Consider the following 144,179-nt stretch of genomic DNA (forward strand, 5'->3'; position numbering starts at 1 on the left):
CATACCAAACGCTCTAGTAATAGGTGACTCTATAGTCAGGCACACTGACGTCCCACTCACTAGGCTGAACAAGGAGAAGGTTACTGTTAGCTGCCTGTTGGGTGCCAGGATCCACCACATAACACAAGCACTCAGGTCACTCCAGAACAAGTACAAATATGACTCTGTCATTGTCCATGTTGGTGTGAATGACCTGAGCCGTACCTCCCTGGACTACATGAAAAGAGACATGGAGGAGCTCTCTGATCACATAGCCCAGGCCGGTATGACCCTGACCCTGAGTAGCATCCTGCCCTCACCAAGAATGATACCATGGTATAGAGAAAAAATTATCAATTCCAACAATTGGCTACGCTTCTGGTGTCATTCAAAGCAGATCCAGTGTCTGTCAGCCTGGGATGACATGCTCGACAAGCCATGCTGCTTTGCTAGAGATGGCTTGCACCTGTCACCCTTAGGCTTTTGAATACTGGCCAAGGCTCTTGCCACCCCCATAATGCCTTTTTTAGGCAAGGCTCAAAAGACAAACCCACCGCCGTAAATAGCACAAGTAACAAAAAACTGAGGGTAATGCTACTCAATGCCAGAAGTCTAAACTTCAAAATGCATGCACTCGAGGCACTCCTCAGTATGGAGAAAATCGATATATGTGCAGTAACAGAAACCTGGTTTAAGGCTCCATAGAGCACCCCAGCACTACCAGGCTACAACTCATACCATACATTTCAGCCACAAATCCCAGACCGAAATACAAAAAGCAGGGGAGTATCCATATTTATCAAGGATACCCACATCTCCAGGTTAGTGGCACAGCACGATGCTTCAGAGATCATCCACATGCAACTAACAATGGGCAAAACTGCTATTCAAATGATAGCTTCCTACAGATCACCCACCATGTCCCAGGACCCCCACTCCACATTCCTGTAAACACTGGGAAACATAAAGGTCCTACCAAACACCCTGATATTGGGTGATTTCAATTACCCAAACATTAACTGGGAGAACTACTCAAGTACAAACTCCCTTGCCCAACATTTCCTAGAATTTATAAACTCAAGTGCCTTGGATCAATTGGGCAACACCCCCACCAGAGGTGACAACATATTGGACCTGGTCATTACCAACATGGGCGACCGGTGTTCCACACTGGAGGTCAAACCCTCACTGGTTAGATCTGACCATAAACTAATCACTCTGGATATCCACATTTGGCCACCACCCCCGGTCAAAGAAACCACCGTGAAAAACTTTTCAAAAGAAAACTTCACATTACTTAAGACCGAGGTGGGAGGTTTCAAAGCCCCCATGCTAAATGATAACGCTGTCCAAGCTGCAAAATCCTTTACTAATGCACTCTACAGGCACTTACAAGAATGCATGGATCATGCTATCCCAAACAAAACCAAGACTCACTCCTCCAAGAAAAGGAAGCCAGTCTGGTGGACCCCTGCCATAAACAAGCTAGTACAGAAAAGAGTAAAATCCCAAGAAGGGAAGACGTCTCTGATCAGTATCAGCAAGACACTACATTCCCTCATAAAATCGTCCAAGGCTATCTTCGAAAGAAAAATTGCCATGGACTCCAAAGATAACCACAAGGCATTCTTTAGCTATGTCAAGAATCTAAGTGGCAGTTCTCAGCTCTGCTCAGAGTTAGTGCAGAATGGCACAAAATACACTGAACCGACAGATATAGTCAACATCCTGGCAGACAGGTTTAGTGCAAACTTCACCCCCCTCTCACCCCCAAAAGGGCCCATACTTATACCAGAAGAATGTAGTGACCCTGAAATCACAGATACTCAGATTAAAACAGCCCTCTCCAAAGCCAAAAACACAGCATCAATGGGACCAGACGGTGTCCCAGGCTGCATCCTACACAAGCTCAAAGATGAACTAACCCCTCACCTAAATACACTGTTTAAACTTAGCCTCTCCACAAGCTATGTGCCCACAGAGTGACACACAGCAATGGTTATTCTGCTCCACAAAGGTGGAGCCACAATGGATCCTGGGAATTATCACCCTATAAGCCTGACTAGCTTGGCCTGAAAAGCTATGGAGCGCATCATCATGGATCTCATTAACAGAGACATTGGAAACTTCCAAACACTGGATCCTACCCAGTTCAGCTTTGTTAAGGGCAGATTATGCCTCCTAATCCTGGTGGACATCTTTGAGACAGTTACCAAGGCTATAGACAAAGGGAAAGGTGGTCCACACAGCCTACCTAGACATTGTAAAGGCCTTCGACACCATTCCCCACTCAGGTATTATAGACAAGCTCACCAGCCTGAACATAAACCCCTACGTCATGAGATGGGTTGCAAACTGGCTCATGGACAGAACCCACATGGTAAGATTTGCGGGAGCTAGGTCTGACTCTAAACCGGTTACAAGTGGCATTCCCCAGGGCTCAGTCCTAGGACCCCTCCTGTTCAGCATATACTTCTCAGTGGTACAGGCAAGCACAGGAGGACTTTGGCTGACCAAGTTCACAGACAACTGTAAAATGGGGGCTATAATTGACTCTCCGGCTGACATAGACATCCTCCAAAAGGGTTTCACTGAGACAGATACCTGGTGTCAAAACCATGGCCTCAAGCAAAATGCCAAAAAGTGCATAGTCATCCCCTTTGGAAAAAACAAAGTACCCACAAACTACCACATAGGTGGTAGCCCCCTAAATAAGGAAAACGTAATAAGGGATCTGGGGACTCAAGTAGATAGTAACCTCTCTTTTGATAATCACATTGCCGAAGTGGTTAGAAGATTCTTCTATGTGGCCCACCTAATCACAAAAGGGTTCGCATCCAGATCGAAAGAGGTCATTGGGCCCCTCTATTCATCACTCATCAGACCCATCATAGAGTACAATGCCTCATTTGGGATGTACCTTACAAGACACTTGCAACAACTGGAAAGACCACAGAAGTACCTCACCAAGAGGATCACTGGCTTCAAGCAGATGCCCTATGCAACTCGACTGAAGAAATTCCAGCTGTACTCGGTTGCATACCGCCTTCTCAGAGGTGATCTCTGCCTGACCTACAAGGCGATGTCCAACCTAGAATTGATGGACATGCTCCATCTAAAGAAAACCATATCCCCTCAAGCCACACGCTCCAGGGATCTAAACCTTACCACAACAATAAATAGGACATGCTGGAGGGATAGATTCCTGTCCCAGAGACTTCTCATGCTCTGGAACAAGATTCCAAACTACATTAGGCAGAGCTCCCCGCTAACCCTCTTCAAGAGAAACCTTGACGAGTGGATGGAAAACAGAAAGTTTACCCCAGGGATCACTTCAATGGCTCTACTGGACAGAAGCACAGGGACCTAATCTAAGGGGGTGGCAAAAGCCAACACATTCCAGCTAGACTTATAAATGTTTTCAGGCCGATAGACTAGTACCTACCTATGAACCTATGAACCAGATCTGCAGGCTGATAATATTTTTATGAGATATGCAGGTTTGATAATGTATTTACATCCATGACTGAAAGACAGCATTTTATAGAGATTTACTATTGTCATGCTGAAAGCACATCGGTCGACTGTTTAAAATGTCAACTCTAAATTTGGAATTTGGCATGTCAAAAGGTGAACCATTCCAAAAATGAATACATCAACAACCATTGTTCGAAGTATTCGACATAGCAGGAGGTGATGTTATGCACCTCCTGCTATGAACATTAATGTACCATTAGACTTTATAGTCAATGGTACATTAATTCAACCCCACCATGTGGGGGGGCTGCTCCACCCACACCTCCTGCACATTAAATATACCAACTCCAAAAAATGGATGTGTCAGCAGTGTACAAATCCAAACCAATAGCTAATAAAAAAAGTAAAAAAATCATAATACAGGATGATACATTAATCCAAAAATAAGAACTTCTTTAGAATGACTTATCTCACACAATCACCACAATTAAATGATTTGTAGAAAACCACTGCAATTCTAAGGACAGTAGTCACAAGAAATCAAATGCTGACACATATTGTTACATATGATTAGTTTAAATCTTTCAGGAAACACAATACAACTTCCTAACATCCTATCATGGGTTGGGAGACAGATTTGTGATTATTTTTATAAAGGCAGTGGCACTTATAAATCAGATAAAATCCTACAGCAACACAAACTGTATAGTTTTCTGATATGAACATGTTGCATACATGAATTCAGAAATGAGACCTACCACCATGCTTTTTCTTGGAAGTAAGATGATATCATTATGGGTCTTATTAAAGAGAGTCATTGATATGTTAACAACAAGCAGTTTATTTTAAATTTTTTTTCACCCTGAACACAACACTGACCATAAAGTTCATTCATCCTGGCCAACGTGTGAGCTGGTTTGCTCCTTAGTGTGAAATTTGACTACATTTGCAGATATGTGACTCAAATCCAGAAACACAGCTTGCAGCTAGCAAACATGAATACTGCTCGGAGCTGACAGTTTTATTAAAACTTGTAAGGACATCTATGGATTGTAGTTCTGTCTAGTTAGCAACATTAATTAGTTAAGACTTAGCTAAGAGCGAGTACACAGTGAAAACAGTTTCTTCCTGGCAAAATTCAGCAATGAGGAGAGGGATATTGAGGGTAGAATGCTCTTTTTGTTATTGACCGGCAGTAAAATCAATATTTTCACATATACTGTCAATAGATAATTGTCTGTAACCAGTCACTCTAACTGTACCCTTACCATATTAGACAGTACAATGACTCAGGGATCTCACAAGTACGTGGCAGCTTTGTGGCACACTTTTAGTTTTGGGGTGCACCTTGTGTGAGAAGAGAATAATGATAGTTCACATTGCAACATGTAACTGAGTTTCTGTCATATCATTACCGTGACTGGAGGTTTATTATGTCAAAAAGCAGTTATTCTACATAACAGTGTGTGTGTGTGTGCGTGTGTGTGTGTGTGTGTGTGTGTGTGTGCGTGCGTGCTGGAACTTTTGACAGATTTTTTTTCAGATGTAAACCAAATCCAAAAATGAGTGGTCAAGTATAGCAGATCAAAATGAACTGAGTTAGTCCAGAGATAATTAAACGATTTATTCCACAGTATTGTAAGGCACAAATACAATACACTGTAAACTGCAGTAGATAAGCGCTTTCACCCAAGAATGAGCTTCATCAGATCAAATCACTGCTACCCATGATTCCCCTTATATATTGTATCACACCCTATCAAACAATCAAATAATCAAGTAATTAAAACATATAACAATTCTTAAAAATCATGTACTTTAAAACACTAAAATCAATATATAGGTCAGATTTATGCATCATGTCCCATATTTAACTTTATGTGTCATGACAACAAACCCATATTGACTAAAAAATATTTATATATATATTTAAAAACAGTCAAAAAATATTTATATATATGTATATATGTATAAATGTATATGAGATGTATAAAACTCCTAAGAATATATATATACATATGTATATTCAATATAACAAGATGACATCATTATATGGAACTTATAACAACCACTTCCTTATATTGGAAAGTGAATAAACTCAGATGAACTGTGAACATATACTACCTGAGCTTAACATTAACATTTCTCCTTTTCCTCAGGGCTGGCTTGATAGAGGCTCTTTCATTCAGGCCTGAGCCTCTATCAGCTCTTAACCTCATAATCCACTTACTTTCTCTGTCCTCAGTGTGGTTTCTGATGTCTCCACCCCTGATATTAGGTTCTATTAATTCTAAAGCCCTGAATAGAAAATGATGTTCATTACCTAACTCAACCACATGTTTAGCCAATGCATTATGTGTGTTACCTTTTTTCATGTGGTATATATGTTCACGTATTCTATCTTTAAAGTGGCGGTTAGTCTTTCCAACATAAAATGCATTGCATACCTGGCAAACTGCCAGGTATACAATATTCATAGTCATGCATGTGGCTGCTACCTGAGTCATGAACTGTATATGTGAGTCTGGATGTATAAACACTATATCATTGTCCATGTATATACATTGATTGCAGTGTCCACATGCCTAAGTATAACTGGGCTCTAACTGTCGCCCATCCTTCTTAGAATAACATAATAACCTTCTAAGGTTCATTTTGTTCCTGAATAGAAAACGTGGTTCCTCCCCTACCACCTTCCTAATCCCTTCATCTGTACATAGTATTGACCAGTGCTTACTAACTATATCTTTAAGAGCCATACAATCATTTGTATATGGTAATGAAAATTTGACTTCCTTCTTCATGACTTGTACTTCATCATCTCTCTCTGGTCTTGGTCCATAATATGGAGCCACTCTACCTTGCCTAAGTTCACTTATGTCATCTAATTGGTTATCAATCTCTTTAATACTATAACCTCTCTCTACTAACCTATCTTTTAAATCAATAATTCCTGTCTCAAAACCTGTGTTGGTGGCATTGAGTCTGGATATACGCATACCTTGTCCCCTAATGATGTTCTTAAATATGTGGTATGGGTGCATACTATATCTTGACAATATTGTATTGTGATGACAGGGTTTACGATATACTCCTGTATTCACTAAACCATTATCCAATTTCTCAATAAACAAGTCGAGAAAGTCTATCCTTTCAGTAGAATGGTTCATTGTAAATACCAAATAATTAGTAAGACTATTGATTATTGCAAGAAATTCCATCAATGTACATATATCTCCTCTCCACAGAATAAAAACATCATCTACAAAGCGTCTGTAGAATAATACAGATTGTTTATATTCTTCAGTTTGAAATAAGACTTCGTTCTCCCAATGAGCTAAAAACATGTTCGCATAGCTGTTTGCACATGGCGTACCCATGGCAACCCCAGCTTGTTGTTGATACAATAATTCATTGAACATGAAAACGTTGTTGCCCAACACTATACTCATAAATTGGGATATTAAGTCTATCAAACCAGGTGAATATGTACTATGTTTGGACAAATACTCTCTAATATATATGATGCCTACATTTTTTTCAGAGTCAAACAACTTGATATGTAGTCTGGCAAAACTGAGTCATTTTTGAAAACAGATTGGGAAAAGAGGTGACATATTTAGAAAAAAAATAACCCCCAACATCTGATGCAGTTTCTATGACTATCTCAGTAAAATGATAAGATGTGAGGTCTGAAAGAAAGCAGGACACATTATTTTTGTCTTGAAAATGTATATCTTTATAGTCCTTACTTTGTGGTATTTTATGAAAGATATTTTGCCTTTTACTATCAGCATGTTTAATACTATTCTTTCTAAGCCCAGTCATTACAGCTTGTTTGTCTCTTTTTACAACACAATGCTCCATCTCTTTATCTGTGCTGTACTGATCCTTTCATTTTCTTGGTCCTACCTGGTAACAAAAGATAAGAGATGGGCTCTTAAGGTGGCACAGCATATATGAGTGTTTTTTTTTCTCCATACATTAATACTGTATTAATCCCTGCTCACGCTATGATGCAATGTGAAATGAATATCTGTAAGGTCTTTCTGTGCAAAAGGACAGAGCTTCCACAAAAATCAATGGATACTGAATCTTGCATTCCTGCATATATCCTGCATATATCCTTGATGGTGTGGTGTTTTACCTCCTGATCTCTACCAGGATTTGCAGTACTATAGGAATCTTCTGTCATCCTTTCTCTAAGGCAGGTGACCAGATGTGCACTGCATATCCCCATCTGCCTTGAACATCATCTTCCAGCCCTAGATTCACTGCTGCAACATTAATCACTGGCATATCAGTCAGGCTGCATCTCCATACACTAAAGAGCTGGCCATGTGCTGCAGTTTTAATTTCATTGCAATGAGAAAACTTACAGACATCTATCAAGGTTAATTCACAATAAATGTCTATTGCTTTAACAGAAAAAAAAAAACCTAAAAACACAGAAAGCTGTGATTTCTCATACTGAGAGGTGAGTCCAATAGCTTCCTTACTTTTAAGTAATGGCTTACATTAATCATAGTTTATAGATATTTATCCAAGTATATTACCCAGAAGATATTACAACAGCATGCTAACCATTTTAGAGCTATAGCTCCATAGAGGTAAGAGCCAGATTGAAATACAGTTCTATAAAGATAGGGACCAGAAAGGTTTAAGATGATCCTTTGAACCTGGCAGCCTGCAAACATCCATCAGATATGCTTCACATCAAGTACATATCCATTATTTTTTTACACATGTGAAATAGTATATATGTCACAATAATAACAATGCTCTATTTAATGACTAACTTTGCAACCAAAAGTATACTTACCACTAAAACCCTTATTCCTGTTCACCATTTTACATTTTTAGACTATAATAATGTCAAGAATTGTGAACTATTATACAACTCATAGGATCATAGGAGGTTACTAGGCTAACAGCCCCAGGGCCATTACAAGTCTAGCCAAGTTCAACCCCTGTTCCAAGGATGTCTGGTTCAGGCAGACACTAAAATCAGCACCTATATTGCCTCTGTCCAAGAGGGACACAGGTGGAACCTCTGGAGTGAATTTCCGGTTACCCATCCAGTCATCTGAATTCCATTTAAATAGGGCCAATGGGGGGCTTTGTTTAACATGAATAAGAAGCTTGTTCCAAAGGTGGGGAAACCTCTGTGAGACAAATCTGTCTCTCCAACAAGTTCTGTTGATGCCACATATGAGGTTAAGGTCCTATAAGAGTGGCCTGTGTGTCATTTGACTTGTGAATGTGCAGCGTTTCCATTAAAACTGGTCAGAGATTGCTCTAGATGCAAGGCACATGTCACAGAGTAAAGTGACAATGATTTCAGTCTGTCCGCATAAGATAGATCTTGAAGACCCTGAATTTTCTTTGTAAGGAACCTTTGTGGTCTGTCCAATTGCTGCAGGTGTTTGGAAAGGAACATACCAAAGGGAATATTGTACTCTATTGCTGGCCTGATGAGGGAAGAGTACAGGAGGGTTATAACCTCTTTTTTTTTCTGGAGGCAATGCCCTTACTTATAAGATGAGCAATATAAAATGCCCTTCTTACCACTGTTGAGACATGGTGATTGAATTTAAGGTTGCTGTCAACTTGTGTGCCCAGATCTCTCACCACTGACCATGTGCTTAGGATATTGCTATTGATGTGGTAGTTTGCAGGAATATCACCCTTGCAAAAGGGGATGATAATGCATTTTTTTGCATTAAGTTTAAGACCATGACCTTGGCACCAGTCATTAGTCTGCATAAGACCTTCTTGCATGATGTTGAGATCACTAGGAGTTTCAATGATTGCTCCCAGTTTGCAGTCATCAGCAAACTTTGTCAGCTACAGACCTTTAGTTTTAGCCTGTACTTTATAGATTAGATTACAAACAGTAGGGGTCTCAGAACCAATCCCTGTGGAGCACCACTGGTTACGGGTCTGCTGGAGGAGGTGGAGTTCCTTATTTTGACCATATGAGTTCTATTAGTGAGCCAGTTTTCAACCCACCTGACAATATATGAGTTGATACCCAGCTGGGTGAGTTTACCAATGATGGCTGAGTGGGTGATTGTGTCAAAGGCCTTGATTAAGTCTAGGTAGGCCGTAAGCATAGAGATTTGCCTCATCCAGGTCTTTGGTGACTGTCTCTAAAAAGTTCACCAAGTTTAACAGGCAAAGCCAAATTGGGGGGGGGGGTGGAGTTGAGTGTTTGGAAATTTCCTATATCTTTGTTAATAAGGTCCACGATGATTATTCAATGGCCTTTCAGATAAGGCTGGTCAGGCTAATGGGTCTATAGTTCCATGGATGCACCCCCTTTGTGCGACAGGAAGATGGTAGTTGTTTTCTATTCCACTGGGGTGAAGCAGTGCTTAGGCTGTGATTGAAAAGTGTGCCCAATGGTGATACTAATTCCTGTTTTAATCCATGTAGAACCCAACCCAGGATGTTGTCTGGTCCCATAGAGGCTGTGTTTTTGTCCTTGGAGAGTGTGTTTAAGACCTGTTCCTTGGAGATACTAGGTGGGGGACAGGTATTGGGGATGGTTTGGGGTATATGTGGCAGGGACAGGGAAGTGAAGTTTTCACTGAACCTGTCAGCCAGCAGGTTTGCTATATCCACAGGTTCTGTATATGTAGTATCAATAACTATGAGTTCAGTGCAAATCTGGCCATTTTGTTTGAGGTTAAGGATTGTTAAGGTATAAATAAATACTTCAGACTCTTGCCAGATCAAAGTACAATCCTTTTATTATAGAAAAAAACGTACATGTGTGGGAGTCAGTAATCAGGAAGACTTGTCTCCCTGAACAAAGGATTCTTACATATTTTATAGAGAATCCTTATCAGAGTAATAAACTTTATCTATAAAACCATTGCTAACATCCAATGGGGACTATCTGGTTAGTACATTTCATCCATCAGACCACTATTATACTTATTTATGTTTTATCCTAATAAGGAGTAAGTTTCCTTATTACTATGTGGCTAATTAGAAGCAGTACCTCAGGCTCAGAAAGCATTACACCAAAATTACCTTTCATAGACCAAAATGTTGTCATACATTTTTTCAAATCCTTCAAAGATTGTTTTTTCACTTTCAGTCTCCATTAAACTTTCTTTGACATACTTCATAAATGGTACAATTTCAAAATTGTATTTATTTATTCAGTTGTCTGTCATTTGTTAACTGGGTTAGTCCAACTGAGCCAGTGGCCCATTTTCAGTGGAGACCAAAGGAGAAAATCTCCAACTTACAATACAAGTAAATACAGTTAATGAAATATTTCAAAAGATTGATATATCTTTCAGAAGAATGATGTACATTACAGGAAATACAAATGATAGAAAATACAAATATTTACTCAGACTAGAAATAAAAATGCATTATAGGCTTAGAAAAATGTTATATAGTAATTACAGGCAGAACTAGAAATTAGTATACATAAATTGAGGACATATGTTAGAAATAACAAGGTATTAAGTAAGAACATATATGTAGGTGAGATAGATATAGATCACAAGAAAAGAATTGTAAGAAGTATGTAATGAGTCAAAGAAGACAGCTGTGGTAGCAATTTGAGAGATAGTAAAGAGGTGTAAGGGTGGGGAGCATGGAAGATTTAGTGAGATCTTGGCAGTGACAGGTGCTGGTGTTTAGGAAAATATTTGTGAGTTCAATCTTAAAGAGATTTGTACTAGAAATGGTTCGGATGTTAGGGGGGTGGGATAGTTCCAAGCCTGGGGCACACAGTTTTTGTAAATAATTTTGCCAATATTTTTGTTAGGTTTTTAGGTGTCTAGTCTATGTTAGTCTGAGTTGTGGAGAGGGTGAGAGGGGGTGTAGAGGGATATTAGGGAGGAGAGAGCAGGACAAGCTAAGGGTTTTGAAAGTAAAGAGTGTGTGAGTTGCAGCTGGGAGAAAAGGAGGTGGTGGGTGAAGTCCAGCCAGGGAAATTATTTCAAAGCAAGGCAGTGATGTGATTTGTAAGGCTGGCTACTGGCAATTCTTGCAACACTGTAATAGGTTTGGCACAGTTTAGCTAAAAGGGTGGTTTGCAGATGGGTAAAGATTAGGAGAGGTTTACAGAAGACAAGGAAGGAGGAATGCCTGAGCTAGAGTTTTTTTAGAGTAGGGTTAGGTATTTTTTATTTTTGTAAAGTAAACCAAGTTTTTGGTTTGTCTTTTTGAAACAGTGCTGTATATGGGTATCAAACTTCAGTTGGTCATTGATAATAATGCTGAGGAGTTTTGTATGTGGTTCAGCGTGGATGAGGGTGTTATTCAAGGAAGAAATGCTGAAGGTTGTTTTGATGTGAGAGTAGAGTTTTAGAAAAAAGAGTAAAAGTTTAGTTTTGTTGGGGTTACATATTAGTTCGTTGCTGGTTAGCCATTTTTCTATGGGTAGAAAGCTATTTTGAGTGACATGCACATTCTGCAATGCAATGTTAGATCGAGATGCAATAAACTTGGATATTATAGTTTTACATAGAAATAAAAGCAAAAATAAAATCACAATATTAATAGCAATGAGCATAATATTTTTAAAACACTGCCACTCCATCCAGAAAACAAATTAGTGAGCCATGCCCACTTTAAAAACTATCCAACTCTTTAGTATTGGATAGCTCACCTATGTTTTGGATAATTTCCAAGTGGCTACATATGGCATGCTCTTTCTCAGGAATAAAAGTACAGCATTCCTCGTGCATGAGCACGCACATACCCCTTTTTGACGTAAGCATGAAATCAAGTGCCATTCAGCTCTGCAGCATTACATACCCCTTTTTGATGCAAGTACAAAATCAACTGCCATTCAGTTCTGCAGGATTACAGCACGCATAGCAATGAGCTCTTTAGTAATCAAATGAATTGATTCAAATGTAGCATTACTCAACACTTTTAAAAGTTTAGAAAGCTTTCTCAGTTCCCAAATTGATTTTGGAGCCCCATAAGCAGGAAATATACAAGCCCCAGAAATAACATCATCACCAAGGTCCATATGAGAAAGTCCTTTGAAGGCTGCCTGTCCAAATCATGATGATAGATCCATGAAGCCTCAGTCCTATCAATCAGATTATGTACAGTCTGAATCTCTTGGACTTTACAAATTTTTCCACTGGGTAGACTGGTGATATATTGAATATCAGGGGCTATATAACCAATAACGCAACTTCTGCTCCAGTTCTCCGGCAGCCATTTATAAGCTCTTTTTCCACATATGTAATAATAATATTCCTATGGGGGCAAAGTATGCTTTGAGTTTATTACCCATTCTGCTACTGACCGTAATTTGTCTGGGAAAATTTTTTAATTAAGACGCCTTGCATAATTCGAAAAGTCACACCAAGAATCATTTAGATCTTCTCCAAGCCAAGAAATGTTTGTGTAATTGTTACATTTTACCATTCATTCAATATCAGTCTTATCCTAACATGTACTAGTAAAAAAGGCAACTACTTTTCCTTACTTTTACATTGCTAAGAAAACTGTCATATACAGAATGATTATCTGTTTTATAAAAACAAATACATCCTACTTGCCTCTGGGTCAACAATAGAAAAATAGTCCTGTTATATTCTGGCTTGAAAGGTATATTGTGAACAACAAAAGTGGCTACCTTAGTCTTGTTATAAGATGCAACCTTGTTATACATTGAATAATAATTTTCTGCTGTTGCTGAAAAAGTCTGTAATGGCAGTCCCCCATATACCGAAGATATGGCTGCACAAATCCAACAATTGCTCACATTAAGTGTCACTGTGTAAGTCTGTAGAATGGCATCAACGGTATTAAAAAAGGGATGCCAGTTTGCCACTTTTTGTTTTGGTTTAGGTGTTATCAGTCTCTGCAGTCTCTTATTAAAAGGCTGAACAGTACTTACAGTTTCTGCAGGAACCAAGAAGTGCAGCAGTAGAACAAAAATAACAATTGCAGTCATCAAAGTAACAATCAAGCACAAAGCGTGTACTGGGCGAGGTCAGAGTCATCCTCACAGATATCCAGACACAAATGGTTGCGGTGAATAGCTCACTGCTGAACTCAAACACATTCCCCAATGGCTGCAGTTATTTGCTTCCCATGAGCGGTGCTTGGTCACCTAACTCAGGGAAAATATCCTTTGCCATTGGTCCAATAGCGTCAATCGTTGTTTCTTTCTTCAGACTCTCTGTTTTTTCTTCTGGTATGAGAGAAAACTGGTCCATCATCAGATGATGCTGCAGCAGGGGAATTGAAAGAAATGGACTGAGTGCCTTTATTTGGAACTGCTTTGTGAATGTGGGAGACATGAATACAGGTTGGAGACCCTTCAAGTCTAATGGCTGTAGCTGTTGTCAGAAGCACCAAGAATGGACCTTTCCACCTGGGCTGGAGGGAGTGGAATCTGGTGAAGGATTGAATGTACACCCAATTGCCTGGTTGCATGTCTTATGTCATATCTGGATCAGGCTAGGGCTGGGCAGAAAGTATCTGCAAATGATAGTTCTGCAGAACAGAAGTAAGTTGCTTACAGTAACTAAATATTACTTCATCAGTTAATTTGAACTCAAGACTGGTAGGGAGGGGTGTGGCTGGCATTCTCATGGGTCATCCCATGAGGATTTCATGTGGAAAGAACTTTCTGGGTTAACTAACTGCACTTAAGAGTGTAAACAGTACTAAAGGCAATGCTTCTGGCAATTTCAACCCTGTTTCTGCAGTAAGCTTTGCTAATTTAGTCTTTAATATCTGACTTACCTGTTCAACTATGCCTGAAGCCTGAGGCCTATGAGGGCAGTGAAAATGAAGATTAATGTTAAGTACTTTACAAAGGTGCTGCACTAACTGCCCAGTAAAATTATTTCCTTTATCAGACTGTATACAACAGGGAACCCCAAGCCGAAGTATCAATTCATAAATCAGCTTTTTTGCCACGGTGGTGGCATCATTCTTAGCACATGAGTATGCTTCTACTCATTCAGAGAAAACATCCATAGTAACTAATATATACTTAAACTTTGCTCTTTGTGGCAATTCAGTAAAGTCCAACTGAATACAACAAAAATGTCTCCATGTTTTTTTTAATATGCTGTGTGGGGACAGTAACAGATTTAGAAATGTTAAAAGAAAGACATATATTACAAGTATTTACAAGATGCTTAACAACCTCTGAAGCATAAGGGGCATACCAGTCATCAAAAGTTGCTTTAACAATGCATTTTTTTTCCCAAATGGGATGGCAAATGATAAGCCCATGCCAATTTATTTAAAAAAGCTCATGAATCTACTAACCTTCCATCAGGATGGCACCAGAGTGAGTTTGGGGAACAACAGCACCGTTATGGATCCACCTTATTCTTTCAGAGTCTTCAGCTTGATTTTGAAAATGCAATAGATTTTCTATTGAAACAGACACATTTTCAACTTGAAAAGGCTGCAAAAAAAGAAGCCTGAACAGGATTTGATAAGGCACCCTGTCATGCTGCTTTATCAGCAAAAGCATTGCCCAGAGACTTGAAAGGAGAGTCCAATTTATGGGCGGTACCCTTTATCACAGCGATCTCCCTAGGCAATAACAAAGCTTCTAACAAATTCTGAACAAAAATAGCATTCTTGATAGTTGATCCTGCAGATGTCAAGTACCCCTGCTCCCCCCAAAGGGTACCAAAATCATGCACAATGCCATGGAAATACCTTGAATTTGTATAAATTGTAACACTTTTATCCTTAGCTAGTTTACAAGCTTCAGTAATGGCAACCAACTCCACTACTTGAGCTGAAACATTTCCCTGTAATTGTCTAGTTAATAACACACAGCATCTAGTGCAAACAGCAAAAACCGCTGTCAATTGCCCATTTTCTCTTTGTATGCAGGATCCATCAATGAAAAGGATTAGATCAGGGCTATGAAGTGGTGTGTCCAGAAGATCAGGTCTAGGAGGATGCAGATTGTTAACAACAAAAACACGATCATGAGATTTGCCCTCATCAGTGGTGTGGATAATAGAAGCAGGAGTTAGAAAAGGGCATCTAGTAATTCTTAAGGAAGGATTATTGTGTAGAGCTAGCTCATATTTGGATAGTCTGAAAGCAGAAAGATACTGTGTCTTAGTCTTTAGCATCAAAGAATCAGTGGAATGTGGAACTGTATCAAAACTATCATGATCTAGCGTAAGTGCTGCTGCCATATCAACATGTTGGGCTGCTGTGGCCACAGCTCTGAGGCAAGGAGAAAGGGCTGCAGCCACTGAGTCAAGGTTTGTATATTGTAAGCAACTGGCCTGAAACCATCATTTCTTTTTTAAGCTAATAATCCTAAGGCTACTTTGTTATGTTCACAACAAAAAAGGTAAAGCACTTTATAATATTCTGGTAACCTTAAGGCTGGTGGATTTGAAAGAAGAGATTTTAGCTGAACAAAGGCTTGTTCATGGCATGGTTGCCATGGGAGGGGGCTCATGAGTGTCCTTCTTTAGCAATTCTAATAGAGGCTTAACTACTTAATAGAAATCCATTGCCTACAATAGCCTTCTACCAAGAAATCCTCTGAGTTGTTTTAGAGTTGTCAGCCTGGGTACCATCAGTATAGCAGTATGAGGGATGATAAGATATGTCACACATTTTCAGAGATTAGATGTCCCAAATACTGAACCTGTGGTCACCAAAGCTAGAGTTTAGATTGGTTTACTTTGAAACCTAGTGCAGCTAGCTTGGTTAAAAGGAAAACAGTATCAGTCTGACAGTCACTTAGAGAATTGGATGCTACAAAAATGCCATCAACATACTGCACTAAAATAGACCCGCAAGGTAACTGTATTTTATCCACCTGCTTTTTCATCTCCCTTGAAAATAATTTGGGTGATTTAACATACCCTTGAGGCAAGTGAGTCCAAATATATTGTTGTCCTTTGCATGTAAATGCAAACAAATACTGGCTATCTGGATTAATTGGGGTAGAGATAAATGCTGAGGGAATACTGATCACCAGAAAGGTAGTAGTGGAGGGAGGAATTGAAGTAAGTACAGTTGCTGGGTTGGGAACAAGAGGAAAAGCAGGCACTACTACCACATTTACAGTTCTTAGGTCTTGCACAAATTTATATGAGTCCTTGACAGGTTTCTTTACTGGCAAAATGGGTGTATTACAGGAACTTCTAGTGAGAACATTAATACCCTGCTGTAACAATGCTGAAATAACTGGTGCAATTCCTGACTCTGCAGAAAGCAGATATTGTGCAACCATGGGTAAAGGTTCATGTGGTTTTAAAGAAATTTGCAGTGGTGTGGCAGCTTGAATGAGTCCTATCTCATTTTCTTGTATCGTCCAAAACTGTGAGGTAACTTCATCTAATAATACTGTATCTAGCAGTTGTACGGGTTCTGTTTCAGTAAGAATAGAAAACAGCACATCCTCATCAAATTGCTCTGAGACAATGCACATTTGCATTGCCGGAGATTCATTTGGCACATTTAAATACACTCCATCTGTAGTGCAGAATACTGTGCAGTATAATTTGCAAATAATATGTCTACCCAAGAGATTAAGAAGAGCAGAAGCTTCTATGAGAAAAGCATGGTGGTCTGTCAACAGTCCCAACTGGATGGGAATTAAGACTGTTTCAGGATAATCTAAAGGTACTCCTGATACTCCAACTCCATGCACAGAAGTGTGAGACAAAAGGAGATTTTGGGTGGCTGATGCACTTAACATAGACCTGGTAGCACCTGTATCTATTAAAAAAGGAACATTAGTATCTTGGCCCCTAACACTAAAGAATGGACCCTTCTGTCATACAGGTATCAAGGGAGATAGCTGTGATTCCTGTTCATGGCTGTCCTATGAATTTTGCTGCTAGGCTGGTGGTTGCCATGGGGTAGTCCATGTGGGAGGTTACCATTGTGGTCTATTAGTTTACAGACCACAAAAAGGCACTTAAAATGGATTAATGTGTTGTGGTGCTGCATCCACCGTCTGTAGGAAGGGACAGTTGTCCCTCCAGTGGCCATTTTGTCCACAATGAAAATACAGACTATATTTGGGTCCTGGGGAAGCCTGGTTTTGGGCATTATTAAATTGCTGAGAAAAGCATGACTGAGGTTGAAAAACCCTAGATCTATTGCATCCTGATGTCCCTCCCCTAAAATGGAATAAATCATTGAACTGCTGAAGCTGTATGTTTAATGATTTTTCCTGTCAATCCTTTACTCATTAGTAAGGGTGTCATTTAAATACTGGACTTGATTAACTAACTCGTGGACCCCTAGGCTTGGCCAATTTAAACATACTTTTTTTAATTGGCCACAAATAGAGGGAAGTAGCTCATCTACAAAAGCAGCTGAGAGACCACTCACCACTGGCCCTTCAATGGGCTCAGGGTAGCCAGAAAATGCTTCAAAGGCCTCAGTCATATGTCGTAAATAAGTGTCAATGGGCTCATCTTCCTGCTGTGTAACAGCCTTTATATGTGACAAGTTAGATACAGGGAGATACACAGCAGTAATAGCTTGCAGTAGTTAATTTCTGTCACTCTAAAAAGCCTCTGCAGTGATATATTGGAGAATGGGGTCTGGTATCTGTGCATGATCCCAAATGTGATTAAATAGACCAGGTGGAATAGAGGTTTCCAACACAGTTCTAAGATTTTCTAATGTGGGATTCTGTAATTGAATATGGCACCTTAAACTTCTATCATATTTAGCTGGATTGGTGCAAGTGGTTGGAAGAGAATCCAAAATAGTTTGAAAATCCATGGCAGACCAAGGGCAGACCACAGTTATAGTGGAAGGTGCTGTATCATCTCTACCATCTGCAGGGTTGGGGACGTGATATAGGAGATGCAGCTGTACAGCTGAAGAATCAACTCCAGTGTTTTCTTCCTCTGCAGAGGAAGAACTATAGCAATCTTTGTCTGGATTTAATTTATCAGGGCCAAAATCACCATACCCATCTATAGTTATGGGAAATTGATTAACAAAATGTCATGAATGCAATTTATTTCGCCTGGAAGGAGAGAATAAAATTCCCTTTATACATAACTTGGGAAAACCCATGTACATTAAAGAAGAATGTGCTTCATCCATTTGCTTACTACTAGAGAGTAGAGGTGTACTCTTGTGGGATTCTTTAGAGTGAGTATGATTAGAGACAGGGGGTGGGAAGTATTCTGCTAGTGTTTTAGAGGGTGTGGTAGAAGAGAGACCTATCTGGACAGCTAAGGAAGTGGCTGTGGAAGAAGTAGCCCCTCTGAGGGTAGTGGAGTGGTATGGGGTGGAGGAAGAAACAGTAGAATCCTTAAAATCCTGTTGAGCAGAAAGGGGCTCATTATAAGATGGAGGGGGTGCATTGGGCACCACTAGCCCAAGCACACAGTCAGCTTCTGATGACTCATCACGGTTGAGTTGCAGTTTTTTGAGTTCTGTAAGGGGATAAAGCCCAGAATCAACTTGTTGCTGACACTCTGAATGCTGAAAGTGAGTAACTGCCTTATTGGCCACTTGTAACTGAGTTTTTAACTTAGCTGTGCTGTGTTTTAAGCTACAGACAATAGATTCTTTTTCTCTGTCTTTAGATTCTACCTGCTATGCACTAAATGCTAACCAGTAGCTGGCAGTGACTTTATTACCCTTTTCTTTAAGTTGCTTTTGTAAATTTAATAAAATATCTTTATCAAGGTTCCTGCAGGTGGAAAGGTTAATTTGTCATCAATTTTAGTCAGTTCATGCCATTTATCTAAATACAGACAGCTGTCTTTAGTACACTTATAAAACATATGTCTAGCAGGAGTTCCATACTCTGGCTCTTTTAAAGATCCCAAATTTGCTCCCATCATAAAAGGTTTACAGTGATAACAAAAAGAGACACAATATCCCACTCTCATACTAAATCCACACTCACACAGAAAGGGCACAGGCTCAGGAAAATGAAACTTAGCAAACTGAACACTCAGTACTTTTCCATGACTCCCGGGTACCTTTGCAGTCACGTACATCAGACTTCTAAAACACATGCACTTTAGTTTAACCCTTTACAGGATGGAACTAAAGAAAACCTTGTGGTTATCCTAGCCTATTAATGGTAGTTGTCCACTTTGCAGGTTTGTTTTTCCTTCAATTGTTGAAGTCAATCATTTTATGTTTGTATTGAGGTATCATCCTATGCGAAGGTAAAATGCTGATTAAGGCTAGGGACATACCCGCCTGAGACACATAATCAGACAGCTCAGTCATGTCTCTCTTCATATAGTCCAGTGAGGTACGTCTCAAGTCATTCACACCAACGTGGACTATGACAGAGTCATAACAATGCCTGTTGTTGAGACACTTGAGTGCGTGTGTGATGTGGTGGATCCTGGCACCTGACAGACAGCTGACTGTGACTTTTTTCTTATCCATTCGGGTGAAAGGGACATCTGTGTGTCTCACAACTGAGTCACCTATGACTAAGATGTTTGTTTTTGTGTTATGCCTTAGGGGCTTGACTGATGAGACACTGGTGTGTAATATATTATATGTACTATGTTCTGCAGAGCATGTGTTACATGAATTGTGCTTGTGTTTGCATTTGTAAGGTCTCTCATGTTTAGGTAAGCCTCTGGTAAGAGGTTCTGCATATGTTGGTTTATCTGTTGTTAGTTTGGTAGGTGCAGGAGGTGAGGTGTGCATGCTGAAAACCTGCTTAGTATCAGATGAGCTGACTGGTGAGCAAGAGATCCTGGATTCTAGGTTCTTGAGATAGATGCATATCTCACATAATGAATTTGTGTGGTCTACAAGAAGTGGGTTGTCAGTGTACATGAGGAAATTGCTACATTGCCTCAGGATGCCTATGTCAACCAGCCTGGCTGGAGAAACTGAGGGAAACTGTCTGTTCATAATGCTAGTTAAGTTGATGTGGTTAGAAAACAGGCAGAGGACAGGAAGAACCAGGTAAAGTAGAGGACAGGAGAAGTGGGCAAAAAATATGAAGGGTTAGTGGGTAGTATCTGTGTTGGTACCTCAGGAGATTCACTCAATGTATCACCTGCCAGTGAAAAACAATCATGAGAACTCACCAATTGAGCAGCAACAGAGTACTAAGGGAAAATTTGCAGGTAGAAGTGTTTGCATCTATAACTGCCAATGGTGTCCACCGCTGCTCGGCAGTGTACAATGGGCAAACAAGTGCAAACCCACGCAAACACAGTGCTTATGTAGCAAATGAGAGCAAACTGATTTAAACAAATTAACCAATGAAAAAGCTCAAAACTTAGACCTGTTCCAGCAACCTTCAATCAGATGAGAGCTAACTGCACACTCCTGCCACTAGGGTGCAGGGGAATCCTCTCCAAGGAAAGATGACTTGGTTTAGTGCTCAAGTTATACAAACAGAGCTAAATGCAGCAGGTCTGAATCAAGTCTATATTACAGCAAACAAAGTGTAACAATTTCAGAAAAAAAAAAATAGTTCAAATAAGCAGTGACATGGTAAAAATGCAAATGTTACAATGATATTGTAAATAAAATCATACACATAAAAGTACAGTCTGCTGATGGCTACCCTGATATATCATGTAGAAAGTTATGTTAAATATGATCAAAGTGTCTTGGAGAGATGTTCTACAGCTGCTTGCGCCACAGCTGCTTGAATTCCACTACCTCACAGCCAGACTTGAACAGCTGTAACCTTATTCGACCAGCTACTTATGCTCAAACTTAAGTGTGAGCTCAGCGCTGCACTTGCCACACCATCTGTTCATGCCCTAGGAGATGGATGGAAGCAAGTGCTCACCAAGGACCAGGTAAGTGGGGAGGGTGCTTTTAGGTTTAGGAAGAGGGAGAGGAGTGTAGAATGGACTTCATGGTTAGGGAGGGGGTAGTGGATTGCGGGATTAAACAGCTATTTTGTCTTTAGGATTAGGTAGGGGAGAGGGATTTTAGGTTTAGGAAGCAATCATGGCTGGGAGGGGATAGGGGATTTTAGGTTTGGGGAATGATTCGGACGTTAGGTTTAGGAAGGATGAAAATGGATATTAGGTTCAGGGAACAATAGTGACTTTAGGGTTGGAGGATGGGGATTTCAGGTTTAGAAAGCTATCATGGGTGAGAGGGAAAAATGATGTTAGGTTTTGGGAACAATCCACAATGGGAGGGTAAAGAGGACTTTAGCTTTAGGGATTCGGAATTTAGGGTTAGGGTGGAGAAAGGAATTTTAGGTTTAGGGAAGAAGAGGGGACTTTAGGGTTAGGCACTGGGTGGCAGGTTTTAAGGTTAAGATCTGGGTATTATAGGGGTAGTTAATGTTATGGGAGATAAGTTATTGGGAGTCAGAGAACTTGCTGAAATGAGTGAGTGACAGTGAGGATGTATGTCTCAAGCAAAAGTGTCTTGATACATGTAGTAGACCCATCACCGAGACACTGTTCGTATATCTAGTGGCAAAAAACAGTCCATGATAGCTAATGCTTTGGGAGTAGCTTGCAAAAAAACCACAAAGGACATCATTATTGCTTGATGATAAAGAAATTAGGATAGTCCAAATGAAGATAAGTAGTGTCAGTTTTCTGTAATAATTGTACATACAATAAGCAGAATAATTAGACATATAATAAGAAGACTAACTCCTGATTCAGGCCTTGACCCTCTCTTGGCAGCAACACTGCAGGTCACTGCCAGGGAAAGCTTCTAAAATTATATTTATAAGACAAATGTGTACCATGATGTTGCGACTGTGTGTGCATGTGTGTTTGTGGTGGGGGGAGTATATTGGTGGGGAATGTCATTTTAAAGAGATTAAAATAATTATATATGCCCTGGGACTTTTAAATATATGCTATAATCAAGTTGCTAGCTGAAAAATGCTTGACAAACTTAAAAATGCAACTGCTGCTTAATGTAACAACTAACAAAAAGCTGGATAGAAATACTACCTCTACAAATCAGATGTTGGCAAACAGCTACAGCTATAGGATCTTAATTCTGAGTATGCTAACCATTGCAAGTACATATCTTTAATATGATTGTAGCAAGTGAAGGGCAGACACCAGCATTCCCAGAGGCAGCAGAACAAATATTATAGGGCAGTCATACCTGCCAAATTAAATGTCACCAATGTTACAGGCAGACAGCAAACAGCTCCTTAAAAACTGAAAAAGAGCCAACATGAAAAGTTATCTGTCAAAGTAATGATTAATGCAGATGAACACTGTATCTAGTATCAACTTGTGAAATATAAAGTTGCCTCCCTGATAAGTAAGCTGAGCTTTTTAGAGAAAATCAACACCACCAGTGACCCACTATGCTGTCAATGTTGTCTTCCGGTAAAGCAGAACAGATTCAATGGCTCTCCTTCCATGAGTGCTGCTCAGAGTAAATATTATAGGCAGTCAAAAAGTAATAATCTGGGTCAATTGCCACCACATAGATGATATCTGTGTCTTCAAAAGACAAATAGAGTTTGCAGTACAGTGCGTGTGTGTGTGTGTGTGTGTGTGTGTGTGTGTGTGTGTGTGTGTGTGTGCGTGCGTGCGTGCGTGTGTGTGCATGTGTGCTTGTCTGTGTGTGTGTGTGTGTGTGTGTGTGTGTGTGTGTGTGTGTGTGTGTGTGTGTGTGTGTGTGTGTGTGTGTGTGTGTGTGTGTGTGTGTGTGTGTGTGTGTGTGTGTGTGTGTGTGTGTGTGTGTCTTTTGGGGGGGCATAAGGTCCCATAAACAAGACAAATATGACTGTGATGTGGTGGTTGCCCATGTGGGAGTACATAACATAAGGCCATCCACTCAGTGTGACATACAAACAGATATCATGAAACTTACTAAGTATGTGTGAGAAGTTAGAAAGACAATGGGATAGAGGAGCGTCTTGCCTTCATCAAGAATGATGCCTTGAAACCAAAACAAGATAATCAGCTTTAACAACTGGTTAAGCAATTGGTGTCATTCAAAGGAGACCAATATATGTAGGTCTGGAATAAGATTCTAAATAAGATTTCTTGTTTCACCTTTGCTGCCATCATAATTTCTTTTTTAGGCAAAGTTTCCCTGTTGGACATTGTAACATAAGAAACCCGAAACTCAGATTTGGACATCATGACAGTACTTCTCATTGCTAGGAGTCTAAACAGAATGATGGCTGAATTTCAGGTTGTTCTGCAACTTGGATGCATTCATATTTGTATGGATACACTTTCAATGTAATATCTGCATGCCTGCTATATCAAGGTTTAATACCTATCATGCCTTCAGACCCATGGATAGCTGCATGAGAGCACCTGCATTTTGCCAGAAACTCCATCATCTCACATCAAATTTCCATGGACCCTAACTTGGAACTCCAATATCCAACTTACCCATAACAAATCCATCTATAACTTCATTGCTAACTACAGATACCTATCAGTGCACCTAAAGATCAAGTAAATTACCTTAACATCACTAAGGTGTTAAATATCAAACCAAATACCTTCTTACTTAGGGACTTCAATTACCCAAGCATTGGCTGACACTCTCACACCTTTAAAAATGGATATGCATAGTGCTTCCTACATTTTGTTAATACCAATGCACTGGAGCAAATTGTAAAACTACTCACTAGAGGATTCAGTATCCTTGTCCTTACCAGCCTCTTCCCTGCCTGCATCCCACCTGCATCTCCTCACCACTGGTTAAATCTGACCACAACATAAGTCATTTTCTTTGTCAGGCCAAGTAGTACCACCCTACCACAAAAATACCATCTTCAGGGACTTCTTCAGGAGAAACCTACTTTAGCTTGTAGGAGTCCATTGCAAAGTTCCCAAAAATCTCTTATAAATGTACCCAAATGAGAGTGCTGTCACATTCACCTTCAAGCTTTACCACCACCTAAACACCTGCATAGAAAAGTCAGTACCTGTCTGACCTAAATATAATGATAAATTCTGGAATAAATCTCTCTGGTGGAGACATACCTCTCAACCTCTTAGAGCAAGAAATCTGGACAAAACCATAGATAGTGGGGTGACAAAGGCCCCAGATAGGGACAATTTTAAAATATCACTCTTACGAACTTAGAAAGTTGATGGAATAACAGATTTTACATTAACATGGATTTTTTGAAGGGTATGAAGTCTGAAACTCAAATGTCTATGATCATTTTCTATCTTTAATCCCCAATGATTTACCAAAAAAACAAAATTTTATAAGGAGCATACATACCAAAAATATGAGGCAAAAATCTGGACATTATGCGAAGATCTGGACAGTTGAGAGATACTGGTGGAGATTGTATGTTGTACTGTGCTTGTTCCTTAGAATGTATATATGCACAGTTTTTGTATATGTAATTAATCTGAACTACTCGGTTATTGCTTACATTTCTGTATTTTTTTATTTGTGAAATCTTTTGTATTTCATCTGGGCTGAGCCTGAAATTGGTCAGTATGGATCAGTGCAGTACTCCAGTAAGCAAATATAAATAAATAAATCTGCAAAAATGAGTGTAGAGGAGGCAGACCACTTCTTAAAACCACCAAGCACGTTTTTTATTTAATAAACAATAAAATATATAAGCGCTTCTGTCTCAATATTCCAAAATTACAGAGACTTCATCAGATACCATAGGTATCTACACTCATTTTTGTGGATTTATTCGTTGAATTGGTTTTGAATTCTATAAATAAATAAAGACATACATAAACAAATAAGCCACAGTGTTAGTAAAGTATACAAGAAAAGGAAAATAGTTAAATGCAGCAAGAAACGTCCATCTCTGACCTCAAGACCATGTAGAAACATACAAGCAGGGAACTTAAGAGCACTATTCAAAAATGCAAAGCAGAGTATGAGCTTACGGTCACTACAGATACTAAAAAAAGAAAAAAACACAATTTTTTTTTTGTGATATCATTAAATTAAGAAATAATGCCCAGCAACACTCTGAGCTCATCCATAATAATATCACAGATTCTGATATCACTATATTATCAGACAATGCTAGTGTTACGTTTACCTCACCTACCCACATTGTTGTCCCCATTATCACAAAAATGTAGGTTCCTCTGAAATCTTCTTGAAAAAAGTCATAGAACCCTTGTCAAAGACAAAAAATCATACTTCCATGGGATCAGACAACATACCAGGAAACATTCTCATCAGTGCCAAGTGTGCATTATCTGAGCCTCTGTTTAAACTGTTCATATACATAATTTCAGAGATAAATCATGGTCAGACTTGGCCCTAGGCAGGGTAATGGCCCAGCCTCACAGACATAACAATGTCCCATTATTTGGTTGTCTCTTGTCAGTTACCATAAAACACTTTCCAACCCTGTCAATGTGCATCCCATTTTCTTCTTTACTTTTGCAATGATCACAGAAATTTGGATTTAATTTAAAACTTTTATTTCAAACTTTGCCGCAAAAACATTGACAGACATTCTGCTAAATAAAATAAAACACTGTCACATTGAAAGACAGTATGAGAAACAACAAGCTTCTCTTCCCTTGAAACTCACATTTATTCAAAATACATTTGGTAACCAATTAAACTATAAGAGACATAATGGGATTCCTAGTCAAACAGCATATTGTGAAATACAAGTTAGTGGTTATGTGAAGGGGCAGAAATTCAAAACACAAATGCATAATGCGTTTGCTAACAGAATGAGATTGCTCAGTGGACGGAAGTGTCCCTTTTCAAAAGCAGCACAAAAGCACTTTCTTATGACATGACTTGGTCAGTCACACAGGAGCAAATGATGTATGAAGAAATCAAACCCTGCACAGTAGGATATGGCAGGTTACTAGATCATATCCTTATATGTCTGTACTAAGTGCCAGACATGTTATTATAGCCCAAACTCAGTGCATTTCACATTCACGTATCTCCAAAAAACAAAACAGACAAAAAAAAAACAAGCTAAATTAAAAGTGTATTCATAGTTAAAATATTAACATTAAACAGCCAGATTTCATGCCGTCTAATTTATTCACAGACAAGTGATCATTAATAACACTGTCATCTGTCAGCAGTCAGCAAAACAAGGAAACCAAGGATCGTAACAAAGAGCATGGCTCACATGATGTTAATTCTGTTTTTCTACAAATTATTCCTTCCATTACATAACTATTCTGAGATGCAGGAACCAAGTATTTATATGCATAGATATTCACGCAGGTGTCACAAGTGTGACCATTAAATGTAGTACTTTCTTTGTATACACATCAGATGCTTGCTTGCAGTCAAATAGGTTCATAAGTTCATAGGTAAGTACTAATCAATTGCTCTGCAGACCATTTCAACCCTAGCCAAAAAACCCTATTCAGTATTTCCCACTAGCCTCAAGGAGGACAAGACAAGACAGACCAGGGGACAGTTTGAGGCTGACCATCCAATTATCTAGTTTTACCTTGAAGGGTGCAAAGGTAGTACTCTGCTTGACATGTAGGGAAAATTCATTCCAGATGTGAGGGATATGTTGGGATATGAATGTATCACGCCAACATGTCTTATTTATCTGCTGCTGAAGGTTTAGTTCCTTTAACCAAGTATTTGATGTACCATTAGTTCTGCAAAGGAACTAGAAATCAAGTAGATGAAATAGGGTTGGATGATTCATGGCACATGTGTGGGTGTTTGTGTGTGTGAATAAAGAAATGCATATATTATGACCTAGAAATGTATTTCAGCTCACTGCTGTGAGAACCATAGAGTGCAACCTGTTCTATTCCACATACACTCCCAAACTCTTACTTCAAGAGTCAGAGAAAAACACTCAAAATATGGAAAAGGTTTTGAATATTGGTTGCTAGCATAGCAGGCTTTGTATTAGCAAGCATTTCTGAAGGTTATGAATTAAAAAACTTACCACAAAAGCACACATTTTATGAGAAGCAGACCAAAATATGAGGGATAAAATCAGGGACAGCTGAGAACTACATTCTCTGCATGTGTGAGCGCATGTGCACACACACGCACACACATGCTTTTTCTCTAAGGAAATTGTTCAGCAAAAATGTTAAAGCCAATGAAAGAGAAGAAACCAGAGAAACAGAGCAGTGGACCCAGATATTCAGGGTTGGAAGATGTGGGCGAGACTTGGGACTGACAAAGTTTCTTTCTTTACTTTTCTTTTTTTAATATTTATGGAACTCTATTGCTAGGAGCAGGTCCTAGACAATTGCCTAAATTAGCTTGTGCTGGATCCAGCCCTGACCCTATCCACAGCAGTTGGGTATATACATGTTAATTTCATTTACAGAGTAAAAATTGGTTTGTTTTGGCAAAGATAGGGTATTAGAGGATATTCTGGAACTTTTTAAGGGGGAAAGAGAGTGAGTAGTGTAAGATAGGTTGCAGCATTTTAACAGGAGTATTTGGGAGGTATGTTAATTTAGGAGGTAAGTGGCGATAAGCAGGGTATGAGGCAGTGTAGGAAGTGTGTTGAGGTGATAGAAGTTGGGCTGGGAGTAACACATTACTTTGGTGGCATGATGTACTTACCATGGTGGTGGGAATGTCATGCACTTACTGCAATATGCAACAGGGAAGAAGTTTTGGTACATCTAGTGTATATACCCTAGTGCTCTGTGAGCTTAGCTTCAAGAAGATAGCAGGTGGATAAGGGGGGAGGGAGTTGGGAGTGAATTTAGAACCTGGAATACAGAAAGCTTATAATTGTATAAAGAGGCAAGAATTTTAAATAAGATAGCTGGGAAATGAGAACACATTGGTTTTGTCATGATCTGAGCTTAAAGAAAAGGAAGATATGTAAGGTGTAGTGCAGATTGTTCAAATGGATCGGGTGAATTCTGCAAAACGGGAGGAAAGAGGTGCAGGGAGTTTGGTCAGAAAAAGTGCGGGAAGGAAGCCGGAGGGCTCAGTATTGGCAGGACAGGGTCAGTGGATGATATGAAGGGGGGGAAGTGAAGGGCAATGGTCAATTATACTGTCTTATTATGGGCTGAATGAGGATAAGGCAGAGTTTTTGAGTGAGAGTATTATGGAAGTCAAGAAATGTAGAAAGGAGGAGGATAAACTTGTTTGGGGGACTGATTTATTGTTGAGTACATGCCAGAATAGAATGTTTGGAATTCTCAGATTTTATTGCAGGAGCCAGAGGAGGCTAAAGGGGATGAAGACGTGGGGGGTGATGGATATATGGAGGTTGCATTGAGGAGACAAGTAGTTCTATACATGAAGCAGGGATGATTGTTGTCAGGTGAGAAGGCTGAATTGATTTTCCTTGCTGAAGATACAGCAAGAAATGTCATGGCTGTTAATATTTTGGTTTGTGCTATATCTAAATATATTATTGTTGCAATATGATCGCAGGGTTGAGGGGGAAATAGTAAGGTTTAGAGGTGGAATCTTGGTAAATGGAAGAGCAGTGGGCAGATGGCAGATAAGACAGTTGAAGGATATTGTAGTCAAGATGGTAGAATAGAAAAAATGTGAAGATGGAAGATTAGGGAGCAAAGAATGAGATTTGGGAGGTGAACTCTATTAAGTGATTGAAAAGGGAGGCCCAGAATTTTAACTGTGTCTGCTTAAAGCTATATATGACTAGTCATCTTATGGTCCTCAATATAGCTTGGCTAATATTGTTTCTATGTTCTGATGGAATTAATTCAGCCTGGATAGCTTAAATAATGGGGAATAATGGAGGTGAGAATAAGAAGCATAAGAAGGAGATCAGTAGATGCAAAACAAAGCTTGGGGAGTTGAAAATGGGGATGGGGGAGAGGAAATAAAGAGAAGAAGAGGGAGGAAATCGATGAGTAGGAGAGACTAAGGTGCTTGCAGGTGATACAGCTGGAGGCTGAGATGAGTAGGTGTGAAGTTATATAGTGAGGAAGGGTTGGTTGGGAAGCTAAATTGTTGGTATGGAAGCTAAAAGACCAGGAAGAAAGCAGACATGGGTATTTGGGTTGTGGGATGCAACGAGGAAGAGAGTAAACCCACATCAAATGATGATGGAAGTCTTTAAGAATATTATGTAGAAATGTATAAAGAAATTATGAGTGAAAGGAATATTTCAGAATGGTGGAAAGGTCCAGTGGTGGAGGACAGGGATAGAAGGAAATTACATGGAAGGGAATTTATGGGAAGAGACAACAGTTGTTTTGCATATGAAGAGTGATAAGGCAAGAGGACTAGATGAGCTTCTGTTTGATTTGTACATGTTAGCTGACACAGAGTTAAGTCCATATTTAGTTGAGGTATTTACAGTATTCTGAAAGGAGTATAATGCCAAAGACTATGATGGAGGCTACATCTGTGCTACTGCTCAAGGGTTCAGGAGATCCGTAGCTTCTTAAAAAATAACTGCCAATTTAACTGCTAATAATAATGCAAAATTGTTTGCAGGGGTATTAAATGCAAACCTGCAAGTGATCTACCTAAAGTATATGCAGAACAAACCAGCTTTGCTAAGTATAAGTCATAATTAAACCATGGAAAGTTACTTGTAAATTTCACGTGTAGAGCAGAAGAAGGGAGTGGGGGAAACTGGTGTAGTACTTAAGGATATTCAGAAAACATTAGAAAGTATAATTTGCTTTTCTTGAAGTTTTGAGAAATGGTAGGTTACTAAGGATCATGTAAGCAGATTAGGGTGAACTAGGAATTGTTAGTGAGAATGTGTTTGGGTCAGGGTACCAAGCAGGCATGCACACTGTAGTCCATATTGTTCTTGTTGGTTAAGGAAAAAACTGACACAATGGTTGGGCTGCTTTTTGGAGGGCCACCAAGTAACTGGTGAATGCAGCAGTGTTAATCATGTTGTGGATTACTGCATTCTTTTAGGTGGGAGGCATGGAGAGAATGCTTATTAGAGTTTGGAAAAGAATCTGGATTGTACTTTCACTCTTTGAAGTCTCAAGAGAGGGGAAGAAGGGAGAAATACCAGATTTAGGTTTGCCAGTTTCTAAGAGGATAGAAATAACTGAGTGTGGAAGCCTTCCCTACAATGAAGGAAATATGAGAAAAAACTGGAGTGTACTGAAGAAAACTGTAGCAAATGGTGGATAAATGGATGAGAGAGGTGGGCTTGCTTTTGGGTAGAACTGAGGTGGTGTGGATCATGGATTTTAGCTTTAGTTAATGAGGCATATTAATGTTAGTCCATGTAATAAAAGGTGTTACAAAACTGCAGAATGTTTAATGTTCAGTATTAACAACCCAAACTTAAGGACTGAAAAGCCTTCAAAGATTTTGCCACCAAAAGACCATCAAAGGCTCCCCTTTCTACCCAACTATCCAACTAAACCTGGGATTTGATAAACTCCATGTAAGCTTCACATAAAGCTGACACAGAGTTTACATGTATGCACAGTGATGCACTCATTGCATATTCTTGATGCTCACCATGTTTAAATGTAAATAAGTGAGGTTTCATGGCTGGCAACAGTGTTGCTGTCCAGAAAACTATGTAAGTGAACATGGATAGCACTCCTGTTTAAATCAGAGCACTGATGGTCCATGGTCTTGCATGGAATGCCACAATAATCACCAGGGCTTCACAGATAACTCTCAATATTTTAGTAAAAGTCTGTCAGGTGCAACAGACATGATGTAGCATTAACAACTCACACAGGTCTGTTGCATACAGCTGGGATACTAGTCTCTATTTAGAAAAGGTCCATGATGACATTTTGGTCTACCTCACAGAGAGGAGAGTCAGGATGTGTCTATACATGCATGCATCAGGTGCTGTCCCCCCAAATCAAATAGATACATGTTGATGTGCGCCCTTCTATGGGGAACATAGCACATGTGGAGAGTGTGTTAAAGTGTGTATGGAACTGTATCAGAAAGGTGTATGTGTTGAGTCACACCATAGGCAATCTGTGATGTTGTCACAGTTCATTGATTCTGTGTGATAGACCTTGATGAAGGTAAGACAGTGCATACTGCCTATCTTGATGTAGCCTAACATTTTGACACAATTCCCCACACAGGTATCATTGAGAAACTCTCCCAGCTGGGGATTAACCCTTACATCACTAGATGGGTAACTAATTGGCTCACTGACAGAACACATACTGTGAAATTTGGTGAATCAACCTGTACCTGGAGAGCTGTCACCATTGTCATATCCCAGGCATCTGTGCGTGGCCATTTACTGTTTTGAATTTAATTCTCGACAGTTTAGGCTATAGTATATGGCCTCTGGCTTATCAAATTTGCTGATTCTTGCATATTGGGTGCACTCATTGAGTCCACCAATGATGATAACATACTACAGTATATTTCTCTACCATCTTTTCATTCACTGACATGGTTTTAAAATTTATTGTTTCTGTTTGAAACTGAGCCTTATATGTTCACATCAAATTTTTAGTAGTCATATACAAGTATGAACTTTTATTAATGGTACATGTGTAAACCATATATTTTAGAATGTATTCAGTATTCAAATTAACATACATTTTTATTTTTCAGTATGTATGTATACATAAATCTATTGGCATGATATGCAGGAATTGTTTTGGGTATACAAAATTAACATGACAATCTTATTTTAAAGTTTTTATAGTAGCATATATCTTTAAAAGTTGATGAGTTGACAATATTAGTTAATTGGGTAGGGTTTATAAGGAAGTTGTATTTATACTGTGTTTGTTCTGATGAAGTCCCAGTATTAAGTGTATAGGGATGAAAGCACTTGACGGAGTGGATTACAATAAATTTTCTTGGATTTTATGACTACACTGCATTTTTGAACTCACACGTGTGAAGGTCTCAAACTGAGGTATTTTTCTTTATGGTTTATTTTTCCTCTCTTTCTTGATGGTTTTCTTCTTTTGGGTTGGCTTTATACTACAGGAGGAGCTAACACAGACAAATGATTGGTGACAAAGCCACATGATCTACAAATAAATGCAGAAATGTGTCTTTATTTTTGTCCTGAAAAGTGAAATTCTGTTCTAATTATAGCACTGACAACAGTCCTGCTATGTTGAAACCCAGTGATGCAAGCATTGGGAACACATGTAGATAGCAATCTGAACTTCGACCACTAAGTGTCTGCACTGGTATTGAAAGCCTATGTTGTACACATCATAAGTGATGCCATCATATTCACATCTTGGGATTGTATTACAGCTATGTACTTGAACCTTATCAGAACACTAATAGAGTATAATGCTCTCTTTTGCATGTATCTCACCAGACACATGCAGCAGCTAGAGAGACCACAGGGGTTACTCATCAAGAAAACACAGGGCCCAAAAATCATGTCTGGATGTATGTGGATAGACTGAAAGCCACATCACTGTAATCTGTATTGTATAGGATGAGGTGACTTCTGCCTGGCCTCCAGGCCAGTCTCGGACTCTGCCTTGGTGGGAATAGTGCATATCCACAAATCAGATATAGATGATGACATCATGGTGTCTGTTGAGGAGAATATGGTAATAACAGTGTCCCACATGCTGGTGTAAAAGGCTCTCTGCAATGTCAAGCAAGAGTGAAACACACACACACCCATTTGACTACAGTTTGAATAGAACCCCTATCTATGTAAGAACACAGACTACAGAAGATGAAGATGAAGAGAGAAGATGTTGGGAGGCCTGCATGAAATGGGTGTGTAGGCATGTGCAAGTATCAAAATGCTGTCAATCCATGGGACTGGAGCAGTAACTGTAGGAAAAACTCTTCTGCTTTTCTGTCTAGACATGCACACACACATTTGACTGTAGTGAGAACAGAACCCCTACTTCTCTAAGTACACAGACTACAGAACTCTATTTTATGCAACACCACAGCACATCTGACTTTTACAAGACTGCATGTCAACTTGTAGTGGATGACATCAGCAGGGGATGTTGGGAGGCCTGCATGAAATGGATGTGTAGGCATATGCAAGTATCAAAATACTGGTAATCCATGGGACTGGAGCAGTAACTGTAGGATACACACTTTTGCTCTTCTGTATAGACATGCACACATGCGCACGCTCACAAACTCACACACACACACACACACACACACACACACACACACACACACACACACACACACACACACACACACACACACACACACACACACACAGTTGACTGCAGTGAGAAAAGAACCCCTATCTATATAAGTACACAGACTACAAAACTCAGTACTTTATGGAAGTGCCATGGTGCAAGTCCAACGTTTACAAGACTACAGATCAACTTATAGTGAATGACATCAGCCTGGCATATTGAAGAGAAGTTGTTGAGTGGCGTGCATAGAATCATAGCTTCATAGGTTACTAGCCTAATGGCTCTAGGGCATTGATAAGCCTAGCTGTGTATAAACACAAGTACTCTTATTGAACATAGTTAGATGGTCATTGTTAGCAGAGCAATTTTGTGATCAGCAGTGACTGGCCCTGTCTATGAGGGACGTAGGTTCCACCCCAAGGGTGAATTTACAGTCACCCATCGAGTTGCCAAGGTTGCGCTTGAATAGGGTCTTTGAGGATCATTGCTTCACATGCAGTGGAACCCTATAACAGAGGAGGGGCAATCGCTGGGAGATATATCTGTTTCCCCAGCATGTTCTGTTTATGTCACAGACTAGGATGAGATCCCAGGAGCAAGTTATTCTTGTCCTATTTGATTTGCAGATGTCCAGCATTTCCAGTAAGGCAGGGTCTGAGACTGTTCTGTAGGCCAGGTATAGATCACCTCTCAGCACCCTGCATTATACTGAATACAGTGACAGTTTTTTCAGTCATTCCATGTATGTCATAATTTGGAGGCCCTGCATTCTCCTGGTCACAAACCTCTGTGTTTTCTCCAGTTGCTGCAGGTGTCTGGTGAGGTGCAGAAAGAAGGGAGCATTGTACTCAGTTTAGTAGTCTGATAATGGTAGAGTGCAGCAAAGCTATGACCTCCCTGGTTCTGGATGTGATTGCCTTATGTATGAGGTGCACAATGTAAAATGTGTGTCTCACCACTATGGACACAACGTGATTGAAGTGTAGCTTGCTATCAACATGTGTTCCCAAGTCTCACTACACTGTGTTTGAGCATACACAGTTGCTAATATATATATATATATATATATATATATATATATATATATATATATATATATATATATATATATCATAATTAGCAGGGGTACTTTATTGACAAAAGAGACAATGAGGCATTGTTTTGCTTTAAGGTTCAGTCCGCAAGTTTGGCACCAATATTTGTATGTGTCAGCCCCTTCTGTAATATGTTAACATCATTGAGGTTCTCCATATCAATGCATTCAGTTGACAGTCATCTGCAAACTTGGGAAGCCACAGGCCAACTACCTTTGCCTGGATTTCACAGAAATACTTTCTGAACAGTTGAGGGCCCAGCACAGATCCTTGTGGTATACCACTGGTAAGTGGTCTAGTGGCAGAGGCGCAGTCCCCTACTTTGACAGTGTGTGTTCTGTCAGTGAGCCAGTTGGCTATTAATCTAGTGTTGTATGGGTTAATTCCCAGATGGGAGATTTTCTCTATGATGCCTGAATGGGGAATAGTGTCAAAGGCCTTGGATAACTCTTCCTAGGTGGTATGTCCTGTTATCCCTCATTCAGGTCTTTGAGGTCAGTATCAAACAAGTCCACTAGGTTTAATAAGCACAATCTACCCTTGATAAACACAAAAGAAAATGGGTTGGGTCAAGTGTGTTGAAGGTCACCTATGTCCGTATGGATAAAGTCCATGTTGATTCCTTCCCTAGCCTTGCAGCTAAGGCTGTTCAGGCTTATGGGTCAATAGTTCTAGTTCTACATGTTAACAGATTGATGTGCATTGCAGTTTACACATTTGATGTTAATTTATGTAGTGTATATGATATATGTGTGGAAAAAGTACTGAGACACCAGGGTTGCAGTGCTTAGGGTAAGGCAACATGTGGCTGTATTGTAAATATGTGACATATTGTTAAATAGGGCCTTCAGTTTATGTTTCTAAAAGTAACTTCATGTCATAAACAGGAAACGGACAGTAAACAGCAGTAATACATAATAATATTTACTTTTCTATAGCACGGCGAGCATTGGGTTTACACAATGGTTGGCAAAGTGTTTGTGCATGCGAGATACACATTTTACAGTGCATTTTCTGTTTGTTTGTAGTTAAGCAGTGTGCAAATACGAGGTGCATTGCTAAAGTCTGAGAGTTAGCATTAAGTCTATGAAACACACCTGCTGCTTTACTGACTCTGTGGCAGGAGGTGAAAATGCACTGACACATTTTTTTTGAGCCCAGACAATACTGTGTTCAAATACAAGTGTATCCAATACTTTTAATGACTTTTATATAAACATTGATAATGCAATGACATGATTTCTTTATAGTGCATGTGTTGTGTAGTTTGGCATAGTGCAGGAGGGACAAGCAACATTGTGCAGGGGAAACTGCAGCATTTTTCTACCACTCACCTTCACTGCACATTGGTGCATGATGTGCACCTCTGAGCAAACATAGAGCCCAAAAAGTGAAGATATTCGTTGCTTTTTCTGATACTTATGTGTGTTGTTTGTGACTCTATTTTTGGTAAGATTAAAGGGGTTAAAATGGGGTATATAGGAAAGTGGTTAAATGGGAAGCAAGCAGGATGAAGAACCATCATTATCCATTTCTTTAACAGTGTAAACTGAAAATATGTGCAGAATATTAACTGAATTTGGACTGCCAGATCCAAAAAGAGGGGTGACAACATTGCAATTATGTTTTATAGCCAATTGGACTGAATCAATTTTGTCAGGCAGACATGTGCAAAATGGAGAGCTATATATGGGATGATTTTTTTCTGGGCCAGGTGCTCATTTTTTTAATTCAGTAAGAGAAAAGTGCTGGGTAAGTGACATAGGTATGTCTGGGCCAGGTAAGTTGGGTAGGTGAGGACGCACATGCAAACATACAAGACAAACAAGACATTAGACAGGGACTGCGATGGACACAAAAGGTTGGGGACACCATGATTGGGGTGAGGAGGGGGACAATGCAGGCTTATGCCCATCAAGCTTGGAGGCAGTGAGAATCAAGTCCTCACTCAGTGGACTGTCATCACTGTTCCCTTACTTTGCTGGTGGCTGGAGTGCTTGATGTCTCCTCCTCATCCTATGGACCATGAGGGAGAACATCCTCTTCATTCAGCATAGGCATACACAAATGGTGCCACACATGATCCTATGCACCATTCCTGGCAACTCACTGAGGGTGATGAAATCATCATGTCTGCCACTGCTCCTGGAAGGTACCACTGCCCCAGATTCTGGGCCAGTACTACCTTAGGGCAGAGGTAGTGCAGGGCAGCAAAAGCAGTGCTGTCCATTTGGCTCCCAAATGTGCTGGGAATCAGTGCTGGAGGTGGTGGAGTGGGGGCAGGCTGATTCACTGGGGCTGGCCTAACTTGCTGTGCTGTGATGTGGTACAAATGGATGACATTGATGAAACATAATAGAAAGTAAAAAAAGAGAGATAAGGATTGGGGTAAGAGAAAAAAGAGATACAATTAGCACCATCATATGTGATCTACAATGCATTAATACAATTATACAACTGATTCATTGGAAGTATTACATTTTAGTATACATCCTAACAGATACACACTATACTACAGATTGCTGAAAGTAATTCTTAAAATGTGCATATTTTGCACATATACATGTTCCAGTTATACAGATTACAGTTTACAGCAAGGCATTTGTTTTGAGTTTTTAATTTAATGTAAATATTATTGAAGAAATAACAGTACTGTATGGCTGTGAACTGTAGTATTTAAACCCACAACCTCTGACTGCAGTCTAATATTGGACTGCTACAATTGGTTTGTGCTACAGCCTAATGCATGCAAACTTGCATTTACAGTTGGCATATGCATGCTCAATTTGATACAACTCTATAAAAGACCAAAAAAGCTACCTTTAACTTTTAATGCTACAATAACACTTCTCTTCGGCTGCATACATACCACTTGCTTCCCTCAGTCTCTCCAATCAAGCAACATGAGCTTGCCAATTGAACTCACGCTCAGTGGCAGCTAGGGAAAGACCAGAAAAGAATAGAAGAGCATTATGCATACCAATTTTGCCTATATTTAGCTTTCTAAGTTTTACAAGTACTCTGTTAATGTCATGCTAACACAGCTGTGGGATGTTCACACTCTCAAAAGTCTCCAACCAGCGGTTGATATTATCACTTTTTCTCCTGTGTAGGTCATTAAAATGATTCCTACATTGCTCTCCAGTGCATAGGATACCAGTGGCACTAGATATACCTGGGCCAAACTATTCCACATCTCAGACTTGTACTGGAAGCCATAATAGTCCCCTACCTAAACCTTTGGCCGTGGTGCTTTACCAGGAGTCCAATAAATATCCTGAACTCTTGGGCACTCTACCTCTGTGCCCTAAATCACCATTACCCCTAACACCAGCCATATTTACCAGTTGAACTAGAGCAATGGAAACTGATGCTTTACTGCCAGTTCCAGTTATCACATTTACTGGTAGTGCACAAACCCAAGCAATGATGGCAACTGCGTTTGCTTGATCTTAAGTGGAGAGCAGCAGTACTAAGCAGGGAGAAATTAAATAATTGAAATTGGAAGGCTAATCTGACACTTGGCCTTAGTCTGAGTGGTGTCTAGTGATGTAGCCTGGAAATATATATTGGAAATTGCAATTTAACTATTAGGTGAATTAGGTTTGCAGACATCCACTGGGGGCATAGATGTAATGACATGACACATTTGTTTTTACCTTTATACACTGAGAAAATTGAATTTAACACTGTGAGATTCCAACCTAGGCATAAGGGACAAAACATTTTCTTCCACAGCATTGATTTTCTATCTTTACCACAGAAGTGCTGCTCAGACATGGTCAAGAATCATACATAAATACAGGTGACAGTATGAGCTGTTACACATGTATGTGTGTGACCTGACAATGTTTTTGATATAGATCCAGTTTTGTACGTGTCTTATGGAATTGTGAAGGCCATGCAAGTCCAGACAGCAGAGTTACACTTACAGAACTATAGTACACAGTATACCCTTAGTCATACATCTGAAAACACAATAATGGTGTCTCATCCCTCATACATATTATTCATATCACATCCACTATCTAAAGTGTTATAAGTGAAGTGAATATAATGGTAAGTGGAACAACAGTAAAACTGTATGGAATATCCTGTATTAAAATCCAGGTCCATGTGTATGGCAGTCATATACTTACACCTGTTGCCACAGGAATGTTGAAATAACACTTGTCTATTTTTCAGTTCATTGCTATAAACTGCACTGTCACAACAGTAACAAAAAAGGTTGTACACCCTGTACTAGAACTCAGTATCATCTGTATACTTACAACTGCTGCCACAGGCCTAGTCACATCGCATTCTTTAATTTACTAATCATTCTTAAGGTTTCAGTGTTAACTGCCCTGCAACTGTGCTTAGTGAGTTTATGCAGTGCCCAACAAAATTAATCGAATGTATCTGGTTTCACTTATTGGCTCAGTCCTGTCTGCAGGTGTTCTATCTGCTTCCTGTGTGGGCCAGTTGTCCATTTTGCCCACCGCTGCAAACAAGATAAGCAAAGCGAAACCTGAAATTCTTTTACCTCAGTTTCCTGTGATTGTGCTAAGTGGTGCATCACCCAAACACTGCCCCACCAAAAAAATGAAAGAAAAGAAAAGAAAATGAGACAAGTAGTTGAAATGAGAAAAAGCAATCTATGACACACACACTAGAAAACATTGGTTCGCATTAAACATTTATACATGGGTCTGGATTTGAACTCATACTCCAATTAAGCTTCAAAACACAGGAAGGGTGCCTTATCCCTCTTTGCCACACACACTGCTTTGCAGCAAAGAACTGAAATAATTCTTACAACCAACTGCAACATAATTTACAGTAATATGAAACCATACAATTCTTATTTGCACATTTATTAGTTTTGGATGTAGTGCACTAAGTGATCACACAACCAGTTAGGACTATTGTTTGCAAATATACAGCTCTGTCTTACTTCTCTGTGTTTGTTGGTCATTCCTCTTTTATATGACCAGTAATCTGAGACATGCAGTCTGTAAGCCATTCTATATCATTGGCTTTAAAACGTGTGAGGATATTAAATGGCAATGAATTCATATGCAATTGTCAACAAAAGAAGGGAAGGCTGGATGTTAATGAACAGAACCTGTGAATTGTGTGCTGCTAACTTACATATCCAGCCTTACATCTAGCACTTATTAAGTCTCATCTGACACACCCTCTGGATGTAGGTCAGCCTGAAGTGCTGTTGTATTTTCCTTATCTCAACCAGTAATCATTCACAGTTACAATCCATTAAAAACAAACACTGAGGGAATACCTGCACTATGTTTACATCTGCTTACACTGAGACAAGAATTTGGGATTCATCAGTTCTAATGAGTTAACACCTGATTTGCATCTTCTCTGTGCTAACAGCCTTGAATCTACACCATAAAAAGGCAACCACGTAGCTAGATAAATTGAAGGTGAGTAGACTTGTTTATGTGGAGAACATAAAAAAGAAGTTATTACTGCACAGAGGATTACTGAACCTGAGAAAAGGTATTCTTGCATTTTGTCAGCTACTGCATATGCTGGAATATAATTAAAAAAAATCTGAAGCAAAGACTTCTACACATTTATTTGTATGCATTAGTTAGAAGTCTACTGATGCCATGGGCATGTTTGTTAAGGCATTTCACAGGTATATGTGATTGGCGATACCCTGACATGTAATATTCTGTGTTAATTCTATAGACATTTTTCAGGGACAATTCATTTGATAGCACATTTGGCATTTCAAAGAGGGTTTGTTAGCGAAATGTGTCATTTGCCTGTTCTTTGGGGAGGGGGAGCATAGCTTAATTTCTGTTATGGCACAAACAAGGATATGTTGCTATTGTTACTCTCCTTTTGTGTGTCCAGCCTGCTGTTCATATTTAAAATATCTAGACTGTTTAATATTTCTCTAATGGGTAATACCTAAATGCTACCATTTCTGTTTTATCTGGGAACAGTTATTTTGTAGTTATATGATACTTATGTGTATTACCCTTTTGTTGTCTTTTTGGACATCTAGGACTATGCCACCCAGGCATCTTAATCCTCAAAGACCACCCTTCACTGATGCTGAAAATCAGGTTATTGTTGATGCTTTTAGGCAGCATGGTGCCTTTTTGCTTGAAAGGAGGCGGGAAGATATGTCACGCGGAATGCAGATTTGGTGGCGGATTATCAGCGATAAAACAAAAATAGGATCCGCGATGCCCCAGTCCACACAGTCGGCAACAAATTGAGTTAAATAAATGAACTTTAATTCTTTTAAGTGCGCTCTTAACCATACACTTTTCATCAGAGCACTTGCCCCGACTTCTTCAGAAGAAAGTTACTTATCAGCGATGTTAATGCCATTGGTAGCCTCTGCAGGACATATGAGCATATGCACCATAGGGCCACTGGCATGATCGCATTTGCATGGAGGAGAGCAGTTGCAGTGGTCTGTGATTGGATGGGTGGGGCAGGCCTGGTACACAGCCACCACTAACACCAAATAAAGAGTTCCTGTCCACTGTCAGGGATCCAGACAGCTCCCAGGAAAGTGCAGAACAGCATGTTCTTGACAATAGTGCTCCTGGTTCAGGTACAGAAAACATGTTCCAGGAAGAGTTTCCAGGTAGGCTTTTGTATCTCAGTTGTTGAATACTGTTGTATAGTAAAAAAACAATAAATCAATATGTTACTTCTGTTTCACAAGAATTTTTTTTTGGTGGGGGATTGAAGATTGCTACAGTTAACAACACATTCTGATTGATTAGCTTAGGCTGCAGGTGTCATCCAAGTTCTTGTTGAACATATAGTTAATGGACATATAAAGGGGTAAAGTAATACCTCCTGTGTTACTCTTAATTGTGATGATGTTGGCCTTACCTTTTGCTTAGCTTCTTCCAGGACCATTTGGCATACAGAAGATATCCTTATCTATAGATGGTAAGAAAAACATTTTTATGTCAGTACTGATGGTAATTCAAAGAAATATGTTAGTGTGTGATGTTAATGTGAAGATTGTTGTGTGTATTTCTGTACTGTCTAATAGTGGGGGCACTGTTATTTTGTTAGCATATATTGGAGTATAGTAGTTTAGGTATTAATTTTTCCTGTGTTTGTTGCTTATTATCACAGGTGATCCTAACAGTGGAAGGATGGAAGTTCTACCACCTGATGTCAGAGTATTATCAGACTCTGATGATGATGGTGAATAAACAGAGGCACAGTCAGGGGGTGCACAGATTGAATTTGACACTGAGGTTGACATACAGCCATCCCCTAAAATTCCATAAGACATAGCCAGTAGGCCTATTCCTACCCATTCTAGTGAGTATATATATATATATATATATATATATATATATATATATATATAGCAATCACAATCTGTCTACAAGTCATTTTGCTAACAGAGTGCAGTCATACCTCTCAAATATCCAGATTTTTACCACATATTTTTGGCCTGTTTCTCATGAAATTTGTGATTTTCTGGATGATCATTGAGGACTGAATTCTCTAAATAATGACAAGCATTTGAGTTTCAGACTTTGTATCCTTCAGAAAATGTATACTTATGCAAAGCTTGTTATTCTAATAGCTGTCTAAGTTGATAAGAATTGTCCCTGATTTTGGGCCTTTGTTCTCTCATTATTTAAAGCTTTATCTAGATTTCTTGTGTAAGAGGTCCAAACTCAGCCTCCATACAAGTTTTGTACCAAGAAAATGGAGAACAACTATGGCCTTTCCTCTGCATAAGGGAGGACCTTCCACAGACCTAGACAATTACAGACCCATAAGTCTGACTAACCTCATATGCAAAGATATGGAAAGACTTATGGAATTTATCAATCAGGACATAGGGAATCTCGAAATACTGGATCTGACTCAGTTTGGATTCTCCAAGGGCAGGTCATGCTTTCTCAACCTGGTCAATTTTTATGAAAAGGCTACCAAAGCAATGGATGAAGGCAAAACAGTACACACCGCATACCTCAACCTGACCAAAGCTTTTAACACAATTTCCAACTCAGGCATAGTAGAAAAGCTAAATAAACTGGGAATAAACCCCTATTTCACCTGCTGGGTTGTCAGCTGGCTCACAGCTAGGATGCAGATAATCAAAACAGGGGAAGTTACCTCCTCACAGACCAATCACAAGTGGAGTCCCCCAAGTTTCTGTGCTAGGATCTTTCCTGTTTGGCATCTGCTTTTCTGAAGTAAAAGCCAATACCAAAGGTTATGGCTGACTAAGTTTTCAGATGAGGTCACTAAATTGAACCCACTAATGACTTCCTGCAGGAAGGTTTGCCTCAAATAAATAACTGTTGCAAAAATCATGAACTGAAACAAAATGCCACAAAATGTATTAGTGTATCCTTTGGGAAGTCCTTTACCCCATGGAACTACTACATTGACAATACACCCTTAAGAGATGTCCCAGTCATTTGGACTTTGGGAGCATATGTGGGCAGTAGCCTAACTTTTGACCAACATGTGCCTATTGTTGTAAGAAAGTCCTTCTGTATTGCATAGCTTTCCATTGGGAAAATTTGCCCTTTTCCCCACTATAGTGCAATGTTGGAGTTGGTATATTTAGTTGGGGGGTGGGGAGTGCTGCCCTTCACATCAGGGGGTGTGGGAGGTGAAGCCCCTCACTTTGGTGGGTTTGACATGCTTTAATTTGTGTATTTTGTCTCTGTAGCCAAGTGGTTTCTTTCCTGGTTGACATTTTTGTTGCTGTGATGTTTTGTGTATGTGAGGTTTCGATGCTTTTGTCTCGATCATAAGTGATTCGAGTAAGTGAGTTTTCATGTTTTTAAAGTAGACCCACATCTGCAAGTGTTGTGAGTTTGAATTCCACTTAAAAATATCAAAGTGGATTTTGAATCATATGTTTTCATGTTGGATGAACCCACTTCCCCTATGCATCTTTAATGTAATAATCTCCAAAGTTACCACACCAGAAGGAAAGCGAAAGTTCATCAGTTTTATCCACAGTGACCTCATTGTAAGTAGCTATTTTCACATTTAGTCAACATTCTATTTGCACCAGTTACAATCAATTTAAACTACCAATATTTAGATATACCCAGGGATTCAGTGAACTCCATGTAGGCTTAGTGCAAAGCCTACATGGATTTTACATGTTTGTGGGATGAACAGCAGTGTTAATTGTATATGCATATTGAGCATCACACTTACACCTATTCAAGTGAGGTTTCATGGCTAGCAACAGTGTTGCCAGCCAGGAGACTGTGTAAAGCAGCACAAAGGCATATAAAACATGCAGACATGTTTACCTATGGGCAGACTTGCTCTGTGGAATTGCACGGACAGCCACAATGATCATCAGGGCTAAAATTAATGTAATGAATGCAGTAGTAACACATTATAGAAAAGTGTACTCAGTGCAATGTACACTACATGTTTTTGGCATACTGAAGTAAAGGATTTGTGGTGATCATCAAGGGTACATAGAATACAGTAAAAATACACTGGTCTGGGGAAGTGTGCGTATTGAAAAGGTCCACAGACATTAATAGTAGGAATGAAGAAAGAGTAAGAAGAGATATGAAACATGGTAACATACATCAGATAAGGACATGCCAATGTACGTACATACCAAAGACAAGTCAGTAGCATAAAATGAATCACATATGTACATAGCACAGTACGTACTGCTGTTTACACCTCCTGTGCAACTATATTTATAACATCACACATTATAGTATATTATGTGACTATCACACAAGATTACATATCAATGGAGATGGATGGTTGAGATATAATCATTCTGACATGATTATTGGAGAGGACATTCAGCAAGAATGGTATCTACAATAGGGGCAGCAATGGTCTCACCATGTGGCATGAGTTTCGCAAACCTGATGATGGTCCATTGGGAACATGAATTAATCTTTAACCACACTCAAACTAAGGATTTAATTAATTTCTATGCACGGTTTCTTGACATCATTGGAGAGGACATTCAGCAAGGATGGTATATACATTAGGGGAATGTGCATATTGTGAAGGTGTGCAAAATGAGTTGCTTGAATATGACTGAAATGTAAGCATAGCTCTCAGCCAATAAGGGACAGATAGCAATAGGCTCATGGACAACATTAGACAGAAGCAGGCAAAATCATGGACAATTTTAAAATAATATGACCACAATATGTGATTGTAAGTTATTGTACATGTTCTGCAGGAACACATTTGTACAACTGTAATTATTTATCAGCAATCTATAAGGGGAGTTCAACACACCTTCCTCAAAAATGACCATGTTTTGGAGGTGTTAAGAAGGACAGTGCTACACCTTAAGTTTAAGTTAGGGGCATTCCTTGCCAGTTGAGAGGTTTGCATGACACCCATAAGCCACAATCCACACCTTCAGGAATGTAGCTCATGCCATCAATGTTGTCAGTGAGCTGTGCATTTACTAGGTACATCACAGAATGATGTACCCCACATGCATCTTGTAGAACACCTAGAGGGGGAGTCTGCACTGTCAACTCCTAATAGTTATGCATCACAAAGAATACTTATGTATGGCCAACAATATGGGTGGGAGCTCACTACCCCAAAAATGACACACTGGAGTATAGAATCCTTGGATGACATATGTATCAGCCATATGGATAACAACACTTAAAATCAACACACTGCTATCAGTAGACTCCCTACATGCAGCTGTGTATTGCATTCATCTGCCACATGTAATAGCAATGGATATTGTCTGCAGCATCTGCAACTGATGTGTGAATTAAGAAGCGAACCATTATATTGAATGGTACAGCAATATGTGAGACCAATGGCAATGCATCAGTATGCCCATGTAAACAGAAACTACAGCACTGAAAAGTGTAGCATCAATGAGCAAGGACACTGTCACTGTGATACTGTTCACATACCAAACAATACATGGAGCACACTTTCTATCAGCACATGTCAAACCCAAGACATGTTCCACATGATCTCTGTCATACTGACATTGCCATAGAAAATTTTATACTACCATGAAATCCTGATATGCATTTATATGTATTCATTCAAACTATCAAGTGATAATACTGAAGTGATGTACTGGAGCATCCATGACACTGTACAATCACGCTATAGTTGTACCTAGGATACAATTGAACTTCATAGGTTTTAAGTCCCAAGATCCCATAAAAGCCTAACCATATTTAACATGAGTTCACAATTTTCAACTGTTATGTGAACAATGTTCACACAGGTATGTGCTTATGATATGTTACCTAATGCCAGCTGCCTCTATCATTGGGACAACAACAGGAGTATAATCCTGATTAACCACCCATTGACCTAGGTTGCACGTATATAGGGTCAGGAAAGGCCTTTGCTTTACATGAATGGCAAGCATTTTTCAGATAAGGGGTAGTGTCTGATAGATGTATCCATCTCTCCAACATTATTTATTGTGTCAGAGGTTAGGTTAATATCCTTGGAATGAGTGACCCTTGTGCAGTTTGCATTAACAATGTGTAACATTTACATCAGGGCCAAATTGGGGGGGTGCCTTGTAGGCCAGACACAAATCAACCCTTAGTAATTTGTTGGAGCTATAATACAGTGATAGGGCTTTTGATTGTTCTGCATATGACTTGCTGTTTACACCATGTATCTTCATTGTGTGAAAACTCTGGGGTTGTTCCAGCTGTTGTATATAAGTGGTGAGGTACATGCAAAAAGGTACATTATACTCAAGTATTGGTGTTATGAGGGACAAATACAATGGCAATATAACGTTCTTTGATGTTGATGGCTTGCCCATACTTATGAGATGTGCCACATACAAGGGATTTGGCACCATTGTGGATGCACAGTGGTCAAAGGTCCAATTACTATCTAACAGAGTGCCTGATCAAATACCATTGGGTGTACTCATAGGGAGTGGTGTCTATATTATAATTAGCTTGAGTATTTGCTTTCCAAAAGAGAATAATTTTTGTGTTCATTTAGTGTGTTTCCATGGATATGGCACCAATCATATTTGTGCATTAATAACTTCTGCAGTATATCAGTAGTGTTTGTGGATTCACCGATTGTCCATAATTTGCAGTCATCCTCAAAGCTGGCAAGATAAAGGCTGTCTAAGTTCATCTTGACTTCTGAGAAGTAAATATCAAACAGGAAAGGGCCTAGAACATAACCCTTTGGTATGGCCCTTGTCACTGGCCTCTTGCTAGAGGAAAATTCACACAATTCAATAGTACATGTCCTGTTGGTGATCCATTTGGCTACCCACTTGGTGACATATGTGTTTATGTCCAGTTGAGACAGTTTCTCTGTAAGACCTGAGTGTGGATTTGTGTCAAGTGCCTTGGTCAGGTCTATTTAGGCAGGACACATAGTCTTTCCCTCATCAGTGCCCTTGGTGACCTTCTTGAAGAAGTAAAAAACAGATTCAACAGACATGATTTATCCTCAATGAATCAAAATGGGTTGGGTGCACAGTCGGGAGATTACCAGCATCCTTTTTGATAAGGTTCATGATTATTCCTTCAATTGCCTTAGAGATGAGGTGAGTCAGGCTTATGGGTCTATAATTCCCTAGGTCAGGTGATGGTCACCCATTGCCCAGATGGATGACTGTTGTTGTGTACCCTTCTTCTAGAACATAACTTGTCTGGAGGGTGTGGTTAAGCGGGAATCAAATTGCGTCTGTTAGGTCAAGTTTTAAGTTATTGAAACGGCAACCTGGGGCATTGACAAGGCCCATTGATGCCATGTTTCTAGCCTTAGAGATCACACATGTGAATTGCTCTCTTGAGAACATAAGCTGAGTAAGGTTTCCATGTATATTTTGGGTAATGTTCATTGTTGTCAATCGGGGTGAATTTTGATCCAAATCTGTCAGCTAGCAGATTGTCTATTTCTTATGGTTGAGTATGGGTGGTGCCATCCACAAACAGCTCTGTGCTTAGTTGTCTATTCCCCTTAACATTTTGTACATATTTAAAAAATGATTTTTGACAACACCTCCAAATATAACCTTGGGTATGCATCACATGCCACACAGTGGACGCGTTCATATAGTCATACATCTCTACCCATGTCATGTAATTACATCAACTACACATCACATTCCTATATGTATTTCACTGGAAAGCTGTGTGTGCATGCCCTGATACCATATATGGACACATTATCAATGAGGTGGATGTGTTTCATACAGAACAGTTATTGACACAAATGCTGACAGTCATACAGTGCTGCTGGGGGCCACTTCAATAATCCTTGTGAATCGCAACACATTGTAAATACAATGAATTTACCAAGGCTGCAACTGAATCTGAACTACTTATATGTTTGTGTATAAAACAGCATGATAACATTTGGATGAAACAAGACATTTGTGCCCATGTAATCAGTATGAGATTATACTGATGTATCTCACAGAGCATTTAATAATGGTAGTAATACACATGCATACTTGTGCCATACTGCAAATGTCACTTGATGGTTGAATGAGAGCTGGGTAGTATGTCGGTATACTCCACAACAAAAACACATGCCTTAGTAAGGTAACAATATACATAGCATTATCCCATGTCAGCAGTTCTCAGGATACATATTTATACAGTTGTTATGGAAGGAACATGTAATCGAATGGCAGCTGTGGCCATCAATAATTTACCTCAAATCACAGATTGGAATACACTGTTGTAGGGCTACCATACATCCACACCTCAAGAGAGCTCATGTGGATGACAGCAACAATGAAATGTGCAATGTTCATAGGGTCATAGGACATTACTAGGCTAATGGCCAACATCACATAAACTTCTAGCCATTGTTATGGCATTTAAAAAACAATTGCTATATCTATATGATGGAAGATAGCAGAGATATGTGCATATTTGTGTATGTGTTTGATTGTATTACATACTGACTCTGCCATTATGTGACTTGTGCACCACTCCTTGACAGAATTAGCAATCGCACAACAAATGGTCTGGAGCTGGCTTGTACAGGGTCACAGAAGGATTCTGCTTCATGATGTGTGTATGCATCTTTGAGATGACATCCTCCAGTCTTCTGAAGAAAAGATATTATTTAGATAGAGTGAAAAAGAGGATGTTGGATTCTTGGAGCTATGTTAAGGGTTCACCAGAGTAGGAGTCAAATGAAAAGAGATTCAAACGATCATACAATTATCATAATATGCCAACAACCATACACACAGCAGTTGATTGAGGTCAGATTTGTACATTAAACCTGTGTAGGTATAGAAGCTGTATTCCATATAGTGTAAGACTGGCACTACCACATATGACTGACTTTATCAGTGTCTCTGTGCACTTTATAGAAGCTGATAGCATCACTGTCTGCCAAGAAGAAGATGTTTGGAGGAATGTTTTGACAAAGATGTGGAATCACATCTCGGTGTAAAATTATCTCCAAAAAGTTATTTGGATGAACACACACTCATGTCGACTGCTGTGATATTAGAACCCCTAACTATTTAGCTATTGAAGCTGAAGAACATGGTATGTAACATTAGCAACACAGCAGAAGTTTTACTTAAATAGTGTCAGAGCGCACTTTATGGAGGATGACATCATCAGTGTGCATTGAGAAGAAGATGTTAGGAGGAGTGTTTCACACGACATTCTAAAATTGTCTTCATATTGACAGCTGACTGAACACACATGTACACACACACACACACACACACACACACACGTTGACTGCTGTGAGATTGAAACCCCTACCTACAGGTCACAGTACTTCATGCAAGTGTCGTCGCACAAGTCTGACTTTCAGAGTATCAGATGACACTTTACAGCAGATTACATCATCAGTGTGTGTTGAGAAGAAGATGTTAGGAGGAGTGTCTCACACACTACTGTAACAATGTCTCCACAATGACAACTAAATGAACAGAAACACACCCACATAGGTTGACTGCACTGAGAGTAGAACCTGTATCTATCTATCTATAGAACACGGTACTTAATGCAAGCATCATGGGTTCTGCTCTCAGTGCAGTCAACCTATGTGGGTGTGTTTCTGTTCATTTAGGAGGAGTGCATCACACACTGCTGTAACAATGTCTCCACAATGACAACTAAATGAACAGAAACACATTCACATAGGTTGACTGCGCTGAGAGTAGAACCCATATCTATCTATCTATAGAACACAGTACTTAATGCAATCGTCATGGCCCAAGACTGACTTTTCCTCTGTTGCAGAGCACTTTAGCAGATGACATTATCAGTGTATGTTTTGAAGAAGATGTTGGCAGGCCTGTATGAAATGGCTGTGTAGTCATGTGTGACAGTAAAACCTTTAGTTCTCCATGAGACTTGATTGCTGCCAGTAGGATACAGACTGATGCCTTCTAATTTTGAAAACACATACTTACACACACAGGTTGACTGCAGTGACATTAGAATCCCTACCTAACTAGTTACATAAGCTAGAGAACACAGTACTTAATGCACATTCTATGGCATAAATCTGACTTTTAAACAGTTGCAGAACACTTTACAGCAGATGACATCATTAGTTTTTGTTTGGAAGAAAATGTTGTTGGGAGGCCTATATGAAATGGCCATGCAGTCATGTACAACTTTTTGTTTTTGATGAGACTTGATAACTGACATTAGGACATAAATTCATGCTCTTCTGATGACACACACAGTTTGGCTGCTGTGGTTTCCCAACTACAAAACACAGTAGTTGATATTTGCCCCATCACTACTAAAGTCTGATTTTCCCTTGTGATAGTGGTCTTTATAAAGGATAACATCATTGTTATATGATACAGGTAACATACACTGTAATGAGACTGGTATGCAAAGTGTGGACTTTGGATTTTCTGTTTTACTTGCAATGTGCAGATATACTTTAAAAGTCAGCTTCTTAAACTATATGCAATGAGGTGTCATGAATGCATGCTGCAAATCTGAGGTATATATGCACCTGTTTCTCAATATGCTGTGTGCATTACACACACACACACACACACACACACACACACACACACACACACACACACACACACACACACACACATTTTGTGAACAGCATGGATGCAAGTGTTGATGTACGTTTGTTCATATTGTGATAAATTGCTGTCCACATTAAGATATATGTAATACAGTCTCGATGTCTACTATCATTATAAAGCTTTAAGTAATGTACCAATGCAGTTGTGCTATTTATTTTTGTAGTGTAGATGACATTAGACCTATTACTGACATATCCATTTTCAAGTGGCTGGGAGCAGGGCGCACATGAGTCTAAGTAAATATGTGTTCAGTCAATGACAAGCCCCTTCCCTTTGGTTGTAAATTTACATGGATTTTGATGGGATGAAGAATAACTGGGCATTAAACATAGCAATACATAACAAACACCTCTTTACATAGTGCACCACCAAGCAACTGGTTTGTGAGAATGATGGCAAAATGTTTGCACATGGGACATTCACGTTTAATAAATACAACTTGAGCTTGAGAAGTAGTTATGCATATATGCTATGGAGAAGTAGCAGACAGATACTATGGAGTTCATACTGTAGTTTATATTGTAGGTGTTGTGTCATAATTTTTATAACATTAAAAACTGTTGCTATTGCCATCCTCATTTATGCAGAGTTTAGCGATGAATAAATGTGGTTCTCTGCTTAAATGGGAAAATAGTAATATTTTTATTGGTTTGCCTTCCTTCGCACAAACATACTAAGCAGTGAGGTGAGGCTGTCAGCACTTTGGACAGTACTGAGTATAAAAATGTAGACCTGCTGCCTAGCTTTCTCTGTGGCAAGGGGTTTAAGAGAAATGAGCTTATGCTCAGAGTACAGAAGACAAGGGTTCAAATGTGCCTCAATCGAATTTATTTGCACATGGTGTCAGGATGCCATTACATAAGTAAATGTGATAATTCTTGCAAATGTGAGAAGTAATGACTACAGTGAAGTACTGCGTACAAATAAACATCAGTCAAGTGATTTATGTCAAGACTGCTCATATGGATTTGCATTTTTATACATTCATCAATTTAAATAAATGTTAGAGTAAATGTTTCAAAGTACTGCCTTTACTCTGCTTTAATTCTGTGCTTCTTTAGAGCATCGAGTTTAAGGAGCATTGCATGGAGATAACCAGACGTGTGCATCTGATGGCAAAAACTCACCAGTTTTGCCATAGGACATGAGCAGCCATTCTCTACTACTCAGCATCGGTGCACAATGCCAAACTCCACACAAATGCAGAGGACAAAAAGTGAAGGGCTTTATTATGGGACATTTCTGCCATGTGTGTGGTGCATGATTCTATTTTTTGATCAAATTAAAGGTATAAAAATGGGGTAGATAGGAAAGTGGTAAAATGGGTGGCAAGAACAAAGGGTAAGCAATATAGGAATTTGCAGGAGGGAATTAGAGGAAAGAACCATAGCTATCCACTTCTTCAACAGTGTAATATAAACACATATAAAATTGGATGAAAGGACTGTCTCAACAAAACAGATGGGTAACAACATTGCAATCATGTTGTATAGCCAATTGGACCAAATCAAGTGTGTCGAGAAGACACGTGTGCAAAGTGGAAAACTATGTATGGGACAACATTTTTTGGGGGACAGCTGCCCATTTTTGTTTGGTTTTATTTCGGAAAGAGAAGAATATTGGGGAAGGAAAGTAAGAATGTCAGGGTCAGGTAAGTAAGGTAGGTGAGGAAGCAGGTACAGACAAACAGGACAAACAAGACAGACACAAGGATGGTGAGGAGACATCTGTGGCACATATCCATCAAGCATGATGACAGTGAGAATCTAGTCCTCACATTAGAATTGTCATCACTGTCCCCTTCATTGGCTTCCTGTTGGATTGCCTGATGCTTGTTTTTTTATCTGCATTCCCACAAGCAACTTCTCCAGATGGCTAAAGCATGCACCAGTGCAACTTTCTAAGACCTCATTCACCATGCCTGTCAGCTCCTGGCAGGTAACATAATCTCCACCTCCACCAATACTCCTAGAGGGTGCCAATGTACAACCTGCCAGGGCAATGCTACCTGATGTTGAGGGCTCAGGTAGTACAGGGGATGCAGAGCGAGTACTGCCAGTTTCCATTCCAGATGTGCTGGGTGTTGGTGTGGCTGCTGGTTGAAGGCTGGCAGGCTGAACCACAGTGGTTGACCTACCTCCCTCTGCTAGAAATAATTTTGTTTTTGTCAGAAAATTATTACATCAGAGCAGTGTGATCACACATATAAAAAATAAAAGAGAGAGATACAGGGTGGGGTAAGAGAAAAAAAGCTAATTGGAACCATTATGTGTCACATATAATAATTTAGTACAATAAAAATATAGTTTTACTTTTACATTAGCTATACATTTTAAAATCCAAAACAGGACTGAGAATAGTTCCATATAATCCTTGCAATATGCATATATAGGTTCATAGGTTCATAGGTTCATACTAGGCTATCTGCCCGAGGGCATTTACAAGCCTAGCCCATAGTTTTGTGGCTTACGCCACCCCTTTAGTATGGGGAACTATACCCATTATTTTGCTGTGCCTCTGTTGAGCAGTGACACTGAGGTAATCCCTGGGGTATATCTGCGATCTCCCATCCATTGGTCAAGATTTCTCTTGAACAAGGCCAGCGAGGTGCTCTGCCTCACATATACCGGGATTTTATTCCACAGCATAGGGAGTCTTTGGGTGATGAATCTATCCCTCCAGCACGTCCTATTAATAGCCGTGTCGAGGTTTACATCTCCCGCCCTTGTGGCTCTGACGGATCTAGATTTTTTGAGGTGAAGCATATTCATCAAATCTGGGTTTGACATGGCCTTGTATGTTAGGCAAAGGTCACCTCTGAGCAAGCGGTGGCGACTGAATAGAGCTGGAGTTCTTTCAGTCGGGCAGCATAGGACAGATGTTTGAGACCCTTTATCCTTTTGGTGAGGAACTTTTGTGGCCTCTCCAGCTGCTGCAAGTGTCGGGTCAGATACATTCCGAATGGGGCATTGTACTCAATCATTGGTCTGATGAGTGATGAGTATAGGGAGACTATGACCTCCCTTGATCTAGATGAGAATCCCTTCATGATAAGGTGGGCAATGTAGAAGGTCTTCCTAACTACTTTAGCTACATGGGTGTCGAATGACAGACTACTATCAACCTGGGTCCCCAGGTCCCTGATAACTTCTTCTGTACTCAGTGGATTGCCACCTATTTGGTAGCTAGGGGTAACCTTGTTTTTCCCGAAGGGTATGACTATGCATTTTTGGCATTTAACTTTAGGCCATGGCTCTGGCACCAGTTATCCGTTTCTGTGAGACCCTTCTGAAGGATATCTGTGTCAGATGTGTTTTCTACTATGGCCCAGTTTGCAGTCATCTGCAAACTTTGTCAGCCATAACCCTCCTGTGTTTGCTTGTACTTGGAAAAGTAGATGCCAAACAAGAGTGGGCCCAGGACTGAGCCCTGTGGTACACCACTTGTGACAGGCTTTGAGTCTGACATGGCGCCAGCAACTCTGACCCTGTGGGTTCTGTCACTCAGCCAGTTTGCAACCCATCTTGTGATGTATGGATTAACATTTAAGCTGATGAGTTTTTCAATGATACCCGAGTGGGGTATTGTATCAAAGGCCTTCGCCAGATCGAGGTAGGCTGTATGGACTGCCTTTCCCTCATCAATGGCTTTGGTGACTGTTTGAAAAAGTCAACCAAGTTTAGAAGGCATGATCTGCCTTTGACAAAGCCAAACTGGGATGGATCCAAAGTCTGCAAATTCCCTATGTCTTTATTTATGAGGTCCATTATGATCCTCTCCATGGCTTTGCAGATAAGGCTTGTCAAGCTAATGGGCGGTAATTTCCAGGGTCGGTGGAGGCACCGCCTTTGTGAAGTGGGACCACAGTTGCAGTGCGCCACTCCTGGGTGCGTATCCAGAGGTAAGACTATGATTAAACAGCTGTCCTAGCTGTGGGTTTAATTCCGCGTTGCGTTCGTGCAGCACACAGCCGGGGACACCATGAGGTCCCATGGATCCTGTGTTTTTGGTTTGGAGAGAGCCGTTGTCACTTGGGCGTTGGAGATGTTTGGGGGCTGCAATCGCTTGGTATAGATATCTCTCCTTTTGGGGGAGGGAAAGTTTGCACTGAACCTGTCAGCCAGTATGTTGGCAATGTCAGTAGGATCAGTAATCTTCACATCATTTTGAACTAGTTCTGAGCATATCTGGGAGTTTCCTCCCAGGTTTCTAACATAGCTAAAGAAGGCCTTATGATTGTCTTTTGAGTCTTTAGCTATTTTTCTCTCAAAATTTGCTTTGGATGATTTTATGAGAGCTCTTAGTTTTTTACTTATAGTGATCAAGGGTGTCTTACCTTTTAAGGATTTTGCTCTATCTTGTAGTAGCTTCCTCCTTTTGTTGTAGAGTTTGTTTATGGCTGGGGTCCACCAGAGTGGACGCTTAACTTTGGTACAAAGAGTCTTTGTTTTGCTTGGGATTGCCTTATCCATACAGTCCTGCAGGTGCTGGTAGAAGGCATTTGTAAGTGATTCAGCGGCTTGAGTAGTGTTTTCCGTCGGCTCGGGGGCCTTAAAGGAGACAACACTAGTCTTTAGAAGTGTGAAGTCGGCTTTCGAGAAGTTCTTTACTGTGGTCTTTTTTATTTCAGGTGGGGGTGGGATGAGGACCTCCAGCGAGATTAGTTTGTGATCTGATCTCACCAGTGAGGGGTATACTTCCGGTATTGAACATTGTGCTCCCATGTTCGTGATGATGAGATCAAGTATGTTTTCTCCTCTTGTGGGGATGGTGACTAGTTGTTCCATGGCATTTGAGTTTATGAATTCCAGGAACTTTTGGGCTAGGGTGTTTGGGCTTGAATAGTGTTCCCAGTCTATATTAGGGTAATTGAAGTCACCTAATATGATGGTGTTTGGTGATACATTTATCCCCTCTAGTGTTTTCAGGAAGGCCATGTGAGGTTCCTGAGTTTGTGAGGGTGGCCTGTAACATGCTACAATTTGCAGGGCAGTCTTGCCTATGGTTAATTGCACCTGGATGGTCTCCGATGCATCGTGCGTTGCCACCAGTCTTGAGGTGTGGGTGTCTTTGATGAATATGGATACCCCTCCTTTCTTGGTATTGTCCGGATTTTGGGCGCGGAACGCATGATAAGAGGTAAAACCTGATAGTGCTGGGGTGCTCTCAGGAGCCTTGAACCAGGTTTCTGTCACTGCACAGACATCGATGTTCTCCATACTGAGAAGGGCCTCGAGTCGTGCATTTTGAGATTTAGACTTCTGGCATTGAGCAGCATTACCCTTAGTTTTTTTCCTTTTTGTGTTCTAGGGTGGTAGGTTTAGAATTTGAGCCTTGCCTAAAAAGGCACTATGGGGTGGCAAGAGCCTTTGCCAATATCCGGAATCCCAGGGTGACAGGTGCAAGCCATCCCTTGCGAAGCAGCGTGGCTTGTCCAGCATGTCATCCCAGGCAGACAGACATTGGATCCCCTTTGAATGACACCAGTGTTTAAGCCAATTGTTAAAGCTGATCATCTTATCTCTGTATTGTGGCATCATTCTTGGTGAAGGTAGGATACTGCTCAAGGTCAGGGTCATACCTGCCTGGGCTACATAATCAGAGAGCTCCTCAATGTCTCTTTTCATGTAGTCCAAGGAGGTGCGTCTCAGGTCGTTTACACCAGCGTGGACAATGACTGAGTCATATTTGTACCTGCTGTTGAGAGACCTGAGTGCTTGCGTTATGTGGCAGATTCTAGCGCCCGACAGGCAGCTTACTGTGACCTTCTCCTTACTCAGTCTGGTGGCGGGGCGTCAGTGTGTCTGACTATGGAGTCACCAATGACTAGTGTGTCTGGCATTGTGTTTGGCCTTAAGGGCTGTGACTGTTTGACACTCTGACTGTGAGGTCTATGTGTTGCAGGTGTTGTGTTCTGAGGTGGTGGTTGTTTGGGTGTCTGCTTTGGTGGCCTCTGCTGTTTTGGTAGATTTTTGATCAGAGCCGAGTATGTCTTTGTGTGTTTATGTGTATGATTTGAGGTTGTGATGGTACTATGTGAGACTGGGTCTATAGTGTGTGTGGTAACCTTCTCCTCCTGACTGGTCTTGCCAGTCCTATGTTGAGAGAGCTCAGCCTCCAGTTTGGCCGCATAGTTGCATCTCTCGCATGTATTTGTGTTTTGTGGGAGGAGGAGAGGGTTGTCTGTGTACATGAGGCAATTGTAACATTGCCTCAATATTCCCAGGTTCACCAGCTGAGCAGGAGAGGACACTAGCAACTGATCCCTCGACATGCTAGAAGGACTAGACAAAAAAACTTTAAAAGAGATTCCGGGGCACGTGAGTGACCGAGAAATGGGGTTTGCCTTTTGGGGTGCTATCTATAAGAGTGCCGTATCAAGGTAATAAGTACTGTAGGAGCAAGTGCTAGGTTTAACAGATAGAGAAAAGTCTACTTGGAGTCAAGTAGAGATGATCTTTTAGGTATTAGAGAAAGTGCTAGTAACAGGGATGCTTAAAGGTAAGATTGAGAAGAATGCACTCTGCAGTGTGCACTAGAGAAGTTAGATATGAAAGTAGGTAACTTGAGTTTTACCTGTTTAAAAAGTTAAGGTTTAGTGGAGAGTTACTATTTTTAAAACAGCAAGATGGACTGAAAGGGGTGGTTATTTTTGTATTTTGGTACTATGAAATACTGTAGGATGGCCAATAAATTTAAATAATTGAAGGGGTGGGATTTCAAAAGTGATGGTTTTGTGATTACTCACATAAGCCAGTGAAAGTAGAGAGAAATGAGATATATGGTCAGATTAACATAAGAGGCGGGCAACTAGAAAGACAGTAGTATTTAAATTCTGCCTGACTCAGAACAGAGAGAGCTGTGGTCTCTTTTGAAGTTTTAATATGCTGTTAAACAGAATGCAAGCAAAACACAAGGTAAAGAAAACAAACTACAGTATTCAAAATATAGAAAGGCAATACAGAAATACAAAATATAACAGCAAACTAACCTTTCCTTCACAGCAAAGTGTAGCAGAGTCTGGATGAGCCTTTCTGGTAAAGCTCTGAAATGTTTTAGTTTACTCCTTAAATAGAAATTTTAGTTCCTAGCTCCACCCCCTCTGTTAACAAGTGATTAACCTTAAGTGACCTTTTCTGTCTTATGAATGAGTCCTTAATTAATCAGTTCTTATTTCTGCCTGACTCAGAACAGAGAGAGCTGTGGTCTCTTTTGAAGTTTTAATATGCTGTTAAACAGAATGCAAGCAAAACACAAGGTAAAGAAAACAAACTACAGTATTCAAAATATAGAAAGGCAATACAGAAATACAAAATATAACAGCAAACTAACCTTTCCTTCACAGCAAAGTGTAGCAGAGTCTGGATGAGCCTTTCTGGTAAAGCTCTGAAATGTTTTAGTTTACTCCTTAAATAGAAATTTTAGTTCCTAGCTCCACCCCTCTGTTAACAAGTGATTAACCTTAAGTGACCTTTTCTGTCTTATGAATGAGTCCTTAATTAATCAGTTCTTATTTCTGCCTGACTCAGAACAGAGAGCTGTGGTCTCTTTTGAAGTTTTAATATGCTGTTAAACAGAATGCAAGCAAAACACAAGGTAAAGAAAACAAACTACAGTATTCAAAATATAGAAAGGCAATACAGAAATACAAAATATAACAGCAAACTAACCTTTCCTTCACAGCAAAGTGTAGCAGAGTCTGGATGAGCCTTTCTGGTAAAGCTCTGAAATGTTTTAGTTTACTCCTTAAATAGAAATTTTAGTTCCTAGCTCCACCCCCTCTGTTAACAAGTGATTAACCTTAAGTGACCTTTTCTGTCTTATGAATGAGTCCTTAATTAATCAGTTCTTATTTCTGCCTGACTCAGAACAGAGAGAGCTGTGGTCTCTTTTGAAGTTTTAATATGCTGTTAAACAGAATGCAAGCAAAACACAAGGTAAAGAAAACAAACTACAGTATTCAAAATATAGAAAGGCAATACAGAAATACAAAATATAACAGCAAACTAACCTTTCCTTCACAGCAAAGTGTAGCAGAGTCTGGATGAGCCTTTCTGGTTTTAAAGATAATACTGATTAAGTTAACACTATGGCATTTATACCAATTTTGATGAAATTAATAGTAAATAACTTTTATTTCATTAGCATGCATTTGTAGGATTTGAACTCATAGCATCTGAATACACTATTAAAATTGACTCAAACAGTTACCTTGAGCTACAGAATAAAGCATGCATGCATATTTGCTTTTACTGTTAAATTATGCATGCTTAATTTGTTAGTAATGTATGGAAGAGCAATAATTTTAATAAAATAATGTCAATTTGTGCTGCATATATAACCCTTACTTCTCTGAGACTTTCTAAGCATTCAGCATACACCTCCCTGTTCACTGAAATATCATGAGCAGCTGAAAAATAAAGAATGAGAGAAGAAGACACATGAAAGCATTATGTATACCAGTCTTTGATATCCACAGCTTTCCATATTAGTTAAAGTTGCTTTTTCTGTATACTTACAGCTGTGGGATGTCAGCAGTCCCAAGCTCATCTGACCTCTTGTTGAGTTGTGCCTGCTTGTGCTATATCAGGTCATTATAATGATGTCTGCATTGCTCCCCAGTGCACAGAATGCCAGTTGCACTAGAGACAGCCTTGGCTAGACTGTTCTAAGCGTCAGATTTATATTGAGAATGGTATAGTCCCCTTGCAGCAGTCTACAACTGTAGTGCTTTACAAGGAGTACAATGAATATTCTTGACTCCTCTACACCCCATCTTTGAACCTTGAATTGGGCACCATCCTTGCCAGCTCCTGCCATGTCTGCACAGGTCTTCCAAAAACAGTTAAAGTATTTTCCCTCCAATTTTTGATATTACATTTTATGGCCAAAGCTCAAACCTACACAACCATGTCAACCTTGTTAGCATGATGGTGAGAGCAGAACAATATTGCATACCTATCAACTGTCCAGAATTTTCCCAGAATGTCTAGATTTCTGACTCATATTTTTGGTCTGTTTCTCATAAAATTGTGTTTTTTTCTGGCAAATCATTAGCTAATTTATTTATTTTATTTTATTTTACATTTGTTTACCGGGAAGAAGTCCGACTGGGCAGGGCTGCCCATTTTCAGCAGAGGCCGGGGGAGAAAAGCTCCATACAGTAATAACATAATATACAATAATAAAAAAACAGTAGTAAGTACAGTATAAAATACAATGATGAAAACAGACAGTAAATAATCATTGAAGATTGAAGTCAGAAAATAATGACAGTAATTTAAGTTTCAGACTTCATACCCATCAGAAAATTCATGCTAATGCAAAACCTATTATTCTGTCAACTTTCTAAGTTTGTAAGAGTGACATTTAAACATTTTCCCTTTTTTGGTCTTTGTCTCCCCATTTTTTATGGCTTTGTCCAGATTTCTTGCTGTAAGAGGTTGAGAAGTATGCAGTATTGCCAAACAGAGAGGTGGGCATTTAATGAAACAGGAAGGGTAATGTGACAGTTGACATTAATTTATGGCTTGTTTGCTGCTATACCTGTTAAATGACTTGATTTTTAAGACATGCACTAGTGGGTATAAATGTTATGACTTTATACATATTTTGTAGGACTTTACACACTGATAAAAGTAATTTGTACAATGTAGGATTCAAACCTATGTAAAAACAACAAGGACATATTCTTCTATATTGGTGTTGTTTCCTCATTGCCACAGAAGAAGTGCTCACCAGACATGATCATTAATTATACACATTAAAGAGTGAGTGGTGTTACACTTCAATCAACCATGTATGTGTGTGACCTGCCAAGGTCCTGGTTTATGCATTCTCATATGTGATGCAGGAGTAATGCATGATAATATACTGGAAATGCATATACTTGTATTACTTTCAGCTTGATTTCTGAGTTCTTGGTCAGGCCACACAATACATTCTGTTTTTTGGCTATACTTCTGTCATTTGAGTGGTGTAAATGATTGTCAATAAAGTATGAGGGCCATCCAAGGCAGAAAAAAAAATGTAATTGCAGAACCATAATTGCCAGGATACCCCCAGTTACACATATAATTGATAATGATAGCAACTGTTACACATAGTTATTGTTATGCATAATTATCTTTACCACAGCAAATATTGTTATTTTTGATACAAATTACAGTGGAATAGCATTAATAAAAACTGGAGTGCGCTGGATTAGAACCCTAACTTACCTGTATTGGAGTCATGAACTTACATCTGGTGCCACAGGGGAATGTATCCAGCAAGTGTATTTTTTACACTCAATATTGTCTATTGTGTTGACTACCGCACAATTCTGCCTATTGTGTTTCCCTGCCAGAAGGTGAAACAAGTAACAATGTTTCATTTTAGCAAGTTACAATGTTTCTTTTTTGTCTGCAGGTGTTGCATATGAGTACTGACTGCAGCCCAATACCACTTATCATGTTTGGAAGGCGAAACAAGTAACACTGTATCTTTTATGCTTGTAACAATGTATTTTTCTTTTTTGTCTGCAGCATTAAGCCATGTTTGCACACAGGTCAGTAATGCACAAATGAGACAAGCAAATGTGAAAATATGTAAGTACAAACAATAATGGGACTACCACAGCAAAGCACATAAATTTATTAAAACAATAAAAACGGATAAGTGCTTTCGGAAACACTTCCTTCTTCAGATCATGATTTAAGAACAACTGCTAACATTTAACTACACTCACATCCATACCCATAATACATCATTATGCAATAAACAAGGCAATTTGCTACATTCTCCTAGCCTTTAAGATGAGCTTTAAAGGTATATAACCATTTAGACCTGGTAGCATATCTGCCCTCATTTCAGCAATCCAGTTAGTTTCTTTAATCTCTGTACCATTCATAAACATTACCTCCTCTAATAGTAGGATGATATTTATGTAATACCATAAAATTAAAATCATGTTGTGGGTTAACAAGAATATGTTGTGCTAAAACACTTCTATGTGTCTCTTTATGTTTATCATTCTTGTGTTGTAGTATACGTTATTTCAACATATTATTAGTTTTACCTATATAGAAAGATGTACATTGTGTACAGTATGCTAAATAAATCATGTGTTTAGTTGTACAACTTGCATAGCCTCTATAGGTATATCTTCGTCTCATAACAGGGTGTATAAAAACTTGATTCTTAGTGATAAACTTACAGGCTTTACATCTATGACATGGGTATGTTCCTTGCTTATCACCATGTAACTTACTTCCATTCCATGTCCATGCATAGTATTGTAACATAATAGACTTTTTAAATTACAATTTCTCTATAAAAAAAAACTAGGCATGTTCCCCACTATATCTCTTAGTTTATCATCTGAAGTGAATAATTTCCAATTGCTTTCTATTATATTTCTGATATATTTAAAATCTGTACTAAAGGTGAAGGGTATCCTGACCTTATTACTTGGTATAGAGTTACTGTCCATTACTTCTTTGTCATCTTTATAATTTTTAGTAAACCATGGTTTACCTTTTCCTTTTCTCATACATTTCACTTGCCTGGACACATCTCCTACCTGCTTGTCCTTATAACCCCTGTCTATTAAACATTGTTCAGTTATATTAATTTGTGGCAGGAAATCACCTTCTTTACTACAAAGTCTAGAAGTTCTCAACACTTGATTATTCATAATGTTCTTAAAAATATGTTGTGGTTGCATGCTACTTCTTTCTAATAGAGCATTCTTCCAACATGGTTTATGATATAGCGATGTATAAACATCACCCTTAGCATCTATTTTTAACAAAATATTTAAAAACTCTATTGATTCCATGGATGAGTGCATGGCAAACCTTAAAAATGTAATGGTTGATTCTAAATACTTAACAAATGCATGTAGTTGTTCCATATCTCCTTCCCACAACATAAACACATCGTACACAAACCTACAGTATATTTTCAAATGTTTAAGCCAGGGTTTATTGTCATTCAAAACAAATTCCAGCTCCCATTCCCCCAGGACTAAATTAGCGTAACTATTCATGCAAGGCGTGCCCATGGCTATGCCCCAGCGCTGTAAGCATATTCTATCCTCAAATACAAAAACATTATTATGTAATATAATGTTCATTAATTTACATATACATTCCATTTTACTCGTGTCCATGAGACCTATTCTTGTATTAAAGGCCCTAATATAATCTAGTCCTACATCATTGGGAATTACTGTGAAGAGGCTGTGTACATCTAATGTTACTAAAATAAAAGCTAAACTCTTATCTCCAAAAAATGAGCAGAGTCCTTTAAGACTGTTTCAGCCTTATTTACCATAGGTTTAAGGTGAAATTCAACCCATTTGGAAATCAATTCAGTAATCCAGCCTGCTCCATTAACAATGGGTCTCAAGGGAAGATTAGACATGGACTTGTGTATCTTTGGTAAACCTGATATAACTGGTATTTTAGGACAGTCTACTAAGAAATAGTCATAAAGCTCTTTAAAAATAACATCTAATCTGAAAAGATCTAGAAGGTCATCTTTGACATCAATAAGTTTCGCAAACCTGGTGATGGCCCATTGGAAATATGAATTTATCTTTAACCACACTCAAACTAAGGATATCATTTATTTCTATACACGGTTACTTGACGATGTATTTATTATCTTTAAAGGTAATGTGGATGCTGCTGAGGAAATGATGAATTACTTGAATAACACCACTATTTTTTTTTAAATTTACAAGTAATTTCCATAGTGAGAAGATTGCATATTTAGACATCGAGCTCAGCAAAGATAGAAGAAAGGGGCAATACACAGCAAGAATTTATCGTAAAAAAAACATACTCAAACTCTTTCCAACACTACACCAGCTTGCACCCATTTTGCCAAAAAAGTTCAGTAATTAAAGGTCAGTTAGTGCGAATGGCAAGAATGGTCACAGAAGACGAGGTATTTATTGAGGAATGTGAAAACTTAAGACATATGTTTCTATGCAGGTGTTACCCAGACACTTTGATTATGCAACTTATAACTGAAGTACAACACAAAAGGGGAAATGGTACTTATAGACCTATATTATGCACAGTGGAAACAACTAATAGAATTAACACACCACTGGCTACGACGAGTAGGGACAACCATGAACTTATAGACATGACGCATGGCGTGAATGTCCAGGTAACAAGCTTAACTATTAGCTTTATTACCCCGTTTAGTGTAGATGCAAATAGCATCAGGAGTATACTAATGAAGAACTGGGACTTATTGTTATCTGACGGGGAGTTAGCTAGCAAAGTAGGTGAACACCCTATTGTAATATTTAAAAGGGGTAGGAATATGAAAGCCCTACTCAAGATGCAGAAGCCTAAAACTAATAGGACACCAAGAATGTTTAAGTGTGAGTCATGTAGGTCTTGTAGATACATGGCAATTGGACATACTTTTACTATTGGTGATAAAATATACAAAGCCAAAGGTAGATATAATTGTAATTCAAAATCAGTGATTTACCTAGCCCAATGCCAGTTATGTACAGCCTTCTATGATGGTAAAACCAACAGAAAATTGAGAGAAAGGGTGTATGAGCACACTTACAGTATAAGTAAGAGCAAAACTGAAAATGCACTACCACAACATTGTGCAAGTTACCCAACACATGTATTTCAGTTCAGGGTTATAGACCAAATAATACCAGATATCAAGGATGGACCATTCTCATTATTATTGGAGAAAAAATAATTATTATGGCAGTTATGGTTAGATTTTTGCCAACATCCAGGTTTGAATGAAGTAACTTCTATTACATGCATTTTGAAGTTGAAAAGTCTCTCAAGATAATAACAGTAATGTGACTAACAACTGTGATGGACAGTTCTTATATTTTAAATATGGTTACTGGCGTTTGATAACCTTGTTAGTAAAAAGGTAGAGATGTTGTAACAGTAAGAACATACCTCAGTTTAATTATATAAAAAAAATGTTTTATTATATTTTATTCATTGGGCATTTGTTGAAGCATTAACATTTTGTAAATGGTTTGTTACCTATTGTATGGAATATGACAAGATGGGGTGTGTTAAAGGTATTTAAATACTGTTAATTACATGCTGACTATCTGAAGAAGTTCAAGTCACAGGACTGGACGAAAAGCGCTTTATGCTATTTGTTATTTGTTTTTATTAAAGTCAATGTTATCCATTACGTGGAGTTCTGTTCCTTCATCAGCAGTTTTTTAGTCATTTATCACTTTACCTGGTTTGTTAGTATTTATTTGTTGTATGCTTCTCTGTTTTATGTCACATAGGATTATGGCACCCAAGCTCACAAATCCATATAACCCCTCCCCTTTCACTGACTCTGAAAATGAAATGATAATACAGGCGTTCAGGCACCATGGCACCTTTCTGCTTGAGAGAGGAAGTGTGGTCATGGCTGCAAGAATGCAGATTTTGGACCAGTTAATAAATAATGTCAATGCAGTATGGGGTCACACCGGGTTTATATCATAACATCGAAGTAGTGAAACATCGAATGTTATAATATTGAACCCAAAACAAACGCTGAAAATAGCGAAGCTGCAGAACATTGAATTCTTTCCTAGGGAAAGAATTTGGTGGGCTGTTTCTGCCGCTTCACTATTTTCTCTACTGTGGTGCAAAGGTTACAGACCGGATTAAGGTAAGTGTGCGAACGGACCGGGTTAAGGTGAGTGTGAGAATAGGATAGTTTGGGACCTTAGGGTTAGAAAGAGGGTAAGGTGAGTGTGCGATAGTTAGGGACCTCAGGGTTAGGGAGTGGGTAAGGTGTGTGCGATAGTTAGGGACCTTAGGGTTAGGGAGTGGCTAAGGTGAGTGTGCAACAGTTACAGACCTTAGGGTTAAGGAGCGGGTAAGGTGAGTGTGCAATAGTTACGGACCTTAAGGTTAGGGTTTGGGTTAAGGTAAGTGATAGTAGTGTATGTACGGTTTAGTGTAGGGTTAGAAGTAGGATTTTAAGTGTATATGTGTGGATTACTATTTTCTGGTGTGCTTGTGTTGTGTGTGTGTTTCTCAAAACAGCAAATATTTTCTCTGGGAAAAATCGCTGTTCTGAGCTTTCAATTATATCACATTCCGAAATTCCAAGTTTGAGCTTATGGTGTTCGATATTTTGGGATTTAGATTATGTGATATAAACCTGTCACACCAGGAATTATTATCAGGTGCATCATCAGGCCACTGATATGATGTCATCAGCCTGGAGTATAGCACCTGCAATTGTCTGAGAACAACTGGTTACAGGGGTGGCACCTGCTACCAAGCTGACACCAACTGAAGAGTTCTTGTCCACTCTCAGAGATCCAGACAGTTCAGTGGAAACTGCACACCAACATTTGCTTGATGTTGGTATTGATGTGTCTGTGGGGACAACTGTGTCCCAGGAGCAGCTTCCAGGTAAGCCTACATATGGAAAGTTCTAGATTTGCTTGTATAGTAAAATATATCATTTGAGTATACTTCCTGAGGGAATTTTTTCCTGCACCTATTGATAAGTTAATAGACTTACATGGTACAGTTGTTCATTACACACTGGTTGTGGGTGGATGTGTTAGCCAAGTTTCAACTACAACTATTCTTACAGAAAATTAGGCAATTGTGTATTGTCCCCCTGTGTTATTCCCATTGTGATGTTTAATTGCCATCCTTTCCTTATTTCATTTCTTCCAGGACTCTCCTTCCTACAAAGTGTGGAGTCATCTGCACATGGTAAGCAAATATTTTTTTGCTTATTGATGACCATTTGTCAGATATATGCATTTATCTGTATGTGTGAGGTGGGTGTAATGAATGTCTGTATTGCTGTACCATCTGCGATAGCAGGACCAGTGTTAATTTGCTATAGTATAAATCGTTTCAATATTTAGATTAGTAGTAATTTTGTTCCTGTGTTTGTTGCTTATTATCACAGGTGATCCTGATAGTGGAAGTGTAGGACTTGGTTCTGATGATGACAGTGGACAAACAGCAGCACAGTCAGCAAAGACTGAATCTGACACTGAGGTTGACATTCAGACATCTCCCTGGACACAGCTAGTATGCCTATGCAGATGTCTGAATGTCAACCTTTCCATATAATATATTACCTATTTCATTGAGCCCACCAATACTGGACAGGTGGATGGTGAGATACTTGATGAGGGTAGTTTGGTTTCTGCGGCTTCAGTGCTGATTGACTATGGCCATAGCCAATGTGTGGGCGAGGTGCCATGCAGGAGGGTTAATAGAGGTGCTCAGAGGAGGCTTGCTGTCCACACTCTCCCTGATCCTAGTGTGTTATTACATGCCACTTGAATGTTTAGGGCCATCATGGAGGCACAGGCATACTCCAAGGACATGCTTAGGGTTGTAGATGTGGCACAGGCTGACATGTGTGACTGCCTCCACCATGGGGCTGATTCAATGGATAAGATGAATGACACGATGGAATGTCTGCTGAGAGTGGAACAGCATCCACATGAATGAAGGACAACAGCATCATCTGCTCTTAGCCAATGTGGCCATGCCCAATCAAGCTGCCATAGTGGCACTACTTCCACTGCTCCATCAGTGGTTGAGGTGTCCACACCCAGACATGGTAGGCCATGGGGTTATGGTCTTGGATGCAATCATGAGGAGAATTCATCCAGCAGACATCATTCACGTTCGGGTAGCAATAGGACATCTGACCATGAGTATGAATGCGCCAGTGCAACTCCTGGCAGATCCAGTTCCTGTGTTCAGGGACAATGAAGACTACCTGTTACCTCTACCATGCAAGGCTCACACCTGTCCAACATGTCAGGATATAGAGCTAGAACAGAGCTTTGCTGTGTTCTTGCAAATGCTCACACACATGTTTCACCTTAAATGCCCATACAGGCATAGACACATAATGGGTACATGGGTCATTTGTGAGGCTCACGGCTCATTGTGTCTCATTGGCCATTTGATAATTAGCTAAATTTCTGACCGCTGTCTTTCTTATTCACACTGACTCACTACCTTTTGTGCCAGCCTTGTCCTCCTGCCCCCCCACCCCAAGACAACATCATGTGCAAATGATGATAACTGTGCCTTCTCCTTGCTTCTGTGTTTTGGATTCAGGGATTTATATGTCTTTTTTTCTGATGCACAGGGTGCACAGCTGACTGAGTGCTTACTATATATGTTTATGATCCTATTTTAAAAATTGTTCTGCTTTCTTGCAGGTTTTTGTATTGTGTGCATCTTTGATGCATGAGGCCTATTAGTTGATAAAGAGTAGACATCTATTGACATAAGTCAAGTCCTGTCACATTATTTATTTTATTTATTTATTTATTTAAATTTGTTGACCGGGAGTGTCCGACTGGACGTGGGTCCATTTTCAGCGGAGGCCCGGGGAGAAAAGCTCCACAGTAAAATAAACAGACAGTAGTTGCATTGGATTACCTAGTGATTAACAATTTAACATAGAAATTACTTACAACATATTTACAGATGAAGAACATAGTACATCAGTAGGCAACTAGAATCTTTATCTGTAAAGTACATAACAGGCATTAACAAATGTAACAATGAGAAGTTCCTGCTGTATAATAAGTACTAGGCTTATGAGCATCTGAGCTTGCTATCATCAAGGTAGTTAGTGGAGGTGAAAGAAAGGTAGTGGTTGGATGGGGTGGATGATATTAGAGTGGGAGTTGCAAGGGCATAGCCAGCATGTTTTAGGTGCGCTTTTAATAAAGTTTTGAAGTTGGTGCATGATGGTACGGAGGTAATTGTGGGTGGGAGTGAGTTCCATAATTTGGCTATGGCGCAAGAGAATAGTGCTTCACCAGCAGAGTTATTGGCTTTAGTGATCTGCAAGTGATTTTTGTTGCTGGATCTTAGTGGTCTGGTGGTGCAATAGGGTTGGAGTAGATTCTGGCGGGATGGGACATTTAGTGGATGGTTTACTAGTTTGTGGGTGAGTGAGAGTTGATACCACTGAAGGAGGTGAGGGAGTTCAAGCCAGCCCAGTTCAGCAAGTGAGAGACACTGGTGACTACGGTAGGATGCCCCTGTGGTGAATTTTGCGATTTTTTTGTAGCAGGTCTCTAGCTTGTTTAGATCACATTGCCTTAGGTTGGTATATACTGGAGAGGCATAAAGTAGGGTGGAGATAAGGTGGGAATTTGCTATTGAAATCTTTGCTGCTTTGGTGAGAAATTGTTTATTTCTGTATAATGCTCCTAGTTTTTTGTGGACTTTTTTTATGGTCATGGATATGTGAATGTCAAATTTAAGTTTATTGTCTATTTCCACTCCTAGCAATTTGGCGTGTTCAGTTGGGTATATAGTGGTGTTGTCTTTTGCTGTGATGTTAAAGTGAGAGTTGTTTTGAGTATATTTGGAGGTTGGAAGATGAGTAGTTTAGTTTTGTTTGGGTTCAGTATTAATTGGGCATCGGATAACCATGTTTCAACAGAGGAAAAGGCTTCCTGTGTGACTTTTTGCAGTTTGGGTATGGACTGGGCTGAGCAGATGATGGTAGAGTCATCTGCATATTGGATGAGTGTGCCATGTTTGGTGTCAGAGGCTAGATTATTGGTGTAAACAGAGAAAAGTAGGGGTCCAAGGATGGATCCTTGGGGAACCCCTATGGAGACAGGTAGTTGGGGAGATATGTCATTCTGCCATACAATGGATTGTTGGCGGTCAGACAGGTAACTCTGAAACCAGTTGGTGACTGATTGTGAGAAGGATAGGTTATTGAGGACAGAGATAAGTTGTTTGTGTGGGACCATGTCAAATGCTTTAGATAGGTCTAGGAAAGTAGCAGAGGAGAGATAGCCATTGTTTTATGCTGAAGGATAGTGTTAGTAAAGGAGAGTAAGGCAGTGGTGGTGCTATGGTTTGGTCAGAAACCATGCTGAGTACTGGAAAGGAGGTTGTTAGTAAGGAGGTAGTGTGAGACCTGAGAGTGTATGCATCTCTCTAGTATTTTGGAGAGTGGAGAGAGAATAGCTATGGGGTAATTGGTTTGTTCTGCAGAGGGTCCGCCTTTGTGGAGGGGAATTATATGTGAGACTTTCCACAATGTGGGAACGTAACTTTCTGACAGAGATCGGTTAATCAAGATGGATACTGGGTAGGCCACAGCATCAGCTGCGATTTGTAGGTATTCACTTGGGAGGTTGTCTGCTGCTAATTTGGTGGGTTTAAGTTTAGTTAAGAGTTTTTTATGTTGGAGGTAGGTACAGGAGAAAAAGAGAAGGCAGTGGGAAGATTACTAGTTGAAGGTGTGGGTTGGAGGGGAGGGGGGGGTTGTGTTGTTTAGCTAGTGATAGTATGGTTTCGGTGAAGTGTGTGTTGAATGAGGTAGCAATATTTTCTGAGGAGTGAGGGATGTTAGGAGGAGGGGTACTGACTTTATCTGGGTGGAGGATGGAGTTTATGGAGGACCAGAATTGTTTGGGGCTGTGTTGTGAGGAGTCTAGGGCAGACTGGTAGTATTGGAATTTGCCCCATTTTATTAGCTTTTTGACTCTATTGCATAGTTCTAGGAATTTCTGTCTAGCTGCGGGGGTTTTGGTTTTGCGCCAGTGCTCCCAGGCTTTATCCCTGTTTTTCATTTCTGACTTAGTGGTTTTCTGTAGCCATGGGGAGGGTTGTGCTTTGGTTCTGGAAAATCTTATGGGGGCATGGTAATTAAGGATGTTCAGGAAGGTAGTATTAAAAGATTCAACTGCGTCATTCTAGACTGAGGTACTTTAGAGCATGCCAGTTACATTCTTTGAGGGATGAGATGAATGTGAGTGGGTTAAAGTTTATTTTTTTACGTATTTGACGATAGATGACAGGTTTAGCTTGGTACAGGTATTTTATGAGTAGGAATGTTGGGGAGTGATCACTGAGGCTATCTGATAAGCAGCCTGTTATATATGACTGGGGGTTCTTACTGACTAGTATCCATTCCAGGGTAGAGTGCTTGCTGGAGTTTTTATTTATCCTTGTTGGTAACTGGACTAGTTGGGTGAAGCCATGAAGGTGTACATGATGGGTTGGATTGTTGCCAGAACAGGATTGACAGTCAATATTGAAATCACCTAAGATGATAGTTTCTTGGGGGAGATGGTGGGTAGACCAGCTGAGGAGGTTTTTTAGTGGAGGGATGTTTTGGCCAGGTGGGAAGTAGCATCCAATTATGTTGATGGTTTTGTTTCGGTTAATTTTGAGGTTGGTATATATTATTTCTTCATTGCCTATTTGTGGAGCTGATGATTTTAAGATCTGGATGTTTAGATGTTGTTTAAATATTATAGCTACACCACCTAGCACATATTGATGTCATTGCTATAAATTTCACACATCTTCTACTTAGGTACATTAGCAAGTAACAGTATGCAAGGATCTACCATTCATTTGTGTTATTACCCATTTATTTTCCTGTTCCAGGTTCAACACTTACCATGATAGTCCTGCACTTATAACTCTTTTAACTCAGGGTTGATCCTGTGTAATGCTAGCAGTACACATCCATTACATGGGGAAGTAAAGGTTGTGAGTATTGCCTGGCATCAGTTTTACTTTATGTATGTACATAGGGTGAAAGTTGTATCTCTTAGGTGGTCAGAATGTGTGCTAGGGCAAGGGCATATTGCGAATGCCTATGTCTACCTACACCCACAGCAACTGGTGGTTCCCCCTCTGAGTCCTCACCTGTGTGTGGCTGTGGTGATCTTGCCATTGGTGGTGGGATGTGTGCCCCTTCTCCTTGGTGCTCTTGTTGAAACTGTTTTCTCAAGTTAATATTGTGAAGAGCAGCACAGACAGTGAAAATTTCAGCACAAGTACTGGGATCATATCCCAGACCCCCACCTGATTTATCTAGTGAACAGAACCATGACTTCACAGCCCAGTCAGAAGTTCTGTGATGTTTTGTGTTTGAGCATGTGCCTCATTATAGCATTCTTTGGTGGGTGTGCATGCGTTTGTGATGGGCATCATCAACCATGGGTCAGGTGCATACCTTGCATCTCTCTGTAAATTACCTTGTTGGATATCCCCCATAGAAAACCTCTGGTAGAGCTGAGAGTTCTGCCGGATATGGGAATCATGGTAAACTGCTTGCCAGCAAACACATCAAGATAATTACCTTAGTGTTACACATGACCTGGCAGTTAATGGAGTGGAAGCCCTGTTTATGTAGACCCTTCCCTGTTCCCCAGGTGGTGCTTTGATGTCACTGTGGATGCAGTGTATGGTACCCATGCCTTCAAGGAAGTGTGTTATGGGGCAGAAATCCTCATAGTTGTAGCTCTATCCTGGGGGTATGGGGAAATATATACAGCCACTGACATGCTGTAGTATAGCATTCAGAAACTGATGTGGAATCCTGGATACTGATGACACCCCAGCATGTCCCCTGTTGGTCTCCGGAAGGTTTCTGTAGCTAAAATTCTAAGTGTTACACATACCTAGTCTCAACAGATATTGGTTCCCCTCAGTTTACCCTTGCTGTCATTTGAGGACAACAGAGGTTGCAGAGTTCCTGGAGTGTGTGTCTATTCATCCTGTAGTGCTCTATTATTTCCACCTCATGCAGACCGGGAGAAGTTAAACGTGGTCTAAACACCCTTCTCTTTTATGTCCAAGATCTATCAGCAGCAGCACAGACTTGAGCCTGTTTTATATACGCATGCAGAAGAACAACAGCAGCCCCTAACATTTTTTCTCTCTAGTGTAGTGTCTGTGGCTGTATTCCAGTAGGTTTTGGAATTCAAAGGAAAAGGCTACACTAAGTGTACATGATTGCTTTATAGCTTGTCAAATAGCGCCTCCATCTTGGATTGTATGATTAGCATACAATTCAGCTCCTTATGCTGTAATTAGCATGCCACTATGTTTACTGTGTTTGCATGGCTCTACATGCCATGTAGAGCCACTTACTGAATACAAATCCATGGGCTACCATGTAAGGTTTATTGAATCTAGCCCTCAGTCTTTTTTATACTATATCATTTGACTGTTTTATCATGAATTAACTGAATTTACTGACCGGTGAATGTCACTGCATCACAAAACTTTTCATTATACCTTAGTTTGGTAATCTTGTTTTTGGCAGGGTCTTTTAGTCTGTATATTCTGTCTATGGTCAGTCTCAGGTAAGAAAAGCTTACTGTACATGAAATTGCCTTGATCAAGAATACAGTAAAGGACAAGTATATTTTGGACAATGCACTAGACCAAAGATGCTGCCATCAACTGTAATTTCAAATTAGGTTTTAAAGACACATCTGGGGATTTGTGATGAATTACTGTCAATGGAGTATCAGTCTCTACTTATAGCACATGTGCACTGCATAACTATTAACTATCGCAGTAAGTGCAGCAAAAATAATTCAACAAAAGTGAAATATGTAGTAAGCATTTTGAGGGATGAACCAACTATTATGCCATACAGACTCCCAAGAATCACAGAAGTGATTTTTTTCAATGTCCTTTTAGTCCCTCAAATTGTCAGGCATCATAAACTTCAGCTTATTCAATCACTTGGGGTAAGCAGTCTTTTAGCAAATCCCCTAGTGTGAGTGGCATCCAGAGAGGCTGTCATCCAGGCACATGTCAGGGAGTTTCCCCTTTTTTGACAGAGTTAGTTGCCTCTTTTCAGTGGATACTCGTAATATTTATACTATTAGGAAAATATGGCCAAGGCATCAGGGAACTTCCCCTATGCTTGCATAGGGCAAAGCATTGTGTGTGATGTTATTCTCTTCCAGTTTCTATTCCAGGTATGAAGGTGGCCTAGAGAAACTGGAAGAGCAATGAAGGAAGAAACCTTGTTGAATGAGCTGTTAAGAAGTTCAGAAATGGTAGAATCACTGCCAAATGTGGAGGTGGATTCAAAAATTGTCAAAGTGCTTGTATTGGAGCAGAAGGAGAATGTGCAGCTGAGTGATGTGGTGGATGAACATCTAGCTGATACCAAAGAGATGTATCAGCAGAAGCTGTTTGAAAGTGAGTTGGAGAGTCAAACAGGATGTATTATTACAACCCTCCAGTCCTGGGGGTTGTGGGAAGACTATTTGTATCAGAGTGAGCTGCAGAATGGGGCAGCACATCATGGAGTGAGATAATGGAAAAGATAGAAGAAGGAATAAAAAGTGAATTGGAAGAGAAGATCTATGTGCAAACTGTTAAAGATAGAGAAGGAAAAAGAGAAGAAAAGAAACAAGTTAAGAAAGGGTATACCATCTGAATAAGTAGTAAAAAGGACAAAGGGCATGACAGATATGAAGTCTGGGACTCATTGATTGTGCCGTTGGGTGTCTCTGCAAAAGAGGTGAGAGCATTTATTTTGACTAATAAAGAGACTTTTGTGACTTAATATTAGAAAATGGACAATATATGGAAAATTTCTTAGGAAATTATGAGTTAAAAAATGTCTATCCTTGGTCAGAATGTGTTATTCAAGCATTTTTTGACAAACTAAGAAAAGGATAATGGTACAGTTTAGAACAGACGTAGAGGCTGCTGAATTAAAAATACATTTAATGACTGTTTGCAAAGATGTGATGGACACTACAAAGACTTATGATGAAAGATGACTGCGGACTACAGGTTGGGAATGTGGGGTTGCACTTAAAAACAATGTATAAAATGTAAAAGTTTGTAAATATATGTAAATAATGTAGATATGTAATCATTGTTCTGTAATGTATCTAATCATTGTACATAAGCTATGTATATAAAAAAACTACTGATCATTGTTGTGAGGGTGACCCATTTTGGTGGAGCACTTCCTATTTTCATTACAGGCACAGAGGCAGCCTGGAGAAACAGGGGAGGCAGATGGACAGAGAAGGAGATGGTGGAGATAATGAAAGAAGTGGAGGAGAAAGCAAATATCGAGACTGGAGAATGTGTGCAAGATTCTGAGAAAATATTTTAAAGAAGTCTGATGGAGATGTGTCAGCAAATGATGGATGTGTAATTGCAACCCTCTCATTGGGAGGTTGCAGGATGATTTACTTAAAGAAATGGTGGTGCAGAGTGAGTCAGAAAATGAAGGAGTTGTTTCCTGAGGGGATATTATGGAGAAAATACAAAAGGAGGATGCAAAGACAATCCTGTAGAATAGTGGTGAGATGGAAAAGAAATCATGCAGAGAAAGTAAAAGAAGGCAAAATTACAGTAGCAGAAAAGAAGACAAAAGAAAATTATAAATGAAAGTAGATGGTAAGGATTCAAAGAAAAGAAGACAAAGAAATGGACAGATTTGAAGTGTGGGACAATGTAATAGCTCCTTTTGGTGTAAAAGCCCATGAGGTAGGAACATTTATTCTTATTAACAAAGAGACATTTTGTGACATTATATTTGAGACTTTTTTTGAAAGAAAGCCTTCTTGGAGAATATGAAAAAAGAAAGACTGTAACCCATGGAATCTTTATGTAATAAATAACATTTAACAGGGAAACAAAAATGTAAATTCATGTACAATTTTGAACAGAGGTAGAAAGAGAGGCTTTGAAAGGACATTTGAAAGCTTTATGTAAAGAAGTTTTGGACATTGCAAATATTTATAACAAAGGTAGTGTATGGACTGGAGGCTGGGATTTTAATAGAGTGTTAAAAATAAAAAGAGAAAAAATATACATATACCAATCATGTTAAATGTGGATGGGAACAGAGGTGTCGTAAAATACTGGGGACAACCCAAAGCATGTTTTTTTGTGGAAAAGAAGGATATTTGACAAGTAACTGTGACAAAAAACTTATATTTGTGGGGAAATGGGACACAATGCAAAAAAATGTGAATTGAAATGTTATAAATGCAACAAAATTGGACATTTGGATGGATTGCAAAAATGAAAATAAGAGAAAGAAAAAGAAAGAGAAGAAAAAGAACAAAGAGAAGAAATTTTAGAAGTAGTAGAAATAGAAGAAAAAATAGATGAAAAAAATAATAAAGAGGGCATTGAAGAAGGTTCTGAAATAAGTGATGAAGAAGACATAAATTGGGATGTAATAAATGAGAATAGGCATCCCACCCCCACAGCCAAACACGTCCACCCTGCAATACAATACCAGGTGCTGCAGATCCCATAACCAGGACCTGACACGACATGGGCACAAGATGTTAACAGTATTACATCCCACCTGTATGATGTTAGGCTAGTATTGGTAACATATCATGCAGTACAGCCTGCCTCCCATAGGAAAATGTAAAATGTAGAAGCCATCAACATCCCCAGGATACAGATAAACACACACAGATATGCAGATACAGATATCTCTCTCTCTCTCTCTCTATGTATATATATATATATATATATATATATATATATGGTTCTAGGTTATAACACCCACAGCACACAACATCGACAACGACATCACCGACACCACATAATCGACAGCTCACAAACACGACACCACACACACTCAACACATCATCACAACAACCAATAAACAAAACAAATTCCCTGACCAAAAACCACACACACAACACAAGCACACCTAAATCCTAACAAACAAACACTAAACCTTACATACACAACTATCCACTACCCTAACCGAAACCCTAACCCTAAGGTCCGTCACTATCGCACACTAACCTAACCCGCTCCCTGACCCTAACTCACTTAACCTGCCCCTAACCCAAACAAAGTCACTACTGCACCCTTACTTAACTCGCGCCCTAACCCTAACTCACTTAACCCGCCCCTAACCCAAAACATTCACTACTGCACCCTTACCTAACTCGCGCCCTAAACCTAACTCACTTAACCCGCCCCTAACCCAAAACATTCACTACTGCACCCTTACCTAACTCGCGCCCTAACCCTAACTCACTTAACCCACCCCTACCCCTACAGACCGCCAACATCGCACACTTACCTTACTCGCACCCTAACGTCCGCCACTACCGCATACTTACACATCCTTTCCCCATCTCGGTGTTCTCCGCGTCGGTGTTTTCATCCATCGATCTTCTCGCATCGGTGATTTCGCTGTCGGTCTTCCCATCTGTCAACATTATAACCTAGACCCATATATATATATAGATATAGATATAGATGTACATGTGACTACACATACACACACAGAGATATGTACAGTAAGATACATATGTAGAAGGTGCACACAATATGGAACAGCCACTATGCCTACAGTTAACACCTGAACAACTGGACACTGTATGGGCCACCCATACAAATGACATTCGCTGCCTGCAACATATACCCACAGAGAGGTCATAGGAAAAAAACACCACACACAGGTTTGCAAAAATGGAAAACCTTTAATTGGGTACTATTACAGTTCTATACGCCATGTCATATAGCTGTTCAGACACTGACATCCATATAAACAGAGTAATGCAACTGTGAAACAGTTATATTAATACAGTAGTCTGGAAAGGTTCACAACTGTTGCTGTCCAGACCAAACCCTTCAAATTGTACAATAGTGAAGACAGACTGGGCCACAGGATACCAAACAATCAACAGTATGTAATGCAGGTGTATAATTCAGCAGCCTCTATCTACACTCTGTACAAAATCGCTAGATGGTAAAGACGTCATGTGACCAAATGGGTTGTAACTGTTACATAACAAGGCATAACTGACACCATCTCAAGCACACTGACAAACAGAACAGTCTGTATGGCAGGAGGCAGTAGGCTTGCATTAACCCAGTTTATGTAAGTAATGTAAATATAGGTGAAGTATATGGTACTGTACATCCAGATACCTTAAGGCAACTCCCCACTGATACTCCCACATTTTTTAACAGCCTAGGTCATTTATGGTGCTTCCCCTCCAGACTCAATAATATAGGGCCATATACCACCATTACATACACTGGCCTCTGGAGTGCATAACAGCACACATGTATTGTGTAGGTGACTCCCACACATATATGGCCCCAGCCGCACCGTATGTGTGGGGGATACAACAGCAGTGGACTGATGGCAGCAATGGCAGTGTGATATACTCACAGCCCACTACAGAACAACCCCCGGCAGCATGTCATATGTGTGAAGCTTGGTATGTAGGTGGAGGACAGAGGCTGGAACACAGGCACAAATGAGGAAAACTGTTGCCATACACTAAGCAAGTTGCTGGTGTTACAGGATAGTCTGAAGCATACCCGTAGTCAGGGAATTGCGTTTAGAAACAGAAATGGATGTAGCCATGTACTGATAGCACTCAACACACACACTGCCAGTGAAATATCTGACACAGGACCTGTGTGATGGACAGACAACACATGATAGGCACACCTCTGGCCACCAAGAGGACAGGGCCACAGTTGAGAGCTATGCAGACAGGCTGCATTCCAAGGTAAAGTAGTATGTACACACACACCCGGTAACACCAGTACTATACAAAGCATAACACAACTCTATTCACACTCTGTCTGTAGTTCCTGAACCTTCTACAAATATGTAGCTGCCCCGAGTGTGCTGGTTCTCCTGTAAGAGGTATTGCTACCTGCTGTCTGTAACACTGATGCCCACACACAGGAAGGATGTCCATCACACAGGAAATGTAAAGGGACCACGCTCACATGATGTAGGGGTTTAGAGTAGGTGGTTGCCATGACAGTGGTGATTAGAAGTACTACACATGTGTAATCATATATATATGGCTATCTGGATAATGATATGTACATATATTTCCACCGTATGTTCTGGATATAGAGTGTAGCCCTACCCCAGCCTCTATAGTGCCACAGTCATAGTGCAAGGGGATGTCAGGTATGTATAGCAGATATATTAGTAGACTACTGCTACTCTCATTGGGATTGTCTTCTCAGACATGGTGTGTGTTGGAGGTCACATCTGCTTATAACATGTGTGCCATTGGCTACTGACAAACATCCTAAGGACATAATAGTAAAGTACCGCTGCTAGCATGTAATGCCCCTGTGGACTGCAGCAGAGATATTGGCCAATATATGTGGACATTCTGACACAGTCTGTACAGTCTAGAGGAATACACATAACCCCTTAGTGCTAAACATGTGTACCATGCCTGACAATATGGATGTAGACAGCCATGTAGATGGGTATAACATATAATGACTGGAATACATTTGCCACCATGGGTTATGCATTCACACACCCCTGTCTGGCGTGACACATAATAACTGCTGGTACAGCGGTGCCATGGCCACATACTACCCACTAGATATTGACATACATCTTTGCAGCATACCACTGCATTGTCTGACATACATGACTATTAAGGGAAGCCTTGTGGCAGTACATCTGGCAAGTATCTGCACATGACATCTCACTGGGTAAGTACACTAAGCTGTTAGGCATGTAACATTACACTGTGCAGGCTACAGGCACACTGGCTAAACATTGGCCTACATCTCCTATGGGGAATGCACATGTACCTGCATATATAGCAAGCTCTACAGGCATGTCACAGCACAGGGTAAGATACACCTGTGTGAAAGTGCATAACCACAATCAATGTGAGCACAGCCACAGCCACATATGTTAAGCTAGCATAATATTACAGTATATAGACTATCTGTTCGACACCATCCTAATATGTGCCACTCACAGACTGACCCTACATATACTGGGCTGCTACACAGTTTGGTCTGATGGGTCTGTGGTATGGGACATGTGTGTGTATGGCCCTACAAACATGTACGCCAATATGGTACCATACAGTGGAGCAACATGTAACATCAGATAAGATGGGACCTAGAACAATGACATCTACCACAGTCTGTACACAGGCTAAAGTACATATTAACAATACATACACTGTTGACATTCACCATAAGTACACAGACCTCAGTACTGTACAAACATCCACAGAATGTCCAAGTTATGTAATCAAATATAACCCCTACTGTACATAACATGTGTAGCAGTCTGATATCTCACTGACTTGTTTTCAGATATGATGACACTAATTATGGTGTACAGCACATATGCACCACTTCATGCACGACATATGTACACAGGTTGGCAGAGTTGTGGCTGGAAGCACATACACAGGGCCAATAATGATATGCTGCTGTGATAACCTCATACATTTACTGCTGTAACAGGGTTTGTTACAACATATGTCCTATGACGGATATGAAGCCAGTAACTGTCACGGCTTTCACCATCTACAGACTGCAATCCTCACACTACCTTCTACAGTCCACAAATAGATGCTCCTTTGGTAACACATGAAACCAAAGGCACAACACACTGCCCTATCTGCAGATGACCATGCAGATGGGGATTCCTCATAAACATGGCACTGACATTTTGAGACATGTAGGACATGTTTGAGACATGTAGGACAGTCATATCCACACACACACTGTTAAACCAACAGTACTCTAAATGCAGTATAGCAGCACTTATAGTCTGTGGTCAGGTCAGGCACATCCCCTCCTGCGTGTTGCCCTGTTTCCACAGTGTATGTTGTTAGAGGTAAATCCCCAATCCATCTGAGATGCTGTTTGCTAAACAACAGATCTAGATCCTGCTCACAGTGAATGAAAAGGGCCAACACTAACATGATGTTCCTAGATATTGGAGTGTGTTTCCATGCAACTGGCTATGGGAATGTTACTACAGCTGTTCCACATGTAATCATCTAGGGGAGGGCTGCAATTTGTGCAGAGGCCATTGGCTGATCATGAGCATCACTTAAAATACACATGCTGCTGCCAAGCAAAGCAGGTGTAGGTCTCCACATCCACCAGAGAGGGAGTGGGAGAGGCAGACAGAGGCAAAAACAAGTCAGAGAGTAGTGGGAGAGTAAAACCTAAGCACGTTTGTGTCACACACCTACCAGCACAAGGTATCAAACCCCTAATGACTATGTAGTGCTATCACAGTTCTATGTAGTTATTGGATGCGCCACATGGGTTACCTGTGGTGGAGCCCTCAGAACATATATGTGATGGTGACTGACATCTTTTTTTTTTTTTTCAAAGCTTTATTTTACTTTTGTTTCATTATTTTGGTACAACATTTACAAAAAAACATTTTACTGAAACTGATCAGCATACAGAGACAAATAAGGCCAATAAACATTCACATAACCAACTAAAACATTTAAAGCTTACTTTCTTAATATGACAGGAAAGACTATACTATTAAAAGATACATGACATTCTTGACTCAAGTAATTCAAACTATCATTACTGGCACAAAATTGAATAATCAGTAGTTAATAAAGAATATAATATGAAAACATCACATATACAACTATTTACATCTAGTGCTATATTCTTACACTACTATTATTACTATATTAACACTTTGAAGTAACTATAAAGGAATTGAATGAGTTAAATCCTTTGGAGGGAAGGACTATCCATAGTACTAGTATAGGAGAGTAGGTGTAAAACCATTTTATATTACTTCGGGGTACAGTCTAAGGTTGTACTCCAGAAGTTAAGGTATTTCATGCGTTTGCTAATATTTTCCGTAGTTAGTTTATGGGATAGAATATACTTGGATGCCATCTTTGTAAAACTTTCCCAGTTTGTTTTAGAACAGTCAAACCAGTTCTGTGTTATATAAAGCTTAATTAGCATAAAGAGAGCAATCTGGACTCTCACTTCATTAGTGGGAAGGCCCTTTTGACCCACATGCAATATAGCAAATTCCCATGAAAGGGTAGATTTCCCGTAACCCATTTTTTCCAGTTTAATCCTAAGTGAGTTCCAAAAGCTCTGTGCATATTTACAGCACCACAGGATATGCAGGAGGTCAGCTGTCACTGTGGGGCAGAAGGGGCAGAGAGGTGAAATATTTGGAAAGAAGCTGTTAAGATGCTCTGGGATATAATATGCATTATTATTTACCGTTAATTGTGTATATAGTAATTTCGTGAACGGGGCAAACCTGGTTGTATTATTTATTGCTTGGGAGAAGTGAACCTCTGTCAGTTCTGAGTTTTTATTTCTCCAGTACTGTGCAAATGTAATAGAAGATTCATATTTAATGGTTGAGGTAAAGCTGTATGTAATTGATAACATTTTCTTTTTCATTTTTAGACACTTCATGAGGGATAGGGCAATGTTTATTTCTTCCTGAACCTCATTAGGGAAATTACCCGAAGTAGTTACTAACTCTTTGATTTGTCTCAGAATTATTGTATATTTGTTATTAACTTCAAATTTTATTTTTATGTCCTTTAGAGAGTTATACATAATGGCATATAAATCGCAGACATTTAAGTTTTTAATTTGGGGAAATTGGTCAAGATTTATCATTTTATTACCCAGTTTTAGATTTGGATTTAAATGAATGGGTTGCAAAACAATAAGTGCGTTTGTTAGACCTAGTGAAGAGAAGAACTTCTGGAATAGATTTATTTTATATTTGATTAGTTTATGTAGTTTCATGTCTTTTAACACAGGTTTATTTATGAAAGGTATTGATTTGGGATTTATGTTACACAGCTTTATATGTACATGCCACAGACCAACCCATTGGGGGAAATGAGTAGAGCTAATTGGATTATGGTCTGCAATTAACATGAGTCTGTTGGCACAAATTATGTCATAGTATAATCTAAAATCTGGTATTCCCAGTCTCCCTTTATTTTTTGGAAGCATTCATTTTGGTAGGGAGATTAGTGGGGTCTTAGGAAACCAAATTAATTTAGTTAAAGTTCTGTTTATCTTTTTGAAGAAGTTTAAAGGAATGTTGCTGCTCGTTGCATTAAATTGGTATAATAACCTGGGTAGGATGGTTATTTTTATAATTGCTACTTTAGATAAGTAGGGGAATTTCATATTCTTCCACCTGTCTGTATAATTTTCGATGTTTGTCCATGATTTGGCAAGATTATTTTGTAAGGAGTTATTATGTTTATGGACAAAAATTACCCCTAGGTACTTAAAAGTATATTTCAACTTAATTTGGGTTATAGGAAAGAGAGGATCTTTATGATTGCTTGGGTTAATTGGAAAAATAAGATTTTGAAGGGTTAATTTCATAATTGGAAGTTTTCGAGAAGGTTTCAATAGCGTTTTGAATTTTTTTAAGTCAGTATTAGGTAAGTGGAAATATATGATGAGGTCATCAGCAAAGGTGAAAATACCAGATTTGTCCCTAAAATATTGGGAATGTGGTGAAATGTCTTTTGTGTTAAGTATATAAATAGAGGTTCAATATATATGTCAAAGAGGTAGGGTGAGAAGGGACAGCCCTGTCTTGTTCCGTTATTTAATTTTATTTTAGAAGAACATAGTTTATTAATATACAGAGTGGCAAAAGAGGAATTATATAAGATTTTGATTGTATTTATCAAATTAGTTGGAAAGTTAAATTGCTTTAGAGTTAGCAACAAGAATTCATGATTGACTCTATCAAAGGCTTTTGTGGCATCAAGTGCCATAAGGTAACAGGGAAGTTTATGGTTTTCAGAAAGTTGGATGGCTGCATCTAAAGTGAGTGTGTTGTCCCAGGTTTGTCTACCCTTTATGAATCCTGATTGCTGTGGAGAAATGATTGTGTGGAGGACATTTTTAAGTCTATTTGCTAGAACCATAGTCATGATTTTAATGTCTGTGTTAATAGTGACTGACATCTGCAACAGGGATATGGTATCTATACATAGGTGATGTACACGTGCATACACGTAGCATACAGAGTATGCTAATTTAAATTGTGGCTTGAAATTTGTACCAACAGTCAAACCGAGGCTGTATGAACTTAAAACTGATATTTTTAAATTAGTCAGAAAACTGCATCTTAAGTATTTTTTTGGTAATAAGAATGATGATGAATCTATTAGGATGGATGCTAATGAAAGTTATGATGCTTCTTTATCTGAGGATAGTTTTTATTCCTGTGAATCAAATGACAGTGACATCAATGCTTATATGCTATTAGATACTATTAAAATTGAGCTTAAAAGCTCTTTTATTCCACCTTTTACTCATGAAGGGATTCAGCATTTTTATTCTGTTTAGTTCTGCAATGGAAAAAAGTTTTACTGAATTTAAAATGGATAATTATAATTTTACAAAGGAAGAGTGGAAAATGTTAAATACTTTTAAGTACTAGGAATGATATTGTGTTTAAACCTGCAGATAAGGGTAATAAGTTGGCTATTTTAAGTTTCACTCAGTATTTTAAAAAGGGCAGTGAGCATTTGACTGACAATAGCACATATGAAAATGTTGAAAATTATATGTATCTTAAAGCCCTTGATGAATATAGTGAATTTCTTAGAAAAGGACATAGATTGGGTTATTTTTCTTTGTAAGATATCAGTAAAAGGTTTGCTATAAAAGGTTGTAAAATGGCTCAACTTTTATTGTCTTCTGAAAATTCATAAATGCATTTATAACCCCTCGGGGCGGACTATAGTCTCGGGTAGGGAGTATTTTCTAGGTAAAATAGGGCAATTTCTTCATTATTTTTTGCTTCCTAAAGTCCAAGTATCGCCAGCCTATGTCAAAGATGTATTTGATTTTTTAGACAAAATTAAATCTGTACAATGGAATGAGAATATGTTTTGGATATCTGTAGATGTTAAGAGCCTTTATACAAATATTAGCCATAGTTTTGGTTTAAAGGCAGTAAGATCCTTTTTAGGTGAATATCCAGTTACAGAATATATTATTGAATTACTGGATTTTTGCCTACAAAATAATTTTTTTGAATTTTGTGGAAAGTTGTATAGACAAAAATAGGGAACTGCCATGGGGGGCATCATTTGCCCCTACCTATGCTAACTTGAGTATGGGTCTCTTTGAAACAGAATATATTTACAGATCACAATTTTTCCAAAAGTATGTATTAAACTATATCAGATACATTGATGATTTAATTTTTTTATGTGAGGGTGGTGGAAATGAGGTAACAAATTTTATTTTTGAAATTCAGTATAATAGATTTGGTTTGCAATTTGATGATCTTAAGGTGGGTAAAGTTATCCCTTTCTTAGATGTATTACTGGACAGTAGTGGTGAATGTTTCTGGACTACAGTACATAGAAAGTTCCGAGATGGGGTATTCTATTTTATGGCTCACAGCTGTCACCATCCTCATATAATTGAAGCTGTACCCTTGGATGAATTTAATAGGCTGTTGAGGCTTTGTAACAATGAGGCAGATTTGGATAGAGAAATAGATAGAACTATGGAAATGTTTAGGAAGAGGGGTTTTAGTAATGAGATACTGAGGGATAGTTGGGAGAAAATTAATAAGAAAAATAGGAATAAAAGAGTAGGCTACCGGCAGAGGAATATGATTAAAGATGAAAGGGAAGTTATGTATTTTACTACTTCTTATAGCAGTTTCAGTCCAGTGCTAGTGAAACTGTTACATTTTTTTATTGGGGCTACATTACACAGTTTAAAGAGATTAGTGAAAATATTAAAGGGACACCAACTACCTCATATAGGAGAGATAGAAACCTGAAAGATTTTCTAGTAAAAACTAAATGCACTTTTCCTGTGGTAAAAATGAATAAAAATCTGAATGACTATGGAACAATTATTTGTGGCAGGTGCAAGCTTGTAAATATATCATACAAAGTTTTAATAAAATTAATGGTATGAAATTTCAAGCTAAGGGCTGTTTTAGTTGTAATACAGAGGGCATTATTTATGCCTTAAGCTTCCCATGTCATAAATTTTATATAGGACAAAGTAAAAGGGCATTCAAGGTTAGATTGTTGGAACACCTAAGAGACATACATAATATTAAAAAGGAAAGTTCTGTAGCAATGCACTTTAATCAGGTACATGGAGGAAATAGTGAGGGATTAAAATGGTCCATTTTAGAAAAAATAAGTGTTTATACAGATGGAGATTAATTTTTAAAAAATTAACTATTATTTAAAGAGTCTGTTTATATTTTGAAATATAATACTATGATCCCGAATGGGTTAAATGCAGACACGAACTGGAGATGTCTATTGAATGATGTTATGTAATTGATTAATTGTTTTATTCATTTATTGATGTGAATATAAAAGCAGGTGGATTGTTTTGTAATGTTATACTCCTTGAAGACTAATTTTGCCAAGACGTCAGAGTAATACAATTGCGTGGATTCTTCTCCTGGTGGTCTTTTTACCTGGTTTTGTGCTTTGTGTTTATATGTATTTGTGTCACACACCTATCAGCACAGGGTATCAAACCCTTAATGACTATGTAGTGCTATCACAGTTCTATGCAGTTACTGGATGCTCCACATGGGCAAACTGTGGTGGAGCTCTCAGAACATATATGTGATGGTGACTGACATCTGAAACAGGGATACAGTAGCTATACTGTAGGTGACGTACACATGCCTGTCCACATAAATAAGTGCCAGCATCAACACAGCCACACTCTCACAGGGGCGCACACACATTGACACAGTTGGCAGGGCCAGGATTACAACTCATCAATAGTGGGATTGCCACAACACATCACTGTGAAGGTATCACATGCACCACATGGGTCATATGAGGATTGTATGGGCAAAGGGTATGGGGAGGTGTATGACATCAGACAGCATGCTTCAGTATGCCCATGGGGGTTGTAGGGAGTGTGGATGTGAACATATGCACCATGCAAAACACACACAAACATACAGGGTGCCAGTACTGACATGCATGGGTGCATGTCTGCATGGATGTGTGGTGGTCGACTGTGCCAGATGGCTGTACAAGGTTAGGCGATGGGTATACCTTGGCATCAGGCCACATGACGATGGTCTGCATTGTGGCTCAGGGCTGTAGTGGCTGCATTTGCCCACACAGGTGGGTATTGTATTCCCCCATCCAGTCACCTGGGTGACTATTGTGTGTGGCCTATGCTGTGCATCACTTGCCATGTATGTGTTCCTTAGTCCATGACATGGCCTGTGTCTGGGATGTGCACACCTCCCACATGCATGTACAGTGACATGTGGAACTGTACCTGGGGTGTTTGGCCCATGTTGTGAACACAGATTATCATCAGATGTGCCAGTTTTGCCCACCTGTGGCGGAAACTGGTTAATGGGCAGCAGGTTTACCCTGCACCTACATTGATAACATGCTAACAGCATTCCCTGGTGTCAGTGGCATCTGTCAATACAGGGCATGTTGTCAGGCATGGTATGTCCTTTGTAGGTCACATGTGATGGCACCACAGGTGTTGCAGGTGTTCCAATGGAGAACATGGGGAAGGTGCACTGTCTGCATGTATGTGCATACTGGACAGATGGACAGGGTGCCATGCCATCTGTAGCCCACAGCTATCACCCCATATTTACTATCAGTGGCCAATATGCAGTGTACTACCCACATATTGGCTGTTGCCTAGGCATGTGTTTGTATGAGACATGGGTTGAGAGTGTGCTCTAGGTAATACTGGGGTTGCTAACTGTGATTGCCTGGCGTTGATGTCACATGTATGGGTATGGCTTTGCACCCCAGCCTCTCCGCTCTTTTCCTGTGTTAAAAATGAATACAAATCTGAATGACTATGGAACAATTAGTTGTGGCAGGTGCAAAGCTTGTAAGTATATTATACAAAGTTTTAATAAAATTTATGGTATGAAATTTCAAGGTAAGGGCTGTTTTAGTTGTAATACAGAGGGCATTATTTATACCTTAAGCTTCCCATGTCATAAGTTTTATATAGGACAAAGTAAAAGGGCATTCAAGGTTAGATTGTTGGAACACCTAAGAGACATACATAATATTAAAAAGGAAAGTTCTGTAGCAATGCACTTTAATCAGGTACATGGAGGAAATAGTGAGGGATTAAAATGGTCCATTTTAGAAAAAATAAGTGTTTATACAGATGGAGATGAATTTTTAAAAAATGAATTATTATTTAAAGGGTCTGTTTATATTTTGAAATATAATAATATGACCCTAAATGGGTTAAATGCAGAAATGAGTTGGAGATGTCTATTGAATGATGTTATTTAATTGATTAATTGTTTTATTAATTTATTAATGTGGATATATAGGCAAGTGGATTGTTTTGTAATGTTATACTCCTTGAAGGCTGATTATGCCGAGACAGCAGACTAATAAAATTGTGTGGATTCTTCACCTGGTGGTCCTTTTACCTGGTTTTGTGGTTATATATATATTTGTGTCACACACCTACCAGTACAGGATATCAAACCCCTGATGACTATGTAGTGATATTACAGTTCTATGTGGTTATTGGATGCTCCACATGGGTAACCTGTGGTGGAGCCCTCAGAACATATATGTGATGGTGATTGACATCTGCAACAGGGATACGGTAGCTATATGGTAGGTGACATACACATGCCTGTCCGCATGAACAGGTGCCAGCATCAACACAGCCACACTCTCACAGGGGCGCACAGACATTGACACACTTGGCAAGGCCAGGATTACAACTCATCAGTAGTGGGAGTGCCACAACACATCACTGTGCAGGTATCACATGCACCACATGGGTCATATGGGCAAAGGGTATGGGGAGGTGTCTGACATCAGACAGCGCTTCAGTATGCCCATGGGGGTTGTAGGGAGTGTGGGTGTGAACATACGCACCATACAACACACACACAAACACAAAGGGTGCCAGTACTGACATACATGGGTGCATGTCTGCACGGGTGTGTGGTAGTCAACTGTGCCAGATGGCTGTACAAGGCTAGGCGATGGGTATACCTTGGCATCAGGCCACATAACAATGGTCTGCCTTGTGGCTTAGGGCTGTAGTATCTGCATTTGTTCACACAGGTGGGTATTGTATTCCCCCTTCTAGTCACCAGGGTGACTAATGTGTGTGGCCAATGTTGTGCATCGCTCGGCATGTAGGTGTTTCTTAGTCCATGACATGGATGGTGTCTGGGATGTCCACATCTCCCACATGCATGTACAGTGACATGTGGAACTGTAACTGGGTTTGGCCCATGCTGTGAACACATATTATCATCAGATGTGCCAGTTTTGCCCACCTGTGTCAGGAACTGGTAATGGGCAGCAGGTTTACACTGCACCTACATTGTAGCATGCTAACATCATTCCCTGGTGTTAGTGGCATCTGTCAGTACAGGGCATGTTGTCAGGCATGGTATGCCCTTTGTGGGTCACATGTGATGGCACCGCAGGTGTTGCAGGTGTCCATTGGGGAACATGGGGAAGGTGCACTGTCTGCATGTACGTGCATATTGGACAGATGGACAGGGTGCCATGCCCTCTGTAGCCCATAGCTATCACCCCATAGTTACTATCAGTGGCCAATAAGCAGTGTACTACCCAAATATTGGCTGTTGCCTAGGCATGTGTGTGTATGAGACATGGGTTGAGAGTGTGCTCTAGGTAATACTGGGGTTGCTAACTATGATTGCCTGGCCTTGATGCCACATGTATGAGTATGGCTTTGCACCCCAGCCTCTTAGCTATTTCACATGTTATTCCTGTATGGTGGACATTGTGATATATAGGAGGGCCACCATATAAGTAATATGCAAAACCCACTCCACATTGGCCACAGGTCACACACACACACCTGTCATGCCTGGGAGTAGAACCTCTACCTAACTAGTTTATTACACTACAGCACTACGCAGTTATAGTACGCACCACAGAGATTACTTTAGTAAGCCTTCCCCAAAGGTGTATATCACATTAGATGACATCAGCTGGATTGCCAAAGTAGGCCATTCGAATTGTAGTGAGTGTGACTAGCCTAAAATGCATTGCTCCCTACACAGACAGTGACACACACACAAAACATCCACAACCAACATGTGTGGGTATAAAACCCCTAACAGAGGTCAATATCACACTATAGCATGGAGTTGTTATAGGATGCACCACAAGGATTACTAGAGAACTTCTTCCCCAAAGGTATATTTCACAATGAATGACATCAACAGGATTGCCAAAGTAGGCCATTTGAATTGTACTGTGTGTGACTAGCCTAAAATGTATTTCTCCCTACACAGACAGTGACACACACACAAAACATCCACAACTGAAATGTGTGAGTATAGAACCCTTAACAGAGGTCTATATCACACTACAGCATAGAGCTGTTATAGGACGCACAACAGGGATTACTAGAAAACTCCTTCCCCAAAGATGTATTTCACAATGAATGACATCAGCAGGCTTGCCAAAGTAGGCCATTTAAAATGTACTGAGTGTGACTAGCCTATAATGCATTGCTCCATACACAGACATTGAAACACACACAAAACATGCAGAACTACTATTGGTGGGAATGGAACCCTACCACAGTTCGAAATCACACTCCAACAGTATGCAGTTATGGCACACACTACAACCTTCCCTGAGGTGTATTTCTAGGTGGGTGACATCAGCAGCCTTGCTAAAGCTGAGTATATGAATTGTAAGGAGTGTGAGTACCCTAAAAAGCATTGCTCTCTACAAAGACAGGGTCAGATAGACACCCACTTGCCATGTCTGGGATTAGAACACCTACCTACCGATTTTATCGCACTACAGCAGTTTGCAGTTACAGGATACACTACAGAGATTACTGGACAACAGTCTTCCCAGAGGTGTATTTCTAGGTGGGTGACATCCGCAGCCTTGCCAAAGTTGAGTATATGAATTGTAAGGACCGTGAGTACCCTAAAACACATTGCTTTCTACACAGTCAGACATGCACACAAACACACAAAGAGACACACACACACACACACACACACATACACACAGTTGCCAAGTCTGGGGTTAGAACTCCTATGTAACTAGTTCATCACACTACAGCAGTGCACAGTTATGGGATGTGCCATGGAGATTATTGGGCTACAGTTCTCCCAAAGGTGTATTTCACATTGGATGACCTCAGGAGGCTTGTCATAGTAGGGCTATGGGGAGGGCGGTGTGTGCATGGGCCATAACCCATTCATCTAGGGGTTGACACACCACATGTGGGCACACACGAGGTCATCTGTCAAAGGTACATGTATACAGCTGCTAGATGACTACTTCCTTGTACAGTCATGTTGCACAGCTGGCACGTGCCCCACATAGTCTGTAATGCTGACAGATACAGGTGGCTAGTATCTGCAGTGAGTGACATCTACACCTCATGTGTTTGGGGCCCTTTGGCTGTGTGCTAGGTAGGACAGGCCTGGTCATATCCACACCATAGCTACAGGTAATGACACATTCTACTCCATTTGGCAATTGGTAGGTTGATTGACTTACCTTGAGGGTGTGCCAGACTTGCAGATGGTGCTAAAAGGCTGCCTATGTCGGATGCACATAGTACACTCCCTATACATGGTTGAGCACAGGTAGTGTCATGTTTGGCATCCCTTTTACTGTATGTGTGAGTCAGAGAGAGGTGTCATTCCCTGAGTCCCTACTGTGTCAGTGCATGTGCTATGAGTTGCCTCTTTGCCAAGGCCAGGGCATACTGGGCATGCCTCCTTCTGCCTACTGGGGCAGGCTCACGTTGTTCATCCTCCGGGTCACTCTGTGCCTGTGCAGGCCTTGGCACTGGTGGCAGGCTGTGTGGCCCTGCCCCATGCTGTTCCTGCTGCAGCTGTTTCAGCAGGATCATATTGTGTGGCATAGTACATACCATAACAATTTGGGTACATGTGGCTGGTGAATACTGCAAGGCTCCACCGGATGTGCCCAGACACCGGAACATGACTTCAGCATCCTAAACACACGCTCTATTATATGTCTGGCCTGTGCATGTGCCTCATTATTGTTTAGGTGTGTGTGCATTTCTGATGGGTGTCATCAGCCACGGCTCCAGTGTGCACCCAGCATCTCCCACTAGGTGACCGTAGGGGATGTCCCCATTAGCAAATCTCTGCTACAGCTGTGTCAGATGCCACATGTGGTAATCATCATAGCCTCCAGGGTAGCCAGCAAACACATATATTATAATACCCTGGGCATCACATATGACCTGGCAGTTGATGGAGGGGATGCCCCTGCTGTTGATATAGACCCTACCCTGCTCACTGGGTGGTGCTTTGATGTGTATGTGCGTGCAGTATATAGCACCCACTACCCCAGGGTATTCTGCTATTTGGTGAAAGAGATGCATATTGCTGGTCAACACCTCACGGATGTTGAGGAAATATACATGCTCACTGGCATGTGCTGACATGGCATCCAGGAACTGGTGGAATACTCTGGATGATGATTCCTGTGAGATCCACATGATATCCCCAGTTGTGCTTTGGGAGGTACCTGTGGCTAATATACCTAGGCCTACACATACCTTGGTATCCACTGGGATGGGTTCCCCTCAGTCAGTTTGGTGTGTCAGGTGTGACCAGCATAGCTTAACAATTTACTGTAGGAGGTCTCTGTCCACCCTATAGTGCTCCACTATCTCCAGCTCATCTAGCCCCTGGTAGGTTACCCTGGGTCTGTACACTCTTCTTTGTCTCCTCACTGTGGGTTGTTCAGCAGCATTCGCATCCTCACCACCCTCAGCCTCTTGCACATGTTGTTCTATGTTGCCTGCTGCAGCCCTTCTCATTTTGTAGGTTAGTTTGTTAAAATGTTCCTGCTTGTATACACCGGTGGTGTAGAGTGTGGGACAAACCAGAGGGGAAGGTGTTTGCTTAGTTTATAGTAGTGTTCTGGGCTGGGCTGGTCTGCTGCCTGTGTAATTGGCTGATTCTGATAGATTTCACCTGCCAGCTACGCTAGTTCTCCTTGACTACTTTCCTACTGCTGTTTTCCCTTCCCATTGCCTCCCTGTGTGCGCGCTGCACAAGCAGAGTGCACACATGTGCACACTGCTGCTATTTCCTGGTTTAACTTCTTTTTTCTTCCTGTAAAACCCGGTGCATGGTGAGCACACCCGCTTAGGCTTTGTAAAGAATGCAGGCAGGTTTAGACACACCCCCTAGCTTAGCTATGCTATGCTATGCTAGGAGAAAACCCGATCCACAGGGCACCAATCCAGTTACAGTCTGCCTGATTACCCCCCCCCCCATGATGCCACCTACCTCCTAGGCTTGCACCAAGCTATTCCTACTCTTACACTGTTGGGACCTGCCACACATCCTAGGGAAAACTTGGATTCACTATCTTTCCCCTCATTTGCATAGGATTACCTGCTAATGCATAGTTACTTGTTTCACACTGAGTCTCCCCCCTTAGCAAACACTACTCACTGGCTAGGTTGTCTTCTGCTTGCCATTGACTTGCATGGTAGAATACTGATTTTAGTTAGAATGCTTATTTTAGGTTTATTTTATTATTTTCCCCCTGATCCCATTTTTGCACTGCTGTCTTACGTTTAAACAGTCGAGATTGGGTAAAAAAAAATAAATAAAAGTTTTTTCTTTTTGTTTTGTTTTGTTTGCAATGCCAATGGCCTTATACTTGGCCACTGGTATGCTTACCTCTTGATATGCAGCCTTTATTCGGAGCTGTCATAGCTCTGTTTTGGATTTTGCAAAAATGTACTTGGTTACTTGGTGTAGAGTGTGTTTTTTTTTTAATAAGGTATTTGACACAATTGGACATGAAATCTTATGGGAATAATGAAAGGATATAATATAAGTGAAAATGTTAGGAATCATGTATGTCAGCATATAGTAATAATGTAGTAAACATACTTGTAAATGGTTGGTTAAGCATGAGGTACACATGAAGAGTGATGTAAGATAGGGATTTCCTATGAGGTGTACACTCTGCATTAGTTATGAATGTAATAGTATGTGAAATAAATTACAAAATGAAGAAGGTGGGGTATGTAACATCTGAAGGGTTAAGAATTCAAGTTTGGTTAATGTATGCAGAAAACCTTATAATAATTGCAGTAAACAAAATTTGGATAAAATAAGTAATTATTTGGACAAATGAGTGTTTAGAGGTAATAGTGATGGCTTTAAATAGAGAGAAAAGTAAAAGTTTAGGTGATATAGTAAATGAACAAAAAATAACACCGCAACCACCCAAAAGTCTTGTTGAAGAAGACAAATTGTAAATAAACAAAGACTAAACAAAACCACCATGGCTTCCAGTATGATAAAAATCCAATTTATTGCATAAGACAAGCGCTTTCACGTAGACACTCTATGCTTCTTCAGATCCTTAAAACAATGCCCCAATACAAAACATTTTATAGAAGCAAAATCACAATCCAAGTATCAATTAAATAATTAAACAATTAAATAATAGAACAACTGACATTAATTACCCTCCATATAAAAGGCTAAAATCATATAGTAAAGATAGAGAGTATATGTTTTACAATGAAAGAAATTTCTGTATTAGGTATAACATTTGGGAATAAAGATATAAGTAGAATTCAGTGTGAAAAAAACAATAGGAGAAATAAAACAAACCTGTCTTTTCTGGAGAGCATATAAATTATCATTCAGAAAATGGCTTATATGATAAAAATCAGTGTTGATGGGAAAAACAGCATACTTAGCAAGCATATTTTATTACCAACATTATTTGAAAAGGAATTATTGCAGCCTTTCTGATTCAAGCTTATCAGTGGGAGTGGTAAGCAGTAGACAGCCTATCTATCACAAGAGGAGTGGTTTCTAGCCCAGAAATTGTAGCTTATTGGCCGTTTGGACAGTTTTTCTATCTCTTTAAACTTTCTGGTTTAAAAGCCTGCATTTGTGCTTGTTTCCCACCTTTCCTGTAACTAGTCTAGTCCAGATACAGATTTGCTGTATCCAGGACTGTTTCTAAGCTTCTGAGTTGTGCCAAAGTCTGCTCATCAATTCTTCCATTAGATCTGTTAGTTCTCTCCTCTCCTACAATTTTACTAGCTTATTAGTTTAGCACTTTACCAGACTCCATGTAGCAATTATTGTAGCGCACAGAAGTACTACCATCACTAAACATTCTACAAGAAAACAGCTCCAGTACTTATTTTTAATGCCCACCCCTCCAGGCATGTCTAAAGGTCAGTTCCCTGTGCTTTCTCCTATTAACCTGGTGAACTTGGGCATCCTGAGGCAATGTAGCAACTGTCTCATGTACACTGACAACCCTCTTCTCTTACCTCCCAACACTCAGACTTGTAAGAAATGCACTTATATATCCAAATTGGAAGCCATGCACTCTCCAGCCAAGACCAGAATAGCTGATCAAGAGGAGAAGGTCAACACTTGCACCACACCACATGGAACACTTAGCCTTCCAGAACACAAACCACGACTGCCTTCACATAAAAACACAAACCACATACCCACCTTTGCAGAGGTTCCCAATAAAAATCTCCCCAAACAGCAGAGACTTCCAAGGTAGAAATGCACTCAACCACCACAACACAACACTAATCAGAAGACACATAACTCTCCTAAACAGTATGCCACTCAACCAAAGCCCCTAAGGCAAAACAGCATGCCCAACACACTAGTCATAGGTGACTTGATAGTGAGGCTCACTGATGTCCCACTCCCTAGGTTGAATAAGGAGAAAAAAACAGTCAGCTGCCTGTCAGGTGCTAGGATCCACCACATAACACATGCACTCAGGTCCCTCAACAACAGGTACACATATGACTCTGTCATTGTACATGTGGGTGTGAATGACCTGAGACGTACCTCCCTGGACTACATAAAAAGAGACATGGAGGAGCTCTCAGATTACGTAGCCCAGGCGGGTATGACCTTAGCCCTGAGCAGCATCCTACAATCACCTAGAAGGATACCCACAGAACATGCAGAAAATTATTGATTTCAACAATTGGCTAAGTTTCTGGTGTCATTGTCATCTGTCTGTTTGGGATGACGTGATAGACAGACCTTGATGCTTTGCCAGAAATGGCCTGCATCTGTTACCCCAGGTGTCCGGATACTGGCCAAAGTTGTTGTCACCCCTATAGTGCCTTTTTTAGGTGGTGTTTCAAAGACCAAATTGCTACCATAACAGCTGCAAACAAATGCAATATGAGGGTCATGCTGCTCAATGCTAGAAGTCTAAATCTCAAAATGCACTCATTCGAAGTACTCCTTAAAATGGACAACATCAACATTTGTGCTGTAACAGAGACCTGGTTTAAGGCAGCAGAAAGCACCCCTGCACTACCAGGCTATAATTCATTCCACACCTTTCGCCCCCAGAACTTGGACCAAAGCTCCAAAGGTGGTGGTGTTAGGTGCAGCTAACATTGGGTAAGACACCGATTCAGGTTGTAGTCTGCTATAGGTCCCCAACCATGTCCCAAGTCTCACACTCCACATTCCTAAGCACCATGGAGAATATTAGGGTCCAACCTAACACTCTCATACTGGTGACTTCAACTACCCCTCCATTAACTGAGAAAACTATTCATGTACCAATACACTTGCCCAACGTTTCTTGGAATTCATTAATTCCAATGTCCTGGACTAGCTCGTTCTTACCCCCACTAGAGGCAGTAAAATCCTTCACCTAGTCATTACTAACATGGGTGATGATTGCTCTACACCAATAGTCAACTCCCCCCGGTTAGAGCCGACCACAAACTAATCACATTGGAAATCCACAGCCCCCCCCCTCGCAAAGGTAACCACCATGAAAAACCTCTCCAAAGCTAACTTTGGCTTCCTAAAAACCAGAGGTGGCTAACTTCACGGTGCCCATGCAAATGGAGAATAGTTGCATGACTGCCGAATCATACACCAATGCACTGTATGAACACATACACAAATGCATAGATCTTGCCATACTCAATAGAACCAAGATGCTCTCCTCCAAAAAAAGGAAGCCAATTTGGTGGTTCCTTGCCCTAAACAAACTCTACAAAAGAAGGAGGAAACTGATGCAGAATAAGGTAAAGTCCCAAGACTGGAAGAACTCCCTTATCAGCCTCAACAAAAAGTTGAGATCCCTCATCAAATCCTCTAAAGCTAGCTATGAAAACAGAATTGGAGCAGATAGTAAAGACAACCACAAGGCCTTCTATAGTTATGTAAAGAATCTCCATGACAAAACCCAGATTTGCTCTGAGCTACTGCACAATGGTGCCTCCTATAATGAGAGACAGATATTGCCAATATACTGGCCGACAGATTCAGTGCCAACTTTATCCCTCCCCCCCCAAAGGACCAATCACAATACCAGTACATTGCCAGGTACCCAGTATTACTGCTGCACAGGTTAAAACAGCACTGTCCAAGGCCCAGAATACAGCTTCTATGGTACCTGACAATATCCCTGGCTGTGTTCTACATGAACTACAGAGTGAAGTGGCACCTCACCTGTGTGCCCTGTTCAATCACAGCCTCACCTCAGGCTTTGTCTCTACCAAATGGTGCACTGCTACAGTCATCCCTCTCCACAAAGGAAGAGCAATTACAGACCCTGGGAACTATCGCCCGATTAACCTGATGAGTCTGATATGCAAAGCTATGGAACGCATCATCATGGACTTAATAAGCAAGGATATAGAGAATCTCCAAACTCTGGATCCTACACAGTTTGGTTTTGTGAAGGGTAGATCATGCCTGCTCAACTTGGTAAACTTCTTTGAGTCAGTCACCAGAGGCAAGGTGGTTCATACAGCCTACCTTGATCTGGCCAAGGCCTTTGATACCATTCCCCACTTAGGAATCATAGAAAAACTTACTAAGCTAGGCTTCAACCCCTATATCACTAGGTGGGTTGCAAACTGGCTGACAGATAGAACCCACAGTGTGAAAGTAGCTGACTCCAAGTCAGACTGCACACCAGTCACAAGTGGAGTCCCACAGGGTTTGGTCTTGGGTCCTCTCCTGTTTGGTATCTACTTCTCTGAAGTCCATGCCAACACGAAGGGACTCTGGCTGATAAAGTTCACAGATAATTGCAAGTTGGGAGCTATTACTAACTCCCCAAGTTATGTTGACATCCTACAGAAAGGCCTCACTGAGACCAACGACTGGTGTCAGAACCATGGCCTTAAGGTCAATGCCAAAAAATCTGTCATCATCCCCCTTGGAAAAACAACAGTTCCCTTGAATTACCACATCGATGATAGTCCACTGAATGCAGAAGGTGTTATAAGAGATCTGGGAACATAGGTTAACAGCAATCTCTCTTTTGACCACCACATTGCCACTGTAGTCAGAAAGTCCTTCTATGTGGCACATCTCATTACTAAGGGTTTGCAGCCAGGAAGAAAGAGGTCATTGTTTCCCTCTACTCTTCCCTCATTAGGCCAATCATTGAGTACAATGGCTCATTTGGCATGTACCTCACTAGACACCTGCAACAACTGCAGAGGCCACAAAAGTATCTCACAAAGAGGATTCTAGGCCTTAAACACTTGTCCTATATGGACAGACTCAAAAAACTCCAACTATTCTCTGTTTCATATCACCTACTTAGAGGCGATCTCTGCTTAACTTACAAAGCCATGTATGACCCAGCTCTGTTAGAAATGCTACATCTAAAGAAATCCCAATCCCTCCACACCACATTCTCCAGAGACCTCAACCTCATTACCACAATCAACAGAATATGCTGGAGGGACAGGTTCAGAACCCAGAGACTTCGCATCCTCTGGAATAGACTTCCCATACATGTCAAGCAGAGCACCTCACTGGCCCTCTTCAAGAGAAATCTTGAGTGGATGGGAAATAGAAAATTCACCCTGGGGATCACTCCAGTGGCTCTACTCAACAGAGGCATTGGAAACTAAGGTCAGGTGGCACGATGCCAGGGTAGTCCTATGGGCTAGGCTTGTAAAGGCTCCAGGGTCATTAGCCTAGTGCACATCTATGAACCTATGAACCTATTTATATGGGGTTCTAAAGGAATTATTGCAGATATTTTTTTTTCATTTATATGGGGCTCCATATTAAACCCAGTAAAAAGAGGAGCATTGTTTGTAAATAAAGAAAAAGGAGCTTTGGGGTTAATTGACAAAGAGGTATATGCAGCTTCATTAAATTTATACAAAGTATTAAAGTGGATAAATGAAAAAGATGAATGATTAGTAGTAACATTGTATAAATGTAAGTATAATGAATAGTGGGGTATCGTAAAAAAGTAAAAGAGAAAAAGAATGCATAAATGAAGAAATAAAATATTACTAAGAAAAAATAGTGGAAAATAAAAACTGATGATATAAAAAAGGATAAAAAGTGTGCTTGAAGAATATAATGATAAAACATTACTATGTAAAACCATGGAAAAATCTAATAGATGAAAACATTAAAGCTATAAAAATAAGAAACAAATAGTGTAATCAGAAAGTAGAATGCCAAGATTTTTTTGTGTGTGGAGACTAGTAATAGTTAAATTGCCAGTAAAAAAAAATATGCCATATAAGCAGAAAAGTGATGTTTAGATTGTCAAGAAGAAGAAGACGGTATGGAACATGTGCTTTTGAAATGTAAAACTGCAGAAAAATTATGGAGAAAGCTATGTAAATTTTTTTTTCAAATATATAATAAAATAAGATTAAATATGGACTTTATAAGAATAGAAGTAAAGAATATATTAAAAGACTATTATTATGTGGGTTATTTGGAATGAAAGAATAAATTAAGTTATGTTTATTAGTAAATGGATTTTAGCAACAATATTAATTAACATCAGATGGCGGTTATGGAAAAAGGAGTCAGGGTCTAAAAGGGATGAAAATGTAGTATGATTGTGTAAACAGATTTGTACATCTATATATTACTATATTTGTAAATATTTGCAAATATGTAAATATTTTGTAAGTAAGAGTTATTTTTGTGTATAAATAAAGGACCTCTACTCATTTTGCTAGGTGCCATGGGATCTTTTACATCCACCTGAGCTACCACCAACTCAAGCAGTTGGGGTCTCAGTTTAACATCTCATCCGAAGGATGACACAGTCAGGAGTACAGCACCCCCTTATGCTGTACTGCAGTGTCAGTAATTGATCTACCTGGTGTGGAAATAGAACGCACAGCCTTTTGCACCAAAAGTGAGTGTGCTATGTGTTGTGCCACTTACACTGTACTTGCTGCTCTTGTCATCATATGAACTGCCCATATCCCTCTATCAGTGTGTGTGTATACACTGATAGAGGAATATGGACAGTCCCTCTCAGTGAGCATGAGTATAGCCATTAGCATGGGTAATGAGGCCTACTATCACTAGCTTGCATAGCCATGCCCATGTCACCTGTTTACTGCTCTCTACCTGTTACACACCATCCCTGCCAACATTTGATGTGCAGGCCAGAAGAGTAGAAGGAACCTGCTGGAACCCCTCCCCCAACACAGTGGGCAACACATCTTCCCAACTGTACTGTAAAAACTTGGGTTGTTAATTGATCTTGGGTCATTGGGGCTTTAGCTAGGCCACTGGTACATCTTAAGAAACACAAAACTGATCCACTGACATACATTTCCTTGTGAGGTTGTATAGTCTTATTACCCCAAAGATATGTCTGCATAATATATGAATTTTCAACTGCTAATATGTCATGAAAAACACCCATAATATGTAAGTTACACTTCCTTTGAACTGTAATGATCACTGTATTTCACTTTTGTAAAATGTTTTCATTGTTGTATAATTGTTTTCATCTTTGTAAGTTTTTTTTTATTTTTATATTTATTTTTTATGCTTTGATGAGCTTTCCTTCCTGGACCTTCACTGAAAATGGGTTCCTGACCCAGTCTGGCTTTCCCGGTCAACAAATGTCAAATAAATAAATAAATAAAATGCACAGTAATGGTCATGTCTAGTGTCTGATCCCTACTACTTAATATCAAGTGCAACCCCTACCCCTGATAAGTATCAGACAACATAAAGCACCAAAGCCATGAAGTCACCAAGGTACATCAAACCTAAATGTGCTATTTCAGAGTGATTCACAAAAATACAACTTATCAATCTCTTTTAAATAAAATATCTATGCTGTAGGATGGCATGGTTTACAGTGCAGTGAAGGCAAGATAACCATACAGATTTATGCTACAGAGCGGGGCAGATGAAAAAATAACATAAATGCTCATTGGTATATGGACAGCCCTTACAGTGGTGAGCTATACAAAAATAAAGCAGGGCACTATAACCCTATTAGGGACAGGGATCAAATGACAGTGACAGGGTTGTAGCACCAAGCTGTAGTGTGTAATTTACAAACTGCAACCCAAAATGAGGGTGTGCAATGTCAGTGGCACAACAGGTAGCTTACTTGCCTTTGGTGCAGAAGGCTGTGGGTTTTATTTCTACACCTGGTAAATCGATTATTGATACTATAGTACAGTATGATGGGGTGCTGCACTTCTGAGTGTGCTTTTCTTCAGATGAGATGTTAAACTGAGACCCCATCTGCTTTAACTGGTGGTAGCTCAGATTAATGTAAAAGATCCCATGGCACCTACTGAAAAGAGAAGGGGAAGCTCCTCAATGCCCTGGCCAAATTTCCCCTAGTAGTATAAATACTACCTTAGGTCTCTCCATATAAGCGGCTACCAGCCTAGTGGGACTAACCCGGTCAACAAAAGGATAACTGAAATAAAATATATAAACTAATAATCCAATGGCTCAGAGTCTGGGGTACTGGCTTTATAGCATGGTGCAATGCTAATTTGTGTTTTCCTGTAATATTGTTCATAGACACAACTTATATTAGTATAAGATTTGCATGGTGATTAGAGTACTATATCCTTAACAGCTAAGAATCCTTTTTTCTGAATTCGAGTTTGCAGTGCAAAGGTCATTGCAAAGATCTTGTACTTATTTATACTGCTCCTGTTGAACTTATCTAGGTTAGCTGAGTCTCTAGTTTTATATTACTGTTCTGCTGTTTTCAGCTATAATAACAGCAGAGTAACTTCTCACTGTTTACATCAGTGCATTAAGCATATTCTATGTCTCAACATCCTTAATGCCTGCTTTATTTTTTGCATAATTTCTTTAGTGCATTTATTGATTTGGTCACAGACTTTATTATAGGGGTATCCTTATTTCTCGAAACCAGGAACATGGGATGAACTGTCAGAGATAATTTATAAGCACGTCTCATCTGTTTAACCTCCAACGATACTAAGAGACTGTGATTATTATGTTTTTACTTAGGTCACGCTAAGTAAATTTACAACCACCACATTACTTCAATGGGCTTAAATGATGTCTAGTGTCAATCTGGGTGCAGATTAATCAATATTACAATCACGTATATGACTTTTTACAAAGGTGAGAGATAAAAATCATGTAGCCATTTTCATCTCTTTGTTCAACTGTCCCTCCTTTAAATATGAAAAACATTTTTGTTATAAAATGAGCGGCTGTACCATAAGTACATTTCCTATTTTACTTACAAGATCCCATTTATAGAAAACATACTTCTTCAAAAATGCAGAAACCAAAGTAATAAAAGTGCTGCATCTGAAACCAAGAGATGAAACACTGCAGTTATTCCACATTCATTTGCAACAGCAGAAAGGATATAATTCATCTAGTCCCACATTTAGGGATAGACATTATGAGACTGGAATTTCAGTCTGTCCTTTTTAATTATATAAAAAGGTAAAATATGACTGACATTCAGCGAATGGTTCAAAGCACATACATTCCATAAGAACACAAGCCTTAGTGCTTTTTTAAATGAAATTATATATTTCATAATTAATAGGTCTGATGCTTGGGAAAATGAAGATTACATGCCACAAGTCAGAAAGGTGTTAAATAATTTCTTCAGGAGATAGCCAGATTAAAAACCACAAAAACCCTGAAAGGTCAGCAAAATGCTGAGAAACACAGAGTCAATATTTTTATGTCAGAAGAAACATTGGAGAGTCTGATAATGCCACATGTGGTAAAATATCAGATTTTTAAAGTTGTGCATTTATAATGAGTATGGCCATGTAAAAGTGGTGCCAGAAATGACAACCCACATACAGGATGATTCCTCTAGGAAACAGAAAATTAAAAAAAAATTGTCATGTACTTCATTGTTAAATGGGCAGTAGGAAGAATGACCAAATCTATAAATAACTGTATCACTATTGAAAAGCCTAAAAACATACTATAAACTAGAAAGGAAATGGGAATAGTAAGAGAGAGAGAGAGAGACAGAGAATGGTAAGGAGTCATGCAATACTTGTGATTAACTGCAGTAGGATCTGAGGGAATACACAGGCACAGGAGGCATACTTCATGAAATTAAAGTCTATTTACTTAGAAAATCTGTATTTTATGCATTAACAGCAGGTAAACTGACTAGCAATCATTTTCAGTTGACATATTTTATGTTTCAATATTTCTCTTACATGGTAACTTTTGCAGATTTATTGAACTAGTAATTATATTCAATATTCAGTTCAATATGTTTAATCTCTAATATGACATAATTTTGAATTGTGCACTTAGTCTTCAAATTTAATTCGGAACTTTTCACTATGCTACACAAAATTCCCAGTTTTGGAAATATAATAATAAAATGTAACACTATTAATTATATAATATTGCATTAACATATAGAAAATGTATAGATTTCTGCACTCTGCTCAGCAACAGCCATTTGTTTCAATTATGTTCTTTGTTAGGAAGACACTTAACACAACATTGCAATGCAAACACAACTCCCTGTTTAACTACTCACCACTGACATAATGGTTAATCAATACTGGTGTGGCATTTTGTCATGATTAATGCACTAGCTTTCTGCCTGGTTTCATTTGTCATAATTAGGGCTACTTAGCAAATGACATTTCTCCTTCCCTGTCTGCCTCCCTGGTTAACTGTGAATCTCTGAGAAGCTATATAGATAAGAAAATGTGATCTTTGACAAAACGATGAAAAACAGTAAAGGATTAATGACCAACACTGCAAAACTGTCCTAGTGCTTGGTACACTCAAAAATATTTGAAGTGTAAAAAATGGGGGACATTGAAATGTAAAATACCAAATTTACGCTTCAATGTCACAAATTATTTCATTGTTGCAGTTTGCTTGAGAGCTCTTCTAAGTACACTTTCAATTTAATTTTTCCACTATTTCAGTACTCTACCAGAGAATGAATACCAGGTAAAATACAATGTGCATCTTCATTGCTGAACATTGTTTTTGGTATAATTCCAATCTCCACAACAGCAGACTATGACTGAGATTACTAGAGACAATGTGTACCAGGGCAAGGTTGGTGCCACACATCAGTGATATGCCAATGTGTAAATTATATATGAATATTCAGATAGGAACACAGTACATGCCCAAGCAGTTAGCTGTACCCTAATGAGGAAAGTGGAACAAATCTGAAAATCCACAATCCAACCAGAGTGGAGCAGAACAGTATATAAGTTGTATGCAAAGGAACAACCATGTGCCATCCAGTGTGAACCTTGCAAGACTGGATAGCAGTAGGTAGTGTGAGACAGTACTTGGTGGACATGGCTATTGGCAAGCACTGCACTGAAACATTTAATAACACACTGACACAAAAACTGTCTGATGTCCAGTCACCTGGACTGTTACTGATTCTTTGAATTTGAGCACTAGGGGAGTATGGTACAGTAAGAAATGGGGGAAGAGATCAAGCAATTACAGAAGGGAATCATAAAGAAAATGCAGGTGGGGGAAGGCAACATATTTTTGGAGGGATAAGTACAATAAAGAGAAGAGAGAGCAGTCATCAGGGATATAAAACAGTACAGACAAGCAGGGCTGGATTTCTACACGTCAGGAGATGAAGACATGGGCTGGACAGAGACAAGCAAAGGGTGACCAAATGATGAAGAGGAGTAGTGCACAATACACAAAAATTGGTTGTGGCATACAAGGATGGGGTACCTCTGACAAGGGATAGTTTAGGGTATGGACTGTATCCTGGCTATTAACTGGTTTAGAGGGATGTCATTGGGGCTCATCAGATGGCTGATATGGGTCAGGGTAGCCACTGACATTGTTCTATGATCTCCTCTGCTGGCAAAAAGCCAGGATCCTGACAGTGATCAACAAATGCAATGTGTTCTAGGAGTGGTATAGAAGTGCTTACAAAGAAAGCCATTGCACTGTCAACCACCTCATGCACCATTTGTTATGGGTTTGTGAAATCTAATTGAAATCCCAAATTACAAAGTGACAAAACAGTGAACATCTAACATCAAAATATGTAATAAAGAAAACTGAACAAAACAGGAAAGAGCTGTGGCAATCTGTGGGATTTCTACAAATTCAGAACTAGAGGAAGTGGGCCATGATTATCAAGAAGAAATAAAATTTTCTAGCCATCCTCATACTTAGATTGCCAGAAGTGTTTGTGTTTTGGACTAGCTGACAATATTAAGTTAAGTAAGAAATGGCCCAGAACAGACCCTTGATGCACTCCAGATAAAACTGAAAGATATTCAGATTATTTATCCTCAAACTGTTACACACTGATGTTGTCCTATTAGCCAACAAGCAACTCAGTTGATCAGAAACAGTTTATAACTATATAACGTAGTTATAATTGACCTATGACTGGTGGTATCAAAAGCCTTTGTTAAATTAATATAGATCACACCAAAAGCTAATGAGTTGTTGAATGCCCAAGTAATCTGATCAGAGAATTCCACTAAGCTAGTTTGTGTAGATCTACCTGGACAAAAAAAAATGTGTTGTGAAAATCATGATAACCACTATGATTAGATAAGTCCATAAGAAGACTTAGAAGAATGTTTTCAAAACATTTACATAATACAGATGTTAAACATTTTGGCCTGAAATGTCTTAATTCATTCTTATTCTTTTTTTTAATATATTGGGGATGTTATAGATTTTTTTCCAAAGTGGACGTGTTACACATTTATGTAATAGCACTTTGAACATTGAATGCAATGTAGATAACAAAAGTCATCTGTTAATTCATGAATCAACATAGCCAGGAAATGATCAGGTGTTACTGAAATTTTTTTACTGGTTATGGATAAAGCTTTTTGAACATGAATGGTACTTATGGTACTTACTAAAGGACATTTATGCTTCACTTGTTGCAGACTGTAATTCATATGTTTGTAAATCTTTTGTAGGATGTGAAGAATCCAAAAAAAAAAACTATTAAATTCATCCATAATAAATTTTGGATGTGAAACAACTTTGATTAATTAGTATAGCAGACATTGCCAAAGTTGTCAAAGTAACTAAGTTAATATATTTGTAAAAGTGATTTTTATTAGCAGCTGAAGATGAGAGATGCATTTCATACAAAAGTTTCTTCTCTCTTAACAGGATTTTAATATTATTGTTTAATAAATTCACTCTTGTTTCCAAGGCAGGATTTGATTTTATTTCTTATATTTATAAATCATTGTTTTCTTTCTTGTATATAACTGATAATGTTAACCATCCCACCAATATGGAAATGTACTTAATTTATTAGCTTTATTGCATGAAACTTTCTCCAAAGCATTTCAATTTTTTTCTAGGAGTAGTCACTATCTGACTAATTACCCAGCTGCTTATTCCAATTAATACTAGATAAATTATTCTTGATCATTGCATATCAATTTTGTAGAACTTAAACTTCGTATTTAACAGCTCTATGTCACATTTTTAATTCCATTAAAATCTTTGCTGTTATAGAGCAGTGATCAGAGTTACTTAAAGCCACTGCCACACTGGTTTCATTAATGAAAGATGGTACATTAGTAACTAAAAGATTTAAAATGTCTTGGTCTCTTGTAATACCAATGAGGTGAACCATGTTTTGTTGTATTAAGCAATCTAAAAATTCTAGTTTATGTTTCTGGTTAGTGGTTGCTTTAGTAGACTTTATTAGACTTTATTTTGTTTGAACTTTAACTATCCACTTGTGCATATTCTAGTTTGGCTAGTTATTGCAATTGCATTTTAGGGTTAGGAGTTACAGTGACAAAATGCATAAATTCACAAAAATATTGCTGCATAGTGAAAATCAAAGCAATAGTCATGTAAAAACACTTATAACTCATAAAGTCACATGCCATTATGCTGACTTATGCAGTCCTAGCTTGAAGTAGCTGAACAAAAGATGGCAGAACAGTGATGAGTACTGGAGGAAAGTAAATGAACTTGTCATTAAGCTCAATGCCACTCTAGAACACTAAAAAATGCTTCCTTTAATTTTCATGCTGGAAGCCAATGGACTCCACAGAATATTAGCATGCACAGGTGAAGGAAACACAAATGGGTTAAAGAGAAGAAAGATGGGTAGAGGCTGCATGCCTAGCCAGATATTGCCAACATTTAGATACTATATAACCCACACTATGCTGACTAGTTAAGATCTTCTTGAATAATTCAGATACAGATTGGACATTTGTGCCATGAATACTGTAGGCATCAAATCCACTGGTCTGTAGTGCTGACCTACTTCACTGTTCAGCAAGGTTGGCACTGCACACTATATCAGTGGAGTAGTTAGAGTTTGTGCCATCCGGGGATGTCTTTGAGTTAGCTGCCCCTCCTCTTTACAAAATCATGGTCACATGTCCCCCCATACACAGCCCCCAGCCATTCCAGTGTCCAATTACCTGGCTATTTCTCCCCATTTACCATAAACACTGTAATGTGCATACTGCTTTATGCTTTACATCTACAATGATTATTTAGATTTCATTTAAAACTTTTATTTAAAATTTTATAGCACAAACACTGATAGACATCTGCTAAACAAAGCAATACAGTCTCACAATGAAAACAGACAGCATTAAAATGTCCCTGCCATTGAAACACACATTTATTGAAATGCCATTGAAACCCACATTCAAAGAAAATGCATCTGTCCAGTGGTGGATAAAGTTTACCTTTGGGCTTTTTTCAAACCATAGACCCCTTGCACATATATTTAGGACCATGCAGACATACATGTGTTCTTTGATTCACCTTCCTGATTGTATTAAATTATATTCCTTTATATAATACAGCACACCTGTCAGAGTGTGTTTTAAATTTATTGTTTTGACCAATTTTCTAGTAAACAATGAAACAAAATGTATGAACCAATCAGGGGCGGCTCGTGGCATAGGGCTGCCGGACTGCAGCCCCCTCAAAAATAAAAAAGCAAGAAAAACAAATGAAAAATAAAAAAAATATTTTTAAATTTCGCGGACTTGGCATGCATAGACCGAGTCCCGACTTATCGGTCTATGCGCATGCTCAAGGCAGCCCGGCCGTCCCCATAGAGGGACACAAGGAGACGTCTGTGCACTTTTACAGTGCACAGACCCGCCAGGAGTATAGGACGCGTCCGGACTGCAAGAGGAGCAGCAGGGACTCGGGACAGAGCCTTAGGGATCTCGTCGGCAAGGAGCATTGGGATCTCGCGGGTCTTCAGTATTGCGCGGGAAGGAAGGATGTATGTACGGACGTTCTGGATGTATTCATTCAGGTAAGGTGCCTTTTTATTTTTATTGAGTTTGTGCTTTTTAATTTACAATGTGTGTGTATGGTGCTTGTGCTTTACTGGAGTTTGTGTATGGTGCTTGCTTTACTGGAGTTTGTGTATGGTGCTTGTGCTTTACTGGAGTTTGTGTATTGTGCTTGTGCTTTACTGGAGTGTGTGTGTGTGTGTGTGTGTGTGTGTGTGTGTGTGTGTGTGTGTGTGTGTGTGTGTGTGCATGTGAGTGAGTGTGTGTGTGTATGTGTGTGTGTAACTGTGTGTAACTGTGTGTCTGTGCAAATGTATTTGTGGGCATGTCTGTGTGTGCATTTGTGTGGGCAACTACAGGCACAAACATTTTTCTGCATTAGAAGTGTACTGCTGTCACAGTGAACAGACTCCAGTTTGATGTTGTTTTTGTGCCATTATTGTGTTTCTCTAACGCAGAAGGGTATATGGCAGCAATGCAGTACAATACTTGTTATTGTTGTTGCTCAGAAATTATGCCATTTAATTACTTGCTCATTGACTACTGTGGGCAAAAGTATACAGTATGATAAAGTGCTGTACATATAAATATGTTATTGTATTCTGATAACATATAACCAGTTAATATCGAGATAACCTAGTATGAGCTAAGACTTTGTTTCGAAAGGGTCAGAAAAAATAAATAAGGGTGGAAGGATGATGGTCACTAAACTCAAAGTTTGTGCAGTGTTGTAAGGAGCTATTTGTCTAAACACAAATACATATTAAAAACAGAATGTTAGTACCAGAAGAATAGATAAGTGGGTAGCTGCCGCAGGCACAGTGCATTAGGGGCAACCAATCATTTTTTTTTCTCTCCATGTGTAAACATGCAAGACAGTAGACCATGAAGGTGGTAGGAGCCAGCACTTCTGAAGGAAGTAACTTTTTTTTAATCTCAAGTAAAGCACAACGGTATACAGCATTATAACCTGGTGTGCCTACTTTGGAGAAGAGGTGTGCTTTACTGGAGTGTGTGTGTGTGTGTGTGTGTGTGAAAATGCCCCAGGTGCTTATGGTGGTGTGGTAGGGAATGCCTCAGGCTTGAACCCTGTACCCTGTATGCAGGTGTTAAAGACTTGAGTTCCCTACCCACCACCATTTGTAAAAAAATTTCAGATTTTTACCTCATATTCGATCTGATCTGTTCCTCATAATATCTGTGGTTTGTAAATGTTGCAATGCTTGATATTTGATGGTGTAGTAGTAGCATTGTTGCCTCACAGCTGTAGGTTCTTGGGTTTGATTCTTGGCTGGGGTTCCTTCTTTGTGGGGTCTGTATCTTCTCCCTGTGTTTGTGTGGGTTTGCTTTTGTGCCCTCCCATGTTACAAAGACATGTCTGCATTATTTCTTCCTGGGCCTCTGCTGAAAATTGTTTATTTGTTCCAAGTCAGACTGTCCTGATTAAAAAATGTTAAATAAAATTGATAGGCATTTGAATTTCAGACTTAAGGGTTTCTGAATGTTTAATTCCTTGCGTATTTGATGGTGCAGTGGTAGTATTGTTGCCTCACAGCTGTAGGTTTTCTGGTTTGATTCTTGGTTGGGGTGGCTTCTGTGTGGAGTCTGCATCTCCTCCATGTGTTTGTGTGGATTTGCTCTGGTGCCCTGCCATTTTACAAAGACGTGTCTGCAGTTTTAATCCCTGCTGAAAATTGGTTTTGTTCTGTCTGCAGTAAAATTGACAGGCATTTGAATTTCAGACTTCAGGTTTCTGAATGTTTAATTCCTTGCATAATTGATGGTGCGGTGGTAGTATTGTTGCCTCACAGCTATAGGTTTTCTGGTTTGATTCTTGGTTGGGGTGGCTTCTGTTTGGAGTCTGCATCTCCTGCCTGTGTTTGTGTGGATTTGCTCTGGTGCCCTGCCATTTTACAAAGACGTGTCTGCAGTATTAATCCCTGCATCTCTGCTGAAAATTGTTTTGTTCTGTCCGCAGTAAAATTGACAGGCATTTGAATTTCAGACTTCAGGTTTCTGAATGTTTAATTCCTTGCAGATTTGATGGTGCAGTGGTAGTATTGTTGCCTCACAGCTATAGGTTTTCTGGTTTGATTCTTGGTTGGGGTGGCTTCTGTGTGGAGTCTGCATCTCCTCTCTGTGTTTGTGTGGATTTGCTCTGATGCCCTGCCATTTTACAAAGACGTGTCTGCAGTATTAATCCCTCGTCTCTGCTGAAAATTGTTTTGTTCTGTCCGCAGTAAAATTGACCGGCATTTGAATTTCAAACTTCATGTTCTTCAGAATACATAGTAGCACAACCTTTTTTCTAGCAATTTTCTAAGTTTATAAGATGAATATTTTAAATTTGTCCCTATTTTTGGGACTGTATTCCCCATTATTGGCTTCGTCCAGGTTTTGTGCTAAGGTTGACAGCTATGGCAAGAACTGAATTCACTAAATATGGACTGTAGAATTGTGCATATTTACTGATAAAGGTGCACTGTAGAATTGTGCATATTTACTGATAATGGTGGACTGTAGAATTGTGCATATTTACTAATAATGGTGGACTGTGGAATTGTGCATATTTACTAATAATGGTGGACTGTGGAATTGTGCATATTTACTAATAATGGTGGACTGTAGAATTGTGTATATTTACTAATAATGGTGGACTGTGGAAGTCTGAGTAGACTTTTTATGATAAATGTTCTCAACTGGGCAGTTTTGCCATTATGGGTGCATATGTTTTGTTTCATTGCTTACTGGAAAAATGTTCAAAACAAATTTAAAACACCCTCTAACAAGTGTACTGTATTGTACAAGGAATATAATTTTTAGTACAATGAGGAAGGTGTATCAAAGAGCACATGTATGTTTCATATGCAAGGGGCCTATGATTCGAAAACAGCCCAAAATTAATCTTTATCTGCCACTGGCAAAATGTATTTTCTTTGAATGTGGGTTTCAATGCTGTTTCAATGAATGTGAGTTTCAAGGGCAGAGAAGTTTTAATGCTAAGTTTTCATTGTGAGACTGCATTGCTTTGTTTAACAGATGACTTAATGTTTGTGCTGTAAAATACAAAATAAAACTTTCAAATGAAGTCCAATCATTGAAGTAAAGCAGTATGCACATTAGTGTTTATGGTAAATGGAGTGAAATAGCCAAGTAATGGTTAATTGGAATGGCTGCAGAGGCTCCAGTTCAACCATTATTTTGTCAGGGGAAGGGCAGCAAACTCAGACAGGCCCAGCTGAACTATACCTCCCAACTGTCCAGATTTTCAAAGAATGAATAGATTTTTGCTTCTTATTTTTGGTTTGTTGTTCATAAAATTTGTAGTTTTAATTCCTAAATGATTTGCCAGAAGTCACTAAATAATAAGTTTCAGACTTCATAACCTTCATAAAATGCATGTTAAAGTAAGAGCCGTTCTATCAACTGTCTCAATTTATACAAGAGCAATTTTTAGTACTGTTTATATGTGCCCCAATATATTTGTCCTTGTTCAGATTTACTGCATTAACAGGTTGAGAGGTACATGCAAATAAATTGCTTTATAGAATTAGGCATAGCCAACCTCTCAACTGTCCCCAATTTTTGGCTCAAAATGTTGCTCTTCCCCTAATAATCCCTCCGCAAAATAGCAATTTTGGAAGAAAACATGGAGGGTTTACAATTAAGAAATAACTGTAATAATCAAAGTTATAGATTACTTGAAATGCATGTAGATTCTTTTATTTTGTCAGCTGCTCAAGGTAGCAGTACTAATATTAAAGTGTCCCTTCTTTGACAGGTAGAAGCTGTATTGTGTGTCTATTTTAAATTTTTGCATCACATTTTTGGTCCATTTTTCATAAAATTGTGTTTTTTGGCAAATTAGTGACAAATCACTAAAGACTGAAGTTAGAAAATGACAGACATTTGAGTTTCAGATTTTATACCCTTCAGAAAATTCATACTAATGCAAGACCTATTCTATTATCTTTCTAAGTTTATTAGAGCAATATTTAAAAATTGTCCTTATTGTTGTGCCTTTGTCCCACTTCTGTGTATGGCTTTGTCCAGATTTCTTGCTCTTGAAGTTGAGAGGTATGACAAATGTGTCAGGGCCATCACAGTCAGCCAGAGAGATTTCAAATTGTGACATGCTTGTTGCACCCACTCCCCATGTAGTGACTCTGGATGTGTCCAAGCAAGGCAAGGAGTAGTTGTATCTACCTTGGATGGGGAGGACACACTGCATAAGTACTACAGTGGCTTTTCATCTGTCCTTGATTTTGCAGAATGGTCTGGTTTCTGTCATATTTTTGTACTGTTGATTTATGCTTGTTACTCAAAGTGCCTGTTGCTCTGTGTTTAAGTAGCAATGCTTTAATGACCATAAGGTAAGCTTGTCTGACATCGTAAGATGCAAGTAAGCTTTAATAAGCATACTGTTAAAGAATTGCCAACATTGAAAGCCTTTCTGTTGTTGCCATGCAGAGAATACTTGACTAGATAATGTATAAGCCTTGGGTATTAAAGGACAGGATTCCATTATTTTAAAAAGCTCATTACACTTGTTGGAGACTTCCAGTCATCTCTACAGGCTTTACCGTAAACTAAACAGAATGCCAATCATGTGTGGTCCATAACCTGTACAGTAATCCTTTAAGCAATGTATCTTGAGCTTGTTTCTTGTTTGCTTTTCATTTTTACTTTTATCATGTTTTCCCCATGAAACAAGTTGTCAGGCAGCAGGTCTTTTTGGATAAGAAACATTTTTACAAGTGGGGCATCACATAGATTTCTACTTTCAGCATGTTGCTTGGTACTTTAATAAAGCTGAATATATTATAATTAGAACTGCAGTGCAAGGAGAAGTGGTTTGAGTTGAGTGCTTCTGGTTTTTCTTATACTTGATTTTGACTGGCATTCCAGTAATGTATTTAAAAAGTAATTTATTTTTCATGCCTCACAACCTTTTGTTTCCATCTAGATATTAAGTAAGCTGTCATGCAGCCAATGCATTGAAATATTTTTATTCTTCTACACTTATTTTTGTCTTGATTGGACTTTCATAATGATGGTTTGCCACCCAGGGCAGCGTATTTAATTAAAGTTAGTTTTTGTGGTTTTGTGCATAGCTCCTCCCTTTATGGTTGACCACACCCCTTCCCTTTGACCCCGCCCATTCAGCGTCTCCTGCAGCCCCCTGTGATTTGAAGTCACCAGCCGCCACTGGAACCAATAATGACAAAACTGTACAATTCAGAACTTTTCCGTTATAAATGTCAACTCAAACGTTTGTCATTGCAGTTTACCAATATCAGTAAATATGCACAAGTAAAAGTCATCAAAATAATTCCACATTAAAGAGATTTGTAACTAATGAAGAGGCTGCTGCTAGCAAATAACTTTATATTTCATTGTTTCATCTACAAATAAAGTGCCTGTTGCCCTTGAAGAATAATTTGCCTATGTTACATTAAAAAATGATAAGCTAGTAATAGTGCAATAGGGAATGGATGGCAAACTGATAACATGTTCATAGTTACTAGGTAACTCCTCCAAAGGAGGACGTTCTCAGAACTGTAGCATCCACCCCCTTTCAAGCAGAACACAATATAGCATCAATAATCCACCTACATAATGTGGGAGTAGAGCCCACAGCCTTCTGCATCAAAAGCAAGTATACTACCAGTTGTGCTTCTAACAATGCAAACAGACATGCTATAAACAGCACTAAACTTCTCTTCCCCTGAAGCCCTTAGCTCCTTGTAAAATTTACTTCACATTCAACTATATCTCTCAGCTTTGCAGCAAAAGAAATCAGGAAAAATCCAAAGTTTATTGGCAATGGGAGGGGACAAAGGCCCAAAACCAGGGACACATTTTAAGCATTGCTTGTATAATCTTAGAAAGTTGCTAGAGTAAAATATTTTGTGTTGCCATGCATTTCCTGAAAGATAAGAAGACTGAAACTTAAATGGCTATCATTATTTAGTGAATTCAATTTTCACTGATTAGCCAGAAAATCACAAATTTTAAGAGGGACAGACCAAAGTATAAGCCAAACATTCCAGACATTCTGTGAAAATCTGGACAGCTGATAGCTATGGACTCAACTCCATGACTTGCAAGTAGTGGGTATGGTTAGAGAAGTCAGACTCTTGTTTCTTGTACCCAAGGTACAGGGTTTGAGCCTGAGTAACACTAACCATTTGGTATACCTAACTGGGGTATTTCAGATACATGCACACACATCCTTGAACAGCAGCAGCAAGAAGCAGCTACACACACCACTCTTGAAAGGCAGAAAAATGCTGTACTGTAAAATCACATACACACAACTGAACAGCAGCTATAATGAAGCTCGCTTACATGAAACATGATTGTCAAAAAGGGGGGCCAGGGAAGAAAAAAATTTTTGCCACTGAAAATGTTTTTTGAATGCTTTAAGTAAAAAAATGTGAACAGATGACTTAATGTTTGTGCTGTAAAATACAAAATAAAACTTTCAAATGAAGTCCAATCATTGAAGTAAAGCAGTATGCACATTAGTGTTTATGGTAAATGGAGTGAAATAGCCAAGTAATGGTTAATTGGAATGGCTGCAGAGGCTCCAGTTCAACCATTATTTTGTCAGGGGAAGGGCAGCAAACTCAGACAGGCCCAGCTGAACTATACCTCCCAACTGTCCAGATTTTCAAAGAATGAATAGATTTTTGCTTCTTATTTTTGGTTTGTTGTTCATAAAATTTGTAGTTTTAATTCCTAAATGATTTGCCAGAAGTCACTAAATAATAAGTTTCAGACTTCATAACCTTCATAAAAATGCATGTTAAAGTAAGAGCCGTTCTATCAACTGTCTCAATTTATACAAGAGCAATTTTTAGTACTGTTTATATGTGCCCCAATATATTTGGCCTTGTTCAGATTTACTGCATTAACAGGTTGAGAGGTACATGCAAATAAATTGCTTTATAGAATTAGGCATAGCCAACCTCTCAACTGTCCCCAATTTTGGCTCAAAATGTTGCTCTTCCCCTAATAATCCCTCCATAAAATAGCAATTTTGGAAGAAAACATGGAGGGTTTACAATTAAGAAATAACTGTAATAATCAAAGTTATAGATTACTTGAAATGCATGTAGATTCTTTTATTTTGTCAGCTGCTCAAGGTAGCAGTACTAATATTAAAGTGTCCCTTCTTTGACAGGTAGAAGCTGTATTGTGTGTCTATTTTAAATTTTTGCATCACATTTTTGGTCCATTTTTCATAAAATTGTGTTTTTGGCAAATTAGTGACAAATCACTAAAGACTGAAGTTAGAAAATGACAGACATTTGAGTTTCAGATTTTATACCCTTCAGAAAATTCATACTAATGCAAGACCTATTCTATTATCTTTCTAAGTTTATTAGAGCAATATTTAAAAATTGTCCTTATTGTTGTGCCTTTGTCCCACTTCTGTGTATGGCTTTGTCCAGATTTCTTGCTCTTGAAGTTGAGAGGTATGACAAATGTGTCAGGGCCATCACAGTCAGCCAGAGAGATTTCAAATTGTGACATGCTTGTTGCACCCACTCCCCATGTAGTGACTCTGGATGTGTCCAAGCAAGGCAAGGAGTAGTTGTATCTACCTTGGATGGGGAGGACACACTGCATAAGTACTACAGTGGCTTTTCATCTGTCCTTGATTTTGCAGAATGGTCTGGTTTCTGTCATATTTTGTACTGTTGATTTATGCTTGTTACTCAAAGTGCCTGTTGCTCTGTGTTTAAGTAGCAATGCTTTAATGACCATAAGGTAAGCTTGTCTGACATCGTAAGATGCAAGTAAGCTTTAATAAGCATACTGTTAAAGAATTGCCAACATTGAAAGCCTTTCTGTTGTTGCCATGCAGAGAATACTTGACTAGATAATGTATAAGCCTTGGGTATTAAAGGACAGGATTCCATTATTTTAAAAAGCTCATTACACTTGTTGGAGACTTCCAGTCATCTCTACAGGCTTTACCCGTAAACTAAACAGAATGCCAATCATGTGTGGTCCATAACCTGTACAGTAATCCTTTAAGCAATGTATCTTGAGCTTGTTTCTTGTTTGCTTTTCATTTTTACTTTTATCATGTTTTCCCCATGAAACAAGTTGTCAGGCAGCAGGTCTTTTTGGATAAGAAACATTTTTACAAGTGGGGCATCACATAGATTTCTACTTTCAGCATGTTGCTTGGTACTTTAATAAAGCTGAATATATTATAATTAGAACTGCAGTGCAAGGAGAAGTGGTTTGAGTTGAGTGCTTCTGGTTTTCTTATACTTGATTTTGACTGGCATTCCAGTAATGTATTTAAAAAGTAATTTATTTTTCATGCCTCACAACCTTTTGTTTCCATCTAGATATTAAGTAAGCTGTCATGCAGCCAATGCATTGAAATATTTTTATTCTTCTACACTTATTTTTGTCTTGATTGGACTTTCATAATGATGGTTTGCCACCCAGGGCAGCGTATTTAATTAAAGTTAGTTTTTGTGGTTTTGTGCATAGCTCCTCCCTTTATGGTTGACCACACCCCTTCCCTTTGACCCCGCCCATTCAGCGTCTCCTGCAGCCCCTGTGATTTGAAGTCACCAGCCGCCACTGGAACCAATAATGACAAAACTGTACAATTCAGAACTTTTCCGTTATAAATGTCAACTCAAGCGTTTGTCATTGCAGTTTACCAATATCAGTAAATATGCACAAGTAAAAGTCATCAAAATAATTCCACATTAAAGAGATTTGTAACTAATGAAGAGGCTGCTGCTAGCAAATAACTTTATATTTCATTGTTTCATCTACAAATAAAGTGCCTGTTGCCCTTGAAGAATAATTTGCCTATGTTACATTAAAAATGATAAGCTAGTAATAGTGCAATAGGGAATGGATGGCAAACTGATAACATGTTCATAGTTACTAGGTAACTCCTCCAAAGGAGGACGTTCTCAGAACTGTAGCATCCACCCCCTTTCAAGCAGAACACAATATAGCATCAATAATCCACCTACATAATGTGGGAGTAGAGCCCACAGCCTTCTGCATCAAAAGCAAGTATACTACCAGTTGTGCTTCTAACAATGCAAACAGACATGCTATAAACAGCACTAAACTTCTCTTCCCCTGAAGCCCTTAGCTCCTTGTAAAATTTACTTCACATTCAACTATATCTCTCAGCTTTGCAGCAAAAGAAATCAGGAAAAATCCAAAGTTTATTGGCAATGGGAGGGGACAAAGGCCCAAAACCAGGGACACATTTTAAGCATTGCTTGTATAATCTTAGAAAGTTGCTAGAGTAAAATATTTTGTGTTGCCATGCATTTCCTGAAAGATAAGAAGACTGAAACTTAAATGGCTATCATTATTTAGTGAATTCAATTTTCACTGATTAGCCAGAAAATCACAAATTTTAAGAGGGACAGACCAAAGTATAAGCCAAACATTCCAGACATTCTGTGAAAATCTGGACAGCTGATAGCTATGGACTCAACTCCATGACTTGCAAGTAGTGGGTATGGTTAGAGAAGTCAGACTCTTGTTTCTTGTACCCAAGGTACAGGGTTTGAGCCTGAGTAACACTAACCATTTGGTATACCTAACTGGGGTATTTCAGATACATGCACACACATCCTTGAACAGCAGCAGCAAGAAGCAGCTACACACACCACTCTTGAAAGGCAGAAAAATGCTGTACTGTAAAATCACATACACACAACTGAACAGCAGCTATACGAAGCAGCTCGCTTACATGAAACATGAATCATTCCAGCAGCACAACTGAACAGCAGCAATATGAAGTAGCCTTACTTGAAGCAGGAATAATTCCGGCAGCAAAATGCTGTACTGTGAAATTTAAAATTGCATGCATGGGCAGATGTGATGCAACTAGACCAGCTATGGGACTGTTTTTAATTAAACTATTAAAGTAAATGTTGACAGTCCCAAAAGTGCCACCCAGGGCAAACCACCCCTCTGCCCACCCCACTCCCCAGCTACAGCACTGCATTATATACTTTAACAGTAGGGAATTGCAGTGGCCTACAAGTGACAAACTAATGATATTGGAGTTTTCTGTATCAATGACAGAAGTGTTTTCATGTACAAACTCAAATTCCAACTGTTTATAAGTTCCTGTGAATGTGGTAATATCTGTACAGTGTGCACCCCTGAAAGTCATATTGTGGTAATAAAATGTGAATCTGTATTTTATATAAGATACAATTTAAATCAGCTAGGTAACACAATAATTATTATTGTCTTTTTGTGTAATATAGTTCTTCCACACAAAGTTACACATACTTTTGAGACAGATTCAAAAAAGAATAATTTTTCACTGCATGAAATTGTGCTGTATTCATGTCATTGTCTAAAGAAAGTAGTATTTTGTAGGCTATAATTCAAAATACCTGATTTTTTTAATGCTATGCACAATTGATTTCATAAAAGTATATGCTTCTGTTTAAAGAGTGGCCACAGTGGTGCAGCGGTTAGCATTGCTGCCTCACAGCAAGAGGTTCTCCGGTTCGATCCTCGTCTGGAGTGCCTTCTGTGTGGAGTTTGCATGTCCTCCCTGTGGTCACGTGGGTTTGCACCGGTTTCCTCCCACATCCCAAAGACATGCTGTAGGTGGAATGGACACTCTAAATTGGCCCTAGGTGTGAGTGTATGCATGTGTGTGCCTTCTGTGGAAGGTTGGGTGCCGGGCTGGCAACTCGACACAGTAAAACTCCACTGCCAATCATGAGCGGACAGGTGATCCGCTGCGGCGACCCCTAACCAGGAAAAGCCAGAAGAAGAAGATATGCTTCTATTTAAACTTTACAGCTGAAAACATTTCCAACCATGTATAACATACTTATTTTTATCTCATTAAGTGACAAACAATGACACTATCATTGTGTCACTCTAGCGGAAGAAAAGTAATTTTACAGTTGTTGTGTGGTGATTTTTGGTATTAGTGTAAGAAATTACTTTTTTCCAAATGGCATGGTACACTGAGACTACAATAGTTTTTTAGTTCGGATCCATTAGACAGCATGGTGAATATGCATTCTCTAAACATTTAAAATTAGTAAAGTTCCAAAGAAATTTTTAAAAATTACTGGGAAAACAGGAAGCATATCATAGATGGTTAGGATTATGAACTGCTAACAAGCCTTTACTTATAGTACTGGATTTGATTCCCTCAGCATTAATTTAAATACTGTGCACAATGCTTGTGGTCTTTTTGCCTCCCCAATACTAACAAGTATCTCAACCCATGTCCTTGCATCATTCTCTGTGTCTACTGGAACCAACTTTGCATCCCTCCTGGGCTAATCCTGACTCATGTCTGGAGCTGGTAAGGAGATCAAAGACCTTGGTGCTCCTTCTGGAGAGTTTTTTTTTTTTTAATTATACGCCATAACAGTTTCTCCTCATTCCTGTGCACATTTCTGTCATCTGTGGGGATGGACGTGCAAAAGGGCATGTCCCACCTCTGTGGTGAGTCAGTCATTGTCCGTGCCCCCCATTGGCCACATCATCTGTCATACATTTCTGATGTCTTTTATTATACCTGGCTGATAAAAATCTAACTAAAATTCTAGTTTTGGTTTTATCCATTCCTAAGTGTCCTTGCAATATATGAATGTGTACTGTTATCACCACAAGTGTCTAAAAGGCATCGAAAGTAACAATTTGGTATTTTTTTTTGTCTTTACTTACACTATAAATCGAGTCATTCTTAACTCAAAGTATTGTTATGAGTTGGGACTAATCTGTTCCTTTGTTTCTCATTTCGTTATAGTTATGTTTTCTCTGTCCATGGTTAATGTGCCATCCTCTCACCATGTCTTCTAAAATTGTCATTATTTTTCTACAAATTCACTACATCAGGAACCCTTTTGTCAGTATATCATATTTTCCAGTCTCAGTTCTGTTACTGATCACCTCCCAGCATTCTTTCACCTGCTTGCATACAAATGTTACTGCAACCCAAAAGTTCTAGAATGCAGTTAATTGTTTCATAATTCTCTTTGTAAAATAGTGTTGTGTACATTATATTAATCCTGTCTTGATGGTATTTTGGAGTCACGTTTCATTTAATATTTATGTCATCCAAATTACTCAGTAACTCATATGGGGTAATTTTTACGACCTCAGGGTCTGGTCTAGAGAGTCATACATCCAAAATGCTTATTTCTTTTGTACTGAAATTAATTTGTTGGGCAAAATTGCTCTGTAGTAACTAGCTGAGTATACCTTGATCTGAAGTTTTGGGTGAGATGAATAAATCCCAACAATCTGAAGCCACATTTAAATATTCTGCCACAGTTACCATACTCTTACCAAATATACTGGATAGTTGCTATATGAATGTTTCCAGTTCATTTAGATCCAAGCTAGAGCTTTTATGTAGTCTAAACATCGTAGTCAGTGATAGGATTGTTAAAATTTTTATTGCCAAGGTTTCTGATTTGAAGCTGTTCATAATCAAAGTTGATATAACACTTTAACTGATGTTTCTTGTAATCCCACCTCCTGACATCCCCTTCCTACAGTTATGGAATCCTACATAAACAGTTGTATTAAATGTCTGGTTTCTATCTTTAAAGCACGTTTCTGTAAATATCCCTGTATCTACTTCTGTCTGCATTGACATATCAACTAGCTTGTTGTTTAAGATCTTTGTCATGCATTGCTGTAAATTGAAATAAGACACTGCAAGATGTTTAATTTTTATAACTCGATGAGGGGTAATTCTAACAAAAAGAAATCTTTAAAAAGCCTTATCACTTTTGACCCCAGAATTTCATTCCCCACAAGATTTAAATGTATCCTATCCCTGGTACGGGTAGATTTCCTTGCCAGGAAGTTTTGCTAGTGCTACATACAATTGTTCTCATATTTTGCTTGTTTTGCTACTAACCTTTGCATTTTACTATTTAATGTAATGCCTTTTGAATGCACTTAGTAGTAGGTTTTGGTGATATGAGATCATCTACTAGAGTGCCATTTATGACACAGAAATCACGAATCAGGGAAAACCTGACTGATATTTTATATATAATGTTAATAAAATGCCAGCATTTGGACATGTTCTTGACTTGTGATGACAGCCTGCAGTTGTACCAGTTTAAAAAACAAAATAGATCATATCAGACCCAGACAATTTTCGACTAACAAGTACTCTAAGCAAAATCATGGAGACAGTCAAAACGAGCTTATCTGAAATGGCATAGGAGACCGGTCTACTTCAGAAGACTGACAAACCAAAAGACTGCATCCCAAAAGACTGAATACATTTTTAAAGCAGGGGGCAAGCCTCCCTGCACCCCTCATGTGGGGGCTGTGCCCCTGACTCCTCCTGCTAACTATATATACCAACTCCAAGATAGCACACCTATGGGGAAAGGGGGAATTCCATCATTCAGTATTTTGAATTTCCAGTCTTTTGGGATTCAATCTTTTGTTTTTTCAGTCTTCTGAAGTAGACCCAGGAGACCTGCCTGTATTAGATATAGAACTCTAGAGATCTTTTAAGGGGAGATCTTACCTTTTGAATCTTGTGAAATGCTTTGAAGAGGTAACAGGAACAGCACTTGACAGAACTGACAACTCATACTACTTATTTTGACATGGCAGAGGCATTCAACATTATTGTACAAATGGGAAAATTGATAAATAGCATCATTAAATGTCAACTGATATGAAATTCATTAGATAAAACACTGTTTAAACAGGAAAACACAGAACAACAAGGTGGGCTGGGGTGGAGGGTACTAAGCTATCCTAAAAAGAGTTACTAGTTATGTCCCACAGTGCTCTGTACTGGTGTCATATCTTTTTGAACTATTATCCTCAGAAATAAAAGTTGGAAAAGGACCATGGGTAACCACATACAATGATGACTGAAAACTCACAGCAGAACTACTTCTCTAAAACATAGTGAAGCTATTTAAGATTATCTGTGGAACATACACACCAGGTGAAGTAGCAATGACCTCATCCTTAATGCCAGTAAATTAATCACAAAAAAGGCCAACAATTAATTCACTCATTTATTTATTAATTTATTATCTGATTATTTGCTTAATTAATTTTGAAATTATCCCAACATTAAGTGGGCTAAAACAATGAGTGAGAAGGTCACTGAAAAACCAATCAGTAAAAACAAAATGAAAACACCAGCAAAGCTAGAACTTCCACTGAGTGACCTCCCAAACCTCTTGTATCAGAAGCACATGGGATACATGCAAATGATCCTTATGAATATCAGGTGTTTCAGCTAATTGGCAATTCTGAATGCTCATGACTTGTTTCATCATTTTAATGGAAAATTTCAGGCCAATAAAGCCAAACCCCACTAGCTGTGGATATGCATATTTCGGCCTTGTTATGACCTTGTCAGCACAGCACAAGTAGAGTGTTTAACTAAGCATTGGAAACACAGGGCTGTTATACCCAGCTGATGTCCATTATCATTAGGGTCACTGAAAAAACATTCCAAACAACAAACTAAGACAATGAGTGAGAAGGTCACTGAAAAACCAATCAGTAAAAACAAAATGAAAACTCCAGCAAAGCTAGAACTTCCACTGAGTGAACTCCCAAACCTCTTGTGCCGTGCAAATGATCCTTATGAACATCAGGTGTTTCAGCTAATTGGCAATTTTGAATGCCCATGATTTGTTTCATTATTTTAATGGACAACTTTAGACCAATAAAGCCAAACCCCACTAGCTGTGGATATGCATATTTCAGCCTTGTTATGACCTCATCAGCACAGCACAAGCAGAGTATTTGACTAAGCATTAGAAACACAGGGCTGTTATACCCAGCTGATGTCCATTATAATTAGGGTCACTGCAAAAATATCACAAACAAACCAAAACAATCATAAGCTCATAATTTGTATATATCCCATGTGCCTCTGATACAAGAGGTTTGGGAGGTCACTCAGTGGAAGTTCTAGCTTTGATGGAGTTTTCATTTTATTTTTACTGATTGGTTTTTCATTGACCCTCTCACTCATTGTTTTAGTTTGTTGTTTGGAATATTTTTCAGTGATCCTAATGATAATGGACATCAGCTGGGTATAACAGCCCTGTGTTTCTAATGAATAGTCAGACACTCTGCTTATGCTGCGGAGGTTATAACAAGGCTAAAATATGTGTAGCCACAGCTAGTGGGGTTTGGCTTTATTGGTCTGAAATTGTCCATTAAAATGATGAAACAAGTAATGGGTATTTAGAAGTGCCAATTAGCTGAAACACCTGATGTTCATAAGGATCATTTGCATATATCCCATGTTCCTCTGCTACAAGAGGTTTGGGAAGTCACTCAGTGGAAGTTCTAGCTTAGCTAGAGTTTTCATTTTGTTTTTACTAATTGACATTAAGTGGGCTCGAATTAAAGGAACTAATCCTGGAGAAGGTATCAATCTACAAAGTGAGCAGATATGCGTGTGTGCACACAAATCACACAAGTATAGGTTCATAGGTTCATAGGTAGGTACTAGGCTATTGGCCCTAGGGCCTATATAAGCCTAGCCAAATGTACCCTGGCTTTTGCCACCCAAGAAAATTATTTTCCTGTGCCACTGTCGAGCAGATCCACAGAAGTGATCCCAGGGGTGAATTTCCTATCTCCCATCCAATCATCAAGATTTTTCTTGAAGAGTGCTAATGAGGAGCTTTGTTTGATATAGATAGGTAGTTTGTTCCAGAATATGGGAAGTCTCTGGGACAGGAATCTATCCCTCCAGCATGTTCTGTTTATTGTGGTGACAAGGTTTAGGTCTCTAGAGCGTGTAGCTCGTAGTGTTTGGGATTTCTTTAAGTGGAGCATGTCTAAAAGCTCTGGGTTTGACATAGCTTTGTGTGTTAGGCAGAGATCACCTCTGAGTAGGCGATATGCAATGGAGTAAAGCTGCAGTTGTTTGAGACGGTCTGCATAGGGCATTTCTTTGAGACCGGTAATCCTCTTTGTGAGTTATTTCTGTGGCCTTTCCAGTTGTTGTAGATGTCTAGGGAGGTACATACCAAAAAGGGCATTGTACTCTATAATGGGTCTAATGAGTAGAGGGGAACAATGACCTCTTTTTTCCTGGATGAGAAACCTTTTGTGATGAGGTGTGCCACATAGAAGGATTTCCTGACTACTGTGGTGATGTGATTATCAAAGGAGAGACTACTGTCCACCTGTGTCCCAAGGTCTCTTATCACACTTTCGGTGTTAAGTAGACTACCACCTATGTGGTAGTTCATGGGTACTGAGTTTTTACCAAAAGGGATGACAATGCAGTTTTTGGCATTGAGCTTGAGGCCATGGCTTTGACACCAGGCATCTGTCTCAGCGAGGCCCTTTTGTAGGATGTCCACATCTTTTGGAGTTTTGATTATGGCTCCTAGTTTGCAGTCATCTGTGAACTTCGTTAGCCAAAGACCTTATGTGTTGGCCTGCACTTCAGAGAAGTAGATACCAAACAGAAGAGGACCCAGGACTGAACCCTGTGGTACTCCACTTGTCACTGGTCTGAAGTTGGATTTGGAGTCTGCTACTTTCACAGTGTGGGTTCTGTCAGTGAGCCAGTTAGCAACCCATCTTGTGACACAGGGATTTATACCTAATTTAGTGAGTTTATCTATAATTCCAGAGTGGGGGATGGTGTCGAAAGCCTTGGCGAGATCTAGATAGGCTGTGTGAACCACCTTACCCTCATCTACGGCTTTGGTGACTGCTTCAAAGAAGTCTATCAGGTTTAGGAGACATGATCTGCCTTTTACAAACCCGAATTGGGTGGGGTCCTGAGTTTGGAGATTACCAATGTCATTGTTTATAAGTTCCATGATGATATGCTCCATAGCCTTGCAGACCAGGCTCATTAGGCTAATGGGGCGGTAGTTTCCGGGGTCTGTGGTGGCTCCCCCTTTTTGGAGTGGGATAACTGTTGCTGTGCGCCATTCAGTGAGCACATAGCCTGAAGTGAGGCTATGATTGAACATGATACTTAGGTGGGGTGCCAGTTCGTTCTGTAGTTCATGTAGAACACAGCCTGGGATGTCGTCAGGTCCCATGGATGCTGTGTTCTTGGCTTTGGATAGTGTGTTTTTTACCTATGCAGCCGTGATTACAGGAACTTTGCATTCTTCTGGTATAGAGATGGGCCCTTTAGGGGATGACAGAGGGCTAAAGTTAGCACTGAACCTATCTGCCAGGATGTTGGCAATATCAGTTGGTTCTGTACATTTAGTGCCGTTGTGCTGTAACTCAGAGCAGATCTGAGTGTTGCCATTGAGATTCTTAACATAGCTATAGAATGCTTTGTGGTTGTCTTTAGAGTCAGTGGCAATTTTGTTTTCATAACTAGCTTTGGAGGATTTTATTAGGGATCTCAGCTTCTTACTGAGGCGGACCAGGGAGTTTCTCCAATCATGGGATTTTACTCTTTTTTGCAACAGTTTCTTTCTTCTGTTGTAGAGTTTGTTTATGGCAGGGGACCACCAGATTGGCTTCCTTTTTTGGAGGATGGCATCTTGGTTCTGTTAGGGATTGCACGATCCATGCACTCGTGTAAGTGCTTATAAAGTGCATTTGTGTAGGATTCAGCAGTCATACCTCTATTGTCCGAGGTATGAGCATATGCAGGCAGTCTGAAGGACTGAACATATTCAGCCTACCAGTAAAACTCACCCAAACAGAGGGAAGGCTTGCATTTTCTGCAAAGAAGGAACTCCAGAAGAGAAACTAAACAGAAGAACCAACATTTCTGACAAATATATCTTTCAACCTTTTATCCCCAAAAATCTGGACAAAGCCTAAAATCATGGGGAGACAAGGCAGGGACAGATTTTAAATATTACTCTTATAAACTTAGAAAGTTCCTAGAATAACATGATTTGTGTTAGCATGCATTTTCTGAAGGAAATAACATCTGAAACTCAAATTTCTGTCATTCTTTACTGACTTCAATGTTTTGTCAGAAAACCACATATTTTATTAGGAACAGACCAAAATTAATAGGCAGAAATCTGGACAGTCTGCAAAAATCCAGACTGTTGAGAGGTGTTTGGAAGAAGCAAGACTAATGGGGACTTTCAAGGTACTGCACACTGAATAACAGCTTAATTTCAGCTCTCCCTGCATGAAATCAGAAACTCAAAAAAAGAGAGCCAATGAATTTGTCTTTTTGGGTAAATTTCAGTAACTAGCTAGCAAGTAAAGTGATGGATACCAGTAAAAAAGAAATTCAGGGAACTTGAAAGAAAAATCAGTCACAAAAGTTGATAAACAACACTGGCTGGGAAGAATCCTGCAGCTGTTCAGCAAAAAGCAGTGTAAACTCAAACTTTGTTGCAAGACACGACTTCTAGTAATCTACAGGAAAAAATAAGTCAAACTTACTCAGAGCTGATTAAAATAAACAAAACACTGATGGGTTATATCCACTAAAATAACAAAAGGCTAAAAAATGGAAGAAGCTTTAAACAGATATTCAGATAAGCTGATAAAGCTGCAAAAAATCAAAGATCAATATGAAAAAAAAGGCTAGCTGAGTGTGAGACTGCTCAAGAAGAGATGTTTGAAAAAAATGGTAGAGTTAAGGGACAGAGCATGTAAGGAAAAACTGAGAATTTCTGCTGTACCAGAGAAACTGGAAGGAATAGACTGTATTAATTTTATGAAAGTACAGATAAGCAACTGTACTGATATTCGACAGCAGGAGTTGTTAATTGAAAGGGCACATCATGCATATGCTCCAAACCTGGCCATGAGAAAGCAACTCAGACATTAAATAGTAAATATGCAATCCTATCAACAAAAAGAGTTGATTCTGACAAAACTGTGGCAGAAGGACAAAGTACTAAAAGAAGTAAACAGTATATATGGAAATGATTATTCAGTGTACTTCATGCAGAAGAGGAGTAAATTTATTGCAGCAATGAAGGAATGCCTTGTAGCAGGTATGAGATTAAAGCTGCTGTATCTAGCTATTTTCAGAATAATTATTCCTGGAGGCTCAAATAATTTTTTGATATAGAATATGCTAAGGAGGAATTACAAAAGTTTGTTCAACAAAAAGTGAGCTATCAAACAGAAGGGGATTCTGTTTCTTATTCTTCTCCAGAGATAGACTTTGTCAGTGAAATCTTTTCCAATGTTAAAAAGGAAAATGCTTGTGAGTCAAAAAAAAAACACAAATGTTGACTTGAAAAACCAAGAGTACATTGGAAATGAAGCAGAGACTGGATTTGAGATTTGGAGATCAACAGGAAGAATAACTCAGATATAGATGAATAAATGTGGGATTACAAAGAGTTAATTATATTTGTGAAATATGATGGGACAAGAAAACCTGGCAATATTGGACTATTTTGACTCTGTTAAACTTGTAGGGGACTCCAAATCATATCATATTCATGTCATTAATGTTTGCAAAAACATTTAACAGAGGTGAGGAAATAGTTAACTGTTAGTAGAGCTGAATGTTTATGATACAGCATATACTGCATACTATAAAGCAAAGCTTTTTCAGTTATTTTTGTGTGTAATAATGATACTAAAGTAAACAGGTACTCCTATTTTTCTTTCTTCTTTCTTTTTTCTTGTTCAGTTTTAAGAATTCTAGGCACTGCAATGCAAAAAAGAAGAAAACCTGGACAAAGGAGCATGATATAAGAAAAACTGATATTCTTTTTCTTACTTTTGTATAGGGGAATGGCTGGATTAAGGCCATTGGCTTGATTTAATAAGTTTTAAGAAGAAGCAAATAAATAAAATAACACTGAATATAACAAAAAGTTTTCCTCTACCACATAAATGTTCACAAAACAATATGAAATGCTTGTCATGGAAAGAAACTGTGTATCTGGTTGTGGTGTTTTTATGGAGACAATCTGATAAAGGGGGTAATAAAAAGATAATGTTTCTTTCTTTCAATGGCTAGGAGATAATGTTCTTTCAAAGCATTCAGGTTTCTTTCTATAATTGGGAGAAGAATAAAGATAAGACAAAAGCAGACAGCACTTAGTGGAAGTAGAAGCATGGACTGTACCATGCATCTTAGTATAGATGACTTTAATTATAGGTTAATTCAAGACCATGAGTGTGGTTGTCAAGTTTCTATTAGGAGGGCTACACTTCATTATTTGAAGATATGCATAGTTTTGTGTATTATTATTAAGTTAAAAGTTTCTGGGGTTGCTCTTGGGGTATTATTTGAGGTTTTTCATTAAAACAAAATGTCTTGTAAGATATGACATAGGTTCAAGTGGATATGACAAGAAATAACTATATAAAAGATCAACCTGCCAAACATTCGTGTATGCATATAATGCAAGAGCTGAAACTAGACATTTTTTAAAAAGCTGTTATACATAACAGGGAGGAATAATAACTTATCATAACAACACTTTCCATATTATCCTTAAATGTTAATGATCTCACAGATATATACAAAAAAAAGAAAGACTAGTGAACTATATTAATTCAGAATGCAAATAGTTATGATACAGGAGACACATTTGGAAAGAGCTGAGCATGTGAATTTGATAAAGAAAGGATTTCAGGATGGATTTTCAGTGGAATATCTGAGACAAAGAAAAGGGGGAGTACTTATATTAATTTTGAGTGGAGCTCTAATAGTGGTAGAAGGGGAGAAAATATAGTAATGGTAGATTTGTAGTAGTAAGGTGCTACTGATAAGGGAGGAGGATTAAGCTGGCATGCATTTATATACCACATAAAACTACTACAATGGAGCTTAAGAAAATTCTACAAGAAATAGTCAGCTTTCAGCAGGAATAGTACTTATAGGTGGGGACTGGAATTTGATTTGTAACAGTGAGGATATATCTGGGGGCCTAGAAGGGGGAAATATAACAAAAAAGGGTAGTGTTTTGAAGACATTTAAGAAAATATATGGTATGGAATATATGAATTCAGTAGTAGGAGTTTGGAGAGAATTTACATATTATTCTCCAAGATACAAAAACTGAGTTAGACTAGACAGAAATTAAATGTGCATAAATTGAAAAATTTGATATGCATTCAATATCTATTTCAGATCACATGCCATAACAACTAAAATAAACATACAGGGTAACAAAATAAAAGAGACACTGGCACTTCCCCACCTAGCTGTTAAATAGAGAGGAACTTAAGGAATAGGTAGTGGACAGTATTCATGAGCTATTAGAGAAGAGAGCAATTTCTTCTGAAAGTATAGCTATGTAGTGTGAAACATTAAAGAGGAGTTTAAAAATAGGGTGGAAATAAAAGAAAACGATTTGGTTAAGAAGTAACAAGAATTATTTAGAGGGACTGACGAAGGTTAAAGTATTGCAGAATAGGAGGATTCTCACTGAACAAGAAGAGGTGCAATTGCAGAGTGCCAAAGAGAAAATAAAGGATTACCTTGATAATATGAGTTGAGAAAGATTGCTATTAAGCAACTGTTTTTAATAATAATTCAAGTGCACAAAATGTTTAGCACAACGGCTCAGGCAACAGGGAGTAGTAAAGATTGTTACCAAGCTTACAGAGCCTATAACAAGGAAAATAACCAGAGATCCTTTAGCAGTATTAGAAATAGTTTAGAATTTTTTTGAAGACATAAAGCAGAGACATGTGAGAATCAAGAAAAAGTACAAATGGAAATGTTTATGGAAGAATTAAATGTACCAATGTTTGATGTAGATGTGACACAATTACTAACAGTTAGGATAGGAGATGAGATAAAATGGTGATGTATAACCAATCTGTGGGAAAGTCCCCAGGAATAGATGGTATTCCAGTGGAAGTTTGGGAGCTAGGAGGGATGTAAGTGATAAAGATCAGGAAGGTTTTGTTTAAAAGAAGTTTAAAAGGAGGAAAAGCACCAACATCCTGGAAGAAAGCGGTGATGGCTATAATACCTAAAGATGGTAAAGACTCATCATATCCGGCTTCAAATAGGCCCATTTTAAATCTCAGCCTTATTTATAAAGTGTTTATGTCTATAATGGTTAAAAGTATAGCAAAGATGATGCCAAAATTGATAGATATGGATCAATGTGGCTTTGTGGAGGGGAGGCAAACATTTGACAACATTAGTAGAACAATACTGAGCCAGATGGAAGCAGAATATAAGAAATTATCACTGTTACTGCTGGTTCTTGTTGCAGAATAAACATTCAACAGAGTAAGCAGGGATTTTGTGAATAGGGCTATGGAAGCATTTGCATTCCCTGATAAAATTATAAGGTTGATTAGGAGGATATATGAGGGAGTGGATGTGAAAATTTAAGTGTAAGGGGGCTTCCTCTCTGATATGTTCTATTTGAGCAGAGGAACCTGGCAGACCCATCCTCCTTCCCCTTTGTTATTTGCATTATATTTAGAACCATTGCCAAAGAAAATAAGGGACTCAGCAAGTCAACGATATAATTGACATGGTAGTCAAGAAAAGTTGGCTTTATTTGCAGATGTTAATATTTTCTACCTGATAAAGCCAAAAAAAGGACATGTCAGTGTTGTGGAACATTCTGAGGCAGTTTCAAGTCTTTTTGGGATACAAAACTAATGAAGATAAAAGAAAGGCACTAGCTGTAATCTTTGTATCCCCACACAAATTGGTTCAGCAATACCCACATTTATGGGGATATGATGAAATAAAGTATTTAGAAATATGTATTAAGATGGATTCTGTTATGACAGCTAAGGATATGTGAGAACAGACTAAACAAAAATAATACAAAAGCTGAGAAACTGGAAGCTCTGCTTTATAGATATGGACAGCAAAATACAAGCAGTGAAATGTTTTCATCCCTTTAGTGTTATAGACAGGTCAGGCAGATTTTTATCAACCAGAGGGGAAGTTGTAGATAGTAATTAATAAAGAGTTGAAGGATTTTATCTGGGAGGGGAAGAGGGCAAGACTCAATGTATTTTGGGATAACCTGATTTGAAAGGGTATTTCAGAATTACACAGTTAAAGTCCCTAAAGTAGAAAGGGATGATGATGAATTGGGAGGAAGTTCAAGAAACAAGGAGAGATTAAGATTTTAGATGCAGATCCATAAGGAGAATAGCAATAACCATACAGAATATTATATTCATAAAGTAGCAGAAAGTATTCTAAGAACTATGCCAATGCAGGAATGGAGAAAGGAGATTCTGCAGATAGGGATGACTGCAATCAGGGGTACAGAGAATAGGAAAGATGGGGCTGGAATTTAGTGGAGAAAACTAGCAGCAAGGAGTAAATAATTAGAGAGAGAAAGGTAATAGATTGGGAAAAGGCCAATAATTCATTTGGACTGCAGGCTAGAGATTGCTTTCTCTGTCAAGGATTGATATTAGAGTAAAAGCAAAGAGAAATAAATAGGGGGATACTAAGCAAAAGACCAGCACTGATAGACTTCTTAGCATACTCTAGAACAAATAAAGGATAATTAGTAGGGCATGTAAAATATTGCATGATAACTATAGGAATCAATCAATCAGAGGAAGTTAGAAAGGATTGAGAAGAGAATGAATAAGCAATTCACAAAGAAACAATGGGGAATATGTGTATGGCTTCCAAATATGCAACAAAGTCTAGAAGACTTAGGATCTTTGCTTGGAAGCGTTTGCATAGGTACATTTATACCCCAAGCAGACTCCAAAGAAATTTTCATTAGGTAGAGTGCAAATGTTGGAGGTATTATGGGGAAGAAAGACATAATTAGGAACATATTTTTATGGAGTGTAATGAGTTGGCAGACTTTAAACATTCCCTACAGAGTACTCTATCACAGATGTTGGGTAAGCAAATTGGTGTAACTAAGGGAATTATTTTTTTGAGATTTGATATAGAATCAAAATTGCCTTCTGGTAGCTGCCAAAGAATGATTACTAGAAAATAGAAATCAAGGTCTAAACCAACTGTAAAAGAAGTAGTGAATATAGTAACAGAGATACAACAACTGGAAGTGGGATCTTTAGAAAAGGGGTAGGAGCAAATTGCATAGAAAAAATGGGAACTGTGAGAAAAATACATGCAGAATAATGTTTTGGAGGAGGAATAATGTTTTAGGGAAGGCAGAAAATTAATGAGCTTTGTAATGCTTAACTGACAATGATTAGATACCCCAGGATTCATGAAGCTTGCGCCAGGCGCAGGCATAGTGTAGGCGGTATAATGCCAAATATGGCCGAGCGATTCAGGTACGATCCAATTCCACGTGCACTACCGGCGTACGCCAGAACTGTGCAGCCCCCGGCTTAGGTATGCTAATCACCCCATGTGCAGTGTCGCACCATGCAAATGAAGGCATATAGTGATTCATGAAGTGGTGCAGGCGTAGCGTAAGCCCACGGAAATGTAAACCAAAAAACACAGTTTACATTTTCCCAAACAGAACATCGGAGCTATGGAAGAGGGCCAGACCCAGGTATCACAATGTTAACATATGCCAATGGCGAAATACACAGCCAATGGCATAAGAAAAGATGCACAACACGTAAATAACAACATTTAATGTCATGTCCACAGTAACGCACAGCACAACCGCAGGGCATGTGTGAAAGCTGTAACATAAAGAAATAATATAAAAATGTCATAAAATCGCAACGTAATAGAAATCAGGTTTACAGCATAATACACAATGGTAGGCATGGAACACCACAACCAAGGTGCAAGGGTTGCTAAGGGCCTGCGATAGTGTTCGGCACGGTAACTATGAATTAGTAGTCAATACTATGCAAATGAGGCAGATAATACTGAATCGCAAATGTCCTGCCGGATGAAGGTTGTACCATACGGCGCAGCGGTATAACACCGAGGAGTGGCTCAAAGGAGATACATGACATCAGCAGAGGGGTGTGCCACCGTAGCAGTAAGCACATTGGAGCAATGCAAATCTGGCCTGTCCATTGCTAAGCAAAGCTGCAGGACAGGGGTGGGGAGGAAGGTATAGAATCGTTTAGCTGAGAGCACACATGGTGCCCAAAAGCACATGTGTACGGGGATGAAAACGTGCCCGAAACCCAGTAATCGGCCGCACACGCCGCAAACAATAGCACAAACAGGAAGGTCATGGGAAGAAAAGAAGGAAATGCGGAAGTAGGGTAATTGGAGTACTAATGAGCAATCAACACCAATCAACCCATGATGGCCAATCAACGGCAGCTGACAAGTCTGCTTGCAGAAACCTGCAAAACAGGATAGGGGAGGCATTGGAATGCAAAGAAAGGAGGGGAGGTATTGGATTGCAAAGATAGGAGACCTGACACAGCAGAGCAAAGAAAACCGACAGCAGACCGGCAGTAGCACACATAACGCAAGATACGCCAGGTCCAGGAAAGTACAAATGAAAGTAGGCTGCAGGATGCACGCCAGAAAATGGTAGGTGCAACGTGCAGAAATGTAAAGGGAAGGTCAAGAGGTAATCCACGGCAGGCAAATGTAATTCAACACCAAAGGCACCACAATAGTAGTTCCGGCAGTAAAACACATAAGATACCCTGTAGCTATGATCATACATACACACCCTATGACATCATCGGTGTTCACAGCACAATAGTATAAAGTGTGAAAGCACCCAACACACACCTGTGTATTCCCAAACACTGCACCATACGTGTAAACACATGAGGAACTTTTAAAATGTACATCTTGGGAGCTGCCATAGCTGTGATTCATCAGCATGTGTTAGAGACTGACGGTGTTGTGGAGGATGATGCCGACAACCACCGCAGGCCTCGGAGGAGAAGGAGAGTGTTCAGACCAAGGGTAACCTACCAGGGGCTACATGACCTGGAAATAGTAGAGCGTTACAGGGTGGACAGGGACATGTTACAGCAAATAGCGGAGCTGTGCCGGCCACGCCTGAGAACTAGAAAAACAGAGGGGAACCCATCCCAGTGGACACGAAGATATGTGTAAGCCTGCGAATACTGGCCACAGGTACCTTTCAAAGGCCAACTGGAGATATAATGGGTATCTCACAGGCATCAGCATCCAGGGTACTACACCAGTTCCTGGATGCCATGTTACCACATGCCAATGAGCAGATATACTTCCCCCGAACTCAGGAGGAGTTGGCCAGCAATATACGCCACTTCCACCGTGTGGCACACTACCCGGAGGTACTGGGTGCGATAGACTGCACGCACTTACAAATCAAGTCACCACCCAGTGAGCATGATAGGTGCTACATAAACCGCAATGGATTCCACTCCATCAACTGCCAGGTCATGTGCAATGCCCAGGGCATTATCATTGATGTGTGTGCTGACAGCCCTGGAAGCTACCATGACTCCCATATCTGGCATGCCTCACAGCTGTATCAGGTATTTGTCAGGGGGGACATCCCACATGGCCATCTTGTGGGGGATGCTGGCTATGCACTGGAGCCGTGGATGATGACTCCCATCAGAAATGCACACACACCCATGCAAGAACGCCATAATGAGGCACACACACAAACCAGAATCATCATAGAGCATGTGTTCGGGATACTGAAATCACGGTTCCGGTGCTTGGATACATCTGGTGGAGCCTTGCAGTACTCTCCAGACACATGTACCCACATCATCATAGTATGTGCCATGCTACATAATATGATCCTGTGGAAGCAGCTGCAGCAGGGACAAAATGGTGAAGGCCCTCATAGCCCACCGCAATTGCCAAGGCCATTACAGGCACAGAGGGATTCAGACCATGAACACACTGTGCCAGCCCCAGTAGGCAGGCGGAGGCGTGCCCAATATGCCTACGCCTTGGCAAAGAGGGAACGTATAGCACATACTCTGACAGTGTAGGCCCCTATGGACTGACACCTCTCCACCTGCACACACAGTAAAATGGATGGCACACAAACATGACCACCTGTAAATTGTAATGTATAGGTGGCCCAATGTGTGACTCCTACATAGGCAGCCCTCAAACATTGTAAACACAACAGCTAGTGGAACACGGAATGCCAACACCTGAACAGTACATGAGCCTTACAGCATATGGTGGTGCTGTGTGCCTGTCACGTTCCCCGCCAGATATATATATATATATATATATATATATATATATATATATATATATATATATATATAATATATATATATATATATATATATATATATATATATATATATATATATATCGATAGATAGATATATATATGTACACATATGCATATATATAATACAGATAGAAAGGGCAATAGAGTGATATATGGTGATATAGATGGATACAGCGATATCTGCAAATATAATAGATAGTTCAACGACATTCATAACACCTTGGAGGTACAAATAAATAGGATACCGCCAACCATGGAATGTATAACATACCGACATGCGTAACCACTAGGCTGAAAGACCGATAGAACACAGTACTGGAACAGTACAGCCGCGAGTAATAGTATGATGATATGAAGGGACATTTAGTCACTGCTGCCGGTGTTGCGGTCCACGTAGGTACTGTGTTCAACTGTGTTTGTGAGTGCCGTAGTCTGAGTAAGCGTGCATTGAGGGTGCCGTGTGCATCTCCCTGTGACTGTAATGTGTGTGTGTGTCTGCAACATGTGTTTGTTAGTGCTAAGTCAGAGGCAGATCAGTATGTTAGATGTGGGTATAGCTAGCCGTAGGCATACGGTTACTGCTTTTCCCACAGTAGGAGGGACAGCCCCACCCTGGGCAGGTGTGTCCTGACATAAAACAGTATAAAGGTCAAATGTCCGAGATGGTAGGACATAAATATGTCCCATATATAATGTAATAGTCGTATTTAATAGTTATGCCTGTATGTAAGAAACGTAAATGTTACATGCAATATGATAAGTAGCCAAAGTCACACAACAATAGGTATGTATTGAGGATAAAAGTATGTGCTAACCTGTGTACTGACCGTGGCTACGTGTTGGCCTGTAAACACCGCTGTGTGTCCCAAATGTCCAACAATGACCATATGAAAAGGTGGCAACCCATGGCAAACAGGCTCTTTTACCAACACAACCACAATGACTGCAAATATCTGGGACAGAAATACAAGGGATAGCTGTCACTTACACATATCCCTTGATATATCGCTGCAATTACGGAGGTATACAAGTAGCAAGCTCACCTGCAGACAATATAGAAACCAATTAACAACAGCCCAACGTACAATCCGTAACATAAGTCTACTAACTGTTAGCTCTCTAATTAGGGACGGAGCCCACACACATATATACGGATTATGTAGAAATGCAAGGCCCACAAACCTGTATATGCTACTTACACCCACCGACATCCCCAGGACTAGAAACTAAAGCAATACAGACTGTAATAGCAGCACAAACATCCAGTCAGTCAATTACAACTGCAGAACCCTCAACATACCATGTGAGAGACACAATTAAAGGCGTCATGCAAAATTGCAGGCGTTGTATAACGGAACAAACAGCCATGTTACAGGTTTTGTGTGCAATACTCCGTTATCAGACGTTGGGATGACAGGTACACCCACATGTTGAACCAAATACTCTACCTGTCACACACAATCCACGGGGGACATGAATCCAAAGTATACTTGTCTCCATGCATAGCAGTTGCAATTACACATAACAAAACACAATACAGACCGTCTCCACGAAGGTAGGGCAAATAGGCAACGCCCAAGTGGTGAATTCAATTATACCCCACTGTTGCCGCGTAATTGGCGAATGGAGTAGCTGCACAGCTGATATGCAAGTATTAGTCACTCAGGAACACCAATTGGTGGGATGAATCCACATGTTACAGGTATCGAAGTATATAAGGATGACTTGGCAGACATTCAAACCGTATGCTCATACCGAATACCAGTTGAAACACTGTGAGAGAGATAGAAATGGAATTCCATAACGATAACAAGGTATATAGAACACCCAATATGTAAGGTTATGTATAGCATGATCTGTATTAATTAGTTTTACTGTATGTATAGCCTGGTTTGCATTAATTAAACGTGTCCGCAATGCATAAAGTGGGGAAAGGTATTTATGTAGTGATGTCCTGCTGAGCATACTAATGCTTGTAGAAACTGTGCGTCCAGCAGTGGGACACAAGATACACAGCACAGACACCACAAGGGATGCTACATGAGGACGTTAAACAGAACAATTCCATACAACCCACCGTCAGTGGTAGGGTATGTCCAACAAGGACGTGCCATAGCAGAGGATAGTATATGTTGATATACTGTCACAGCACGCATGTGTATGGGCATATAACGTTAATGACATATCTAAGGTGGTCCCGCTGTGCAAGTATGCTTTGCATTATGGGATATTATGTGAAATATGTGTAATGTATAGTATTGTAGGTAGATATGACAGATATTCTGCACAGCATAACAGGCATATCATGCATACCACAGGTATCGTCTATTGGCATGTACAATAGCAGGATACATATGGCTTGTAGGCATGGGACATTGTAATAGCATGATAGCTAATCTAAATGGAAGGGCTACCAAGTAACCATGCACAAAGGACATGTAATAGCTTCACAGGTGCATAGTGGGGTTCTATGCAGTCTGGCAAGTCCATGTGTAAGCACAACTACAGTGTTCACACTAGTGGCACCTCTCTAGGGTAGTGTCCTGTGAACAGCAGAGCCATGTGTTACCTGCACCTCTGCACAGTACAGCCACTGCAGTGATCCCAGGCCTACATGTGTCTCCCAACCTCCAAGGGAGGTATCACATGAACAGTGCTACTGAGTGTCCCTGCATTATGTACATAGGACTTATGTTCCAAAGCATGGTGAGTGTCCTGTTTGGGAATGTAACCCAGAAGCACATCCCACTCATTGTGGCATGTGTGCACATATCCATGAGCATGTTGCTCACAGTGGCTTTTGCTTATGTCGCGTATGAGGGGTATATCCATTAATAATGTTGTGGACATGGGCCCTGTCTGATCAGCAGAGGTCACCCCTGAGTATGTAGTATGCAAATGTGTACAGATGTGGTGTCCGTAGTGCAGCCGCATATTTAAACTGTCGGAGCTCAGTAAATGTCATGGCGTGTTAATGTTGTGGTATGTAAAGCTGTAGCTGTTGTGTAAGGTACACCCTAAATGGGGTGGTGTACCCTTGAATGTGTGTAGATGTCTTGAGTTCAGAGGCACAATGGGTGCCTATGTACCAGCTACACACCCATTACAGATAGGTGCGGCCATGTAGAAGGATATCCACGCCACAGTGGCAATACGGTAACCACAGGAGTGGGTGCGACATATGTGTGTACTGCAAACATGTACAATGTGATATGTATGTAGGGGACTACCACCCATGTGATAGTCAGTGGGTGAATGGTGTAATGCAAAGGTGATGTGCATGCACCTTGTGTCATGCAGCTTGATGCCATGATAGTCATATCATGTATCTGTCACAGTGACACCCGTATGGATGGAGTCAGTATCAGCTGGTGGAGCAATCAAGGCACTTTGTATGCAGGGGTTTAAAAGCTAGGCAGGGAAAGTCCCCTGTGCTAGCCTGTTCCACAGGGAAGCATATACTGAACATGAGGGGCCCTATGACTGAGGACTGTGGTATGCCAAATGTACCTGACATGTAGTAGGTACTATGGTATGCTGGCCTCACTGTGTGTCTCCTGTCCATGAGCCACATTGCATAACATCCTGAGACACAGGGTACGATGTGCAGGTGGATGTGTATGTTGTCAATACCAGAATGGGGAATGGTGCTGAAAGGCAATGAGAGGACAATGTAGGATGTGTGGACTCCCGTACCATCAGCAACTGCCCTGGTAACTGTATGAAAGGAGTCCACCATGTGTAGGGGCCATGCTCTCGCCCTAACAAGCCCAACCCGGGTGGCAGCAAAGGACGGGAGCCCAACAATGTCTCTGTGAATGACGTCCTTGATGATGTGCCCCATAGCCATGCAGAACAGTCCAGTCAGGTGTGTAGGACTATAGTCCCACTCGTGCATTGTGGTGCCACCTGTGTGTAGTGTGATAAATGCTGCTGTGTGCCATTCAGGAGCTACAATGTCTGAAACAAGGCTATTACTGAATATGGTGGCCTAGTGGGGAGACATGTCATTCAGAGGTTGGTGGACATCACAGCCTGGGACGTTGGAAGGTGACATGGGGCCAGTGTTCCAGGACATATAGAGTGTAGGTCAGTACTGTGTAGGTGTGACCACAGGGACACCACAATGTTCATGTATGGATTGTGGCCCTGTAGTGAGTGAGAGGGTGTAATGTTAGCATTGAATACATCCTCCAGCATGTTGCCAACATCACCTGGGTCTGTAATGTTCCTGAGTGACTGTTGTATGTGACAGCAGATGTGGGTGTTGCCATCGACTACTGACATACCACCATAATGCCTGGTGGTACACCCCGGAATGTGTGGCAGTCATGTTTACATAGCTAGTCTTGGAGTATGTGATGAGGGATCCTGTGGCCCCACCACGGCTGACCAGTGAGCCACCCCACACATGTGAATGTACACCACTGTGCAACAGCCTACACCTGTTGTTGTACATCATATGTCCATGGAACATGACCACCAGAGTGGCGTCTGTTATCTGGTGTGTACCATCATGGCTCTGTGTGGAATAGCATGATCCATGCAGTTGTGTACATGCTAATGAAGTGCACTGGGGTATGTGTCAGCATTTGTATGTGCATTGTCCATCTGCACGGGTGTCATGATGTTAACAATCGCTGTCAGCAGACGTCTGTAGTAGGTGTTGTAGTACTCATGTACTGTGTATGCTATGATGGGTGTGGTGCCGGGATGTGGCTAACAAGGTTGATTAGCATATGTTCGGAATCCACCAATGAGGGGATAACCCCAGGTGTGTAACACCAGTCACATGGTGGTAGTGTGCATGCCAAGGTTAATGTAGGTCTTGGAGGTGGTGTGTATGGGTTGATCCAGCAGAGCAGAGGTTATGACTCATGGATGTGTCGGTACATGAGTGGCTATCACAGTTAAGTGTGGGGTAGTGTCAGTCACACATCAGTAGTAGCTGTCTGAGGCCCACTGCCCAATATACCAACAAAGAAGGTATGTTAACCGTGGGGTATGATGTTGACTCTGTAGCTTGTTACAATGTGTATAGCGGTCCCTGACACAATTAGTTGCACGTGGAGCACCTCTGATGCATTGTGCTAAGTAACATGCCAGGATGTGTGCAAAACATAGTGGGATATGGGAACCCCTCAGCTGTGGGTGTGCCGGTCCAGGTATGTGCCTGAAAGGTATGGTCTGTCTATAACCTGTCATTACAAGTGTGCTCTGCAGAGCCTAGAGGCAGGTCCCAGTCACTGCAGAGATGTTTGAGTGGTGCATTATAAGGTGTGCCTTGCCTGCGTGCATCACAGAGGAAGATGCAAGCATTGTGTCACATGACCCCATGTCGTGCCCACCAGTTCCCGTCCTGCCGGTGACAGTTATTGGAAACTGTGCAAGACAGGCAGTATAGAAGCAGCAAGAGCCTTACATGTGAGCTGTACTCCCAGGGCTGACAGGTGCAAGTCATCTGTGCCACAGCATTGTGTTTGACCAGGTCAGTCAAAGTGGACAGATACCAGATAGGAGCATAGGCAACTGTTGAAGTGACACAGTCAGTCATTGTACAGTGGTATCGTGTCCGGACGAATGCAAAATGCTCCCCAGGGCTTGGCCCACACCCTCAGGGCTATAAGACTGGTGAGCTATTGCATGTCCCTGCACACGTAGTCTGTGAAGTGGCATCACAGGGCAGTCACACTAACATGGAGAATGACAGTCACATCGTACCTGGTGAGGTGTGGCATGGGTGCATAGGTTATGTTGCAGAAGCAGTTACCCGACAGCAAGATGTAAGCAACTATCGCCTTGTGTAGCCTGCTGTGTGGAACTGCAGTGTGACTCCCTACAGTCACCTATGACTGGTGTGTTGTGAATGTTATAACTCCCTATTGGCTGTATGTGATGGGCACACATGAGTCTATGGGCTATAATCTGGTGATGTTGTCTTCCATGATGGGGGCTACCTCTGGTGCCTACACTGAGTATGGAGACGTACTGCACAATTTGTCCTCATAGGTGTGGCCAGTGGTGTAGATCATGTGAGACTATGTGATGGGTGGGGTGTGTTGCGAATGTTACACATCCCCAAATGACTGTCAGGTGCAGTCAGGGTTGGTGACAGCATTACCCCAGCCATAGCTGTCAACCTCCTGTCCCCAAAATGAGGAACATTAGCCCTCATACTGTGTGACAAATGGGCAAAACGTGGAACACTTACAACTGGCTTACTAACAGCTTCAACTAGGAAGGGCATATGATGGCTAAAATAGGCTGGTTTTACGTATAAAAAAGATATTCTAATGAATTAATATGATTCCCATCTATTTAGCCATGGCTAGCAGGTAAACACTTTCCAACAATGAATGTGTGACAGACCCTTTCAATGTGGAACCTTGAGGAACATGCACCTTTTAGAACCCCAAATGAGTGCGTTCCTCGTAATGAGGTACACTTGAGAGCTATGCCCCCAGCACGGCTGCAGAAGTGCATCCCCCACAGGCTGTAGTGTCGTATGTTGGGAGGTGAGCATTGAATGTGTACATGAGACAATTGCTCTATTGCCACATGTATGACATATCCCTCATATAGACAGGCAGTAGCACTGGTACGTGACAGTTGTACATGCCTGTATATACAACCATGTCCCACAGGATATGTGCGTTACATGTGTACAACAGCTGTTGTACCATAAGCAAGCTGGGAAGTGTAGGACAGCCAGTGTACCTGTAGGAAATGGTGTGGAATGGGTGCTATAGTAATCAGTAGCTCATGACATGCTCACAAGTTCTGAACAAGTGCCTGACCATACAATACAGATAGGGTGTTGGATAATATCAACCCACAAGTGGTGATGACAGTCATTTTGGGTGGCACCGCACTATAACCCTGCTGAGTATGGTGTGCATGTCCATGAACCATTATCACTGTAGATGTTAGCAGTACAGATGTACAAGACAGCACGGATATTTGAGTACAAATACCTTTGTATGTCACAGGAGTGTTCCACCAGTGGCCTGTTGACAGACTCACAACTACAAAAGGTGCAAGAGTGACATGTGCACATCACACCAGTGCCAGCTACAGTAGAACAGGGTTAATGTGTTGTACCCCACCCTCATTGTAGCCCATACCACACAGACAAATGTTAGGCATCTGTGTATGTAAGGCTGTGAATGGCCATGACCTATCAGTATAGCTGTGTCAGTGTTGTGAACAACATACAGAATGGGCTGTGTGGGTGAGGTGTGTGACATATGTGCACAGTCTGATGGATGATACCAGCATTGTCACCGCTAGGTGAACATCCCTGTACCCATAAACTACTACCTAGGCTGTGGTCAAAATTATGGACACTGTGTAAGGGATGGTGCTGTGCAGTGCACCCCCCGACTTGGTGACGTCTCCAGGCCCCTTAGGTAGTCATATGAGGTACCCATGTCATGTCAGGGTGCCATCCATGAGCACGGAGATCACTGGACAGGCATATACAGCACTGTGGTGACCAATATTGGATCACATACCACCTTTAAGGGGTAATGGCTATGCATGGATGTGCAATACCAGCCTTCACAATCCTCACCTCCACTATGCAGCATGCTGTTGACCTTGCAGAAAGACATTTGCTACACCATGATGATGGACATGCTACATGTCCATATCCTGATCTATAAGACATATGTCATGGACAGCCACCATCCTAATACTAGGACCGCCACAGGCTGGACAGATCCCTGTGCCATATATGTGACATACTCCCGCCATACCATGCAACCCTGTCCATCAAAGCTGCACATGTCATCCCAGTCATACATGGTGTGATGGCCACATGGTAGATGTACTATCAACTGACTGGATCAGTAATGTGGCACTGATGCACCTTGCGGTGGCATAATGGCTGTCTGTTACAGCTTGGAAACCATGCCCACACATGCTATGGTTGATAACCATCCCTGCGAATGTTGTCTGACTAGCCATTGTCCCAGGTCTATCACATGTGCAATACAGGCAATCCGTGGCAGGATGTTGAACAGTTGTACAGTGCTGTGTAGATGTATATGGCAAAACACATGCATGTACAGGTGTCCATGCGTATGTGTGCATTGTCACTGCTCAAGTCCATTACGGCTGTGTCTGTGTTGATATGTGACATATACACAGCATCCAGGTCAACAGCATTACCGTGGATACATCCAGGCATGTGCAGATAGGTAAGAACACAAGTGCAGGCAAATAGACATGCCCACAGCAAGACAGCATTTACATGGAGTATGAACACTGTAATGAGGTGACACACATATATGGTGATGATATCCAATGCATAATGGGTGTGACATGTGTGACACAAACACGTCAGTCATGTCAGTGTCATGATGCTTTGCAAAGATAACTGTGCAGATGTAGTAGATGTCATAGAAATGTATATGCAGCAGTATCTCTGTACATCTCTGAAACTGTGACCTGTTACCATCATTATGTCTTACAGATAATGCCCCGTACATGCCTCCCAGCATACAGCCGCCAGGAGGATGATGTCCTCATCCCACAGCTCCATGACAACTATGACTTGTTGTTCAGCCATGTGCCACAGCATGCCCAGCAGCAGGATGACCTGTGGCAGGATCTACGCAGGAGGGTGAACGAAGTGGGTGGCCATAACCGCACCTACCAGCAGGTGCGCAGACACTGCATGGACTTGATACGACATGCAAAACAGCGTGCCACTGCAATCACCAGGGAACAAGGTGGAACAGGTGGTGGGCCATCAACCCAGCCCCCACTCACACACACACCGAGGAGCTACTGGCCAGTCTGGGGACACCCAGGGAACAGCATCCAGAAACACTAGCTGCCATCGTGGAGGTGGGTGTCTCCCAACCAATGAGCCTGGAGTTGCCTGGTAAGTCAGTACTGCACATATGGCTATTATATCCCATGTAGTTGCATGTGTCACTGTACATTATGTAAAGTAACAACATATGCAAGGTATGTGGACACACATGCTGCATACTACAGTATGCTATGTTGTGTATGCACACATGTGCATACTATATGCTATTACACAGGTGGATGTGTTCACATGCACAGTGCAACCTGTGGCTGTCATACAGTCATGGATAATGTTCATACTGGTGTGTCATCCCTATACAGGTACCTCTGGCATGCCGCACAGACATGAGTCCGTTGCAGGTGAGACTGTCATCAGTATCAGGCATGTTACAGTGTAGATCTATTTGCCATGTGGCCAGTTAACACTTGCACACCTGATGTTTGTTCCAGTCATGATATGCAGGTCGCATCACCCATCATTCACACAGGCCACCCATGTGCAATATATACAAACAAAATGATACACCGACTTGAAACCACAGTACTTGTCATTGCGACATGTGTGGTCAACTGTGCATACAATGGTGGAGGTGTTCTACAATGGAGGCATATGTAGTATGCATTGGAACAACATGTGTGGTACGCACACAGTACCACACAGTGAGCTGTGATATGGGCAGCCC

This window comes from Protopterus annectens, chromosome 17.part0 (genome assembly GCF_019279795.1).
Source record: "Protopterus annectens isolate FY-2018-M chromosome 17.part0, PAN1.0, whole genome shotgun sequence".
Lineage (NCBI taxonomy): Eukaryota > Metazoa > Chordata > Ceratodontiformes > Protopteridae > Protopterus > Protopterus annectens.